The sequence below is a fragment of the Oncorhynchus mykiss genome, chromosome 5 (assembly GCF_013265735.2).
Source record: "Oncorhynchus mykiss isolate Arlee chromosome 5, USDA_OmykA_1.1, whole genome shotgun sequence".
NCBI classification, from domain to species: Eukaryota; Metazoa; Chordata; class Actinopteri; order Salmoniformes; family Salmonidae; genus Oncorhynchus; species Oncorhynchus mykiss.
In genome coordinates, this window is record NC_048569.1 from 10,931,177 (window position 1) to 11,075,355 (window position 144,179).

The 144,179-nt window shown below is 42.0% G+C and overlaps 6 protein-coding genes across 12 annotated transcripts in view; 5 read left to right on the forward strand and 1 right to left on the reverse strand.

The window, feature by feature from the left end:
• Positions 1-359: 359 nt before the first annotated feature.
• LOC110523183 (protein TASOR) lies at positions 360-20,025 on the forward strand. Of its 4 annotated transcripts, none has more exons than XM_021601657.2 (9): positions 1,091-1,782; positions 4,099-4,477; positions 4,740-4,905; positions 6,772-7,009; positions 7,100-7,243; positions 12,674-12,824; positions 12,973-18,821; positions 18,988-19,034; positions 19,244-20,025. In XM_021601657.2, the coding sequence occupies exons 2-9, from the start codon at positions 4,126-4,128 to the stop codon at positions 19,932-19,934; spliced, it is 7,638 nt and encodes a 2,545-aa protein (XP_021457332.2). In that variant the 5' UTR covers positions 1,091-1,782; positions 4,099-4,125; the 3' UTR covers positions 19,935-20,025. The 4 variants fall into 4 exon arrangements, with proteins under 4 accessions (XP_036832664.1, XP_021457332.2, XP_036832662.1 ...); XM_036976767.1 differs by having other exon boundaries at positions 1,231-1,782; positions 18,985-19,034; XM_036976768.1 differs by lacking the exon at positions 1,091-1,782 and adding an exon at positions 3,456-3,833 and having other exon boundaries at positions 18,985-19,034.
• Positions 20,026-21,839: 1,814 nt separating this feature from the next.
• ppp2cb (protein phosphatase 2, catalytic subunit, beta isozyme) lies at positions 21,840-32,546 on the forward strand. Its single transcript, XM_021601659.2, has 7 exons — positions 21,840-22,287; positions 24,954-25,163; positions 25,945-26,118; positions 28,128-28,217; positions 28,840-29,001; positions 31,767-31,885; positions 32,168-32,546. The coding sequence occupies exons 1-7, from the start codon at positions 22,186-22,188 to the stop codon at positions 32,238-32,240; spliced, it is 930 nt and encodes a 309-aa protein (XP_021457334.1). The 5' UTR covers positions 21,840-22,185; the 3' UTR covers positions 32,241-32,546.
• Positions 32,547-33,172: 626 nt separating this feature from the next.
• On the reverse strand, positions 33,173-37,068 carry ubxn8 (UBX domain protein 8). Of its 2 annotated transcripts, NM_001160704.1 has the most exon segments (8): positions 33,178-33,565; positions 33,707-33,781; positions 33,921-33,962; positions 34,622-34,756; positions 35,275-35,397; positions 35,488-35,561; positions 36,253-36,381; positions 36,678-36,849. In NM_001160704.1, coding segments are annotated over 8 exon segments (834 nt in total). In that variant the 5' UTR covers positions 36,763-36,849; the 3' UTR covers positions 33,178-33,394.
• Positions 37,069-42,921: 5,853 nt separating this feature from the next.
• On the forward strand, positions 42,922-53,337 carry LOC110523186 (elongation of very long chain fatty acids protein 7). 2 transcript variants are annotated; one of them, XM_021601661.2, is made up of 8 exons: positions 42,922-43,072; positions 48,010-48,093; positions 48,446-48,636; positions 50,379-50,459; positions 50,828-50,884; positions 51,001-51,106; positions 51,229-51,365; positions 52,024-53,337. In XM_021601661.2, the coding sequence occupies exons 1-8, from the start codon at positions 42,943-42,945 to the stop codon at positions 52,348-52,350; spliced, it is 1,113 nt and encodes a 370-aa protein (XP_021457336.2). In that variant the 5' UTR covers positions 42,922-42,942; the 3' UTR covers positions 52,351-53,337. The 2 variants fall into 2 exon arrangements, with proteins under 2 accessions (XP_021457336.2, XP_036832665.1); XM_036976770.1 differs by having other exon boundaries at positions 43,001-43,023.
• Positions 53,338-53,543: 206 nt separating this feature from the next.
• Positions 53,544-73,465, forward strand: depdc1b (DEP domain containing 1B). Its single transcript, XM_021601662.2, has 11 exons — positions 53,544-53,759; positions 67,935-68,200; positions 69,113-69,254; positions 69,589-69,716; positions 69,839-69,969; positions 70,104-70,151; positions 70,349-70,489; positions 70,845-71,011; positions 71,174-71,350; positions 71,851-72,036; positions 72,144-73,465. The coding sequence occupies exons 1-11, from the start codon at positions 53,712-53,714 to the stop codon at positions 72,306-72,308; spliced, it is 1,599 nt and encodes a 532-aa protein (XP_021457337.1). The 5' UTR covers positions 53,544-53,711; the 3' UTR covers positions 72,309-73,465.
• A 21,459-nt stretch (positions 73,466-94,924) lies between these two features.
• LOC110523188 (cAMP-specific 3',5'-cyclic phosphodiesterase 4D) overlaps positions 94,925-144,179 on the forward strand; it is a 392,833-nt gene continuing 343,578 nt past the window's right edge. Inside the window, exons 1-2 of one of the 2 annotated variants that reach the window (XM_036976772.1) lie at positions 94,925-95,214; positions 137,161-137,246. In XM_036976772.1, the coding sequence (XP_036832667.1) occupies positions 95,115-95,214; positions 137,161-137,246 (186 nt within the window). In that variant the 5' untranslated portion in view covers positions 94,925-95,114. The remainder of the gene's footprint in view (positions 95,215-137,160; positions 137,247-144,179) is intronic. The other variant, XM_036976773.1, reaches the window with a different exon arrangement.

Consider the following 144,179-nt stretch of genomic DNA (forward strand, 5'->3'; position numbering starts at 1 on the left):
CCTTCCTCTCCGGCAACTGAGTTAGAAAGGACACCTGTATCTTTGTAGTGACTGGGTGTATTGATACACTATCATAAGTGTAATTAATAACTTCACCATGCTCAAAGGGATATTCAATATCTGCTTAAAAAATACATATTTATAACAATAGGTGCCCTTCAACGCGAGGCATTTGAAAACCTCCAAGCTCTTTGTTGTTGAATCTGTGTTTGAAATGTACTGCTCGACTGAGGGACCTTACAGATAAAGTGTAGGGTGCAAAGGGGTAGAGAGATGAGGTAGCCATTAAAAAATCATGTTAAACACTATTAATGCACACAGAGTGAGTCCATGAAACTTATTATGTGACTTGTAAAGCACATTTTTACACTTATTTATTTAGGATTTCCGTAACAAAGGGGTTGAATACTTATTGACTCAAGACATTTCAGCTTGACATTTTTTTACCAATTTCTAAAAATATTATTCCAATTTGACATTATGGGGATATTGTGTGTAGGCCAGTGACACAAAATCTCAATTGAATCCATTTTAAAATTCAGTCTGTAACACAACAAAATGTGGACAAAGTCAAGCGGTGTGAATCCTTTCTGTAGGCCCTGTAACCACCATGTAAATACACAAAAGGTCACACTATAAAGAGAGGCCTCAGTTTTGGTGCTTTTTATCACTGTGCGCCCATAATTATATCACATACGCCCATCTCTAGTCAGTGTTGAGGAAGCTACTCTGAAAAAAGAGTTAACCAAGCAACCGATTACTTCACACTGGAAGACTTTAAGCTACACTAAAGCTAGAGTTTATTTAACTAAACTTACTTTGCAAAGGTAGTTCACTACCTCCAAACTACTTTGTGAAAAAATTATCATATCTAAACCTGATATGTTATCGACTACAAATTTCAAGAACAGATCACTCTGGAATCAGATGTTAGCAGAATGTGCAATTTAGCTTAAACGCATAACCTATTTTTCAAGGGAGAATTAGGCCTGATGCCGAAAAATAAAGACAATTCTTGCCTATTTCATCCATTATTTTATTTTAGCTATAAAAGTAGAGTGTAGTTCCTGTAGTTAGCTACACCGCTACATGGTAAAACAGTCGTGTGTAGTTCCAGTAGTCAGCTACACCGCTACATGGCTACAAAATAATGAACTACTGAAAAAACTACCAACATTTGAATTGAGTTCAACTAACACCAAGCTACTGTAAAATGTAGTTAAATTACTAGCTGAATTACATGCAGTTTGCCAACACTGTCTGTAGTTGACTATTATAGCTGTTGTAATTAGCATACCACCCATGATGTTAGTGTATGTGTGTAGGTCAGTGTGCTGCAGTGCTTATCCTTCAGATCAGTACATTTTCCACGATTCAACATGTTGTTCAATATAGGGGAACTATTATAAAACGATGAACAGCTATTTAACAACAATTAAAGGGCAATTGATTGTGTATTCAGTCAAAACCAAATCTGTCAGCTGTATATGAACAGGATTGGAAAATGATGTCTTCATTTTGGTGTCTTTCAGTAGAATATATTAGTCTTTGTGGTAAGAACCTATATATGCAGCTATAGGAGGTGTGAGCTGTAGCAGTGGCGGGGACTTCCTGAGCCTTTGCAACTGAGCATGTGACTTTGAGGTCAAGCCATTTCCTCCTGCAGTAACCCTTTGCAGAGTGTCCCCTTAAATTGCAAGTACAAATTGTATGACACTCACATTTGAGTGACAAATGCATCTGAGACAAGCTTGAAGATTTTTATCCACAATTCTGAGTATGGTAAGAGAACAGCATGTATTCACTGCTTCAGTCATTTCCTGCTTATTTTGTTTAGCTTTTTTTCATCTTTAGTGTATCTTCATTAAAAGATTAAACATGATGTATGATGGTCTAACAAAAACACCAAGGTTTTACTGATGCACACTCTGCAGTCAGTATAAGTACAGGTTTACAGTTTGTCTTGAGATGGGGTGATTTATGATTTATGGAGAGGTGCTTAACCAACATGTGACAAGGTGCAACCAAAAATTACAGCATTTGGAAGGAAAAGGCACAACGCTCACTCAAAACGTGATGTTTTATTTTCTAACTCAAGTTTAAAACATTAAACAAATGTTTAAAACACAAATTAGAAAATAAAACATCAGGTTTTTAATTGTGAAGCGAGAGTCGTGCCTTTTCCTTCCAAGTAATTTCAAATCAAGTTGTTTACGTAGCATGTTACAAGTACAATCGATGTCGACTAACAGTGAAATGCTAACGGCCCTTCCCAAAAATGAAGAGAAAAATTATAGAAAAATTATAATAAATACACAATGAGTAACGATAACTTGGCTATATACACGGGGTACCAGTACCGAGTTGATGTGCAGGTGTATGAGGTAATTGAGGTAGATATAAACATAATAGGTGACTAGGCAACGGCAGAGATAATAGTAGCAGCAGTAGATGATAGTAACAGCAGATAAACAGTAACAGCAGATAAACAGTAACAGCAGTGTATGTGATGAATCAGTGCAAAAAGGACTCGATAAAGATAGTGCAGGTAGTCTGGGTGAAACATGCCTGTTTCAACCAGCCTCATAGATGAAGCTGTTGGAATGCATGCCTCAAAGTTCATGGTCGAAAAGTATTCAGGAGGAACAAGTGTAATAAATAAATAAATAAATAAACCTGCTAAACTTGTTTGCCATCAAACTTGTTTGCCGTCTGATTGTCAAAGAACAGTCTGTGCAGTACTTGTTTCATACACATGGAACCAGTCCTGTGAGGCTGAGCTCACTTTCGACATTTCCAGTTAAAAAAAAAGACTGCTTACTTCTTCATTTTAGCATTGGCTGTTTTGACTGGATTACCTACTTCTTCATATTTTTTGAAGAATTGTTTACTTTGTTTATAATATCTAATTAAAAGGTAACACACTTTTTTTTGTGATTTCTGTTTTTGAGTGGTTCCTTGCATCAGAGGCTCACACGCAGGTCGATATCACTGTTCCATTTCCAGAGATATTTTGGTTTTGGAGCAGATTTTGGTGATTTGTTGCTCAATACATAGAAGCAAACCTTTGATTTGACTTTACGGAAAAACCACATGAATTTCACATGTGAACACGTAAAGTGTTCCAAAAACATGTTTTCGTGGGATCTTATGTGAAGGTAATGTGATAACATGTAAAGCAACATGTGAAATCATATGAAGTTTTTCAAAAACACATGTTTTCACATGACTTCAAGTGTGAAATTTCATGTGAAAGCATGTGATTTTCCACTTGTGAAGTCATGTGGTTTTTCTGTAAGTGTAGTTTACGATCTGTCTGCATTAACCAATTTGGCTTATTTCCACAGTTATAGACAGTGTTGTACAACCTTTGGCCTCAAGTTGAATCTGTCAAGTTGAATCTGTTTTGCTCCAAATACTTGTCTGTATATGGTCACGTGGGTCACATGATGTTAAAACAAGCAAATGGGGGCTGAGAGACTTATCAGAAGGGAAGGTTAAAGGTCAACTGAGACAACACAGTGACTTTGGATACACCATACATGTTCCAGGAATGGGTAGACATTATTGAGACCGGGTGAGAACTACACATATTTACATTCAGATTCTGATCCGCTCAAGCATGTGCCAGTAACTTTGCCCTCGACAAGGAAGAAAAACGAATGATTTCCGTGAGCTAAGCTAGATCATCGAACAATCTGAGAGATAAGGTTGCCGTTTTGGGCACCTTGTTATTCTGCTGTGAATCCAGTACTTTGTAAATCAATACAGTATACTATATCTCGATGAATGAGGGTAAATACCACCACTGAACACGATTGGATATGCAAACCGTAAGTATACTTGAGCATTGGCACCAATTTTTGTTTGGAAATGGGGAAGAAGGTTGACTTAACAACATACTAATTGGCAGTTTTTTGAATGCTTGCACAATCAAGTTATCATGTTACTCAGAAATGGGGAAGTGTGCCTCATACAAAAACATGCCATGACAGCATTCCAGATTGAGAAAATACAAAATGGTGTTTAACAGTTTTTGTAGTAAGAAGAAGTTGTCCGGTCCTCTTGGCTGTGATCTGATGTGTGGACTTTTAACAGGGTGATGTTCTGGATTAGGCCAGCACCATGGAGACACTCGGTAGCAAGAGAGAGATGGCACTTCCATCCCGAAGCTCTTCCCAGGCAATAGGAGCTCTTACCCTGAGCTCTTCCCAGGCAATAGGAGCGCCGACCGTGAGCTCTTCCCAGGCAATAGGAGCTCCGACCGTGAGCTCTTCCCAGGCAATAGGAGCTCCGACCGTGAGCTCTTCCCAGGTAATAGGAGCTCCGACCGTGAGCTCTTCCCAGGTAATAGGAGCGCCGACCGTGAGCTCTTCCCAGGCAATAGGAGCTCCGACCCTGACGTCTTCCCAGGTAATAGGAGCTCTGACCCTGAGGAATTTCACCATTCCCAGGAGGAAGAGGGGAGATGGAAAAGGTATGAGAAACATATAATCACATTCAGAACCAATGTCAATATAATCTGAATAATATAATCTGATAGCTCATAAAGTCAGTGCCACGCTCTACAATGCTTTTAGCACTTGAAAAAGTGTGATATAAATTCAATTTATTATCAACAATAACAATAATGCTAAAACTATTGATTTGTGAATTAAAGTTCAGAGTGTTTTGCCATGTATTTATGTTGATGGTTGAATTACATTGTATCCTGTCCGTGTGCATCTCTTTTTGACTAGCTCTTTTGGATGTCTGCCTCAAAGAGAGCAGGGACTATAGTCTGATACAGACAACTCTGAATGAGTCCCGATTGGACATGGGCAAGGAGATATCCTTCAGCTGGCAGTGGGATGATGTCACGCTAATACACAACGAGGAGCTACTGCGAGAGTTCTTTGAAAAAAGGTGACAATCAACATGTTGTTCAATGGCGTTAGTGCATATCTTCACAAGAACTGCATGCATGTGCTATATGCATATACAACTCTGTACTGAAACATGATATGAATATGCACATCAGTGGAAGCTGCTGAGGCGAGGAAGGCTCATAATAATGGCTGGAATGGAATCAATGGAATGGTATCAAACATATGGTTTCCAGCAACATCTGACTATCTAATATCCTGTTATATTGCTTTGTTATCATCCTCTAAAGAGGGTGTTGTTATCACGTAAAGAGGGTGTTGTTATCCCCTATCAAGTAGAGGGTGTTGTTATCCCCTATCAAGTAGAGGGTGTTGTTATCCCCTATCATGTAAAGAGGGTGTTGTTATCCCCTATCAAGTGGAGGGTGTTGTTATCCCCTATCAAGTAAAGGGTGTTGCTATCCCCTATTAAGTAAAGAGGGTGTTGTTATCCCCTATTAAGTAAAGAGGGTCTTGTTATCCCCTATCAAGTAAAGATGGTGTTGTTATCCCCTATCAAGTAGAGGGTGTTGTTATCCCCTATCAAGTAGAGGGTGTTGTTATCCCCTATCAAGTAGAGGGTGTTGTTATCCCTTATCAGGTAAAGATGGTGTTGTTATCCCCTATCAAGTAGAGGGTGTTGTTATCCCTTATCAGGTAAAGAGGGTGTTGTTATCCCTTATCAGGTAAAGAGGGTGTTGTTATCCCCTATCAAGTAAAGATGGTGTTGTTATCCCCTATCAAGTAGAGGGTGTTGTTATCCCCTATCAAGTAAATAGGGTGTTGTTATCCCTTATCAGGTAAAGAGGGTGTTGTTATCCCCTATCAGGTAAAGAGGGTGTTGTTATCCCCTATCAAGTAAATAGGGTGTTGTTATCCCCTATCAAGTAAATAGGGTGTTGTTATCCCCTATCAGGTAAAGAGGGTGTTGTTATCCCCCTATCAGGTAAATAGGGTGTTGTTATCCCCTATCAGGTAAAGAGGGTGTTGTTATCCCCTATCAGGTAAAGAGGGTGTTGTTATCCCCTATCGAGTAAATAGGGTGTTGTTATCCCTTATCAGGTAAAGAGGGTGTTGTTATCCCCTATCGAGTAAATAGGGTGTTGTTATCCCCTATCGGGTAAAGAGGGTGTTGTTATCCCCTATCGAGTAAATAGGGTGTTGTTATCCCCTATCAGGTAAAGAGGGTGTTGTTATCCCCTATCAAGTAAATAGGGTGTTGTTATCCCCTATCAAGTAAAGATGGTGTTGTTATCCCCTATCAGGTAAAGAGGGTGTTGTTATCCCCTATCAGGTAAAGAGGGTGTTGTTATCCCCTATCAGGTAAATAGGGTGTTGTTATCCCCTATCGAGTAAATAGGGTGTTGTTATCCCCTATCAGGTAAAGAGGGTGTTGTTATCCCCTATCAGGTAAATAGGGTGTTGTTATCCCCTATCAGGTAAAGAGGGTGTTGTTATCCCCTATCAGGTAAAGAGGGTGTTGTTATCCCCTATCAGGTAAAGAGGGTGTTGTTATCCCCTATCAGGTAAATAGGGTGTTGTTATCCCCTATCAGGTAAAGAGGGTGTTGTTATCCCCTATCAGGTAAAGAGGGTGTTGTTATCCCCTATCAGGTAAATAGGGTGTTGTTATCCCCTATCGAGTGTTCTCTTTGAAGTTGAAGTATGCCTGTGTGTGGAAATTGCACATTCATAATTTCCTAGTTTTACCAATGATCTTTTTATGCCTACTTTGCGGGATCTCTAAATTGCCTAATGAGGGAATCACTAATATATGTAGAGTTGGTGTTATATTTAATTTCAGAACAGTGTGTGATACATCTAACCCTGTTGACCAGTCATTTGCTTTCATGTTCCTATTATCTCAGATCTGAAATGCGTTTAAAGGATAGACACGTCAGAGAAATGGAGGAGAGGTTCTGTTTTTTAGTCACCTCTGACCAAAAAGCTAAGCAAATGTATCAACACGGACTGAAGGTTGAGAACACAGATCAACACTCTCTGGGAAACCCGTCATATGGAGTCTATTTGCACAGGCACGCTGATGTGGCCCTGAAAAATATCAGCGGCAACACCCCTGCTGGAAAAATCCTCATCATTTTCAAGGTTAGATGGTAATAGTCGTCAATATGATAATTTAAATTATTTCTATTCATTAAGCAAGTAAAACATATGTTTTTGCTTTTCTTCCCATAGGTTCTCTTTGGCAAGGTGAAAAAAGTACCTCCATGTTATGGAAGGAACAGCACACATGATCCAACGGTGAATTACGATTGTCACGTGTCCAAAGACCCCGCTGTCCCGAGGGACAGCTTGTCTCAGCAAGTTTTGAGCTCGTCAGTAAGTTTAGTGGCCTGGCTGGTCTAGTGGTAATGCCGCAGCCTCCAGCATACATATCTACGGTGTCTGCATTAGTTCAAATCCCACTTGCTGCTCTTTGATACAACCTCTGTCTATCTTTCCCCACTGTCATTCTCTATCTTTTATATAATATACACTATACATTCAGAAGTATGTGGACACACCTTCAAATTAGTGGATTTGGCTATTTCAGCGACACCCGTTGCTGACAGTTGTATAAAATCACATACACAGCCAAGTAATCTCCATAGACAAACATTGGCAGTAGAACAGCCTCAGCCGCGAAGTGGTAGACCACACAAGACCGCTAAGTGCTGATGTGTGAAGCGCATAAAAATAGTCTGTTCTCGATTGCAACCCTGAATACCGAGTTCCAAACTGCCTCTGGAAGCAACGTCAGCACAAGAACTGTTCGTCAGGCGCTTCCTGAAATGGGTTTCCATGGCCGAGCAGCCGCACATAAGCCTAAGATCACCATGCGCAATGCCAAGCATCGGCCAGAGTGGGGTAAAGCTTCCTGCCATTGGACTCTGGAGCAGTGGAAACACATTCTTTGGAGTGATGAATCACGCTTCACCATCTGGCAGTCCGACGGATGAATATGGGTTTGGCGGATGCCAGGAGAACGCTACCTACCCGAATACATAGTGCCAACTGTAAAGTTTGGTGGAGGAGGAATAATGGTCTGGGGCTGTTTTTCATGGTTCAGGCTCGGCCCCTTAGTTCCAGTGAAAGGAAATGTTAATGCTACAGCATACAATGACATTCTAGATGATTATGTGCTTTTGGAGAAGGCCCTTTCCTGTTCCAGCATGACAATGACCCGTGCAGAAAGCGAGGTCCATACAGAAATGGTTTGTCGAGATGGATGTGGAAGAACTTGACTGGCCTGCACAGAGCCCTGACCTCAACCCCATCGAACACCTTTGGGAGGAATTGGAACGCTGACTGTGAGCCAGGCCTAATCAACCAACACCAGTGCCTGACCTCACTAATGCTCTTGTGGCTGAATGGAAGCAAGTCCCTGCAGCAATGTTCCAACATCTAGTAGAAAGCCTTCCCAGAAGAGTGGAGGCTGTTATAGAGCAAAGGGAGGACCAACTCCATATTAATGCCCATGATTTTGGAATGAGATGTTCGATGGAGCAGGTGTCCACATACTTTTGGTCATATAGTGTAAAAATACACATACAGTGGGGCAAAAAAGTATTTAGTCAGCCACCAATTGTGCAAGTTCTCCCACTTAAAAAGATGAGAGAGGCCTGTAATTTTCATCATAGGTACACTTCAACTATGACAGACAAAAAATCCAGAAAGTCACATTGTAGGATTTTTAATTAATTTATTTGCAAATTATGGTGGAAAATAAGTATTTGATCAATAACAAAAGTTTATCTCAATACTTTGTTATATACCCTTTGTTGGCAATGACAGAGGTCAAATGTTTTCTCTAAGTCTTCACAAGGTTTTCACACACTTGCTGGTATTTTGGCCCATTCCTCCATGCAGATCTCCTGTAGAGCAGTGATGTTTTGGGGCTGTTGCTGGGCAACACAGACTTTCAACTCCCTCCAAAGATTTTCTATGGGGTTGAGATCTGGAGACTGGCTAGGCCACTCCAGGACCTTGAAATGCTTCTTACGAAGCCACTCCTTCGTTGCCCGGGCGGTGTGTTTGGGATCATTGTCATGCTGAAAGACCCAGCCACGTTTCATCTTCAATGCCCTTGCTTTGTTACTTTGGTCCCAGCTCTCTGCAGGTCATTCACTAGGTCCCCCTGTGTGGTTCTGGGATTTTTGCTCACCGTTCTTGTGATCATTTTGACCCCACGAGGTGAGATCTTGCGTGGAGCCCCAGATCGAGGGAGATTATCAGTGGTCTTGTACAGTGCCTTGCGAAAGTATTCGGCCCCCTTGAACTTTGCGAACTTTTGCCACATTCCAGGCTTCAAACATAAAGATATAAAACTGTATTTTTTTGTGAAGAATCAACAACAAGTGGGACACAATCATGAAGCGGAACGACATTTATTGGATATTTCAAACTTTTTTAACAAATCAAAAACTGAAAAATTGGGCGTGCAAAATTATTCAGCCCCTTTACTTTCAGTGCAGCAAACTCTCTCCAGAAGTTCAGTGAGGATCTCTGGTCAGAGTCTTCAGGTGGGAGACTCTGTCCATAGGACAACAATCAGTCATATATTGCACAAATCTGGCCTTTATGGAAGAGTGGCAAGAAGAAAGCCATTTCTTAAAGATATCCATAAAAAGTGTCGTTTAAAGTTTGCCACAAGCCACCTGGGAGACACACCAAACATGTGGAAGAAGGTGCTCTGGTCAGATGTTGCCAAAAAGTTCAATTTTGGTTTCAATGCAAAACGTTATGTTTGGCGTAAAAGCAACACAGCTGAACACACCATCCCCACTGTCAAACATGGTGGTGGCAGCATCATGGTTTGGGCCTGCTTTTCTTCAGCAGGGACAGGGAAGATGGTTAAAATTGATGGGAAGATGGATGGAGCCAAATACAGGACCATTCTGGAAGAAAACCTGATGGAGTCTGCAAAAGACCTGAGACTGGGACGGAGATTTGTCTTCCAACAAGACAATGATCCAAAACATAAAGCAAAATCTACAATGGAATGGTTCAAAAATAAACATATCCAGGTGTTAGAATGGCCAAGTCAAAGTCCAGACCTGAATCCAATCGAGAATCTGTGGAAAGAACTGAAAACTGCTGTTCACAAATGCTCTCCATCCAACCTCACTGAGCTCGAGCTGTTTTGCAAGGAGGAATGGGAAAAAATGTCAGTCTCTCGATGTGCAAAACTGATAGAGACATACCCCAAGCGACTTACAGCTGTAATCGCAGCAAAGGGTGGCGCCACAAAGTATTAACTTAAGGGGGCTGAATAATTTTGCACGCCCAATTTTTCAGTTTTTGATTTGTTAAAAAAGTTTGAAATATCCAATAAATGTCATTCCACTTCATGATTGTGTCCCACTTGTTGTTGATTCTTCACAAAAAAATACAGTTTTATATCTTTATGTTTGAAGCCTGAAATGTGGCAAAAGGTCGCAAAGTTCAAGGGGGCCGAATACTTTCGCAAGGCACTGTATGTCTTTCATTTCCTAATAATTGCTCCCACAGTTGATTTCTTCAAACCAAGCTGCTTACCTATTGCAGATTCAGTCTTCCCAGCCTGGTGCAGGTCTACAATTTTGTTTCTGGTGTCCTTTGACAGCTCTTTGGTCTTGGCCATAGTGGAGTTTGGAGTGTGACTGTTTGAGGTTGTGGACAGGTGTCTTTTATACTGATAACAAGTTCAAACAGGTGTCATTAATACAGGTAATGAGTGGAGTACAGAGGAGCCTCTTAAAGAAGAAGTTACAGGTCTGTGAGAGCCAGAAATCTTGCTTGTTTGTAGGTGACCAAATACTTATTTTCCACCATAATTTGCAAATAAATTCATTAAAAATCCTACAATGTGATTTTCTGGATTTTTTTCCTTCTCATTTTGTCTGTCATAGTTGAAGTGTACCTATGATGGAAATTACAGGCCTCTCATCTTTTTAAGTGGGAGAACTTGCACAATTTGTGGCTGACTAAACTTTTTTGCCCCACTGTATATACAGTGCCAGTCAAAAGTTTGGAAAAGGTTTTTTTCTTTCTTCTTACTATTTTCTACATTGTAGAATCATAGTGAAGACATCAAAACTATGAAATAACACATATGGGATCATGTAGTAACCAAAAAAAGTGTTAAACAAATCTAAATATATTTTAGATTCTTCAAAGTAGCCACTTTGCCTTGATGACAGCTTTGCACACTCTTGGCATTCTCTCAACCAGCTTCACCTGGACTGCTTTTCAAACAGTCTTGAAGGAGTTCCTATATATGCTGAGCACTTGTTGGCTGCTTTTCCTTCAATCTGCGGTCCAACTCATCCCAAACCATCCCAAAACAGCTACACTAGCAATAACATCTGCTAAACACGTGTATTTGATTGATTGAAACCATCTCAATTGGGTTGAGGTCGGGTGATTGTGGAGGCCAGGTCATCTGATGCAGCACTCTCCTTCTTGGTCAAACAGCTCTTACACAGCCTGGAGGTGTGTTGGGTCATAGTCCTGTTGAAAAACAAATGATTGTCCCACTAGGTGCAAACCAGATGGGATGGCAATCACTGCAGAATGCTGTGCTAGCCATGCTGGTTAAGTGTGCCTTGAATTCTAAATAAATCACAGACAATGTCACCAGCAAAGCATTTATTTGGGCTGCAATTTCTGAGGCTGGTAACTTTAATGAACGTATCCTCTGCAGTAGAGGTAACTATGGGTTTTCCTTTCCTGTGGCGGTCCTCATGAGAGCCAGTTCCATCATAGCGCTTGATGGTTTTTGCGACAGCACTTGAAGAAACGTTCGAGTTTTTGAAATGTTCCGTATTGACTGACCTTCATGTCTTAAAGTAATGATGGACTGTTGTTTCTCTTTGCTTATTTGAGCTGTTCTTGAGATAATATGGAATTGGTATTTTGCCAAATAGGGCTATCTTCTGTATACCATCCGTACCTTGTCACAACACAACTGAATGGCTCAAACGCATTAAGTAGGAAAGAAATTCCACAAATTAACTTTTAACAAGGCACACCTGTTAATTGAAATACATTCCAGGTGACTACCTCATGAAGCTGGTTGAGAGAATGCCAAGAGTTTGCAAAACTGTCATCAAAGCAAAGGGTGGCTTCTTTGAAGAATCTCAAATATAAAATATATTTTGATTTGTTTAACACTTTTTTGGTTACTACATGATATGTGTTATTCCATAGTTCTGTTGTCTTCACTATTATTCTACAATGTAGATAATAGTAAAAATAAAGAAAAACCATTGAAGGAGTAGGAGTGGCCAATATGTATATATATGAGTTATGATGTATATATGATGTCCTTTGGGTGGTGGATCATTCTTGATACACAAGGAACTGTTGAGCATTAAAAACCCAGCAGCGTTGCAGTTCTTGACACACTCAAACCAGTGCGCATGGCACCTACTACCATACCCTGTTCAAAGGAACTTAAATCTTTTGTCTTGCCCATTCACCCTCTGAAAGGCACACAATACATAGTCTCAACTATCTCCTTCTTTAACCTGTCTCCTCCCCTTCATCTACACTAATTTAAGTGGATTTAACAGGTGAAATCAATAAGGGATCATAACTTTCACCTGGATTCACCTGGTTGGTCTATGTCATGGAAAGAGCAGGTGTTCCTAATGTTTTGTACACTCTGTATGTGTATAGACAATTTATAAATATATTTGAAAGTTCACTCCTTTAGAGAGAGCTGCTCTGAGGCATGACTTGATATGTGACCATATGACCATGACTTGACACATTCTCTGTTTACAGGTGTTCCTGTTTGACTACAACGAAAACCAGGAGCTAAAACAGAGACCAAGGCAATGTTTGCCATATGCTATGGTTTCATTGGTTCCTTCTGTAAATTCTTCTCCGACTAGCACTCTAGTTCCATCTGTAAAACTGGGGCCAAAAACAAAGGGTATGGAATTACAATAACCAGATTGTGTTTAAATGACTAGATTTATTCCAGCATATTCATCATCAGCTGATGATCCATGTTTTATATTTCATATACGCAAACTATAGCCTATGTAGTATTAATAATTGCTTTGTTTCATCTTTCCCAGATTCAGCGGCATGTTTGGAAACCTGCACCGTGGCTCAAAGAGTGGGTAGAGGTCAGAATGCGACCGTGACATTCAAACATTTTGGGACAACTGAAAGTCCATTGCCTGGATACAGATGTCAGGGATTTGGAACAAACCCCCCATTCCAAAGAGGTGATCAACAGAACTTCCAAAACATTACATCAATCGCAAACCAATTGTATCACAACGGAAGTGACCAACCCCCACCGCCTCCACTACACATTAGTCCCTGCGACCAGCCCCCACCACCTCCACCGCCCTTGAGTTCCTGCGACCAGCCCCCACCGCCCTTTAGTCCCTGCGACCAGTCCCCAGCGCCCATTAGTCCCTGCGACCAACCTCCAACTCCTTTTAGTTCCTGTGTCCTGCCCGCATCACCCTTTAGTTCCTGTGTCCAGCCCCCATCACCTTTTAGTTCCTGTGTCCAGCCCAAATCACCCTTTAGTTCCTGTGTCCAGCCCCCATCACCTTTTAGTTCCTGTGTCCAGCCCCCATCACCCTTTAGTTCCTGTGTCCAGACCCCATCACCCTTTAGTTCCTGTGCCCAACTTTTACCACCTTTTAGTTCCTGTGTCCAACCCACACCGTCTCCATCACCCTTTAGTCCCTGTGACCAGCCCCCACCACCCTTTAGTTCCTGGGCTCCTCCTTTACCACCACCATTCACTGGTTCAATTACCTTCTTGGAAGACAATGGACTGGTTACTGATCCTATACATTTACAGATCCCAAGCCATGCTGGAACAGCTCAATTTGACCACAATAAACCCCACTTAGGTAACCAAGTTCAGTCTTGTCAACAAGTTTCGAACACCCTGGCCACGAACCAGGATAACTTATGGCGACAGTCTACATCTGCAACAGGTGCATTGGAACCAGTCTCTACTATAGTTTATTCTTCACGTGTGATTAAGGATCCCAGATTGTCGGCACGAGAAACTAACAATATGCAGAGATCGATTTCAATGGAGTCAGAGAGCGGTCAACAAACAAGTACCTCTGTCTGCATATTGACCGTGAAGCCAGAGCATAAGAATCTCCAAAATGTACCAAAACAGGTGAAAAATCTCAGGGAAACTGGAAAAAAGAATGATCCAAAACCATGCCAGCCTGATACACCAATAGATTGTTCTACTGCTACTTTGGTGAATATTTCAGCTCCATCCTCTGTGATACCTACAACTGAGAATCAGCCATCGTCTAGAATGCTTAAAATGAAGTTCCAGAAGTATTCTCCATATTTTCATCTGACCAAAGAGGAGAGGAAGGCAAAAATTGGTTCTCTACAACATCTGTCATTTGATGAGAAAAATACATTATTAGAGAGAACCAATTTTTATGCAAACTATTTTCAGAAGTCCAGGTGTCTACTCAATCAAAATGACAAGGTCGCCACAGTCGACCCTGGGCGGCTATGTAAACCAGGAAGTATAAAAAGATGCTTGTCCAGCACAGACTCAGTGGAGATGTACAACAGTCCTCAAAAGACTCATGAGGACAGTGGTGCATACTTGCAGCAGCAGGTGAGACAACATCATCAGCCCCAGTACACCACAAATGGTGATCAGAGTTCAAAACCTATCCCAGAAATTTCAGCCCATAATCCATCAATTGTCTGTGGGGCTGTGGAGGAAATTGTGGCCCTTCAATTTGAGAGGAACACAGGCAATATGGAACCAGAAGACATGAACCTTTGCAGCCCAGAATCCACTACTACATGTCTCACAGAAACGGAAGAGGATGTGCACAAAGTTACTGTGGAACCACAAGATGAAATGGCAATGAAAAATGACTCACCGATTCCATTCCTTCCCCAGACTGTCAACCAAACTGCAACCTCTGAAAGCCGGCAGGAAACAGAGGTGAGGTCCAATCTTAACTCAGCAACAGAGGAAAAACCTCAGGATGCTCTAAATGAAAACTCTAATGCAAGCAAGCAGAACACAGAGGCAAGCTCCAAACCAAATTCCATAAGAGATGAAAAAAATCTAAACATTGTACCTGAAATCGCTGAGGGAAACAGACAGAGCAGAGATGTGAAGTGTGAACCAATCTTAGAAGAGAAAAACAAAACAAATGCTGTAAGTTCAGTGGATGACACAATGGTGAACGAAAATCCCTCAGAAACAAGGTGTCCAGTCATTTATGAGAGCCATACTGATATCATGGATGCTTGTGAAGAGGTTTGTGGTACGGAAACATCAGAGGAAGTTATGAGTGTCAAGGTCTTCTGTCCTGGAGTCATGTCTAGGCAAAATCATGAAAGGCTTTTGCAGAAAGACAGAGAATGTTATGAAATTGGCCAACATCAACAAAATGAATCCAATACATTTTCTACCTGTGGTGACTTAGCTGATAATACTGAAGAATGTCAGGCTGATGATTCAAAAGCCAAAGATACAGTCTACAGTTTCCTGTATAACAGGCTGCAACTCAGTGAGCTCTTTCTTTCACCTAATCAGCATGGATCATGCTCAATTTCTGGTAAACATTACCTTAAACCAAAATGCAAAGACAGTCCTATGGACACCAATAAATCACTCCTTCCGTCCTGCAACCCAAACCAAGTAGACATCGGAGAGGGATGTAACCTTCGCATCACAATAAATGCTGATAGAGAATTGTCCGCTGTCACGGAATCCCCCTCTCTGTCCAAGAGATTTTCAGTGTCAGAATGTCCTCAAGGAACTCAAGCCTCACCAACTGTACAGGAAAATGAAAAGTTTAGCAACAACAGCATTATCAGTGAAAACACACCCATTGACGGTGTTCTGAAAACATCCACCTACTACACCACCTTCAACAGAGCACATGCCCGCAATGCCAAATTAATCAAAATGATGGCAGAGAAATACAAAGGGAAGGAAAATGCTTCAGTGAGGATAATGAGAAATCATCAACATTCAAGAGTGAAGAAGAAATTGATTGTTGAAAAATCCACCACTGACATTCCATACTCAGAAATATCAAGATCATCCCATAAAGCCATTACAGGCCATATGCAGATGCCATTTATGCAGAGGGAAAAAGACTGTTTGAATGTTTCCCACAAAAACTTGAAACGCAAAACCTTTTTCCCCAATAAGGTCACAAGAAATGCCAGAGAGAACAAACACAAATCATGTTTTACATTTAAATCAAAGGTTGCAGCTCAGAAAATTTCTGTGTCAGATGACTTAAAGACCTCAACGCGAGTTCCCATAACATCAAAAAAAAGCACTATCCTGAAGATGTTAATAGATTTTAGGAGAAAAAAACGTTGGGGGACATTCAATCACAACAGAATGTACAGTCAAAGGAATGTGTGCAATGCTCCTGCAAAGTATATTACTTCCAGCCCAACGTCCGATGATAATAAACATCTGAGAGGTAATCGTTTCGAGAAGAAACATCTGAAGACACCAACGAGAGAGTTAGAAACAAATATGTCTATGAGAGATGGAAATGAAAAGATCAACGAGGAAAAGCAGATAGCTGATGCTGTTAACACAACCTTAACTTCGTCGACCATAGATATAGTCAATGAAGAGGCTGCAAAATCTACTTCTGGGAGCACTGCGAGCAACTTTGTGGAAGACATTCAACACATTGAGGAAGCAAAGGATCTATCTAAAAGCAGAACTTGCAACGACGGCAAGCCACATGACACAGAAACATCTCAGGAAACCCAGAGCAATTGCACTTCCCTTCAGAACAAATTACCTCCACCGAAATGCACCAATATCGTGGCTGTAAGTCAAGACAATGAGGGAATAACTGAGTTTAAAAAACATGAGGTGGATCTGCTGAAAGAAAAGGCATTACAAGCTCATACACACTCTAGAAAAGAGGTGGAAGAGGCCAACAGTGATATGGCGCCTGCTAAAGAGATCATTTCAGCTTCTGAGAACATGGAGTTTCCCTTAGATGCTGCCATCAAGATTCTTTGTGGCAGTGAGTTAAATTCAAACACACCCAAACCACAGGAAGAGATAGCTCGGGTGTTGCAGCACAAGTATGGTCAAATGGAGACAGAGAAAGCAGACACATCAGATAGAACACATTACTGCAACCCACTGGAACAAGAAGACACACCCTCCAAGGAAGTGAAACTCATCAATAGATTAAGAGATTACTTGACAAATTTTGAGTACATAGTTAGGAAACCCGAGCCAAAAACATCAGATACACTCTGTGAAAATGAGAAGAATTTGCCACAGATTTGTGAAACTATCCAGAATAATGTCAATGACCATAAGGAGAAACCAGTTCATCTGGTTGTCCTTGACAGGGTGGAGTTGCGCAATCTGAGACCTAATGCAATTCCTTTCCCAATAAAGATATGCACTCCAATTATCAACACAGACAATGACCTGATTCATAGTAAAGAACAGGAACACAAGGAGAAAACAAGAGGGAATAAAACGAATTGTTACAGAATTCCTTGCATTAGCCCTGATAGTACTTCCATGTTGGAAGTCCCTGAAAAGTCCACTCAAACTCCTATGGACAAGAAAACAACTGAAGCAGAAATCTCCACAAGTGTGCCTGACATTAACCATGGGATTACAATTGCAGAAAATTATGCCTCAAGAGAACAGCAAAGACAGCCAAATTGCACTATTGATGCAAACAACATGATCATGCTCAAAGCACTTGCAGAAATAGAACCAGAGAATTCCGAATTTTGTAAAACAAAAGAAAACACCAACCAGAAGCCAAAAAGCCACATTGTAAGGGTGAACACTAAGACTTTTCATAGAAACTTCAGTGTGGCTGATATCTCAAATGCACTAAAGCATGGAGACAAAGTAACTTCCTTGGCCGAACTTTGCCCGTTGCGAACTGAATGCAAAGTCATGATGCAGTACTTCATCTTAAACTTTGAGGAAAAACAGAATGTTGAGGTCAATAGAACTATCGTCTCAAGAGATCAGATTTTAGAGCGATATCTGGACCGTCCTCCTGTACCAATGGAACTGAAGTACGAAGCGTTGAATTCTTTCCTGGAACTGCAGATAATGATGGAGGCCTGGCAATTTGTAGATAACAAGATGCGATTTTTGAGTGGACAATCTACATTTAGGAGTCTGCTGTGGTACGATCCCACTCTGTATGGGGAACTCTTTAAAGGGAAGGTGGGATTACAGCAGCAGTCCTCTTTATATTCATCTTTCCAACAAAGCCTCATCAACGAAGGACCAATTGCATTGCAGAGGTACCATTTAGCTGTCTCTACATTGAATGAACAGCTGAAAAGGGCCCCAGAAATGTCTTATTACATGTATCTCAAAAGCAAAAGAGAGAGGCTGGAGATTGAGGCTGCATTACGAAATCCCTCAGACATAGAGAGTTTCTTCCTCTCTGTACCACTGTCTTGCATGGTCAATTTTGGCGACAGTGTGGAAAGTTTACAGAGGGTCCAGAGGCTTGTGACGACTTTCACAGAGACTCCTGCAGACAAATTAGAAGACGGATTCGATGTTGGAAAGGCTGAGCACCTTGCCATGGTGTTCCGATTTCTTCAGGAGAAAATCTACTATTTGAAAGCTTGCAGCAACACGATGGTCAGCAAGACGTCTTGGTTTGGCATGGAACACATCCTGTTTGACGCTTCGAAGATGCTGGTGTGGAGGGACACGAAACAGACTGGGTCAGATGAGCTGCAGGCGAAATACAAGAAAGCAAATCCACAAATTGTCTATGGGGTGACTGAATCTGGTGTCTCACTGTTGCATACAAGCGTGTCAAAGAGGACCCAGCTCATGGTTAAGACTGGGAACACAGCACAGAGATTCAGAGGTCGGAGTCGGGGGATGCCGCCTATGGAGAACACTCGCTGTGCTGAGGTTTGTTGATATATTCCCATTTTTGGGGGGTAGAAATTACACATGTATGATATCAAATAATTGAAATTGCCTTTAGTAACATGTTTCCCATGGTGAGATTTTTAAACCAGTAAAAATAGATCAATTAGACTGTGCTTTTATTGCTGTATGGTTTATTTTCCAGAAGAAATATCCTCAACATGGGTCTTTGCCGATAATAGACCTCACAAAATCGTAAGTAAATTACCATTTAGGTTTGTGTCAATAAGCCAAGGAAGGGGATCACTGTTATTTCCCTTGTGTATCAGAGGCAAAACATGAATTAACACAGTAGCAATTGATATGTAATTCCTACCATATTAAAGATAATAAATAAATAATGGTTTGGAGGAGGGAAAATATAAACATCTATCATCTAACTTGTTTTTCCTCTCCAACTCAAGCCCTAACAGGGATAACCCAGATGTATACCACTGGGCCACACCCCCAAGCAACCCTGCAGCCCATTTCCAGACTTGGACACACCAAGAAAACCTTGTCAAGAGCCAGGTAGTAAACTGGGGTGAAAGGTCACATGATACGCAAGCCATGGAGAGGAATATCCCTGCATCTTCCTTATCCCGACCTGTGCCAACATACCCTGAAATCAGGGCCTGTCTAAGGACTAGTAAAAGTGGGACAGTGCCAAACTCACAGATCCAGTTACCTGCCTCAATGGGAGGGCTGGGAAGTAAATCAGATGGGAGGCAGCAGTGGGCCGCGAGCTGGGTTCCACATAACCCCCAGAACATCACAGGAAGTGATCTGAGGCCAATGCATCCTCTGTGGATTGGTGTTGGGGACAATGGTCATCCCCCCATTGGGGAGCCTGTCCTCTTAGAGCAAACTAATCCGTCTTCCTGGTCTAGTCTGCCTTCTTCTCCTCCATCTGTACCAGCAGGAAATACAGCACAAAAATCTCTGCACTCCCTCCCAGCTCTCGCTACGACAAATAATTTCCCTCCCACATGTGAGCCCCTTCCTATAAATTACCCATTTTTCCTCCTGAATGGTCAGACCTATTCCACTGCTAATCCTGAATTGTCGACAGCAACTCTTGATAACAGAGGGAGATTTCCTCCCTATGTAGAGTAGTGCTGCTTCTTTATCAACTTTTATGGAACAGGTTTATAAAGCAAATAAGGACCTTTTGAATATAAGGAAGTGCTGGTGTTTCCGTGTTTAAATACTGAACTGGATCAGGAAACAAATATCAGTCAAAAAAGAAGGAACTCAAAGGGGAGTTGGAAAAAAAAGGACTTGAGTTAATTTATTTCATGTTGAATTCACTATTTTAAGTTAATTTAATTCGTTTCATGTTTGTTGTACTTTTTTGTTGTTGTTACTTTTTTTTGTATATAATCTCAAACACGTTGTCAATTGCTGATAAGCAATATCTGATTGAAAGTGTCCTATTTTCTGACCAAAATGAATTGTATAAAGTGTTGTTAACTTATTCCTGAAAGTGGATTATATTGCTATTTTGTAATATCGAATTGTAAATAATATTATTTAAGTGTTTTGTTGAATTTTAAAGACCGCTTTTGGTTATTAGCTTGTTTGCTTTACTCAGGATTTTTGTGCTTGTCATGTTTTGGCTACTTGCTTGAGGCTTTGTTTTGTAATTAAGTGTCACATTGGCAAACTTAACCCTTAATAACTATTTCCCCAGCAGATTTTTTTTGTGTGTAGGTTTACTGACAAATAAAATATATTTGTATAAATCCATTAAATGTGGCTGCTATTTGTGCATCACAGCAACACCAACCTCAAAATAAGTAATATTTTTTAAATATAATGTTGTTAAACAAAACCTTTTAATATACTTCATTTGAAAGGTGCAATTATCTGTAATCTGAACGAATTAGTAATTGTTTTAACCAACTTTCTATTTTGTCATTTTTTTCAGAGGGGGGGTTACAAAAACAATTAAAGAAATCCATACAAAGATAACCACAACCCATTCCCTCCCTCAGTCCCCATCATATTCTGTTCCAGTTAAAGGGTTGCTCAGATTCAATAGTTCTGTGGACCATACTTTTTAAATAATGGCTAACTCAGAATATATTATAGAGATCAGTCCTTTCGGGAGCCCAGATCATTTATTTTTTAAATCCTATCATTGGAAGGTTCGGTAGTTGTTTCCCAAGGGACTCCATAGGCCAGCGTAGCTGACCGAAGTTGTAAATATAGAAAAAAAGGACTTGCCTGGTAATGTGCATGTATCATTCTGAACTAAATGTTTTTTTAATCTAATGGTCTCTCTCTTGCCTTACAGAGGTGTGAAAACTGACGGAACCAGCAGCATCCCAAAAAGAAAAAACTATTCCTGTGTGGTTGACAGATGGGACTTTATGAAACACTGGTTAAAAAATGTAGAACCAAATACAGCCCACATCTAGCTCTGCTAACTACTTTACCTGCACCATTGACAGCGCCAAATGTTGAGTCACATCGGTGCCTTGACCTGGATCTCTGCAAGAAGGTCAAAGGGGGCGAAGTGTAACGGAGGTTGGGTAACCACGCTTGTGTAATAACCTTGCCTAAGACCTGAAAAGTTGCATTAATGCGGTGGCTCCCTGAGCCATTGGATATAGACTTCTGCTTGGCTAATGCACTCTTCTGCCACGCAAAAGAACCACTTGGCCCAGGACAGGTTTTAACCCTGGTAATAAGAATTTGGTGGGTGCTTGTATTTGTCCTGTTGTGTGTAATGGGAATGTGTTTTTGCATATCCCAACTCCCCTGAGACAACAATGGACCTTGTCAGCTCCGGGAGTTGAACCAGAGACTTTACAATTACTGGCCCAACGCTCAACGGTACAAGCTTAATATATTCTCCATACTCCATATCATGCATCTCTCTTCTATTTTCTGTTTCTCATATTATATTCTTCCTATTACAGTATTTTTGGCGGTATCTGTCTGGCGAATCCTCTTGTCCTCAAGGCGGCGCACACGCTTTAACCGCCTCCCATTTTTCTAGAAATACCAATGTGATGACGTTGATCCGAGCGGCCATTACACAGCGAGTTTCCTTTGGAAGGTCGGGGGCGACAGGGAACTAGCGACCGAAAGACACCGCTCGCAGTGCCGTCCCTGCCGCACCATATGGTTTATACGCCATAAAAATAACGGAAACATTGGCGTTTTATTGACGGTACCCATAATAATCACAGATTGGCTCGTTGATTATAGTTATATAGGTAACGTTAAGAGTGCTGCGCAGCGTCCTACAAACCCGTCTGTCGTCTTGAGTTGCGTCGAATTTGAGCGAAATAACGGTTGTTTCATTACTTCACCATAACCTGTTTTTTTGTTTTTAGCTATCTAAACCGTTTTCAAAATGGACGATAAAGTATTTACAAAGGAATTGGATCAGTGGGTCGAGCAACTGAATGAATGCAAGCAATTGTCGGAGAATCAAGTGCGAACGCTATGCGAAAAGGTAAGAACGAACACCCGACTGAAGACATGTCAGCTAGCGATGTTCTCTCTAAGTTACTTTTAGTTAACTTCTCACCGGTAACATGTTTACGTGAAGGCCGCTGAAATCTAGCCAGCAAGTTAGCGTCGACGACTAATCAATGTTTCCTCTACATTCCGTGGGGATTATTTAGTAACTAACTAGGCAAATACACTTTGATCCGAAGTCTTTAAATCCATTTCCACATCTCGTTAATCGCTAATGTGACTTAGGTAACTTATTTATATATATAAGTTACCTAACAACTGGTATCATAAAAAAGCTAACGTTATTTGGATGGCTGACTAACGTTACTAACTTTAACGACTTACACAACATAAGTAGTTAACCTGTTAACTAAACGTTACTGTTGACTTCAACTATCTAGGTTTATAATTTATTTGCCTATGTTATAGAAAACTTGTAACGTTAACTAGTTATTGTTGCCAATAATGTTGCCCGTTGTCACATGCTAACGTAGCTAGCTAACTAGCAGCGCGTTAGTGGTAATGTTAGCTACGTGCCACCATTAACGATAGCTAACGTGCCACCATTAACGATAGCTAACGTGCCACCATTAACGTTAGCTAACGTGCCACCATTAACGATAGCTAACGTGCCACCATTAACGATAGCTAACGTGCCACCATTAACGATAGCTAACGTGCCACCATTAACGTTAGCTAACGTGCCACCATTAACGTTAGCTAACGTGCCACCATTAACGTTAGCTAACGTGCCACCATTAACGATAGCTAACGTGCCACCATTAACGATAGCTAACGTGCCACCATTAACGTTAGCTAACGTGCCACCATTAACGTTAGCTAACGTGCCACCATTAACGTTAGCTAACGCGCCACCATTAACGTTAGCTAACGCGCCACCATTAACGTTAGCTAACGCGCCACCATTAACGTTAGCTAACGCGCCACCATTAACGTTAGCTAACGCGCCACCATTAACGTTAGCTAACGTGCCACCATTAACGTTAGCTAACGTGCCACCATTAACGTTAGCTAACGTGCCACCATTAACGTTAGCTAACGTGCCACCATTAACGTTAGCTAACGTGCCACCATTAACGTTAGCTAACGTGCCACCATTAACGTTAGCTAACGTGCCACCATTAACGTTAGCTAACGCGCCACCATTAACGTTAGCTAACCAGTGTGTAACTCCGCTTATTGACGTTACTGCTAACTAGTTAGTTGGTTAGCTAAAACATTTTCTGCAAATAGTGTCTGGAAATGCATAGCTATTTAATTCGTTCTAATTGAAGCAAATATTACTGCCTTGTACTTAAGTTAGGACTAAAAACAGTACGTTAGCTACAAACTTTAGCCATAGTATAGTAGTTAAGTTAAGGCGACCACCGAGTAGCTAACCGAACCCAAATGCTTCAACTATTTAACTCCGGGATGAAGGCCCTTGGCTCAATGATCCTCCCCGCACTTATGGTTGCAAGTTAGTGCAGATTTTTGTATTATGCCAGTCACTCAATTAGCTCATGCCAGCTAACATTTTTTAGTTTGGTAAATTAGTCTAGCGGCCAGCTATCAACATTTTAGTGGTCATGGTCAAATTACCAACATGATTTCGTAAGTCAGTCTCACTCGGATACCACCCTATGGAAAAAAATGTGTAGAATTGCAGGTGGATATGTAGACCCCCAACTGTGGCCCCTCACGAGTTCAGATGTTTTTGTTTCCCATCCCTTATCGAACTGGCTTGCAATCTGACTATCCCCACATGATGTCGTTGATGTTGCTAGATATGCAGGCCCTGGGGAAATAGAAGATTCCATTTAGGATGGAACCATTTGAGATCACAATCGCAACAATTATATTTTTCCTCACACAGTGCAGAACATGAGTCTGGCGGATTTTCAAATGCAACAAACATCTCACTGTTTCGTTGGAGAACCCTTTGCACCAAACAAATGTGAATTGCAGACTGTAAAATAATTTCCGTGCTTGACGATCCATACTTTGCATTGTATAGTTGAAATACAGTATGTGCAACAAGCTTAATTTAATGCACCACCTACCCAGGCCATTTTCATTGATCATTCATATTCTTGTTGAGATGATGTTATGACACAATTGCATGTGGATGTTTTCTTTAGCCAGAGGGAAAGTTTTGCTGATGATTTTACATTGTCATCTTCATATTAAAGAGGGATAGTGCTGCAGAGAAGAGGGATAGGGCTGCAGAGAAGTCTCCATGGAGACACACTCGTATTGTTTCCATGGTGACAATGGGGTGGCTTTCACAGCAAATTTGGGCAGGGGAAGCTACGACACCCTTGAAGTTAAAGAAATGAGGCAGCTTTCCTATCTAGTGTTTTGATGTATCGTACATTATTTAAAGAACACATACAATACTTGTCTTTCACTCACCCTCATGAATAATTGTTAACATTTTTATTTAACCTTTATTTAACCAGGCCAGTTGAGAACAAGTTCTCATTTACAACTGCGACCTGGCCAAGACAAAGCAAAGCAGTGCGACAAAAATGACAGTTACACATGGGATAAACAAACGTACAGTCAATAACACAATAGAAAAATCTGTATACAGTGTAAATGTGGATACACCAGTCACTGATGTTTTTTGTAATGCACTTGTTTTGTTCCCCTCTCCAGGCTAAAGAGATCCTTACCAAGGAGTCCAATGTGCAGGAGGTGCGCTGTCCCGTCACGGTGTGCGGAGATGTTCATGGCCAGTTCCACGACCTCATGGAGCTATTCAGAATCGGGGGCAAGTCACCCGACACCAACTACCTGTTCATGGGGGATTATGTAGACAGAGGCTACTACTCGGTGGAAACAGTCTCACTGCTGGTCGCACTTAAGGCAAGTGAATTCTGAACTTGATGAGTGGGCAGAAACCACAGTATTTCAGTTGCTGGTATAAGGTTTGCCTTGCCATAATAAATGACTGAAAAAGAGATGGGACCCAGATAAATACATCTACAGTATATTTTACCTTCAGTATATATTTTTGCCCCGCACCAGTTTTTCTTAACCAGGGACATGTCATTCTCGTATGCTCAATATACTTTGAACTCTCAGCTGTGTCCTGAAGAAAGTCAAGGACCAATCAAGTTTTACTACCTCTGAGGATGTAGGCTAGCTCTTGAAGTGTGTGGGAGCTGGTGGTATTCAGGAGTCAATGTATGCAAGCCGAAGATAATATGCAAACTGAAGTAGGTTGCCGAAGTGTTTTTATTTTTTTGTAGACTCAAGGTATTCCAGGGCTCAGCTGGTAATGCTTACAAGCTAGAAGTGGGACAGTTTACAGTCATAACCAATGTGTCACTCCCCTCATGGCTGTTAACATAGTGGGTCGAATTGGATTCATTGAGCTCATCGTCTGCTGTGACTTTCGAGGTCTCTGTGGGACATATTGGAATAACTTATTTATAAATTATAGGCTATAACAGGATCACTTAGTCAAGTGTGGGGTAAAATGCATGATTTTTAAATGACGTTAATACAATGCAGTTTAGTTTTCAAATGGTGGCACTGTGCCGCTGTCATGTACTTTACAAAGGAACTCGGGCATTTTTTCATCAAGTTATTTAGGCCTGGCGCTTTTGGAGCCAAACTCAATTACGACTGTCTCGCTCCCCAGGTCCGTTACCCAAAACGCATCACGATACTGCGAGGGAACCACGAGAGCAGACAGATCACACAGGTGTACGGCTTCTACGACGAATGCTTGAGGAAGTACGGCAACGCCAACGTGTGGAAATACTTCACAGACCTGTTCGATTATCTTCCCCTGACGGCCCTGGTCGACGAACAGGTAACACAAGTGCTTTAAAAGTGCATGACGTGGCGGGCCAGGCGCAGTGCGTGCTAACCAAGGTTGCCAGGTGCACCCTCCGACACATTGGTGCGGCTGGCTTCCGGGTTGGATGGCGCTGTGATAAGAAGCAGTGCGGCTTGGTTGGGTTGTGTATCGGAGGACGCATGACTTTCAACCTTCGTCTCTCCCGAGCCCGTACGGGAGTTGTAGCGATGAGACAAGATAGTAGCTACTAAACAATTGGATACCATGAAATTGGGGAGAAAACGGGGTAAAATGTAAAGAAAAGTAATAATAAAAAAATATTTAAAGTGCATGACGTGGCCTTACTTTATGTAATGGGGTGCACTCTATTCCCTTAACGTGAACTACTTTTGACCAAGCCTCTGACATTTGGGGGACACAGATTGAAGGTTGTGAATAAGTTCAAAGGAAGCCTAGCTACCGAATTACACTACAGTTCAAAAGTTTGGGCTCACTTAGAAATGTCCTTGATTTTTAAAAGAAAAGCACTTTTTTTTTTTTTTTTTTGTCCATTTAAAATAACATCAAATTGATCAGAAATAGTGTAGACTGTTAATATTGTAAATGACTATTGTAGCTGGAAACGGCAGATTTTTTTTTGTGTGTTCCCCCCCCCCCCCCCCCCCCCCATCTTAATCTTTTATTTTTATTGGCCAGTCTGAGATGTGGCTTTTTCTTTGCAACTCTGCCAACCAAAAGACAACGACTTAAGTAAGAATACTTTCAAGTGCTACTTAAGCACTTTACACCACTGCTCAGTAGAGAGAATTTCCACACTGCCACGTAGGGCTCCACAATATGGGCAAATAATCTAGGACTTATTTTTAACTAAATGTTGCAATTGCGATTTGACTTGCGAATTAGAGCGAAACTGTTGGAATCATGGAAATGGAATGACTATTCTAATTCTATAGTTAGAATTTATAGTGGAAACTTTGAATACAGTGTTTTGAGAAGACAATTAATTAAAATGTCAAGGTGGAGTTATTGTGACAGGGTAGGAACTGAAGTGTTAAGTGTTTCCTAGGGGACCCTATAAGATTTGGCTACATTGCATGTTTTCTCTTGGCTACTTCATGCAGCTAAAATATTCTTGCTTTGCATATTCCTCTTTGATTTAGAAGATACTGGTGCACAAACAACATGCTGATTTAAGTCTACACCATCACTGGTATTATCAGTACATTTATTAGCTTGCTAGCTATTAGCATTAGCGGCTAACAATGAGCATCGCAGCTGATTTTTAAAGCAACTTGCTAAGAAAAGACAAACTAGCTGTTTGCTGATGTAAGAAACACAAACTAATGGTGTAATTATAGACCGCTTGTGGATTTATATTAAGAAGCAAAGTGAAATCAGCATTGTTGTCATCAACATTGTTGTCATCAACATTGTTGCATGTGCTGCATTGACCATGCAGACTGAACGCAAGTGTCTCGTGGTTGAGGAACATCAAATGCTCTCCTCGAATGGCAGGGTGCGTGGCTAGGTCTGTGTGGAAAGTGACATTACACATGGCTTATCACATTTAACAAACCAAATATTCAAATACTGGTATAGAAGGTAAAAACCTAAACTGGGCCCTGCAGCAATACTGGTATATCATAAAATACGGTATACCGCCCAGCCCTAAGCCTATGTAGATATTCCATTAAAGAAGCCGTTTCCAGCTACAATAGTAATTTACACGTCTACACTGTTTCTGATCAATTTGATATGTTAATAGAGAAAATGTTTTTCTTTCAAAAACATAGACATTTGTAAGTGACTCAACTTTTGAACGGTAGTGTAATTCGGTAGCTAGGCTTCCTTTTGAACTTATTCACAACCTTCAATCTGTGTGTTCCAAATGTGTATTTGTAACTCTTGTCATTTATATTCAGGCTACATTAACATTTTAGTAATTTAGCAAACTCTTATCCGGAGCAACTTGTCACAAGGGTAAATCAACATCTATACTCTTGTTTCCTCCTCTGCCTCAGATCTTCTGTCTGCACGGTGGCCTCTCCCCCTCCATAGACACACTGGATCACATCCGGGCCCTGGATCGCCTGCAGGAGGTTCCACACGAGGTCAGTGCTGCCTGCCAGAGGACGTTAGTAGTCAGCCCTGTCAACGACACATACAGTAGGGGCTGGATACTAGCTATCGGATGGTATGAGGTAGTGGTATTGTCATGAGTTTGTGTTTACCTGCCAGTGTAGTGCTAAGCCCTGGGTTGTGTTGTCATGAGGTTGTGTTGACCCAGAGCCAAGCCCTGGGTCATGAGGTTGTGTTGAGCCAAGCCGGGTCATGTTCAGTAGGCACCAAACTGAGTAAAACGGGGAAGATGTAACTGGACTTGTCCAATTTAGAAATGCTTTTCGTTTTCTCATCTGTTTTGCTACGGTGGGCCCTAATGAACATAGCCCTGGTCTCTCCTCAAGAGGTAGGCTATTCAGGTTGTCACCTTTTCCAATGCGTCATTGTCATTGAGGGCTGTGGTCTTATGATGAATATTCCCCTCCTTTGCAATCCTACTGCCCATAGAATTACATCATGTATTAGGCTCTCGGGTGTTCAAGCCATGCTACATGAGGTCATAATCCCTTTGTGTCATTGAGGGCTGCTTTTGTTAATGTGTGTTTCAGGAACGAGGTCATAATTCCCATGTGTCATTGTCGGCTGCTTTTGTTAATTATGTGTTTGTTTCAGGGGCCCATGTGTGACCTGCTGTGGTCAGACCCAGATGACCGTGGGGGCTGGGGCATCTCCCCCCGGGGTGCCGGCTACACCTTTGGGCAGGACATCTCGGAAACCTTCAATCATGCCAACGGTCTTACCCTTGTGTCCCGTGCCCACCAACTTGTCATGGAGGTAACCACACTTTTAGTTTAGGCTAAGTGTGTTTATATACTTGGTTGGTGTAGTTAGAATTAAAGCATGTGGCACAACTACAGTGATTCTGGTAGTAACATGCTTTACCTGTTAGATATTTACATGAATTAATGGACTTTCATGTAAATGGAAAATAAAGTTATAGTATATTTTTGGTGGGGAGCATAGAATTTCAATTCTACCATGGAAAAGGCCAATTTCTGAATATTTAAAATGTTGCCGTACTTCCATTTTGTTCATGGAACCTAAAGGTCTGTTAGGATAGAGCTGAGGTAGTCTCCATGTTTTTAAAGGTCTGTTAGGATAGAGCTGAGGTAGTCTCCATGTTTTTAAAGGTCTGTTAGGATAGAGCTGAGGTAGTCTCCATGTTTTTAAAGGTCTGTTAGGATAGAGCTGAGGTAGTCTCCATGTTTTTAAAGGTCTGTTAGGATAGAGCTGAGGTAGTCTCCATGTTTTTAAAGGTCTGTTAGGATAGAGCTGAGGTAGTCTCCATGTTTTTAAAGGTCTGTTAGGATAGAGCTGAGGTAGTCTCCATGTTTTTAAAGGTCTGTTAGGATAGAGCTGAGGTAGTCTCCATGTTTTTAAAGGTCTGTTATGATAGAGCTGAGGTAGTCTCCATGTTTTTAAAGGTCTGTTAGGATAGAGCTGAGGTAGTCTCCATGTTTTTAAAGGTCTGTTAGGATAGAGCTGAGGTAGTCTCCATGTTTTTAAAGGTCTGTTAGGATAGAGCTGAGGTAGTCCATGTTTTTAAAGGTCTGTTAGGATAGAGCTGAGGTAGTCCATGTTTTTAAAGGTCTGTTAGGATAGAGCTGAGGTAGTCCATGTTTTTAAAGGTCTGTTAGGATAGAGCTGAGGTAGTCCATGTTTTTAAAGGTCTGTTAGGATAGAGCTGAGGTAGTCCATGTTTTTAAAGGTCTGTTAGGATAGAGCTGAGGTAGTCCATGTTTTTAAAGGTCTGTTAGGATAGAGCTGAGGTAGTCCATGTTTTTAAAGGTCTGTTAGGATAGAGCTGAGGTAGTCCATGTTTTTAAAGGTCTGTTAGGATAGAGCTGAGGTAGTCCATGTTTTTAAAGGTCTGTTAGGATAGAGCTGAGGTAGTCCATGTTTTTAAAGGTCTGTTAGGATAGAGCTGAGGTAGTCCATGTTTTTAAAGGTCTGTTAGGATAGAGCTGAGGTAGTCCATGTTTTTAAAGGTCTGTTAGGATAGAGCTGAGGTAGTCCATGTTTTTAAAGGTCTGTTAGGATAGAGCTGAGGTAGTCCATGTTTTTAAAGGTCTGTTAGGATAGAGCTGAGGTAGTCCATGTTTTTAAAGGTCTGTTAGGATAGAGCTGAGGTAGTCTCCGTTTTTAAAGGTCTGTTAGGATAGAGCTGAGGTAGTCTCCATGTTTTTAAAGGTCTGTTAGGATAGAGCTGAGGTAGTCTCCATGTTTTTAAAGGTCTGTTAGGATAGAGCTGAGGTAGTCTCCATGTTTTTAAAGGTCTGTTAGGATAGAGCTGAGGTAGTCTCCATGTTTTTAAAGGTCTGTTAGGATAGAGCTGAGGTAGTCTCCATGTTTTTAAAGGTCTGTTAGGATAGAGCTGAGGTAGTCTCCATGTTTCTGTAGATGATTCAGCTGGAAGCTGCTGTGCTAGAGTTGAAACGGAATCAATAATTCAAGATCCTTGTGTACAGTGTTTTATATTTATAGTTTTACCCACTTCCAGCTTAAAATAAGTTCTTTTTTGATAACCAAACCTCTATTTTTGATGTGAATTGCATGTTATAAAAGGGTTCAGGCACATTTTTGTGATTACTTATTTTTTTAAATTAAACTTACCCCAAACAGCAAATCAATTCCTCATCCTTGTGTTGTAGTATGGGGGCCCTGAAAAAACATGAACAAAGGTGCCAAAAACACCTAAATATGTCCTTTTAGAAACGGCAAAGCTCTCAGTATAGTGATGAAGGGGACGTTGTACACATGAAATTGTCATTCTTAACTTTAGCCCAACCCTGTATTCCCTTTTGTGCGACCTAAGCCGTTTCCCCTATCCAGCTGTTCCATTCTCCATGTAGCCAGCTGCTACAGGTAACTGGCAACGTCCTAATGGGGCGTTGGGCCACCACGAACCACCAGCGCCGTGGCATGGATTCTACAAATGTCTAGAACTTCCTGTGTGGAAGCATCCTGTTTTCTATATACTTATCCCTCATTTACTCAAGTGTTTCCTTTATTTGGGCAATTACCTATAGAATGGACGGATAGCTATCGCTCGAGTCGCAACAAAATGGAATATAACGTTGCGGCAAGTTCAGAATGACAATTTCCTGTAAAATATTTAAAGAGCTGCATCACTATACTGAGAGCTTCCAAACTGACCTACACTATTCACAAAAGTGAATTCACAAACTAGGTGCCTGAACCCTTCTATAACATTCCATTAACATCAAAAATAGAGATTTGGTAGTGTAAGAAAAAAAAAATGTTGGGGGGGGGGGGGGGGGGCAGTGCTTCGAGACAAAATGACGCCCTCTTCCCCATAAAGTGCACTAGTAAAATGTTCTTGGACTATGTAGGCAATTTGGCTCAGTCACTCTGCATAAGAATATAGAGTTGGAAATTAACCTTTAACTGTCTGAATTTAACTTTTTATAAGAGTTTTGTCTAACGATTTAGAATAAGTGACTTGAGGTTGTTTACTTTTAAATTGATCATTTCAACTAAATGGTTAATGTACTAATGTACGGGTTGCCATTTTCCAGGGCTACAACTGGTGTCATGACCGAAACGTTGTCACCATCTTCAGTGCGCCAAACTACTGCTATCGCTGTGGCAACCAAGCTGCCATCATGGAACTGGACGATACTCTTAAATACTCTTTGTAAGTGACATTTTGAGGTTCTGGAGTAGATGTTTTAACTTTGAGTCTTACTGAGAAGAAATAGAATGCAGTAGCTGCATGTGCTTTTTCAGTTCTTCAAAGTAACACTCATTGTCCCTAATTGGAACTTCTATATTCAGCACCAAAAACAGATCTTCACAATTGGCATAAATTGAGTTATAGTTTCCATTGACCACATGAGGTTTTTAGTCTAAAAATGACAGTTCTGTAAATGGTCCCAATTGGAGTCATCCTAATGTTGTATTTCCTGTCCACCTCCAGCCTTCAGTTCGACCCTGCACCTCGACGCGGAGAGCCCCACGTCACCCGCCGTACCCCTGACTACTTCTTATAAACTCCTCTACAGCAAACGACAAACCCTCCCAAAACCTGTGTGCATATGACCTGTTACCAACATTAAAGCACTAACATGGACCAAAATGTGCCATATAAGCATTTAGTACACATTACAATAATACACATTGCCCTGTGTCTCAGTACTGCAACACAGTGTCCTGTTTTAGCCTTTAGTGCAATTGCCTGCTCTATACTATTGATCGTAATGTTCCTTTGTTTTTCTTCCTTGGACTGTACATTACGCAAACAAATGTGACAACTCTTCCTATCACTGGACAAATATACAATTTCTGTTGGCAATGCCGGGCATGTGAATTATTTACAATATTTTATACAAATGCACACTTACATCCCTAGCCTTCACCACACTATTTGGGAATGGATGCTTAAAATTGAGGGAGATGCCTCTTCCTCCTTGGGATTGTATGCTTTCATGTCAATAGATCTACCTGCTTTCTCCTACTCGTTTGCGTTTACTGCCCTCTTTACTGTATATTTGTCAGTGATTGCCTCTGTATTTGAACTAAAGTACTTTTAATCCTAAACAATTACTCTGATATTTTCAATCAAGTCCAATCATGGTTTAAGTTTATTCACCCAATGGCTGAAAAAAAATGCATGTTAACACCAAGTATTTATATCCCCCTTTAAGCGGAGTCGCCTTTCCTCAAAACATCTTTGTTGCTAGGCAGAAAGTTGATGTGGGTAATGTTACTTCGTGTGACCTGACCTCATTCTACAGCTATCCACAACCATGTGATTGCCTTTTCCCTTAGTAACATTCCAAGCCCCTGGCTCTTAAACAACCGCCATTGACCCCACCATATACATTCCTCCTACATAACCATTAACTTCTGGTGTAGCAAGTGTTTCAAATTACAACCCAACAGTGTATAACGTCACCAGAACTCGACATTGTCCACTCATGCGTGTTTGTGTAGCAATATGTTTTAATGAAACAGTAATTCATTCAACTGAGCATGAAAGGAGTACACTGTATACTTGGTTCTGACATTAAGAATCCATGCAATATGGACTTAGTTTATAGCTTTGTTCCCTTGTCAAGGATTTGCTGTTCTGACGCCTTCCATGATCCAACAACCAGTTGCCCGTATTTTTATTTTCAAATGGCATGGAACTGATGCTTTTTCCTCAGGTCGTGGAGGGATCTTTCCCTTCCACATTTAATACTGTGTGTGTTAAAATGCCTGCATCCCCCATGCTTATGTCTTTCCCAATGACCAAGGGTTGTCTAGGGTAGGTGGTGCATAATGTATAGACTGCAGGGTGATATCCTGTTTTCAGCAACCAGTCCAAAAGAACCTACAGAACAGAGGTTTTCAAATCAAAATGGTACAATCTTTGTAAGCTTAACTATTTTAAAACAATATCTTATTGAATAAGATGAGGCCATGTTCAAAGTTTGAGTATGAGATGAATACAAAGGGGGAAACTCATTCTCACCGAGGAGCTGTCGGATTTCAGGAATCTTCTGTGAATTGTTCTTCCACTTGGGCATCTCAAAGCCACCCGTACAACCTGTCAAGAGAAACCTTTACCGTACTCACACTGACCACCTTTCGCCAATCATTAATTGTTTAGAGTAATTGTGTCTTCAAATTTCATAGTGTAACAGATGCAAGAGCAAACACTCCATGGGACAAAAGTGTATACATACCCCTTCAGCATCCTCTGCTGGCTCCTCTGGTAAAACAACCACCTTTTCAATCCAGAAGAGCACAAACCATTGAGGGTTTAGGCCTGGATTCAATTCCAGTGTGCTTTGTCAACTATGCGCCATTTCAAAGGTATTTCCTGATTGAGCCGACATATGCAGCGTTACTGGAAGGTGGCTGGATCGAATCCCCAAGCTGAGTGTACAATTCTGCCCCTGAGCAAGGCAGTTAACACACTGTTCCCCGGGCACCAAAGACGTGGATATCAATTAAGGCAGCCCCCCCGCACCTCTCAGTTGAAGGCATTCAGTTGTACAGCTGACTAGGTATCCCCATTTCCCTACTGTGCTGTCTTTAAAAGAGGTGCATAGCCGACAAAGCATGATCAGATTGAATCCTAGCCTAAACAAAACAATGACCCCCTCTGCTTTAGTGAAATAATAAACTATAGAGGGACCCGCAAGCGGGACTAACCTGACTTGGAATAAAGGTTGGTGTTATCTGGAATCCTTGGGACCTCAACTCTGATTTTACCTAATTGAAGTTGACATTTAAAATGATTTAGGGTAGGGACGTCCCAATTCTAAATAGTACTAACCATGGAATAAAACCATTTTCAGGTCCTCGGATTTAAATTGGTAATGATATCCTGCCATTAGCATTTTAACATCCTTTCCTGAATAGAGTCATTCAGCATACGCACCCTTTTTTGGGGAGGGACCTCAGGTTTGGGGTGGAGTCTGGTGGCACTCTCTGGCAGTTTCCTCCTTCTTACTGCCTCCTGATTGGGTGTCCCATCAACAGCCTCCTGGGCACTCTGCCCTAACGATTCTCCTTCCTGTAGCCACATAAATAACACATTCACAGTTGGCACACCTCACTGAGGATCTTGTCCATAGAAGTCTATCAAAAGGCCTAAAAATGTAAGCGGTGTGTACAATTGTTCTCCCCAATGGAAGAAAGCAAGTACTGCATTCCATTGGCTAAGAACACTGTTCATTTGTTCATAGCAAATTTGAACCAGTGTACAATATGAATTATGTTTTATTACATTTTTAGATTTACCTGGCCCATTGAAATAATTAAATTATAATTGTGGTGTGAAACCAAATGCATTTAGCCTACATGACAACATGTAACATGTAGCCTAGTCTACATATTGCACTGGGGCAAAACTATCTACGTTTTAATCGTAAATAACCTACAATTTATTTCGTAACAAAGTAGCACATGCGCAAAAGGTACGGTTGTTTAGCTATCGGGACGAAGTGCTCAGAGAATCCAGTCACCCAGCAACTATTGTGTGGTTTTTATACAATTCCATGGGTGGTATCTGGTAGTTGAAGTTATTCTCACCCCAAGTTGTTCTCCGTCAGTCAGCTTCCAGGTCTCTCCCGTCATTCGGTAGAATCGCTCTTCTTTCTTCCTCATAGAAGACTCCTGACGAGGCCTCAGCACTGACTCCTGGTAAGAGAAGGCCTGAAAGGGAAACACACACAGGAAAGTATTAGCCTACTCTGTTAAAAAAAGAGCAGTGCTGTTTAGTTTTTTGCTGAAAGTCCATATTACCTTCTCACTGTGTTTCTCCTGCAGCTCCTCCCTTGCCTGCTTTTGTCTTTGTTTTGCCTCCTCATCTTCAGAATCTGGAAGAAGTGTAGTTTCATGCAATCAACTGGTTCACAATTTTCAGAAGAAATCGTTGGCCTGGTATCAGAAGTTGAAAAACAGTGGCCAGGACTGAAACACCCAATTAGGCTAATCAACTAAAGACCTAGATGAATTAAATCAGGTGTGTTTGGTGACCTTCTCCTGGCGCTGCTGTAACCCATTCATAGACGCTATAAAGGTTCAAATAAAATATTACTACACCTTTATAGGGTTCCCATACGACCATGTCTCATCGCTTGTTTGTGGAAGACAGCCAATTAGTTCAGGTGGCTTTCTGTCTATCTAGCGTGCTCTAAACACATGTATGTAACTTGGGAAGGAGTGTAGTTCGTCAACTGGCGCAGTCAGTCTGTGGCTCTGTGCAAAACAGCTACAGTAAGTATATTTTTTGGAAAATGATTTATTGTTGAAATGGAAGGGGCATATCAGCATGTTTCGAAAAACTGGTCTGACGTTTCGAAACGTTAACACAGCGTCGGAATTGTAGTTCACATGCAGGCAACTGGGGTGAACCTAATCGCTAAAAACTCAATGGATACGAATGGTTTTGGAATGCTAGCTCTGCTGTAACAAAGGCCTAGGGTTGGCGACTACTGTTATACAAAATGGAATGCATGATTTGAATGAGTAATATTGGGATTGCCTGTTTGATACACAGTCACCTACATTCAGATGTTGATCGGGTGTTGGAAGAGAACAAAGACCTCAGGCGTGGATAAAAATATGACACCATCAAGGTAGACAGGCCCAACAGCAACAGACCTCGCCCCACCAATAGAAAGGCACCTCTCACATCTAAAACGGAGATTCATAGACATGAGCAATTAATTAATAACTTGAATAGATAATGCACACTCACACGTCACCTTCTCAAGTGGATACTAGTAATCAACTTATGACAGTTCAGTATTTTGTGTGTACAAACAAACGTTAGGATAGTAATGTCACAAAAGGACAACACCATGACAAATCAACTAGCTACTTATCCCCAAACAAAAATTGGAATCCCTCTCCCCTTGTTGCAAAACTAGCCAATGGGCTCCTTGCACATAGCTTAACCAACACTTGCAAGAGTAAAACAATAAACTTACCGATTATTGAATGTTTCCAAGAAACAAAACAAAGTATTGATATTAACAAGGTCCCCAAAAGCCAAGATGTCTTTGACGAAGACATTTTATAATATCGTTCTCCAAGCTATCCCGTTTTTACTGCGTGTCTTTTTTTAATACATTTTTTTTTCTTAAAATATTCTTCCGCGGTAAATATCTCAACCACAGCTAGAACCATGAGCCAGATATTTCACTGGATGTATAAATGTGAAGCATCCGGTTGGCGTTTCCACTCACTGCCAAATATGGTGATGAGAGGAAGCACATTTAGCCGGCAGTGGGAGAAGATGGAGCGAGATGGATTTTGGCCGACGTTCGCGTCGATTAAATATTTGATCTCCATAGAGTTTTCTGTTTCCAAAACTAGTATCTAACAGTGGACTGCGTTTTGTAGCCTTTACCCTTTGCAAAGTGTTTTTGCTTGCTATGGCTTTGTTTAGGAGTGCATGGACGAATATAGTTTTTGCACACGCGCACTACAGAGTAGGCGTTCCCTAACGGAAATATGCAAAAACATAATAGATCGCGCCAATAGGATGTCACTAGCTCGTGCTTGGCTCTGCCCACCTCCTTGCTTGTTCTGCCCATTCTGTTCGTTTGTTCCCATTGGAAACGACAGGCTCTGGTCTGTCTTGGGTTAGTTATAAAGAATCGTTGTCAATTTCGCAAACGTGTGATTGGGGACCCCTGCTGGTCAATACAAGTACATAATATAAGTACAGGTTATATAGGGTCAGGATAAAACGTCTTAATAAACTGATCATAAAGAGATGGTCTTAACTGTATTTTTAAACCATATTTAGTTGATTGATGGAAGCATATAAGGAACAGTCCACTTTCCTGAATGTTATACATTGGTCTCTTTTGTCATCTGATTATTACCCCTATATATTTCATGCCATTTTCTTTCTCAGAAAATGACAAACATGATGTGCCACCTGTGTCATTCAAGACACCACATACAGACAACAGGACAAAGGAAATAAGACAGAGAAAGTGAAGGGAATGGGAAATTGTCAATCCCATTACATGCATCAAAGCTAAAATGTAAAGTTATAGTTATCATATGCTGTTAACAGCAGAGGGGGGAATTATTTAGGTTAATTAGTGTTCATATTGAGACCAATTCTCTTTTTCAAATGAGCCCAGCACAATAAAAATATCAATATAATACTAAACTACAAAACATGATCCTAAAAAAATCAACCCAATCTTTACATGGAGCATCCCCCACTAATGCTGTAAATTCCCTAAAGGGAGCCAGGCATTCAAGCCTGAGCCTTCTTTGCAACATATTCCACATCTGTGGAGCATTAAAAACTAAAAGGAGTCTCCCTAAATCAGATACCGCCCTCGGAACCTCTAGCACTATCCAATCTTGTGCTCTTGTACTGTATTCTTTGTGACCTTGACCAGTGTTGTCAGATACATGGGAAGTTTCTGCAGGAGCTCTTTGTAAATAAACAGAAGGGAATGCTGCTCTACAGACAGAGGACCAACCCACCTTTTCCTATAATAGATAAGGGTGGCTTCTAAAATAATCACCAGTAATGAATCTAAGGGCACAATGTAAAACAGCATCTAGTGGTCAAAGTGTGGAAGCTGCTGCGTGCATGGAGATTATATCCCTATAATCTAAAACAGACATAAAAGTGGCCTGGACACCTTCCTTTCTATTATCAAAAGACAGACATGCTCTATTTCTGTAAAATAATAAAAAAATTGATATTCAACTTCTTTACGAGCTCAGTAACATGTGTTTTTAAAATGCCAACTTATTATCTAGCCAGATACCAAGATATTCATAAGAGGGAACTCGTTCAATGTGTGTTCTGTTCAGGCTAGTAATGTCAATCAAATGTATTTATGAAGACCTTTTTACACCAGCAGATGTCAAAGTGCTATACAGAAACCCAGCCTAAACCCCAAACAGTAAGTCATTTATGGGACCTAGATAATAGCATGGATTTTTTTGTTGTTGCATTAAGTACAAACTAAAGGTCCAAGAGTGACTTCTGTAGCGCTTGGAAATCAGACGTCAAATGTGAAAAGGCTTGGTTTACAGAGTATAATACTGTATCATCAGCATAAACATTCATAAACATTTTTTCACAGTATTTCAAATTGTGTGTATATACAGTGTAAACAATAGTGGCTCCAGAATCAAACCCTGGGGTACCCCTTTATTCGAGTTCTCATTGCAGGTGAGTAGGAATAATGTGATAACTGCAAAGAGAAACCCGCACACTGCTCTTGCTCGTATCACTTATTTTCTTGAAGCTCATGTGTCAGCCTCTTGGTTTTCGTCAGATGTTCTTTCCTCTGACGAAGGCAAAGAGGCCAACACAAGCTTTAATGAAATAACTGATATGAGCAAGAACAGTTTGTTTGACACAATTTATATCTGTAAAAAAGAACAGCCAATGTTTGTTTTAGAAAAGAGATGATAGGAATGGTACTGGATCTTCAGTGACATGTTATGTTTGTCCCTGTGTTTTGAAAGAAACCTGGAGTAACAGCCTTGCTACAACTTCCCGAGCAAGCTAATACAGCAGAACTGGAGTTGTTAGTCATCGTACTTAGTCTAATCTGTGAATGAATCACTGAAAGTGTAATGGTGAACAAGAACAATATAACAAAATGTGTCCAGGGAGAGTGTGTGTGAGTGAGAATATCTCCAAGTGCCTCTATCTTAGACACATCTTAGACATGAGCAGTGACCAGACCACAGCGCTGAAAGGCCTTTGTCTCCCTGGAGACTGACTTCCTAGCAACAATGAGCTAGAGGTCACCTGACCGACCAAACCTCAGAATAGAGAGCATGCTGACTGCAGAGCTTTATCTGAATTCATGACATACTTTCCCACCCAAAATGTATGGAAGTTAAACACGTTTTTGTGTAAACATTGTGTATATGAGATACTAAGTATTCATGTCAAACTACAATATTGTGGTGTCTATTGAGAATTGTTCAGCATATTGTTCTTTAGATAAGTTTCGCGTTTTATATTTTGATTTAGCGTCTTTAGTGAGAACATTCCATTTCACATTGTCCGTTTTTTTTATTTGTTACCAATAATAAACGTCATTCAACACAAGCAGAGATGACTTCCTACAAATTAGATTATTGCTGACTTTCCAGGAAGTGGGCATGGTGTTGTTTAGGACATGATAGATGTCATAGGTATGTTATGAATTTACATACAGTTAGTCGGTAGACTAGTAGCTCCCCATCACACTGCCTGGTTGTCAGTGTAACCCAGAAGAGCTTGTTAGGTGAGAGTTGAGTTATAGGGTGTGGCACTGCCATTTACCCTAGTTGCCACTGAGCCAAATATGCCATTGAAACTGTTCCATGCATTTTGCTACACCTGCAATAACATCTGTTAAACACGTGTATGTGACCAATACAATCTGATTTGATGCCCATATTATTTTTCAGATACTTTTGACTAAACATAATTCCCTTTAAAGACACATTCCAGTCTCCTTTTCATCTCACTTATCACCTGATTTACTTAACAAAAAGGCACATCTCAATAGGTGGTCCAGGTATGACATGGAACAAGAAGGGGGGTGGGCCTTGCCTCTTTTGGCCTCTATTGTTCCTGAAGCAAGGGGGACAGTGGAGGCCTATGACAACATTACTGCATTTCTACTTGGGATATTGTTTTTCCAACAGGAAAAGTAAAACATAATAGCCAGAGTGGGTGTTTCAGTGTGTCTTTAAAATATGATTATAGCTTAGGACACTTTGTGGTACTTTTTAAGTCTAGCAATTAAGATCGAACAGTAAGAAAACATTTTGACAATGATTGATAGTTGCTGGTTACTTGGCTCATTCCTTATGCAATTCTTTGTTGTAATGTTGACACTCCCGGATGTGAACGGAGGAATGATGAAGTCAGAGGTGAAGAATGAAGATGGAAGTGGAACACCATATTAGTGAGATAAGAAACCTGTCAGGCTACCTGTTACTATTCCTCTGCCTGACACACTGAACATGCATCACTTTGCCATGAGGATACTGTTGTTTATTTCCATTGTGAATGGTTCTGATTCAAGGTATATTGAAACATAAATGATAAATTCGTTTTAGTATAATTATAGTTAAAAAATATAATAATAATCCCTTTCAGTGTATGTATATTTGCTCTACATTTTCTTAACATTCCCTTAATTTCTCATGAGGTTGACTGTACAGTAGGCTTTACCCCAGTCGTCTGTGTTAGGACTTGATACTTTGGAAGTAAATTACACGTGATTGAATGTCTTCTCTCTATATGCCGTGTCTTATTTTACATTTGACTGTATGTGTACTACCATGAAAACATCTGACAAATGTTGGTTTTGGAGTGAAATGTCCTACAGCATTGAGGGCATTGTGCTGCATAATATACATGTATCCCTTCTCAGTTTTGCTCTAAGTACGTCTTCAAGTACTAGTTTAGACTACTATGAGATCTTTGTTTGACATTCCTGCAACAACTTTACAGCTCAAGTTTGACAACATTCCCCCAAACATGTACTTGTTATTTTAGTATTTGTGCAAAGCATGGTATTGAACCTGAACGTTTAGCCTACTTAATGTGAGGAACTGGATTCCCTTACTACAGAGAATATAAACTATGACTTGATAACTACAGATTCACAGAATAGTATTTTTGTCTTTATTTACTTTTATTTTGAAGTAGTTATGCATAGAGCTATTGTGTTTATTGGGGTGGCAGGTAGCCTAGTGGTTAGAGCGTTGGGCCAGTAACTGAAAACTTTCTGGATTGAATCACCGAGCTGACAAGGTCAAAATACAAGGCACTGTTCCCCGGTAGGTCGTCATTGTAAATAAGAATTTGTTCTTAACTGACTTGCCTAGGCTACCTGGCTAAATATATTTATTGTTTATATTGCTATTTGGTGATTATGTTTATTGATATCTATGATGCTGAAACACTAACTTTCTGTATAATTTTCTAAATCAATTGAGGATGATGGTAATAAATCATTTTCTAAGTCAATTGACAGGCTATTGATGATGCATTGATATTGTTGATCCTTATATATCTTCCTAATAATTTTGTTGTCCCTAAAGACATTCTGTTACAACTCTACCCCCCCACACAGTGTTTATGCGTTCTGATTGTTACCCATACCTAGATCTACATAATATCTCAACTACCTCGTAACCTACTCCATAGATTGTAGAGGAATACAAATATCTGGGTGTCGTCTTGGACAATAAGCTTCAGTGGAGTTAATGTACAGCCCTGATCTACAAAAAGTGTCAACAGAGACTGTACTTTCTCAAAAATATTAGATATTTTAATGTTACCTGTTTTACAAATCTTTCATTGAGAATATTTGAACTTTTTGTGTTTGTTGGTTTGGCAATGCCACTGTCAGCCAGATAAATATACTGAGAAGGATTATCACCACAGCAAGCAAGGTACTTGGAGTCAAACAGACAGGCCTGGATGAGATCTTTAAGGTCAGGTCCCTCTGCAAGGCTCACAAAATCATTTTAGACCAAGCCACCCCCTGTACCCAGACCATTTTAGATCAAGCCACCCCCTGTACCCGGACTTTGAACTACTCCCCTCTGGGCACAGGTATAGGGTACCCCTCAGGTAGGAAAAACAGAATTAGACAATTTGATCCTATTGACTCAGTAAGGCCAGCAGGCAAGTCTTATTTTTAGCAGGGTAGCCTAGTGGTTAGAGCGTTGGACTAGTAACTGGAAGGTTGCAAGTTCAAACCCCCGAGCTGACAAGGTACAAATCTGTCGTTCTGCCCCTGAACAGGCAGTTAACCCACTGTTCCTAGGCCATCATTGAAAATAAGAATTTGTTCTTAACTGACTTGCCTGGTTAAATAAAGGTTACATTTTTATTTATCTTATATTTAAACGCCACTTTAAACGTGTACATGACACTGCAACAACATTTCCCCACGAGGACAATAAAGTCAGTGAAGTAGTCCGCTACGTAGGTTTGTGTTACTATGTACGATTGTTGGGAAATGGCTCGTAAGTAAGCATTTCACTGTAAAGTCTACACCTGTTTGTATTTTTTGCATGTGACAAATAAAATGTGATGTATTTACACACTGCATATAATGTTTAATTAATTCTCAATTGCTCACTGTGGGATTGTCTTGGAACTTCGTCAAACAGAAAGCACCAATCAGCGAAGTGGCATAGTTTCGGGCATTGTTGGAGAAGTTTCGTCCGGAGCACGGCTCTGCCAAAATGTGGGAGGAGACATCTGCAGTGGATAAGTACTGTGCATCACCGACAGGCGAGTCATTCGAGCCAGGCCGGCAGCGACAGGTGTGTACCAGATACAAGAGGAAAGGGAAACGCCATCGTCGTCAAACAGGTTATTGGGTCTCACTCATTTCTCTTCATCGTTGAGTTTTACCTCATTTTAGGCGATTCACTTTTCAGTTAATTTTTTAAAGTTCCAGTACAATGAGGTCGGCCTAAATATTTATGTTAACTTGGCAAGTCAGTTAACAACATTATTTAAAATGACGGCCTAGGAACAGTGGGTTAAGGGGCAGAACGACAGATTTTTACCTTGTCAACTCGGGGATTCGACCTTTCAATTACTGTCCCAAAACTCTAACCACTAGGCTACTTGCGCGTTAAAGTTTAGGTTAGTGAAATATTAGACTAATTTAACCTTAATTCTTCCACTTCTCCAGAAAAACTTTGTGGTTTAGTCTTAACTTTTTGACATTTGAAGTAATTAACCCAAACGTACATATTTTGATTAGCCTAATAATGGAGAGCCGGTGTGGTTCTGAGATCTTCCCCCGACGGCGTGGTATTTCGTGTTCAAAGTAAACAACCTGCTTGTAATGGAGAACCCTCTTTTAAACAAATAGACACATTCCCAGACTAGATTCTTGCGTTGTGGTGGTTACGCAACCTGGTCTCAGAGCATTTCGTATTATTCTGTACTTAAATCTGAGCAACCTCATTTAGTAAGATATGTTAAGATTCGTATGGTATATAATTTGTGGATGTCCATCCATTTTGTATGATCTGTTACTAATTATAAATTGGGTGGTCTGAGTGCTGATAGGCTAAAAGCCATGGTATATCAGACCATATACCACATGTATGACAAATTATTTTTAGTTTTAATTACGTTAACCAAGATATAAAAGCAATACGGCACCTTGGGATTTGTAGTGTTTGGCTAATATACCACGGCTGATGTCTGTATCCAGGCACTTCACATTGCATTGTGCTTAAGAACAGCCCTTAGCTGTTATATATTGCCCATATACCACACCCCCTCGTGCCTTCCTTCGTATTATGTTAAGTATTCTAGCTCTGTGGCCGGCGGGCGTGAGCAAAGCTTGGGGTTAAGGTGAGGTTACAAGGTTAGGGGAAGGGCTAGTTAACATAAGTAGTTAGAAAGTTGATAAAAGGCTGAAGTTGTTTGATGCAATTTGACCTCGCAATCTTTTGCTAGACGTTTGTGGTATATGCCCACCAGTGGAGGCTGCTAAGGGGAGGTTGGCTCATAATAATGTCTAGAGTGATATCAACTACATGGAAACCATGTATTTGACAACATTCCATTGACTCCCTTCCAGACATTATGAGCCGTCCTCCCTAAGCAGCCTCAACTGATGCCCAACCATCCATCCTCCTTTCTTTGTGCCTTAAGTAACATCTATGTAAGCATACCAAACATAACATATCATACTAAATGGAGCGTTATGGGTTTACGTACAGAGTAATACGAAATGCTCTGAGACCAGGCTGGATTATGATGGACCAACCTTGTGTAAACTTCACAGGCATTCTGAGTTTGGGCCCAGGCATAGATTGAATTCTTTGGTTGTCTGGGTAGATGTGTAGAGTAATTTTAAAGGTAAACTTCAATGTTATTTGGAGTCTGTAATGGCAATGCTGATTAACAGTATATACTTCACTGATAACTTTGTAGCTATTGCAATCTTTGTTATGATCACATGTTTCTATTGTTCCACTTGTAAAGCGCAATACAACTGATAGCCTAATTGGGTAAACCATAGGGCAGTGGTATTTAATGCTTACTCTACAAGGTCCGGATCCTGACAATTTTCTGTTCTACCTGATAATTAATTGCACCCACCTGGTGTCCCAGATCTAAATCTGTCACTGGTCAGAGGGGCAACAATGAGAACGCAGTGGCGCTACTGATGCTATTATGCACCCGAATTACCAGTCTACTCAGTTACTGCAGTCTTTTTTTCTGTTGCTAAGGGTAGTCTAACTTTTTACTGATTTTTAAACATTTATTTTTAAAGCTCGAATGTGAAGTTTTTTTTCCTCTCGGACGTCATTGGACGCGCGATAGAACAGCAATACGTACTGCCTTTTTTATTTATGTCGTTGAGCGACGCTCCAGACCTCGCTTCGTCAACAAAGCAATAACCGCTGTGGGGCGGACAGTGGCACAGTTTTCCCTACTGCAGATTCCAGCTTGCATTGTATTGTAGCTTGCATTGTATTTCAAAGCTTGCATTTATATTTTCAAAGCTTGCATTGTATTTCAATTGTGCATGTTACTTTGCTGTAAAAACCTATTATGTCACATATGTCAGAGTCAAGGCCCGCGGGCCACATCCGGCCCGCAAGAAGGTTTTTTACGGCCCCTGGGATGATCTTGATTTATTATTAGAACCGGCCCGCAGCAAGCCGGCAGCCCGCAGATCTTTTACACGCACCAATACTACATTTCCCACAATGCAAAGGTGACGCACCGAGCAGTAGGCTGCTTCATTTCAATATTTATTGGCACAGCAGTCGTCAGCATCACAGTAAAATTAACTTTCAGATACCCATCAAAAATGGCAAAACGGAAGGTGGATACTGAGAACCGGGGGTTTCAAACAAGGTGGGAGTCGGAGTATATGTTCACGAAGGTAGCTGGAAAACCTGTGTGTCTTCTGTGTGGAGAAAGTGTGGCGGTACTGAAAAAGTATAATCTGAGACGACATTATGAAACGAAACACGCGGACAAAAACAAGAATATGGACATGGAACAAAGGCTACAAAAGGCAGAGGAATTAAAACGAGGCCTCAAATCTCGACAGGCTCTGTTCAAAAAAGCCAAATCACAAGGCCAGGCTGCTGTCAAGGCCAGTTTTATTTTGGCAGAAGAGATCGCTAAATCAGCCCGGCCATTTACGGAGGGGGATTTCATCAAAAACTGCATGATTAAAGTTTGTGACGAAGTTTGCCCAGAAAAAAGGCAACTCTTTTTAAATGTGAGTCTGAGCAGAAACACCATTGCCGAGAGAGTAGACCAGTTGTCCATCAATCTAAAAGAGCAGCTTGTGAAAAAGGGAAAAGATTTTATTGCATATTCCTTGGCTGTGGATGAGAGCACCGACATTTCTGACATTGCCCAGTTGTCAATTTTCATCCGCGGAGTGGACTCCAACCTAAGCGTGACAGAGGAGTTTTTGGCTTTACGTCCTATGCATGGCACAACTACGGGGCATGATTTGTATGAAGAGGTGTCAAGATGTGTAAATGAGATGGAGCTGCCTTGGGAAAAACTCGTGGGTTTGACAACCGACGGAGCACCTGCGATGTGTGGACACAGGAGCGGACTGGTGGCGAAGATACGGGAAAAGATGCAAGAGGAAAACGCGACAGGTGAGCTGACAGCTTATCATTGTATCATACACCAGGAAGCGTTGTGCGGTAAAGCCTTGAAAATGGAGCATGTAATGAGCATCATCACGCGCACAGTTAACTTTATCAGAGCCAAAGGTTTGAATCACCGCCAGTTCAAGGCATTTCTGACGGAGTTAGAAACGGAGCATGGTGATTTGCCTTATCACACAGAGGTGCGATGGCTAAGCCAGGGAAAGGTGCTTCAAAGATGTTTCGAGCTTCGTGAGGAGATTTGTCTGTTCTTGGACAGCAAAGGGAAAGACACAACACAACTCCGAGACGAAATGTTTCTGTGTGAAATGGCTTTTCTGTGTGACATTACGAGTCATCTGAATGCAATAAACTTGCAGCTGCAGGGTCGGGATCGTGTCATCTCTGATATGTACAGTACAGTGAAGGCATTTAAAACCAAACTGACTCTGTGGGAGACGCAGATGCGGAAAGAAAATTTGAGCCACTTTCCCAGCTGCCAGACCATGAAAGAGAAGCTCTCTACCAGTGCGTTCCCGAGCACACAGTTGGCTGATAAAATAGGTATGCTTGCCGCTGACTTTCGACGCCGATTTGCTGACTTTGAAGCACAAAAAAGCAGGTTGGAACTGCTCGGTAACCCATTTGCTGTTGACGTGGAAAGCTCACCACCAAACCTCCAAATGGAGTTGATTGACCTCCAATGCAATGATGCACTGAGGGCAAAATATGCGGCAGTGGGTGCTGCGGAGTTCGCCCGTTTCCTCCCCGGCACAATGCCCCAGCTGCGCATCCAGGCTGCTCAAACGTTGTCTATGTTTGGCAGCACATACCTGTGTGAACAACTGTTTTCTTTGATGAACCTGAACAAAACATCACACAGAAGTCGACTTACTGCTGAACACCTCCACTCAATTCTGAGGATTTCTTCAGCTCAGAGCCTTACCCCGAACATTGATGAACTTGTGGAAAAGATGGGACACCACCAAGTATCACCCTCAACCTCAAACAAGTGAACATTACTGTGCAATCACATATTTAGAGTTTTTACTCAGTTCAAGTTTAAAAGTTAAAATTTAATATTTGTTTTCACTGCATGTTACTTCTCCTTAAACAAAGTGTTGTTTTTGATTAATAGATTTTTGCACTTTATTTTTTTGTATTTCAATCCAATTATATTTTAAAAATATTTCAGTTGAGTGGATGATAGAAAATTGCTATTATTGTTTTTTCTTTGAAGTAAATTTAGCCCACTTTTGCTAAAATAGAAAATATAGTCTACTGATGGTGCCTTGAATACCGGTTTCTTTCATTTAATGTTCATGTTATGGGGATATTTATATAAAGGAAATTTGTCTTTTGTGTCTGTTGAAAATTAAAGATTACTGACAGAGCCATAAGAAAATATTGCTTTATTTATCTGATCATATTGTAATATATTTGTTAGGTTTTCAGTAGGTTCAATTAGGTTCACTAGACTATATGCGTCATTTAAAAATTTTTCAATGAACATTCGAACAGTCCGGCCCTCGTCTTGTAGCTGATTTTTTTATTTGGCCCTCCGTCCATTTGACTTTGACACCCCTGTATTATGTGAACTGATATGGGGCTCTGAATTTTGAGATTGCACTTCTGAATAGTATCTGATTTCTTTTATAGGCGGTGCAACAAGAACAGTAATGGCTTTCGACTCGCTGCCCTCCAGAGTAGTCTTGCTCTATGATGAATGGCTTAAACTGGCTGGTAAGTCTACACAAGTTGTTGTAATTTCGAAACAAAGTTATTCAAATAATTTATTGATGTAGAAAGTTGACTCAATTATCAGTTAAAGTCTTAATTTCTGTATAGTGTTTATTAGGGATACTCAAGACTGTGGAAATTAAGTTGTTTAACAAAATAATCTCCATCCATTCTAACTATTTCCTGCCCTTGAGGCATTGACTGATCTAACACAATTGGATGGGTGTCCACAAGGGCTCATTACATTACACCTGTCCTGTTATGTCAGATTAGTGATTACTTGTAAGTAAGTATTTGAACAGGATGCCGGGCTTGTCAAGTTACTCAGGAATAATGTTTTATTTTGTCCACTCAGATCCCAGGACAGAGAACTGGCCCCTAATGGCATCGCCGATAGCCCAGACTCTCATCGTAATCGCCTACATCTACTTTGTCACGACGCTGGGCCCTCGGCTGATGGAGAACCGCAAACCCTTTGACCTCAAAAATGCCATGGTCGTCTACAATTTCAGTATAGTGGGCTTCTCCATCTACATGATCTATGAGGTGGGTGCACTTCAGAAATCGACTGGCCACCATAACTTTAAACTTTAAAGTCCAATGCAGATGTTTTTATCTCAAAATCAAATAATTTTCTGGGTAACAATTAAGTACTTTACTGTGATTTTATTTTTTTTATTTCTATTTAAAGCAAACAGCTTAGCAAAGAGCAATTTCTCTAGAATTCTGAGTAGAGGGCTTGAAACTAAAAACTGTTTTTGGCAGAGCGGTGTGGCACTCTTTCATAATGGTCTATTAACTATACTAAACATGGTCCCCTGAGCTTTATTTTAAATATGTTTATTTATTTAACCTTTTATTTACCTAGGCAAGTCAGTTTAAGAACAAATTCTTATTTACAATGACGGCCAAACCCGAACGATGCTGGGCCAAGTGTGCGCCACTCTATGGGACTCCCAATCACAGCCGGATACCGCCTGGATTCGAACCAGGGACTGTAGTGACACCTCTTACACTGAAATGCAGTGGCCTAAACCACTGCACAACCCGGGAGCCCTGAAAGATAAAATAATGTAATACGCATAAGAAGCTTATTTCTCTCAAATTTTGTTCACAAATTTGTTTACTTCCCTGTTAGTGAACATTTCACCTTTGCCAAGATAATCATCCACCTGACAGGTGTGACCCACCAAGAAGCTGATTAAATTGTATTATCATTACACAGGTGCACTTTGTGCAATAAACGGCTGCTCTAAAATGTGCAGTTTTGTCGCACAACACAATGCACAATGTCACAGCACAATGCCACAGCAATTGGCATGCTGACTAGGAATGTCTACCAAATAAAGGTGAAATAAAAAAAAATACCAGAGCTGTTGCCAGAGAATTTAATGTTAATTTCTCTACCATAAGCCGCCTCAAGTCGTTTTAGAGAATTTGTCAGTACTTCCAACCGGCCTTACAATCACGCCAGCCCAGGACCTCCACATCTGGCTTATTCACCTGTGGAATCATCTGAGACAGCCACCCGGACAGCTGATGAAAATGAGGAATATTTCTATCTGTAATAAAAAGCCCTTTGTGGGGAAAACCCCGTGACTATTGGCTGGGCCTGGCTCCCAAGTGGGTGGGTGACAATTGCCTGCTAGGGTGCATTTCCATTTTAAACATCTTGTCTTTCAAAAACTGCTGGACATAAAATAAAGTGTTGAATACAAATGTAGTGGTTGAAGCGTTTCCATGACGATTTAGGCACATTTTGTATTAATAAATTGTCGACAGCCTGTATGCCATCCCACCTATCTAATTCTTCGGGTAACCTGTGAAAGACTGCATGGATAGAATGCATCAATTGACTATTTGACTTTTCGATAATAATTCTCATGTCACAGATTTAGTGCCGCTGCGCTCGTCAGACAGAAGAAAAATCCACCCCTGTCGAATGGATAAGTGTTGTCGCCCTTAAGAAAATGTCTCCTATATCTGCCGTTTCCGTTAAAAGGTTACAATTATTTGTTTGCGAATAAACCTGGGTCAATGGAAACCTGCCTACTGTGTGGCGAGTTGCATAGACGCACATTTTTGACTGCACTGGGCCTTTAAGTTTTCACTCATGAGAAATGTAATGGGTTGAGTTTTACTACTATGCTGTCATCTGCTGGTGGTTACTTGCAATAACACAGGTGTGACTTTTACATGATGTATTTTGTAAAGTGGGATGTCTGGGTTTTTTTTTTTTCTCATGTTTTTTTTCCCAATTTTGACTAACATTAACTTGTTTGTGTTAGTATCTGATGTCTGGTTGGGCCAATGGTTACTCCTACGGTTGTGACCTTGTTGACTACTCCAGCAATCCTCTGGCTGTCCGGGTAAGCTACTTTCACATTGCACTGGTGAAATACTCTTTGAATATTAATACTCCTGTATCTCTGAATTCGATGGCAATGTCTGACTGTTGCCCCCGGAGGCTAATGTCTGACTGTTGCCCCCGGAGGCTAATGTCTGACTGTTGCCCCCGGAGGCTAATGTCTGACTGTTGCCCCCGGAGGCTAATGTCTGACTGTTGCCCCCGGAGGCTAATGTCTGACTGTTGCCCCCGGAGGCTAATGTCTGACTGTTGCCCCCGGAGGCTAATGTCTGACTGTTGCCCCCGGAGGCTAATGTCTGACTGTTGCCCCCGGAGGCTAATGTCTGACTGTTGCCCCCGGAGGCTAATGTCTGACTGTTGCCCCCTCAGATGGCATGGACCTGCTGGCTCTACTACTTCTCAAAGTTTATTGAAATGTTGGACACAGTAAGTACTATTCTATCCTGTTTAGTTGTACAACTGTAGTCAAGTAGAACATTTTTATGAATTAAACTTGTTATTACTACACAACCAGATGAAAGAAATTGTTATTTTCTTCTCAGATCTTCTTCGTCCTCCGCAAAAAGACTAGCCAGGTGACATTCCTTCATGTCTTTCATCACTCTATCATGCCCTTCACTTGGTGGTTTGGAGTCAAGTTTTCAGCAGGTAGCGTAAGAAACTTGAAATGGAACTTGTGAATCTGAGTTGGTAATGACCTAACATTATGCAATGTCATCTGTTGCCATTTTTGAAATCATACAATGTATTATTATTTTTTTTTAAACCAGGTGGTATGGGAACCTTCCATGCCATGTTGAACTGCTGTGTCCACGTCCTCATGTACTCCTACTATGCTGTGTGTGCTATGGGGCCTGCCTATCAGAAGTACCTGTGGTGGAAGAAATACATGACCACCATCCAGTTGGTATGCTAATACTTGTATAGTGTGCCCCGTGTTCATTAATTGTATTGAGGAAAAGTGCATGACTTAGACTGAAGTAGAATGAGTGTCGGTATTGTTTTATATTAAAATGCAGGAGCTCCACAGTAGTACCGTTTGTCTGAGCTAATATTCTAGAGCAGGAACAGGAGCTCAAGAAGTAGAACATTTGAGGTGCTGGTACTCTGCTGTGGCGAGCTCAAGTAGTAGAACATTTGAGGTGCTGGTACTTTGCTGTGGTGAGCTCAAGCAGTAGAACATTTGAGGTGCTGGTACTCTGCTGTGGTGAGCTCAAGCAGTAGAACTTTTGAGGTGCTGGTACTCTACTGTGGTGAGCTCAAGCAGTAGAACATTTGAGGTGCTGGTACTCTGCTGTGGTGAGCTCAAGCAGTAGAACATTTGAGGTGCTGGTACTCTGCTGTGGCGAGCTCAAGCAGTAGAACATTTGAGGTGCTGGTACTTTGCTGTGGTGAGTTCAAGCACTGAGGATAAACAATTTAAGAAACAAAGCTGGATGAAGCATCCACATTTTTACTTTAAGTAAAATGGTTTCCTCAATGCTGCCCCTTTTAAGACCTGTACATCTACATTGTAGTGGTTTAGTCACCATATAATATCTTAATCATGTTTCCTATTTCTCTAGGTTCAGTTTGTGATGGTGACTGTCCACATTGGTCAGTTCGTCTTCATGAAGGACTGCCCCTACAAGTTCCCGGTTCTTCTCTACATTGTTGGTCTCTACGGACTGATCTTCCTGGTTCTCTTCCTCAACTTCTGGTACCACGCATACACAAAGGGAAAGAGGCTGCCCAAGGTTGCGCAGAAAAGCAAGGCTCTCCAGAATGGCAATGGGGTTCACCATTCCAATGGGGTCGCCAAGGAGGCAACCAACGGCATCTTCGATGGCACAACCAACAAGGTCGCAAACTGCTTTCACCATGGCAATGGCATTCACAAGAAGGAAAAGTAAATGTTGCAGCCTCAGGTTTTAGTTGACGAGCTCAATTACCAACTTCCAGGGCTGTATTTTATATCCAAGTCTCCTTTTTGTTACACTTCCACCATTTCAGAGCGTATTCCCTGTTTTAATTGGTTCCAACTTTCTTTGTTTGTGCTAACAACTTTGTTATCACTGTTATTGAATAGAATCATATGTTCTGTTTGGCTATAGGTGGGTGAGTTAGTGCATGACTTTTGTTCAGAAATGTGGTTATAGGGACCACTGCACATACCATTTTTCTCAGTTACAAATGTAAATGTTTTTGTGCTGTAATATAATGTGCCTGGTAACAGGCTTTTGAGTATCGGTTTAAACAAGGTGATGATGCTTAATGTCTGGTGCAAACGGAGCATATAAATGGTCTTAGAGCTGCTCTGGTAGAACCTGAAGCCCTGGAATCAGTGGCATACATTTCACTGATTTGAGCTTTAGTCTTTTCATATGACAATCAGTTTGTAGTAAGCGAAATGCACTTCCTGAAATGCTTTATTGCTTATAGTATGCCAAGGGATCATACTTGATGTATTTTGTGTTAATTTAATGTTCACAATGTATATACATGTGTCTTTTTTTATGTTGCTGTTTGAAGGTCAAATGTACAGCAGACTATGTGAAGGCTGTCTGGGCTTTTAGTGTTATTGAAGGAGCTGACCAAAAATGGGCATTTCCTTTGTTTGTGCCCATGGTGAACGAGAACAGAACAATATTGTCTGAATGAAAGCGATTATTTTACTACTGCAGTCAATAGCAAATACTGTGTATTTTTTAGCTATTTGCTCAATATTGTAACGAATTCGGGTGGGTGGCCCCGACCGGGACTAGAATCCGAGTCCCGCGACTGTCAAGCCAACACCTTAACCATCACGCCAGGAGGTCCAAACCGCTTGACGAGGTCGCTACAATATTGTTCAAAAAAACAATCTGCTTTTATGTTGAAATAAATTATTTTTACCTACATATATTGGCCAAGTCATTTATGAAAGTTCATTTAATCTTTATTTTATCTTTACTATACTAGACTACACAATGTTCTCTTATCTCGGGCAAGTTGACTCGTCTGTTAAATTGCTACTCTTTAAACAAATGCAATGCATTGCTACAGTATGTCCATATTTGGACGTCGTATCATGTGACCAGGTTCGCTTGTCTCTGCTCCAATCGCATTGCTCAGATGTGACGCTCGAGATTCAAAGTTGGTCAGCGAGGCGTAGCTAGGCTAGCTTCTCAATGGCATGTTATGTTTTCAGCAGTAACGATAGTCTGCATTAATATTTGGTAGAATCTCTCGTTTATGAAAGTTGTGTAACTTTTGTGTGTGTTATTGGACCAGAATGGAAGGTAAAATGATCGGACCGGGTCCATACAGGGCAACGAAGTTGGTGAGTTGATTATGTCCAACGCTAGTAATGTTTGCTAGCCAGTTTTGTGGTAATTTGCATAGGCAATGTTAATTTGTCAAAAGGCTTGTTGGTTATGTTGTAAGACTTATTGTCGTTTAATCGGATAAAACACAGTTTTTTTGGGCTAACGCTAACTATTTATTGATATTGCTCTTGGCTGGCTAGCGTTGAAGAAGGAACGTTCCGAGGCTGTCCAGTGCTCTCTGGCAAGGTTTCTCACCGTGGTAAAGTTGGTATCTTTGCCAGTCAGAACTTCAAGTTTGGCTCTTTGTGAAAGAAACAATGTGTACAACTTTGCACAGGTCTTACTTTCCCAATTCCCCGACCGGAGTCTCATAATCACACAGCAAAAGTGTAGGCAGTCTGTGGCACCGTCAAGGCAACTAGTTAGGGACCATCAACGAAGTGCATGATCACAACATTCACATTTCAATAGCTTTAACCACATGATTTTAGCAACCTCATTTCAATTTTGGGTGCGTTAGTAAATTCACTCTGGAGTGCCAGAGTGCGCTCTAGGCATTCATAAATTCAGAGCGTTGTCAGATTGTCCGTTCTTAAATTGAGAGCGTTTAGCTCTCGGGATTTTAGAGCGCAATGTACGATCTTGCTGAGGAGTAAGGTTGATCTGCGCGTTCTGACCTCAACAGCAGTCAACCACCTAAGCGAACTGGCTAAAGTTAGCGAGCTTGATAGCTACTTCCAGACACACTTCCAGACACTCTGACCATTTTACTTGGTGACTAACTGTGCTGCTGGCAACAATTTCATATTTTTTTGCCGAAGTTTACAGACACCGGCCATATTCAACGGGTGTTCCGCGTTCGTAAATTCATCAGTAGTTCTGCGCTCTGGCACACTCAGATGAGTGCTCTGAAACTTGAGTACATAGCCAGAGTGAATTTATGAACGCACCCTTTGATTCATACCTTCTATAGAGGCATGTGCTTCTGCATTGCTTGCTGTTTGGGGTTTTAGGCTGGGTTTCTGTACAGCACTTTGTGACATCGGTTGATGTAAAAATGTCTTTATAAATACATTAATTGATTGATCCTTTAGTTCTCTCCAAAAATTCTCTATGTTTAAATGTATATTTATTAAAATTCAATAGCTCCTTGACTATGTGACCTAGACACCTCTACCCAACTTTGGAACTTTCACATGTAGGGAAATACATTGTTCACCCTTTGATTTTCCGCAAAAAAAAAAAAAGCTCTTTCATGATTTTATATAAATATTTGAAACTTTAAAATGACTCTTTCAATTTGACTTAGCAACCTCATTTCAACTTTGTAGTATTCTTTAGGCATGTTGCACAACCTTTAGTTCTCAAACGATTCCTATATTTAAAAAAAAAAATATATATATATATATATATATATATATATATATATATATATATATATATATATATATATATATATACAGTGCATTTAGAAAGTATTTATACCTCTTGACTTATTCCACATTTTGTGACATCTGGAATTAAAAATGGATTAAATAGATTTTTTTCTCTCTCACCCTAAACCCCATAATGACAATGAAAACATGTTTTTAGCCATTTTTGAAAATATATTAAATGAAATACAGAAGGAGTATGATAAATGTTATAATCACCTTTTGGTATCGACTACAGCTGTGAATCTCTCTGGGTAGCTTTCTAAGAGCTTTACACACCTGGATTGTACAATATTTGCACATTATTCTTTATTATTAAAGTTGGTTGATCATTGTTAGACAGCCATTTTCAAGTCTTGCCATAGATGTTCAAGTTGATTTAAGTAAAAAATGTAACTAGGTCATACAGGAACATTCAATGTCGCCTTGGTAACCAACTCCACTGTATATTTGGCCTTGTGTTTTAGGTTATTGTCCTGCTGAAAGGTACATTTGTCTCAGTTTCTGGTGGAAAGCAGACTGAACCAGGTTTTCCTCTAGGATTTTTCCTGTGTTTAGCTCTATTCCATTTATTTAAAAAAAAAGAAAATAATTAAAAATAGTTATTGCCGATGACACGCATACCCATAACGTGATGCAGCCACCACCATGTTTGAAACTATGAAGAGTGGTACTTTGTTGAATTTGCCCCGAACACAACGCTTTGTGTTCAGGACATAAAGTTAATTTCTTTGCCACAATTTTTTTAACTTTAGTGCCTTATTGCAATCAGAATGCACATTGTGGAATATTTTTATTTTTTTCCCCTCTGTCATTTAGGTTAGTATTGTGGAGTAACTACAATGTTGTTGATCCATCCTCAGTTTTCTCCTATCACAACCATTAAACTCTGTAACTGTTTTAAAGTCACAATTGGCCTCATGGTGAAATTCCTGAGTAGTTTCCTTCCTCTCCGGCAACTGAGTTAGGAAGGACACATGTATCTTTGTAGTGACTGGGTGTATTGATACACCATCCAAAGTGTGATTAATAACTTCACTATGCTCAAAGAGATGTTCAATGTTAGCTTTTTTTTGTTGATGCCCTTTGCGATGCATTGGAAAACCTCCCTGGTCTTTGTGGTTGAATCTGTTTGAAATTCACTGCTCGACTGAGGGACCTTACAGGTAATTAATTGTATGTGTGGGGTACAGACATGAGGTAGTCATTAAAATGTTTAACCATTGCACACAGTGAGTCTATGCAAGTTATGTGACTTAAGCCATTTTTTAAAAACTTATTTAGGCTTGCAATAACAAAGGGGTTGAATACTTTAGCTTTTCATTTTTAACTAATTTGTAAAAATAAATAAAATCCCACAACATAATCCCACTGATATTATGGGCTATTGTGGGTAGACCAGTGACACACAATCTCAATTTAAACAATTTTGAATTCAGGATCTGAATACTTTCTGGAAGCACTGTATATTGTAAATAAATGTAAAAAAAAAAAAAAAATCAAATCCATAGCGCTTCGATCACACAGGCACCTCAAACCAACTTTGTATTGTTCAAATGGGTGGGATTTTGGTTTCCCCAAAATGCACTGTTTCCCAAACTTGGTCCTCGGGACCCCAAGGGGTGCATGTTTTGGTTTTTGCCACACAGCTGATTCAAATAATAAACAAATCATCAAGCTTTAATTATTTGAATGACCTGTGTAGTGCTAGGGCAAAAAAAAAAACTGTCCATGCATCCTTTGGAGTCCTGAGGACTGAGTTTGGGGAACACTGACTTAGACAATTTTTATATAAATATTTGTATCCATGTGATTTAGCAACATCACTGTCCATTATTCCTTACATAGAGGCACGTTGCACACCCTTTGGTTTTCTGAAAAATTTATTATTTTTCACCATATTTTCTTAGGTCCTTGGTCTAAAGTAAAAAATGTAACTATCGAAAATTATAATTGAGAAGTGGGAATGAAGCTGCCCCTGCCTCAGTCATGAATGTTGGTGTACTTAGCGTATCTTAGACTAAGGGGCAGGCTCTGGAAGAAGCCACACTGATTGTGATTTGAGTCCGCTGCTATTTGTGTTTTTTTTCCTTGCCTGTGTGTCACACAGCCTCTTAAGGCCTGAGCACTGTTGCCCTCAGACAGCAAACCCCAGACCGACTTCCTCAGCTTGATGTAACAGGTTGCCTCAGACAGCAGACCCCAGACTGACTTCCTCAGCTTGATGTAACAGGTGGCCTCAGACAGCAGACCCAAGACTGACTTTCTCAGCTTGATGTAACAGGTTGCCTCAGACAGCAAACCCCAGACCGACTTCCTCAGCTTGATGTAACAGGTGGCCTCAGACAGCAGACCCCAGACTGACTTCCTCAGCTTGATGTGGCAGGTGTAATAGCTCTGCGGGATTGTGGGAACTACATGGGATAGTGTCAAATGTACTTTGTTTTCAGTGAAGTTGAGGCTTTTGTCTGTAATAGCCCCTAAGTAATTGAAAATGCTGAACCTCTCTACCTGTTCTCAATTGAGGGTCAGCTGAGGTAATGAAATCAGCCTTCACACAGTACACCAGATAGGATAGGAGAATTTGAGAGCCCATGCCTATCTTGTGTACGGTATGGCCTTAGGTATGCTTCCTCAAATTATCCTATCCTAAGATCACACAGTACACCAGATTGGACAGACTGACCCTAGACCCCCGGCACATAGGCTATTGTAGGATATATACTTGAGACTGAAACGGGTGGGGGTTGGGCGACACTGGCCCCATCCAAAATGACTCCCAGACAGGGCCAATCAAGCAGGATAAACATCAAAGCACAGCTCCCACACCACTCAGGGGAAATCAACAGACCACTAACTTACTACCCTGAGACAAGGCCAAGTATAGCCCGGGAAGATCTCCCCTACCGCACTAACCCTAGGGTAAGCAAAACCGGACAGGAAGATCACGTCTGTGACTCAACCCACCCAAGGGAGTCGAGTGTAGCGAGCAAAGCCTGGCATGATGTGATACGTCCTTATAGGGAAAACATAGGACAGCATGAACAAACCAGTGACACAGACTCCGTAATAGGTGCAGAGGCAGAGAATCCCAAGAGAGAGTGGGGAGCCGGCCAGGCAGAGACGGCAAGGGTGGTTCCTCTCGCCAGTGACTTCCCGTTCACTTTCGCTCCCCTGAGCCAGACTACGCTCAATCATAGGACCTCCTGAACAGACGAGTCTTCAGTAAAGACTTAAAGGTTGAGACAGAGTCTGCGTCTCTCACATGGATCGACAGAGCATCCCATAAAAGAGGAGCTCAATAGGAGAAAGCCTTGCCTCCGGCTGTTTCCTTACAAATTCTAGGGACAATAAGGAGGCCTTCGTCTTATGACTGTAGAACATATGTACTGTAGATATGTACGGTGGGACCAAATCAGAGATAAGTAAAAGCAAGTCCATGCAATGCTTTGTATGTTAACAGTAAAACATTGAGCCTTAACAGGAAGCCAGCAGACCAGCACTGGAGTAAAATGATCACGTTTTGGTTGTAGTCAAAACATCTAACAAGGGACTGGGTTATTATTGGAGTGTAACATAGGTGTTGTCTGAAGAGATGGTTTGTCAGTCTGGTTTTAAATATGCAAATGGATGATGGATGTTCCAGGAGTTTCAGAGGACTGCAGCTGAGCTGAAGTCACTGAAGACAAGGTCTCCTTGGGGGTCTGGTGTTGGGGGTGAAAAGGAAGGTATTTAGGTGTGCAGCATGTCAGAGAGGTAAGAAAGAGCCAGGACATGGAGAGGTTTGTAGGTGAGTTGGTGGAGAGTGGATGTTTTCCCAGGTTTTGGTGTGGATTAGGGAATTTTTGGGTCCCAGTGGTTTGAAATTAAGGATCCAAGGATAGAGTGAACAAATGTCTTGTAAGCATTCAGATAATATGCACAAGGGTAAGAAGTTGCATACAGCCTGCCTGCAAACTTATCCAACGCTTCAGTCTGCAGCCTTACTTTATACCATAACGTCAGGTAAGGACCCAGAGGAGGGAGAATTTTCCCTCCCCATGCCAGCCCATCAGAATGCCTGCAAACGGATTGAGACATAATGGTGACGCCAAAATGGTGTACCCTTCTGGGTGAGCACTGAAGCAACAGAATTGTGAACATATTGAAGAGGGTTGACAGAGAGGCTATAGAGATGAGCATTGCATTAGTCTAAATAAGAGGTGACAATCTGATAAACTGTTCAACACAATACTATTCAGAATGCCCAAAACCTGGCGGTCCAACTTTGCAGAGTAGAAAGTCTTACTTTTGTGAGAAACTCATGGCAGCCATGCAATGTGTGTCCCTACCCTGTGAATAATACAAACATTCCTAAGTTGATTTGAAGTGCCTAGGTCATGTGATCACGGAGCTATTGAAATTCAAAGGACAAAATGTAACTAATAAATTAAGGTAAAAGAAATTCAACAATTGTCCCTTTGAACATTCCAAAGTTGGTTTGAGGTGTCTCCATCACATATGAAAGGAACTGATGAGTTGTAAGGGATTAAAAAATAAATAAATACATATGTTTAATCTAGGAATCGTTTTATGAGAACTAAAGGGTGCGCAACATGCCCCTCTCTATATAAGGAATAATACAAAGTGGAAATAAGATTGGTAAATCACGTGGTTGAAGAGCTATTGAAATTGTAATATTGTGATCATGCACTTTGTTGACGGTCCCCAACCAGTTGCATTGTCCTTTGCCATGTGATTATGAAACTGGTCAAAATCGAAAAAATAAGACCTGTGCAATGTTGTATACCTTTTTAATATTTTTTTATAAAGAGCCTAACCTGAGCTATGCAGCTCAAAACGTTTGTGAGCTATTGAAGTTTAAAGGTCCGAATGTCTGGCGAATCTCCAACCAACGTTACCACGGTTAGATACCCCCTGGCCAACAGCCATTGACTCAGACTGTCATATTTGTATTGACATGTCTAACCACAGAATTAAATGGAACAACAAAATTGTCTCTAACCCTAATTTACAGAAGGTCAATGAACCGTTTTGTGGAGATTACTTTAATTGCTGCCAGTCTAATTGCTGCCAGTCTAATAACCCAGGGGACAGGAAATAAACACTATAAACAATGGTTTTGCTTCTAACTAGTAGTGGGAATGAACATGGTCACGGATTGATTTAAATTGTAGCCTAATGCCCATATTATAAAAGCCTGATAGATTAAGTACCTAAAATATGCATTTCCTTGACTTGTTTGTCTAATTTAATCTACCATTTGTATAGTTTTTACACATGGTCTTGAAGATGTGCCAACATGAGTCTAAATCCTTGTACATTATCAGCCATTTTCCCGGACAATGATTAAACCTAGTCCTAGTGCTCAATGGAGAATCTCATTGAAATGGCTTTTTAGTCCAGAACTAGGCTTAATCTGTGTCCGGGAAACTAGCCATAGACGTGAGAGTCCTCCATCTAGGCATAGTTACTATGCAGCTTTCTTTTGATGTCGCGACATCTAGCTAGCTACAGTGTATATTACCGTGATCTAGCGATGGGCAACGTTGATGGAATGGGGCCCACAATTTTTTTTTTACTCATCATGAGGGGCTGTAGGGGGTCTGATTACCCACATTCCCCAAACTTTAAAATGTAATTTTATTTTCTTGCGGTTCTACACATTTTGCAATGGGGCGTAGAGAAAAGGTTGCAATTTTATAACTAATTTCCTGAAATTTTGCCATTGGGTGGAACCAAATGTTTGCAGTTTTTTGATATGATAACTGGTGATCAATGAGCCAAACCCCGGTCCTTAATTCTACCATTTTCTTCTACAAGTTTAGATAGCTGGCCGCTACACTAACTTACGAATCTACTTTTTTTTTAGCAGACATGGGGGTAATTGAGTGACTGCTGATGCACAACTAAATTTTGAAAATGAACCTTGTGTATTCTATTACTCTAACTGTCAACAGTAAGTTGAGACCCCGACTGAGTTCCTAAAAATGTATTTATTTATTTATTATTATATATGTTTTTATAGGTCCGCGGGCCTACAAAAGGGGGCTGCTCCGCCAGTTGCTCATCCCTGATCTAGCTACAGTACCAGTCAAAAGTTTGGACACACCAACTCATTTAAGGATTTTTCTTTATTTTTACTATTTTCTACATTGTAGAATAATAGTGAAGACAAAAACTATGAAATAACACATATGGAATCCTGTAGTAACCCAAAAAAGTGTTAAACAAATTCTTCAAAATAGCTACCCTTTACCTCATGAAACTGGTTGAGAGAATGCCAAGTGTGCAAGGCAGTCACCTGGAAAGCATTTCAGTTAACCTCCACAGGATCGCTGTATCCCCCGCGGGACAGTTAAGCTCATGTAGGCTAATGCGATTAGCATGAGGTTGTAAGTAACAAGAACATTTCCCAGGACATAGACATATCTGATATTGGCAGAAAGCTTAAATTCTTGTTAATTTAACTGCACTGTCCAATTTCCAGTAGCTATTACAGTGAAAGAATACCATGCTGTTGTTTGAGGAGAGTGCACAGTTATGAACTTGAAAATGTATCAATAAACCAATTAGGCACATTTGGGCAGTCTTGATACAACATTTTGAGCAGAAATGCAATGGTTCATTGGATCAGTCTAAAACTTTGCACATACACTGCTGTCATCTAGTGGCCAGAATCTAAATTGCGCCTGGACTGTAATAATACTTTATGGCCTTTCTCTTGCATTTCAAAGATAATGGTACAAAAAAACGCATGTTTTTTCTTTGTATTATCTTTACCAGATATGTGTTATATTCTCCTACATTCATTTCACATTTCCACAAACTTGTTTCCTTTCAAATGGTATATCCTTGCTTCAGGTCCTGACCAAGTCCATATTATGGCAAGAACAGCTCAAATAACCAAGAAAAACGACAGTCCATCATTACTTTAAGACATGGTCAGTCAATCCGGAAAATTTCAAGAACTTCTAAAGTTTCTTCAAGTGCAGTCGCAAAAACCATCAAGCACTATGATGAAACTGGCCCTCATGAGGACCGCCACAGGAAAGGAAGACCCAGAGTTACCTCTGCTGCAGAGGATACATTTATTAGAGTTACCAGCCTCAGAAATTGCAGCCCAAATAAATGCTTCAGAGTTCAGGTAACAGATACATCTCAACATCAACTGTTCAGAGGAGACTGATTGAATCAGGTCTTCATGGTCGAATTGCTGCAAAGAAACTCCTACTAAAGGACAACAATAAGAAGAGACTTGCTTGGGCCAAGAAACACGAGCAATGGACATTAGCCCGGTGGAAATCTGTCCTTTGGTCTGATCAGTCCAAATTTGAGATTTTTGGTTCCAAACGCATGTCTTTGTGAGACGCAGAGTAGGTGAACGGATGATCTCCGCATGTGTGGTTCCCACCGTGAAGCATGGAGGAGGAGGTGTGGGGGTGCTTTGCTGGTGACACTGTAATTGATTTATTTAGAATTCAAGGCACACTTAACCAGCATGGCTACCACAGCATTCTGCAGCGATACGCCATCCCATCTGGTTTGCGCTTAGTCCCACTATCATTTGTTTTTCAACAGGACAATGACCCAATACACTGCCAGGCTGTGTAAAGGGTATTTGGCCAAGAAGGAGAGTGATGGAATGCAGCATCAGATGACCTGGCCTCCACAATCACCCGACTTCAATCCAATTTGAGATGGTTTGGGATGAGTTGGACGGCTACTTTGGGTGGCTACTTTGAAGAATCTCAAATATAAAATATGTTTTGATTTGTATAACACTTTTTTTTGGTTACTACATTGATTCCATATTTACACCTGGATCTCGCAGCTAGCTAGCTGCTATCCGTGTGACTATTGGCTTACGTCGATCCCGGAGCAAACATCAATTATTTCGGAGCTAGCCAGCTGAAGAGTTCCATCAGCCACTCCTGGGCTACAATCACCTATCCGGACCCGTTTTACTGCCGATGCGGAGCCACACCTGGCCTTCGACTGGGCTACCGACGTTATCTGCCCGAGGGAGTTATCCAACTGGCCCCTCCATCACGACGTTACCTGAATGCCCATCTGCGGTCCGCTAATCGTTAGCTGTCTTATCGGCTGCTATCTGCTACCGATGGCCCTGCTAGCTGTCTGAATCGCCGTGACCCCAACCAACCTCACTACTCACTTGACCCTCATGATCACTCGGCTAAGCATGCCTCTCCTTAATGTCAATATGCCTTGTCAATTGCTGTTCTGATTAGTGTTTATTGGCTTATTTCACTGTAGAGCCTCTAGCCCTGCTCATTATACCTTATTCAACCTTTCAGTTCCACCACCCACACATGCGATGAAATCACCTGGTTTCAATGATGTTTCTAGAGACTATCTCTCACATCATCACTCAATACCTAGGTTTACCTCCACTGTATTCACATCCTACCATACCTTTGTCTGTACATTATACCTTGAAGCTATTTTATCGCCCCCAGAAACCTCCTTTTACGCTCTGTTCCGGACGTTCTAGACGACCAATTCTCATAGCTTTTAGCCGTACCCTTATCCTACTCCTCAATCTCCCTCAATCTCTCACAAATTATCAATGAACCTATCAGGTACCACCCCAAATCCGTAAACACGGGCACTCTCATAGATATCATCCTAACCAACTTGCCCTCTAAATACACCTCTGCTCTTTTCAACCAAGATCTCAGCGATTTTATTTATTTATTTTTTTAAATATTTTTTTTATTATTATTTTTTATTTATTTTACCTTTATTTAACTAGGCAAGAACAAATTCTTATTTTCAAGGACGGCCTAGGAACAGTGGGTTGACTGCCTGTTCAGGGGCAGAACGACAGATGTGTACCTTGTCAGCTCGGGGATTTGAACAGGCAACCTTTCGGTTACTAGTCCAACACTAGGCTACCCTGCCGCGATCACTGCCTCATTGCCTGCATCTGTAATGGGTCAGCGGTCAAACGACCTCCACTCATCACTGTCAAACGCTCCCTGAAACACTTTAGCAAGCAGACCTTTCTAATCGACCTGGCTGGGGTATCCTGGAAGGATATTGATCTCACCCCGTCAGTAGGGGATGTCTGGTTATTTTTTTTAAATGCCTTCCTCACCATCTTAAATAAGCATGCCCCATTCAAGAAATTTAGAACCAGGAACAGATATAGCCCTTGGTTCTCTCCAGACCGGACTGCCCTTAACCAACACAAAAAAAACATCCTATGGCGTTCTGCATTAGCATCGAACAGCCCCTGTGATATGCAACTTTTCAGGGAAGCTAGAAACCATACACAGGCAGTTTGAAAAGCCAAGGCTAGCTTTTTCAAGCAGAAATTTGCTTCCTGCAACGCAAACTCAAAAAAGTTCTGGGACACTGTAGAATGGAGAATAAGAACACCTCTTCCCAGCTGCCGACTGCACAGAAGATAGGAAACACTGTCACCACCGATAAATCCATGTTAATTGAGAATTTCAATAAGCATTTTTCTACGGCTGGCCATGCTTTCCACCTGGCTACCCCTACCCCGGTCAACAGCACTGCACCCCCCACAGCAACTCGCCCAAGCCTTTCTCCTTATCTCAAATCCAGTCAGCTGATGTTCTGAAAGAGCTGCAAAATCTGGACCCCTACAAATCAGCCGGGCTAGACAATCTGGACCCTTTCTTTAAAAAATTATCTGCCAAAATTGTTGCAACCCCTATTACTAGCCTGTTCAACCTCTCTTTCGTGTCGTCTGAGATTCCCAAAGATTGGAAAGCAGCTGCGGTCATCCCCCTCTTCAAAGGGAGGGACACTCTTGACCCAAACTGCTACAGACCTATATCTATCCTGCCTTTTCTAAGGTCTTCGAAAGCCAAGTCAACAAACAGATTACCGACCATTTCGAAACCCACCATACCTTCTCCGCTACGCTGGTCATGGGTGCACCTCAGCCACGCTCAAGGTCCTGAACGATATCTTAACCGCCATCGATAAGAAACAATACTGTGCAGCCGTATTCATTGACCTGGCCAAGGCTTTCGACTCTGTCAATCACCACATCCTCATCAACAGACTCTATAGCCTTGGTTTCTCAAATGATTGCCTCGCCTAGTTCACCAACTACTTCTCTGATAGAGTTCAGTGTGTCAAATCGGAGGGCCTGTTGTCCGGGCCTCTGGTAGTCTCTATGGGGGTGCCACAGGGTTCAATTCTTGGACCGACTCTCTTCTCTGTATACATCAATGATGTCGCTCTCGCTGCTGGTGAGTCTCTGATCCATCTCTACGCAGACGACACCATTCTGTATACTTCTGGCACTTCTTTCTTAAACCTCCAGACGAGCTTCAATGCCATACAACTCTCCTTCCGTGTCCTCCAATTGCTCTTAAATACAAGTAAAACTAAATGCATGCTCTTTAACCGATCGCTACCTGCCCGCCCGTCCAACATCACTACTCTGGACGGTTCTGACTTAGAATATGTGGACAACTACAAATACCTAGGTGTCTGGTTAGACTATAAACTCTCCTTCCAGACCCATATCAAACATCTCCAATCCAAAGTTAAATCTACAATTGGCTTCTTATTTCGCAACAAAGCATCCTTCACTCACGCTGCCAAACATACCCTTGTAAAACTGACCATCCTACCGATCCTCGACTTCGGGGACCATCCAATACCCTACTCAATAAATTGGATGCAGTCTTCCACAGTGCCATCCGTTTGTCACCAAAGCCCCATATACTACCCACCACTGCGACCTGTACGCTCTCGTTGGCTGGCCCTCGCTTCATACTCGTCGCCAAACCCACTGGCTCCAGGTCATCTACAAGACCCTGCTAGGTAAAGTCCCCCCTTCTCTCAGCTCACTGGTCACCATAGCAGCACCCACCTGTAGCACCAGCAGGTATACAGTGCCTTGCGAAAGTATTCGGCCCCCTTGAACTTTGCAACCTTTTGCCACATTTCAGGCTTCAAACATAAAGATGATATAAAACTGTATTTTTTTGTGAAGAATCAACAACAAGTGGGACACAATCATGAAGTGGAACGACATTTATTGGATATTTTAAACTTTTTTAACAAATCAAAAACTGAAAAATTGGGCATGCAAAATTATTCAGCCCCTTTACTTTCAGTGCAGCAAACTCTCTCCAGAAGTTCAGTGAGGATCTCTGAATGATCCAATGTTGACCTAAATGACTAATGATGATAAATACAATCCACCTGTGTGTAATCAAGTCTCCGTATAAATGCACCTGCACTGTTAGAATGGCCAAGTCAAAGTCCAGACCTGAATCCAATCGAGAATCTGTGGAAAGAACTGAAAACTGCTGTTCACAAATGCTCTCCATCCAACCTCACTGAGCTCGAGCTGTTTTGCAAGGAGGAATGGGAAAAAATTTCAGTCTCTCGATGTGCAAAACTGATAGAGACATACCCCAAGCGACTTACAGCTGTAATCGCAGCAAAAGGTGGCGCTACAAAGTATTAACTTAAGGGGGCTGAATAATTTTGCACGCCCAATTTTTCAGTTTTTGATTTGTTAAAAAAGTTTGAAATATCCAATAAATGTCGTTCCACTTCATGATTGTGTCCCACTTGTTGTTGATTCTTCACAAAAAAATGAAGTTTTATATCTTTGTTTGAAGCCTGAAATGTGGCAAAAGGTCGCAAAGTTCAAGGGGGCCGAATACTTTCGCAAGGCACTGTATCTCTCTTGTCACCCCCAAAACCAATTCTTCCTTTGGCCGCCTCTCCTTCCAGTTCTCTGCTGCCAATGACTGGAATGAACTACAAAAATCTCTGAAATTGAAAACACTTATCTCCCTCACTAGCTTTAAGCACCAGCTGTTAGAGCAGCTCACAGATTACTGCACCTATACATAGCCCATCTATAATTTAGCCCAAACAACTACCTCTCCCCCTACTGTTCTTTATTTATTTTGCACCCCATCTCTACCTTGCACATTTTCCCCTGAAATCTACCATTCCAGTGTTTTACTTGCTATATTGTATTTACTTCGCCACCATGGCCTTTTTTTTGTTGCCTTTACCTCCCTTTTCTCACGTCATTTGCTCACATTGTATATAGACTTATTTTTCTACTGTATTATTGACTGCATGTTTGTTTTACTCCATGTGTAACTCTGTGTTGTTGTATGTGTCAACTGCTTTGCTTTATCTTGGCCAGGTAGCGATTGTAAATGAGAACTTGTTCTCAACTTGCCTATCTGGTTAAATAAAGGTGACATGTAAAAATTAAAGTGTTATTTCATAGTTTTGATGTCTTCACTATTCTACAATGTATAAAATAGTTCAAATAAAGAAAAATCCTTGAATGAGTAGGTGTGTCCAAACTTTTGACTGGTACTGTTTGTGTATATAGAGAGATCTAGCACTCTAGCTGTTGCTTCATGTATTAAACTGAGGAGTATGTGCTCCCTAAGCTTTCTATTTTACCGTTATTTTACCAGGTAAGTTGACTGAGAACACATTCTCATTTACAGCAACGACCTGGGGAATAGTTACAAGGGAGGGGAATGGATGAGCCAATTGTAAGCCACTGATATCCCTGCATGTATTTACATATGAATGTAGTTTGCTATTTAGGCCTATATTTGACATGCCCCATGTGAAAGTAGAGATTGTGGTGTTACTGGCTAGGCTATTTGTTAAAAAACAGGATGTAAATCATCATCATAGCACATTACTAACACTAAATATGTGTTAAATAAAACTCTTGAATGGATCTCTGTCCTGCAGTGGAATGAAACTATCAAGCTCTTCCGTGGAGGCATGCCTCTGAAAAGACACTGGGCATACTTCCGTAGCTATGACAACAGCTTCACTGGATCTGAGGCCGTTGATTGGCTACATGAGCTGCTAAAGCGAAATCATAACTTTGGGCCAGAGGTGACCCGGTACCAGACCCTGCAACTGCTCAGGAAATTCATGAAGAACCACGTCGTTGAGGATGTCAAGGGCCGCTATGGTAAAGAAGACTTTGAGGACAGTGGTCAAGTCTACAGGTAATGATGTCCTGTTATTGGGTTGTGTGTGTTTTCAATGTCATTGCTTTTCATGGTACTAAGGTGTCATGGCTGACTACTTTGCTGCATATTTACATTTTGGTAATATACCAGACGCTCTTATCAAAAGTGATTTTTACAGGAGCAATTAGGTGCTATGCTCAAGCCCACATCGACAGATACAATTTGTTTTTCACCCAGTCTGCTTACTGGCCCAACGCTCTATGAGAGAAGTAGGCAGGCAAAATAATGTGTCAAAAAAGGCCAATGCGGCCTCCCGGGTGACGGCGCAGTGGTTAAGGGCGCTATACTGCAGCGCCAGCTGTGCCACCAGAGACTCTGGGTTCGCGCCCAAGCTCTGTCGTAACCGGCCGCGACCGGGAGGTCCGTGGGGCGACGCACAATTGGCATAGCGTCGTCCGGGTTAGGGAGGGGTTGGCCGGTAGGGATATCCTTGTCTCATTGTGCACCAGCGACTCCTGTGGCGGGCCGGGCGCAGTGCGCGCTAACCAAGGTGGCCAGGTGCACGGTGTTTCCTCCGACACATTGGTGCAGCACATTGGTGCGGCTTGGTTGGGTTGTGTATCGGAGGACGCATGACTTCCAACCTTCGTCTCTCCCGAGCCCGTATGGGAGTTGTAGCGATGAGACAAGATAGTAGCTACTAAAAACAATTGGATACCACGAAATTGGGGAGAAAACGGGGTAAAAATTTATTTAAAAAAGGGCCAATGCGCACATGACATGAAATGACCCTGTCTGCTTTTATGTGGTCTAAGGAGATATTGAGCAGATAAAGACATCTGAACGCCTGTGGTCCTTAAATGTGCATGAATGTGTGGAAGGGCTGCCGGTCAGAGTTGTCTGTCCTCATTTGTTCATACCCCTGACTTCCCTCCTCTGTGACCCTAGGTTCCCTCCTACGTCCCCCCTGAAGCCCCTGCCCCAGCGGACCCCAGTGTCAGAGAACTGCGACCTGCCCCGCCTCATCCGCTGGGACGACTACGAGGAACTGCCGCAGCCAGAGAAGATCCCCATGAAGTCTCTGATCCTGGTGAGAGATACTGAGAGAGGCCAAGGGCTAGTACAGCTGTTTAACTTTACAGTTAGCTGTTGCTGTTTTCACTGACCCTTTTTAAATTATTTTATTTTAGAGATGGCACAACAATATGTAGTAATTATTATTATACTCACGCCCTTAGAAACTGTGAAACATGTTAAAATGTACTAGTAATAACATAATGAATGCCATTTAGCAGACACTTTTATCCAACGTGACTTAAGTTATGTGTGCATATATCTTTTATATTGGTGGTCCCAGCGGGACAAAAATACCGTATTTTAGGTTTCCATTGGTGTCAGTTTTCTATGTTTTGCATTTTCCTCAGAACTCAGAGACGTGGAACAAGAGACACAGCATAGCCATTGGAGAGGTGCACGAGTGCAAAATCATACGTAGGAGTGACATCACCCCCAAGCAAGTCGACCAAATCTGGAAGAAAATGACAATCGCACAGTATGTAGCTAGCTATCCAACCACACACCACCACACACCATGGACTTGCGCTTGTTGGTCACTGTGTGTGTGTGTGTGTGTGTGTGTGTGTGTCGTTGCTTTTCCTTTTACAACCGTTTTAGTTTGCAGAGAGTGCTGGGTCTGAAGACAATGGATGGAGTGTTGGATCCCAAACACGTGAATGCAAAGCATATAATTCACAACGTATTCAGTGTCAATAAAACAGGAATAGTTATTGTGAAGAACAAAGCGGGTATGTAACTTTTGCAGTCATTCTGTAACATTGCTCATGACTATTACTGTATAAGATGAACATTAACAACTAAAACTATATTTTAGAATTTAGTCTAACTTTATTTGATATTTTCTCATGTTTTGCATTACTAGAGGACATGCCCTATTGGGTTCTATCAGCAATGAAGTGCCTAGCCAACTGTGAGTAAAGTTATACTGATAATAAACCTCTCCTCTTATCATTTAGACATCTGCTTTGGGTTCACCTTTGTTACTAATTAGCTGCAGTATGTAAGGTTTTGTGCTCTTACCAATACAGCAAGACACATCTGCTCATGTTTGCTTTGGGTCTTCTTGTTTTGTATATACAGTTAGGCTTAAATCTCTCTCTTCTTTAGGGCCCAACGGTAGGGAGACCAAGCAGCCCATGTACCCAGGCTTTGAGCGTGATGTGCTCCGTACGGTGGCTGAGTACTTCCAGAGACTCAAAGAGCCCCTATTGACCTTCCAGCTCTATGAAGTCTTTGTCAACATTCTCAGTGAGTAATGTGTCAACTTACAACAATGATAGTGGAAAACACCACTACTCCTGAAGAGGAAGCATTGCATTATTTCTGTTATCAGTTAAATATATAAAATCTGATCTATAGCCACTTTGTGAGGTAGAAGAGGAAGCGCTGTGGCTGTTATGTGGCTAAATGTAAACGGAACACTTCAGGGCCACATAGAACTCTTACTGTAGCCTTGCCTTACCATATTTAAGTTGGGCAAACAATCGTGGACCATTTGGTTTGTAATAAACAGTCCAACAAAATTGTATCTCAACCACATGAGAGACGGATAGATGCAATGCCAGGGAAGGTCCTGTGTACCTCAAGCCATCTCTTCCCCCAGGTCTGCTGCAGCAGAAAGAGGTGGCAGCAGAGGCCCTCCAGGTGTGCAGCCTCCTCCTGCCACCGGCCAACCGCCGCAGACTCCAGCTGCTCCTCCGCCTCATGGCCAGGGTCTGCCAGAACCCCGCCCTTCCACCGCTTAACGATGCCATAGCAACACGCACCCTGGTACAAACTACTTTCCATCGTAACTTATGGAGTCTGCGGTGGAGTCCATCGTTGTTATGGAGGGCTTGCAGTTATATGGATTTTCCCACTATGTTTCAAAGCTCTTCATAGTAAGTGACTGTATTTTTCTGTATTCACTCCCCACTTGTTGTTCGTGGTCAGATGGTGCAGACATTCTCGCGCTGCATCCTGGGCTCTGCAGAGGAGGTGGACCTGGACGAGCTTCTGGCCACCAAGCTGGTCACCTTCATGATGGAGCACCACGACAGTGTCCTCAGGGTGCCCTCTAACCTGCACAGACATGTGGATGATCACCTCTCCCACCTCAGGAGGGTACAGGTCAGCCTGACTCGGTCATAGCGTAGTTTTTACAAACCCAGAGAAAGTACACTGACAGCCTGTCTTGGGTCGTGTTCATTAGGGCACGCAATGGAAAAAGAACATTTGCATTTCTCATGGGACAAATCCAGATAATTCCTCTCCATTTTAGGCCCGTTTTCTTCAATTTGGTGCCTAATGAACACGACCCTGGTCAACTGGTGTATGTTGATATGTGAAAGGGTGTGCTTTCGTTTCACCCTTGGTGTGGTGGTGATTGTTTGATTTCTCAAGCTTTGTCACTATACTGGGTTCAAGTGCGACTGATAATTTAATAACAGCTATCTAATGTCACGACTTACTATACTATGATCACTTTTATATATTTACGTTTACCTACCAGTTACATCAACTCAATCTCTATGGATTTTCATTGAACATGCAGGATTCTTAACAGCCTCTCCCTCTTATCAACCCCAGACCAATAAGTATTTTTCATCTCTCACTTTCTCTACCCCCAGATAAAGTATGCCGGTGCCGATACAGACGCCTCCCTGGTGTCTCCGTCGTACTGCAGGAAGATTAGCAGGGCAGAGTTTGAGGAGCAGAGAGTCTCCAGCTCCCAGGGGCCCATGCAGGAGCTGCTGGAGGGCCTCATCGCCGACACTGAGCTCTCAGCCAAGGACAAGAGGAAGAGACTCAAGCAGGTACACTCGAAGAAGAACTCTTTCCCTATATTAACTTTGCTAGGGCAGGATTGATCAAACTCCAGCCTACTGGCGCTCTGTAAACTAATCGTCTTACCATTCTTCAGTTCCAGAAGTCCTATCCGGAGATCTACCGCAGGCGGTTCCCCACAGCGGAGAGCAAGGCTGCCGTCTTACCAGAGAAAGCACCACGGCTCAAACCCCAGCTCATGCTCCTAACCCTAAAGAAACCATTCCAGCCTTTCCAAAGGAGTTGGAGCTTTAGGACCTAACTCTCACCTCTGACTCTGCACGTCTGACCTCTACAGTGTGGCCAGGAGACAGGGAGGATTATGTGTGTTGGAGTGTTTGGAGCTTATTCCACAGCATGTCAATGAGAATAGAATTCACAGGGGTAAAGTGGCAATAGATGGAATAGTGTTGCCAATTTGACTTACTATACTAGAAACTACTGTTAAACTAAAAAGAGAAGTATAGTAGAAACTACTGTTAAACTAAGAAGAGGATGCTAGGAATCCATAAAGGGCAGCTTGTGTTAGCCAATTAAACAGTGACTGGAAATTATCATGCATAACAGGTCCATAGAATTGGTCACTACAGGTAGAATTAGAAATGTGTGTGCCATGTTTAAACTGGTTTTTAAAAATGAAACAAAAATTACCCCCTTTTTCTCCCCAATTTCGATCTTGTCTCATCGCTGCAACTCCCCAATGGGCTCGGGAGGTGAAAGTCGAGTCATGCGTCCTCCGAAACATGGTTCTTAGCACCCGTCCGCTTAACCCGGAAGCCACCCGCACCAATGTGTTGTAGGAAACATCGTTCAACTGACGACCAGGTCAGCCTGCAGGCGCGTGACAAGGAGTCGCTAGAGCGTGATGTGCCAAACCCTCCCCTAACCCTGGCGACGCTGGGCCAATTGTGCGCCGCTTTATGGGACTTCCGATCACAGCTGATTGTGATACAGCCCCGGATTAAACCTGGGTCTGTAGTGACGCCTCTAGCACTGTGATGCAGTGTCTTAGACCGCTGCACCACTCGGGAGGCCCATGTTTTTTTTCCCCACCAAGTGAACACAATTTTTTTTTTTGGCGTCATGCATTTCAATTGGCCATTTACAGTGAGCTCCAAACCAATTGGGACAGTGACCATTTGTTGTTGTTTTGGCTCTTTACTGCGGCACTTTGGATTTTAAATGATACAATGACTGAGGTTAAAGTGCAGACTGTCGGCTAAAAATGTGAGTGTATTTTCATGCCATTTTAGGGAACCAAGAGTATTGGAACAAATTCACGTGTATTAAAGTAGTCACGTTTAGTATTTGGTCCCATATTCAAAGCACGCAATGATTACGTCAAGCTTGTGACTACACATTTGTTGAATGCATTTGCTGTTCGTTTTGGTTGTTTCAGATTATTCTGTGCCCAATAGAAATGAATGGTAAATAATGTATTGTCATTTTGGAGTCACTTTTATTGTAAATATGAAGAATAGAATGTTTCTAAACACTTCTACATTAATGTGGATGCTACCATGATTATTGATAGTGAATAATGATGAAAGTTACAGATGCACAAATATCACACCCCCAGAAATGCTAACCTCTCCTATTATTGTAATGTTTTTTTTTTCTTCATCTTTATTTAACCAGGTAGGCTAGTTGAGAACAAGTTTTCATTTGCAACTGCGACCTGGCCAAGATAAAGCATAGCAGTGTGAACAGACAACAGAGTTACACATGGAGTAAACAATTAACAAGTCGATAACACAGTAGAGAAAAAAAAGTCTATATACATTGTGTGCAAAAGGCATGAGGAGGTAGGCGAATAATTAAAATTTTGCAGATTAACACTGGAGTGATAAATGATCAGATGGTCATGTACAGGTAGAGATATTGGTGTGCAAAAGAGCAGAAAAGTAAATAAATATAAACCGTATGGGGATGAGGTAGGAAAATTGTGTGGGCTATTTACCGATAGACTATATACAGCTGCTGTGATCGGTTAGCTGCTCAGATAGCAGATGTTTGAAGTTGGTGATGGAGATAAAAGTCTCCAACTTCAGCGATTTTTGCAATTTGTTCCAGTCACAGGCAGCAGAGAACTGGAACGAAAGGCGGCCAAATGAGGTGTTGGCTTTAGGGATGATCAGTGAGATACACCTGCTGGAGCGCGTGCTACGGGTGGGTGTTGCCATCGTGACCAGTGAACTGAGATAAATAAGAGGTTAACATGTCTTTGGGGAATGATATTTGTGTTTTTAAGTTTCTAACTCCTCATTATTCATGATTCATTCAGGATTATCCGTAATCATGGGGAGATCCACATTTAATGTAGAAGTGTTTAGAAACATTGTATTCTTATTTACAATAACAGGGACTCAAATAACACAATACATTATTAACCAATCATTTCAATATGGCACAAAATCATCTGAAACACAACCAAAACAAACAGCAAATTGCATACAACAAGATTGTAGAGTCACAAGCGTGATGCAATCATTGCATGGTATGAATATGGGACCAAATAATAAACTTTAAACCCACTTTAATACACAAGTGAATTTATCCCAATACTTTTGTTCCACTAAAATGGGGGGGTTTATGTACAAAAAGTGCTGTTATTTCTAAACGGTTCACCCGATATGGATAAATTCCCTCAAATCAAATGGAAGATCGACGGTCGTCTGCACTTGAACCCCATAGTCATCGTATCATTTCAAAGCCAAAGTTCTGGAGTAAAGAGCCAAAACAACACGTGTCACTGTCCCAATACTTCTGGAGCTCACTATGTCCCTGTTAATATTATTTGGTGAGTGTGGTCTTTCTCAGAGCACAGGTACTGAAGGGCTGGTCTATGGAATTGTCAGTCATCTCTGATTCTTCACTTAATTTCATTATAGAATTTCATAATCATCTTGTTTACTACTAGGTCTTCTGGAGACACCCCATTAGGCTTAGGGTGGATCGAGTCATTTCATGAGACGTGTTGTTTTTAAATTTAATTGTCATGGTACTGTATTTTAGTAATGGAAAATGTTATTTCATGTTGAATATATTTTTGATAACTCTAAACTACTTTCATCGGCTTTAGCTGTACATCTGTTTTTCTGATCACACTGGAGAACTAGAAACCGTCGTTAGGAATGTTGCTGAAGAACTCACTGAAGTGCCAGTTGATAATATTGTATATTTGTTGGAATGTTGTTAGTCATTTTGTATATAGTCATAAGAAGTTATTTTTCACACGGTCACACAGTATGTCCTTTACTATAACAAGCATGTTTGTTTTTCCATTTTTGTTTAATTTCCTGTCACTTTGTCTTACTACTGTACCTACTTTCTCTAATGACATCTTTAGCTTTTCATCACTTTGTCTTACTACTGTACCTACTTTCTCTAATGACGTCTTTAGCTTTTCATCACTTTGTCTTACTACTGTACCTACTTTCTCTAATGACATCTTTAGCTTTTCATCACTTTGTCTTACTACTGTACCTACTTTCTCTAATGACATCTTTAGCTTTTCATCACTTTGTCTTACTACTGTACCTACTTTCTCTAATGACATCTTTAGCTTTTCATCACTTTGTCTTACTACTGTACCTACTTTCTCTAATGACATCTTTAGCTTTTCATCACTTTGTCTTACTACTGTACCTACTTTCTCTAATGACATCTTTAGCTTTTCATCACTTTGTCTTACTACTGTACCTACTTTCTCTAATGACATCTTTAGCTTTTCATCACTTTGTCTTACTACTGTACCTACTTTCTCTAATGACATCTTTAGCTTTTCATCACTTTGTCTTACTACTGTACCTACTTTCTCTAATGACATCTTTAGCTTTTCATCACTTTTTTTATTTTATTTTTTTCTTTGAGCAAAGTTTTTTTTATGATTAAACAAACTTTTAGCACTGGATAATTTTTATACAGATATCACTACAAGTATTTTTGGCTGATAATGTTAGTGGATAGATGGAAGAATGTTGGAATCTTGACTGTTACGACCTTACTGCAGGTAGTAAGTGGCTGCTCTTGCATTTTTGCTGGAATAAGGAAACCTGGTGAATACAAGAAATGTAAAAGAAGGTGTCTTGTCGACTCTTTCTTGTGTGTATGAAATCCACTCAGGACAGGACACATTTTCAGATGGAATCAAAGCACATTTTTATTGGACTGTGGCTAAAAGGCTCTCCAACCCTGGTTTTCAATGAATCAGGTAGGATTCATGAGTACCGTCCTGTACCATAAACAGTCAGCACTTTAACCTCACATTTACCATTTCAAAATCAAAAGTGCTGGAGTACAGAACCAAAACAACAAGAAATGTGTCACTGTCCCAAAACCTTTGGAGCTCACTGTACTTTCTTCATAGAATTAAGCATACATTTTATGGCTCTAGCAGGCAGGCAAAAGCCATCCTCACCTGCTTTGTGCTCCCTTGGATTTTTGGGGTGCATGATGCCCATGCTTGTAGCCATCATTAATGATATTGCTGCACTTTTCTCCTGGCAATTTGGCCCACCCTTCAGTGGGTGCCTTCCATCAACTGTGAGTTTCAGATCTGGCCATAGGTTTTTGATAGTATTCAGATTTGGTCTCATCATTCGCCACTCCAGAACAATCCAGGGTCATTCTTGAATTGTGGTGGTAAGTGCTTTCCCTTGATTTTAGCACATTGTAAAAGTCAATTTAAATGAAGGGAAATAACATTGCTAGCAAAATTATTAATCATCACTTTTGTAAATAATTTTTAAAAGGTTTGATGACCTTTGAGTGTTTGTGCCCTCCATTGTCTCATTGGTCTTACTACTTCTACTGGTGGCACAATGTTATCATAATGGTACAAATTATTTAAAGTCATTAAGCTAAAGTATTTGATTTAGAATGGAAAGATTTACCCAAAAACATTTTAATACATACAAATGTAGAAAAATGCAGTTCAGTTTTTACAAAATGCCCAAATGCCCAAATACCATGCCCAAATGCCACCGTAATTCGAGAAAAAACCCTATAGCGTTTCTTCCTGAACCATTCCTGGGTGCTGTTGTTCTGTTTGAAGACCCACAATTTTCAATGGAGACCCAGTTTTTGGACACTGGGTTGAACATTGCACTCCAAAACACCTTGCACACGTTCAAGGCCCCCAGTACCAAACACAGCAAAGCAACCCCACATCATTATCGAACTTCCCCCATGTTTAGTCGCCCTAATTGTATATTGGTGTGTTTTGTTAGTGCCATGTGTTCTCCTTTCCACAAGAGGGTAGTGTTGATCTATGAGGATAACGATTTTAATGACAATGCGTCCTGGAAATAATAATTTAATGATGAACAACATTTCTATACCTTCAAATAGCTTGAAAATCCTACATTTCTTATCAAATACCAACCTTCTTGCCGGTTATATAGAGCCTTTGTTGAAAATAAGTTTGGCGTTTAGATATAGGCATGAAATATGTCATATTTCTGTTAAATAATTTTAATATGTTCTAATACCCTACACTCATTGTACAAATCCTGTTTTAAAATGGATTGAAGCTTTAGTGTACCCTGCAAACACAAAACCTACCACACAAGCCTTTTAAATTACAATGATTCTAGTAGTATATTCTCATGGAGTAATACCTGAAAGGAAGGCAGATAAGTGCTGCATTATCCAAAGAGAAAAGAGAGGTCTAATTTGAACTGTACTGTGACTCAATTCGAGTGGCGGCTAATGCACATGAATGACCAATCAAAGTTCTAGTTTTCCTCTGGCATGAGCTTCTGTTCATTTTGAGGTGTAGTGTTTTGTCAAACACAACACATCTGATCAGCTGCCTCTTATACTACCACTAACAGGTTCAGTATTTCTACGAGATCTAATCATAATTTATTTCCTTACAGGGTGCTCTGCATTCACTTTGGGGATGTTTTTGGACTTGGCTGTCCTACAGAACCTGCTGGTTTATTTAGCCATTCACTTTGGCTGTAGACCAGGCAACGATTCATCATCCCATGTTTATAGGGTCTGGCTGACACTCCAAACAAAAGCTGGTGAACCGTCCTCCCAGCCCACTCCAAATCAATGGTAGCTTACCAGAGGCACAATGTCTGTACACCACTATCCCACTCCACTTTCCACAGCCAAACAGTATGTGAAACTATTACAAACCTATAACAACAGCTTGAATCTGCTCTAAGTTTAATGCTCAGTATAATGTACATGTTTAATCTTCAACGTCAAGTGATCAATGGTCAGTCTTTCCATAGCTATGTGGTAAACAGTTTTATGTGCCTCCAGCAGGAATGTGTGAGTGATGACATGCTGTTCCAAGCATATAATAACTATCTGCTCCTAGTAGGACAGGCCGCTCGCTAAACTCCCAAACAATGAGGTCAAGGTCACCAAAGTAGTTTTTTCCTTTCAAAGAGAGACGTTGTTTAATGTAATGATAAGGGCAGAATGTTCATATGCCAGATTATATTTGATACATTTATAGATGCACCATGCTGAATATGCCTGTGGAAAAGACGTGCCCAATATCAATTTGTTCTCGTCCATACATGGACATTTCTTGATGCCCCAAATAGCTTTGTATGACTTCAGTTAAAACAAAAATAAAACCAAATAGCTTCGGTTGTCAAACCAAAAAATGCAACTATGTATGGGATGAAAGTGTATTTTTAACTAAGGTTTTTCGTAGAAACACTTGCATCATTGGAAATAGCACTTTTAAAAGGAACTCAACTTTGTGTTGAGAGACACATATTTGAATCTACTTTGAATCCAAGGGTTAATTTATTCATTATGCATTCCAAAGCAGGTTCCAGTGAAAGGCAAATGCTTTTTCACGGCCTAAATTGGAAAAGCGGCCTTTCAACCACATTGGGAAAATCACATTTCCATGCGGCCTCCAGAGGTAGCGCAGAATAGACATGCCAGCATTTCATACACAGGAGGTTGGTGGCAACTTAATTGGGGAGCACGGGCAGTTGGTAATGGCTGAAGTGGAATGAGTGGAATGGTATCAAATACATGGTTTCTATGTGTTTGATGCCATTCCATTCGCTCCTTTCCAGCCATTATTATGAGTCGTCCTAACCTCAGCAGCCTCCACTAATTTCACATCTGTGAGCGAATGTTGGAATGGGAACAAAATCTACCCTTTTGAAACCTTTGCATCACGTGGACATACTTCACTAGCCCTTCACTAATATTTCCTATACAAACACACCCCATGTGAATGGCTGAGAGATAACAGGTAAGTGAATGGATGAATGATAACAGGTAACTGAATACTCAAACAGCAGAGCTATTGAGATTTGGAAGATGAAACTTGATCAATGTTATATCATGCACTGTGTACATCACATTACTTATTTCTCCAGATGTTGACATTGCCCAGTCACTGACAGTCTGCTGTGGAGGTGCTTAGAGATGGACAATGCTTCCTCTGGCAGGCAGGTGGGTACACAATCACCTTGGTGAAAAGACATCAGTGACAGTGAGTTAGAAGGGTTAAGTGGGGCTAACTATTGTTGACAAAAGAGTGATTCTGCTTCCACGCCCTCGTATAAGACGTAAATGGCTGTCTCCACTGTCAACACCTGATGTTATTATGTCATGCCTGCACAGGACTCAGTGTGTGTGTCCCAAATGGGACCCTATTCCCTATATAGTACACTGCTTTTGACCATAGCCCTGAAGGCCCTGGTCAACAGTAGTGCACTATAAAGGGTATAGTGTGCTATTTGGAAAGCACACTCTGTCTGTACTTTTCAGTGGCAAGCTGATATGCTAAATATCATAAGGCGCCGGATATGTTGACACATTGTATGCGCAAATAAAACAAATTACTTAGACTTGGATTGTGGTCAAAAAAGTCAATAGAATGAATGCAGCTCCACCCAAGTCATGACGTGCATCTAGTAACTGACAAATGGTCTGCCATTACTCTCCTTTTAATACGCAAGTAAAGGCTGTCCGTCTCTATTTGTTATGGTTGGATTGTTCCAAGTCTACAGAATCACAAGACACACCTGTTATTTTCTTTGAGCGCACCAGACTTTGAACAGTCATTACTCTCCAAGCAACATTTCCACACTTTCCTACGTGTTCAGAAGTAAAATGATTGAATTTGGAAACCATGTAATGTAGGCTACTCTATCGGGCAATTACAACAAGTTGTGTTGGCTGCCGACACCATATTTGCTCGTTGGCTGTAAGTAAACTGGCTCAGGCCAAAATGATTGTGCAGCTGAGATCTTGTGACCTACCCATTCCAGGAGCGGACATTGGCAGACGTGTCAATGTCACAAAGAAAGTCTGCGGTAGGTTAACACCATGGTTGTGTGGTCTTTGGAATCAAAGAAAGTCTGCGGTAGGTTAACACCATGGTTGTGTGGTCTTTGGAATCAAAGAAAGTCTGCGGTAGGTTAACACCATGGTTGTGTGGTCTTTGGAATCAAAGAAAGTCTGCGGTAGGTTAACACCATGGTTGTGTGGTCTTTGGAATCAAAGAAAGTCTGCGGTAGGTTAACACCATGGTTGTGTGGTCTTTGGAATCAAAGAAAGTCTGCGGTAGGTTAACACCATGGTTGTGTGGTCTTTGGAATCAAAACAATTGTTATTCGTCACATGCTTCGTAAACAACCGGTGTGGACTAACAGTGGAATGCTTACTTATGGGTCCTTCCCAACAATGCAGAGAGAAAGAAAATAGAGAAATAATAGAAAAGTAAAACACGTAATAATAAAAGTAATGATAGATACACAATGAGTAAACATACAGTATATTCAGAAAGTATTCAGACCCCTTGACTTTTCCCACATTTTGTTATGTTACGGCCTTATTCTAAATTGGATTAAATAAATGTTTTTCCTCATCAATCTACACACAATACCCCATAATGGCAAATCGAAAACAGGTTTTTAAACATTTTTGCTAATGTATAAAAAATGTAAAACAGAAATACCTTATTTACATAGGTATTCAGACCCTTTGCTATGAGACTCAAAACTGAGCTCAGGTGCATCCTGTTTCCATTGATCATCCTTGAGATGTTTCTACAACTTGGAGTCCAGATTGATTGGAGTCTACCTGTGGTAAATTCAATTGATTGGACATGATTTGGAAAGGCACACACCTGTCTATATAAGGTCCCACAGTTGACAGTGCATGTCAGAGAAAAAACCAAGCCATGAGGTCGAAGGAATTGTCCATAGAGTTAAGAGACAATATTGTGTCAAGGCCCAGATCTGTGGAAGGGTACACAGTGCCCTCCAACATCCATAAATGTAAGAAGTTTGGAACCAACAAGACTCTTCCTAGAGCTGGCCTCCCGGCCAAACTGAGCAATCGGGGGAGAAGGACCTTGGTCAGGGTGGTGACCAAGAACCCAATGGTCACTCGGACAGAGCTCCAGAGTTCCTCTGTGGAGATGGGAGAACCTTCCAGAAGGACAACCATCTCAACAGCACTCCACCAATCACGCCTTTATGTTAGAGTGGCCAGAGTGGCTTTCTCCTCACTAAAATGCACATGACAGCCTGCTTGGAGTTTGCCAAAAGGCACCTAAAGGACTCTTAGACCATGAGAAACAAGATTCTCTGGTCTGATGAAACCAAGATTGTACTCTTTGGCCTGAATACCAAGCGTCACATCTGGAGGAAACCTGGCACCAGCATTGTGGTGGCAGAATCATGCTGTGGGGATGTTTTTCAGCGGCAGGAACTGGGAGACTAGTCAGGATTGAGGGAAAGATGAACGGAGAAAAGTACAGAGAGATCCTTGATGAAAACCTGCTCCACAGCGCTCAAGAACTCAGACTGGGGCAAAGGTTCACCTTCCAACAGGACAACTACCCTAAGCACACAGCCAAGACAACGCAGGAGTTGCTTCGGGACAAGTCTCTGAATGTCCTTTTTGTTTTTACTTGTTAAATTGAACCTTTATTAACTAGGCAAGTCAGTTAAGAACAAATTCTTATTTACAATGAGGGCCTACCCCGGCCAAACCCACCCGTAACCCGGACAACGCTGGGCCAATTGTGCACCACCCTATGGGGAGTGTTTGGTCCCAGGAGATTTAGCTTAGTGATGAGCTTGGAGGGCACTATGGTGTTGAACGCTGTGCTGTAGCCAATGAACAGCATTCTCATGTAGGTGTTCCTTTTGTCCAAGTGGGAACGGGCAGTGTGGCCAGCCTTTCAAAGCATTTCATGGCTACAGATGTGAGTGCTACGGGGCGATAGTCATTTAGACAGGTTACCTTGGAGTTCTTGGGCACAGGGACTATGGTGGTCTGCCTGAAACATATAGGGATTACAGACCTGGTCAGGGAGAGGTTGAAAATGTCAGTGAAGACACTTGCCAGCTGGTCAGCACATGTTCTGAGTATGCATCCTGGTAATCCGTCTGGCCCTGCGGCCTTGTGAATGTTAAGCTCTTACTCACATTGGCTATGGAAAGCGTGATCACACAGTCGTCCGGAAGAGCTGGGGCTCTCACTCATGGTTCAGTGTTGCTTGCCTCAAAGCGAGCATTGAAGGCATTTAGCATAGAAGGCAGGTAGGCTCTGGGCAGCTCGTGCCTGGTTTTCTCTTTGTAATCAGTGATAGTTTACGAGCCCTGCCACATCCGATGAGCGTCAGAGCCGGTGTAGTAGGATTTGATCTTAGTCCTGTAATGATGCTTTGCCTGTTTTATGGTTCGTCGGAGGGCATAGCGGGATTTCTTACAAGCGTCCGGGTTAGTGTCCTACTCTTTGAAATCGGCAGCTCAAGCCTTTAACTCAATGCGGATGTTGCCTGTAATTCATGGCTTCTGGTTTGTATTATTGCCTAATGTGAGTAAAAATGTATTTTAGTCTAATGTGAGGTGAAAGGTACTGTGTTACACGACTGGCCTGTTATCTATTATACATAGTGAATTGTTGGAGCCATTTCGCTTCCTAACTGTCTGTAACTCACTATCAATTGTGCTAATATTGTAGTCTGCCATATCCTGAATTACTGACACTTCCCCGGAACGTTTTCTACTCAGAGGAGGCTGATGGAAGTAGCTATGGGAGGACGGGCTCATTGTAATGGCTGGAATGAAATCAATGGAATGGTACCAAACACATCAAACATATGGAAACAACGTGTTTGACTGTTCCATTAATTCCATTCCAGCTATTATAATGAGCCAGTCCTCCTATAGCTCCTCCCACCAGCCTCCACTCTTCCTACTTATTTTTGAGATGTAATATTACTGCCATATCCTAAATAATTTTTGCAATATTCTTTCAAATCGCCACAAACTGTGCTCCATCAGATCAGCTGGCACCCTTGCTGAGAAGTAAAACGATAGCTTTAAGACCCTGGGTCTTGTTTGAAGTCAATTCCAAACAGCAGGGCAAACAGCACTAATCTTGAGAGGTCCAGAAATTAGAACAGGATTAAAGGGTTTTGAGAGTTTATCAAACAGACGATTTCATATAATCTCTACACCCACTTATGCCAACCTTGTGGTTTTTCCTGATGCAAGAAACTCCAGGACTCACAGAGAGAGTGCAGAGTGGAAATATGCAGTGGTGGTGCACGGCATGTATTTGCTTTGGCTCCTCCACGGTTCTTTGTGAGCCATACAAAGGCATAGAACAGCAGCCGTAGGAGGCAGAAAGGACAGCCAGTCACCGTGTTGTCTTTGGACTGGGGCCTGTGAAAAGACATTCAGAGACTGTGGGTCCGTTCATTCATTGTGGTTGTTTTATGGTTGTTTTGTTTAATTAGTCAAATGCACAGGATATACACTCAGTGGCCAGTTTATTAGGTGCACCACCCTGTTCACGAAAGTGGTTGACTCCCACGGATAGTGAGTCATGTGGTAGTGGCTTGCTATATAAAGCAGGCAGACAGGCATCCAGTTACTGTTCATTTGAATGTTAGAATGGGTAAATCGGGGCCTCCCCGAAGGCACTTCTAGCTGTGCCACTAGAAATTCTGGGTTCAAGTCCAGGCTCTGTCGCAGCCGGCCGCGACCAGGAGACCCATGGTGCGGCGCACAATTGGCCCGGGTTAGGGGGGAGTTTGGCCGGCTGTGATGTCCTTGTCCCGTCGCGCACTAGCGACTCCTATGGCTGGCAGGGTGCAGTGCACGTCAGTCAGTCAGTCAGTCAGTCAGTCAGTCAGTCAGTGTGTGTGGGGTGTGTGTGGTCCTTGATGATGCTGCAGTATATGTCCTGGTAGGGTTGGAACATGGCCCTAGTGACATACTGGGCCGTCTTCACCAACCTGCTGGAGGGCCTTGCGGTCGTGGATGGAGCAATTCCCGTACCCGGCCATGATGCAACTGGTCAGGACTCTCTCGATGATGCACCGGCTGTATTTGGAGGGGACCTGGGGTGGCATGCCAAATTTCTTCAGCCACCTTAGGAAGTAGAGGAACTGTTGCACCCTCTTGACAAGACTGCTGACTCTCTCCTGCAGTCCTGTTGATGTGGATTGCCAGTTCACTTACATCCCCCCTATAGTCTGACTCGTCATTGTTGATTATTAGGCTTACAACCATGGTGTCGTCAGCAAACTTGACGATGGAGTTGGTGTCACGCAATGCCACGCATTCATGCGTGAACAGGGAGTACAGCAGAGGGCTGAGGACACACCTCTGGGGTGCCCATGTATTAATAATCAGTGTGGAGGAGGTGTTGTTGCCAATCCTCACGGCCTGTGGTATGCCCGTCAGGAAGTCTAAGATTCAGTTGCAGAGGGTAGTGTCCAGACCCAGGGCTCTGAGCTTGGTGATGAGCTTGAATGGAACAATAGTGTTGAATGCTGAACTGTAGTCAATGAACAGCATTCTCACTAAGGTTTTCCTCTTAGTGATGTGATGTGTTAGTGTAACCAGTGTGAAATGGCTAGCTAGTTAGTGGTACACAGTAGTAGCATTTCAATTGGAGATGTCACTCGCTCTGAGACCTTGAAGTAGTTGTTTCCCTTGCTCTGCAAGGGCCGTTGCTTTTGTAGAGCGATAGGTAACGATACTTTGTTGGAGGCAATTGTTGATGTGTTCAGAAGGTCCCTGGTTCAAGCCTAGGTTGGGGCGAGGAGAGGGACGGAAGCAATACTGTGTGAATAGCGATGGAAATTACATTTTTTTTAGAGTGGTAGGCAAATTGAAGTGAGTCCAGTGTGCATGGCATGCTGGCATTAATGTGGGCCATGACCAGCCTCTCGAAACCCTTCATGATGACAGGTTCGTTCTGCTGACATTGAACGCTGCAGTATGAGCTCTCAGCATGGTACGGATTTCTCCGTTCATCCAGGGTTTTTGCTTGGGGTATGTCCAGATTGTTATTGTGGGTACAACATCATCAACACATTTCCTAATGAAGCCTGTGACTGACGATGTACATTGAGTGTACAAAACATAAAACTTACCTGCTCTTTCCATGACATAAATTGACCAGGTGAATTCAGGTGAAAGTTATGATTCCTTATCGATGTCACTTGTTAAATCCACTTCAATCAGTGTAGATGAAAGATTAAAGAAACATTTTTAAACCTTGAGACAATTGAGACATGGATTGTGTATGTGTGCCATTCAGAGGGTGAATGGGCAAGACAAAATATTTAAGTGCCTTTGAACAGGGTATGGTAGTAGGTGCCAGGCACACTGGTTTGAGTAAAGATCTGCAACCATGCTGGGTTTTTCACGCTCAACAGTTTCCCGTGTCTATCAAGATTGGTCCACAACCCAAAGGACACCCAACCAACTTGACACAACTGTGGGAAGCATTGGAGTCAACATGGGCCAACTTGCCCGTGGAAATCTTTTGATACCTTGTGTAGTGCATGTCCCGATGAATTGAGACAGTTCTGAGGGCAAAAGTGTGTGTGTGTGTGGGGGTAGGGTGGTGCTACTCAATATTAGGAAGGTTTTATACACTCAGTGTATATTCTTCAATGTTGATGGACGAGTCTTGGGCAGTATTCACAAAACAGTCCTGAATCATTGAGTCTCCTCCTCTGTCCAGCTCCTCACTATTCTCTGTGTTGGTGGCTCTCTCTTGAGTTGCTCCTTGTAGGCAGGGAGTAGGAACAGAGGAACAGATGGCTTTGTTCGCATCACTGATGTTTGTGTACACAGGGTCCAGCACGTTGTTTCCTCTCGTGGGGCAGGATACATGTTGGTGATACTTTGGAATAATAAAAACATAATTTGCTTGGTTAAAATATCCCACGTCAATAAAGACTGCTTCTGGGTGAGAGGATTCTTGCTGGCTAATGTTCTTGTACAGTTCGCTGAGGAATGCCTTGATGTTTGCTTGTGGTGGTATGTACACAGCTGTGATAATAAACAAAAATGATTTCCCTCAGCATATAGTGGGGTGGGCATTTTAGCATCAGAAACTCCAGGTCGGGTGAACAGGAGCTCTAGATGTTTTCATCTTCAGTACACCAGGAATTGTTGATGAGGAAGCATACACCTTCCCCTACTGTTACCAGAAGCCGTGGTACGATCAGGTCCATTCGGAAAATGGAAAAGCCATCTGGTTGAATAGCAGAATCGGGTGAACTGTCCGTAAGCCAGGTCTCTGTAAAAACAAAGACACAGCATTCCCTGATGTCCGTCTGCGATTAAAACCTTACTCTGAGTTTAAAGACTTTGCATTGATCTTAATTTAGGTGCAATAACTATACCATTAAAGTGACAGTTCAAACTACAAACCCCTCCCCTCCTCCAACATTCCGACACGCCCCCGCCCTACTAGCCTACATTCACTCATGATGTGACTGCTTGCAGGAAATGATACAGTTTGTCGTTACGGCACAGTTCCTCCCAGCAGAACAAAGACACTGAAGTCAGAGGCTGCCTGAGACTGCCCCTTTAATACATTTGAGACTGCCCCTTTAATACATTTGAGACTGCCCCTTTAATACATTTGAGACTGCCCCTTTAATACATTTGAGACTGCCCCTTTAATACATTTGAGACTTCCCCTTTAATACATTTGAGACTGCACCCTTTAGTACATTTGAGACTGCCCCTTTAGGACATTTGAGACTGCCCCTACAATTTTGTCATTATTAGCACACACTTTATTCTAAGCCGGTTTACAGAATTGCCAACTTAACAGTGACACCTAATACTGATATTGAGTATGTGCAGCCCATGCAATCAAACTCATAACTGTTACTATTATCATGCTTTAAAGGGGCCAATCAGCAGTTAAAACAATAACAAATTGTATTCTCTCCCACTGTTTTGGTAAAAAGCTAAAGGATGGGCCTGGAGAAATGTAACCACTGTCAAATTCATAGACAGAGCAATGATGCAAAATTATAGTTTTAATCATGTTTTCAGGCTATAAAGTGTTTGTTTACATGGACAACAGTGATGAGGTTGTTTCTATATTTCATGGAAATATCTCATTCATTACTTCCTTTACAGTATTTCCAATATGCTCTCTGTCACAAAGGATGTGTATAGAGAGCATGTGTTTCTGATGACCTGTAACCTTGTATTTTGCCTCCAGGAAATGCTCATGGTTTTGAATGTGCAGAGATAGATACTCAAACTACTCAGACCATAAACATTTGACGTCAACTGGTCAAAAGTCAATAATACCCATGTGAAGAGATATGATGTTGTCCTACATGTCTGCTGTCAGCTCAACGAGCTAAGACGTGACTGTAGTGTATAAAGACACACATCTAAACAAAGACTTACTAAGATGTCTGAAAACAAATGCTGAATGCATGATGATGCTACATTAGCTGCACTCATATAACACAAGGCATGATTGTGCAACAATGCCTTTGGAACTCACAGACAAGGCTCACAGGTGAAATGTATCTCATTTAGCAGGCATAATGTTCTTCAGTATAGTATTTTAAACACAAGCACACACACACACACACACACACACACACACACACACACACACACACACACACACACACATACACAAAGTATGCTAGAAAACATTCATTGTTATAAATAAAAGGTGAAACAATTATTGTAAATGTAATATATATATATATATATATATATATATATATATATATATATATATATATATATATATATATATATATATATATATACACACACACAGAAGGTATTCAGACCCCTTTACTTTTCCACTTTTTGTTACGTTACAGCGTTATTCTAAAATTAATATAAAAACAAATGTTTCTCTCATCAATCTACACACAATACCCCATAATGACATCACAATACCGCATAATTACATCACAATTCCCCATAATGACATCACAATACCCCATAATGACAAAGCAAAAACAAGTTTTTAGACTTTTTGGCAAATTTATCACATTTACATTTAATATCACATTTACATAAGTATTCAGACCCTTGCCTCAGTACCTTTGGCAGCGATTACAGCCTCGAGACTTCTTGGGTATGACGCTACAAGCTTTGCACACCAGTATTTGGGGAGTTTCTCCCATTCTTCTCTGCTGATCCACTCAAGCTCTGTCAGGTTGGATGCGGAGCGTCGCTGCACAGCTATTTTTATGTCTCTCCAGAGATGATCGATCGGGTTCACATCCACAGCTGCAGAATGCTGTGGTAGCCATGCTGGTTAAGTGTGCCTTGAATTCTAAATAAATCATTGGCAGTGTCACCAGCAAAGCACCCCCACACCACGCCTCCTCCTCCATGCTTCATGGTGGGAATCACACATGCGGAGATCATCCGTTCACCTACTCTGCGTCTCACAAAGATATGGTGGTTGGAACCAAAAATCTAATATTTGGACTCATCAGACCAAAGGACAGATTTCCACCGGTCTAATGTCTATTGCTCGTGTTTCTTGTCCCAAGTAAGGCTCTTCTTCTTATCTGTGTCCTTTAGTAGTGGTTTCTTTGCAGCAATTTGACCACGAACGCCTGGTTCATGCAGTCTCCTCTGAACAGTTGATAAATAAACAGACTCACCCCATCGCGACGTCCCCCAAAGGCTAACTCTCTAGCCCTCGCTATCTCCCTGCTTGCTAACTCAGCCTGCTAACTGCTAGCTTGTCTAGCTCCGGTCCGCTAACTGCTACCTTGTCTAGCCCGGGCCTACGAACTGTTAGCTTGTTAGCACAGGCCTGCTAACCGTCTGAATCGCCGCGTCCCAAACACTCTCTGGACCCATATTTACTTTCTATCTCTTTTTGATTTTTAATTTGTTTATACCTTCCGGAAACCTGCCTCACCCAATGTGATACGGAATCGCTATTATTTTTTTATTTTTTAGAACACACTCAAGAACCTCCAGACGCTAACCAGCTAACTAGCTACAAGCTATTTAGTCATTGTTAGTTTTTTTACCTGGATAACACTCGCCAGTCCTGCTTCCCTGCCCATCCACCGCTGCCCCCTGGACACTGATCTCTTGGCTACATAGCTGATGCACGCTGGACTGTCCATTAATCACGGTACTCCATTCTGCTTGTTTGTTTTATCTGTCGGCCCCGTTGCCTAGTCAACACCATTTTACCTGCTGTTTGTTGTGCTAGCTGATTAGCTGTTGTTGTCTCGCCTACTGTTTTAGCCAGCTTTCCCAATTCAACACCTGTGATTACTGTATGCCTCGCTGTATGTCTCTCTCAAATGTCAATATGCCTTGTATACTGTTGTTCAGGTTAGTTATCATTGTTTTAGTTCACAATGGAGCCCCTAGTTCCACTCTTCATACCCCTGTTACCTCCTTTGTCCCACCTCCCACACATGCGGTGACCTTATCCATTACAACCAGCATGTCCAGAGATACAACCTCTATCATCATCACCCAGTGCCTGGGCTTACCTCCGCTGTACCCGCACCTCACCATACCCCTGTCAGCGCATTATGCCCTGAATATATTCTACCATGCCCAGAAACCTGCTCCTCTTATTCTCTGTCCCCAACGCTCTAGGCGACCAGTTTTGATAGCCTTTAGCCGCACCCTTATACTACTACTCCTCTGTTCCGCGGGTGATGTGGAGGTAAACCCAGGCCCTGCATGTCCCCAGGCACCCTCATTTGTTGACTTCTGTGATCGAAAAAGCCTTGGTTTCATGCATGTCAACATCAGAAGCCTACTCCCTAAGTTTGTTTTACTCACTGCTTTAGCACACTCTGCCAACCCTGATGTCCTTGCCGTGTCTGAATCCTGGCTCAGGAAGGCCACCAAAAATTCAGAGATTTCCATACCCAACTATAACATCTTCTGTCAAGATAGAACTGCCAAAGGGGGAGGAGTTGCAGTTTACTGCAGAGATAGCCTGCAAAGTATTGTCATACTTTCCAGGTCCATACCCAAACAGTTCGAACTACTAATTTTGAAAATTACTCTCTCCAGAAATAAGTCTCTCACTGTTGCCGCCTGCTACCGACCCCCCTCAGCTCCCAGCTGTGCCCTGGACACCATTTGTGAATTGATCGCCCCCCATCTAGCTTCAGAGTTTGTTCTGTTAGGTGACCTAAACTGGGATATGCTTAACACCCCGGCAGTCCTACAATCTAAGCTAGATGCCCTCAATCTCACACAAATCATCAAGGAACCCACCAGGTACAACCCTAACTCTGTAAACAAGGGCACCCTCATAGACGTCATCCTGACCAACTGGCCCTCCAAATACACCTCCGCTGTCTTCAACCAGGATCTCAGCGATCACTGCCTCATTGCCTGTATCCGCCACGGAGCTGCAGTCAAACGACCACCCCTCATCACTGTCAAACGCTCCCTAAAACACTTCTGTGAGCAGGCCTTTCTAATCGACCTGGCCCGGGTATCCTGGAAGGACATTGACCTCATCCCGTCAGTTGAGGATGCCTGGTCATTCTTTAAAAGTAACTTCCTCACCATTTTAGATAAGCATGCTCCGTTCAAAAAATGCAGAACTAAGAACAGATACAGCCCTTGGTTCACTCCAGACCTGACTGCCCTTGACCAGCACAAAAACATCCTGTGGCGGACTGCAATAGCATCGAATAGTCCCCGTGATATGCAACTGTTCAGGGAAGTCAGGAACCAATACACGCAGTCAGTCAGGAAAGCTAAGGCCAGCTTCTTCAGGCAGAAGTTTGCATCCTGTAGCTCCAACTCCAAAAAGTTCTGGGACACTGTGAAGTCCATGAAGAACAAGAGCGCCTCCTCCCGGCTGCCCACTGCACTGAGGCTAGGTAACACGGTCACCACCGATAAATCCATGATTATCGAAAACTTCAATAAGCATTTCTCAACGGCTGGACATGCCTTCCGCCTGGCTACTCCAACCTCGGCCAACAGCTCCGCCCCCCCCGCAGCTCCTCGCCCAAGCCTCTCCAGGTTCTCCTTTACCCAAATCCAGATAGCAGATGTTCTGAAAGAGCTGCAAAACCTGGACCCGTACAAATCAGCTGGGCTTGACAATCTGGACCCTCTATTTCTGAAACTATCCGCCGCCATTGTCGCAACCCCTATTACCAGCCTGTTCAACCTCTCTTTCATATCGTCTGAGATCCCCAAGGATTGGAAAGCTGCCGCAGTCATCCCCCTCTTCAAAGGGGGAGACACCCTGGACCCAAACTGTTACAGACCTATATCCATCCTGCCCTGCCTATCTAAGGTCTTCGAAAGCCAAGTCAACAAACAGATCACTGACCATCTCGAATCCCACCGTACCTTCTCCGCTGTGCAATCTGGTTTCCGAGCCGGTCACGGGTGCACCTCAGCCACACTCAAGGTACTAAACGATATCATAACCGCCATCGATAAAAGACAGTACTGTGCAGCCGTCTTCATCGACCTTGCCAAGGCTTTCGACTCTGTCAATCACCATATTCTTATCGGCAGACTCAATAGCCTCGGTTTTTCGGATGACTGCCTTGCCTGGTTCACCAATTACTTTGCAGACAGAGTTCAGTGTGTCAAATCGGAGGGCATGCTGTCCGGTCCTCTGGCAGTCTCTATGGGGGTGCCACAGGGTTCAATTCTCGGGCTGACTCTTTTCTCTGTATATATCAATGACGTTGCTCTTGCTGCGGGCGATTCCCTGATCCACCTCTACGCAGACGACACCATTCTATATACCTTCGGCCCGTCATTGGACACTGTGCTATCTAACCTCCAAACGAGCTTCAATGCCATACAACACTCCTTCCGCGGCCTCCAACTGCTCTTAAACGCTAGTAAAACCAAATGCATGCTTTTCAACCGATCGCTGCCTGCACCCGCATGCCCAACTAGCATCACCACCCTGGATGGTTCCGACCTTGAATATGTGGACATCTATAAGTACCTAGGTGTCTGGCTAGACTGCAAACTCTCCTTCCAGACTCATATCAAACATCTCCAATCGAAAATCAAAACAAGTCGGCTTTCTATTCCGCAACAAAGCCTCCTTCACTCACGCCGCCAAGCTTACCCTAGTAAAACTGACTATCCTACCGATCCTCGACTTCGGTGATGTCATCTACAAAATGGCTTCCAACACTCTACTCAGCAAACTGGATGCAGTCTATCACAGTGCCATCCGTTTTGTCACTAAAGCACCTTATACCACCCACCACTGCGACTTGTATGCTCTAGTCGGCTGGCCCTCGCTACATATTCGTCGCCAGACCCACTGGCTCCAGGTCATCTACAAGTCCTTGCTAGGTAAAGCTCCGCCTTATCTCAGTTCACTGGTCACGATGGCAACACCCATCCGTAGCACTCGCTCCAGCAGGTGTATCTCACTGATCATCCCTAAAGCCAACACCTCATTTGGCCGCCTTTCGTTTCAGTACTCTGCTGCCTGTGACTGGAACGAACTGCAAAAATCGCTGAAGTTGGAGACTTTTATCTCCCTCACCAACTTCAAACACCAGCTATCTGAGCAGCGAACCGATCGCTGCAGCTGTACATAGTCTATTGGTAAATAGCCCACCCATTTTCACCTACCTCATTCCCATACTGGTTTTATTTATTTACTTTTCTGCTCTTTTGCACACCAATATCTCTACCTGTACATGACCATCTGATCATTTATCACTCCAGTGTTAATCTGCAAAATTGTAATTATTCGCCTACCTCCTCATGCCTTTTGCACACATTGTATATAGACTCCCCCTTTTTTTTCTATTGTGTTATTGACTTGTTAATTGTTTACTCCATGTGTAACTCTGTGTTGTCTGTTCACACTGCTATGCTTTATCTTGGCCAGGTCGCAGTTGCAAATGAGAACTTGTTCTCAACTAGCCTACCTGGTTAAATAAAGGTGAAATAAAAAAAATTGAGATGTCTGTTACTTGAACTCTGTAGCATTTATTTGGGCTGCAAGTTTTGAAGCTGGTAACTCTAATGAACTTATCATCTGCAGCAGAGGTAACTCTGGGTCTTTCCTGTGGCAGTCCTCATGAGAGTCAGTTTCATCATAGCGCTTGATGGTTATTGCGACTGCACTTGAAGAAACTTTCAAAGTTCTTTAAATGTTCCGCATTGACTGGCCTTCATGTCTTAATAAAGTAATGATGGACTGTCAGTTCTCTTTGCTTATTTGAGCTGTTCTTGCCATAATACGGACTTGGTCTTTTACCAAATAGTGCTATCTTCTATATACAACCCCTACCTTGTCAAAACACAACTGATTGACTCAAAACGCATTATGGAAAGAAATTCCACAAATGAACTTTTAAAAAGGCACACCTGTTAATTGAAATGCATTCCAGGTGACTACCTCATGAAGCTGGTTGAGAGAATGCCAAGAGTGTGCTAAACTGTCATCATGGCAAACCGTGGTTACTTTGAAGTATCTCACATATAAAATATATTTAGATTTGTTTAACACTTTTTTTGGTTACTACATGATTCCATATGTGTTTTTTCATAGATTTGAAGTCTTCACTAATATTCTACAATGTAGAAAATAGTAAAAATAAAGAAAAACCCTTGAATGAGTTAGTGTGTCCAAACTTTTGACTGGTACTGTATATATAAATATATATAATTGGCCAATAATCAACATACAAAATAAAAACTAAATAACAGATTTTTTGTTGTCAAAGTACTATTCCCTTTTAAATGAAATTATTAGAAACAATTACTGACCATACTGCCAGATCTCACCCTTCATGGTGTGGCGCCAGATCTCACCCTTCAGGGTGTGGTGCCAGATCTCACTCTTCAAGGTTTGGTGCCAGATCTCACTCCTTCAAGGTGTGGTGCCAGACCTCACCCTTCATGGTGTGGCGCCAGATCTCACTCCTGCAAGGTGTGGTGCTAGATATCACCCTTCATGATGTGGTGCCAGATCTCACCCTTCATGATGTGGTGCCAGATATCACCCCTTCAAGGTGTGGTGCCAGATATCACCCCTTCAAGGTGTGGTGCCAGATGTCACCCTTCAAGGTGTGGTGCCAAATCTCACCCTTCAAGGTGTGGTGCCAAATCTCACCCTTCAGGGTTTGGTGCCAGATCTCACCCTTCAAGGTATGGTGCCAGATCTCACCCTTCAAGGTGTGGTGCCAGATCTTAACCTTCAAGGTATGGTGCCAGATTTCACCCTTCAAGGTGTGGTGCCAGATCTCACCCTTCAAGGTATGGTGCCAGATCTTGCCCTTCAAGGTGTGTGGGATAAAGAATAAGCAGTGAGGGGCTTAGAATTATTATAGGGAGAGTAAGCCCTGCCAATGTGTGTATTAGTGTGTGTGTGTGTGTGTGCATTAGTGTGTGTGTGTGTTTCTGTGTATGAGAGCGTCGGCCTCGCCTCTGCCACAGCTAGTCAGAGCCAGCTTGGCTTATTTCAGGGGGAGTGGAGTGTATGTGTGTGGGGTGGGGGAAATCTTGTGTGAGTGGAGTCAAACCATTGGCTGAGCCCTTCGGAAGCACAGCCTCATAATTTCTAAGCCAGCGTGCGTGAGCATGAGCACCATCCAGAATGTGTTACTGTATTGGTATTCCCTTTCGGAGTGTTAGTCTGTTTTGGTATTCCCTTTCGGAGTGTTAGTCTGTTTTGGTATTCCCTTTCGGAGTGTTAGTCTGTTTTGGTATTCCCTTTCGGAGTGTTAGTCTGTTTTGGTATTCCCTTTCGGAGTGTTAGTCTGTTTTGGTATTCCCTTTTGGACTATTAGGCTAAATTGTGCAGAGAGTGGATGTTTGTATTTATAAAAATACTTAGTTATTTGTTGATTTATGTCATTTGGGGGATTCGTGGCTGCGTTACAGCTGAGGGTCATCTTTGGGAGACGGAAGGTAAGTTTCTCTACTAATTTCTCTGCCTCAACTTGTTAATCTTCAGCTTATTTACAACAACATGTGTAGATACTTTTGGAAAAGTTGATTTATTGAGGTATGTTTGTCTACTAATTTCCCTCTGCCTCAGCATGGTTATCATCAGCTTATGGACAACAACATGTGTAGATACTTTTGGAAAAGTTGATTTATTGAGTTTTCACATGTGCATTCATTAACAGTGTCATAGGGCAAGTTATTCATGTGTAGATACTTCTGGAAGCACCAGTGCTGCTGTCTGAATGAGATGGTGTGATGTCTGAAACTGTATCGCGGCAACACCTGCCATGCACTCCAGTTGTTTTGAGATCAGGTGTATTTGTGCTGAAGGTATTGAGGGTGATGTTAAGCTTCATGAACCTATATGTTCTGAAACAACATCCTCAAAGGCTGTCTAAAAGAATGCTGCATTCAGAAATTAGCTTAGAAACTAAACAGACTCGTAATCATCTTATTTGCAAGAAAGGCATTTTTTGTATTTGTGCATGTGAAACTCGAAACATTTTCTTTGAACAAGGTACAGTTGTCTTGAATGTAAAACAAATCATAAATGTACTTTAATATTATAACAGATCAGAAAATGTAATTACAATCTTTTTGTTTATGCAACACAGAAAATATAAACTTAAACCGGTATCCAATTGAACCCGTCAGAGAACTGTTTACGCAGTTTATAAACTACTGCTAAGAACTACTAATTCTTATTCTGAAAACCATCTACCTGTTTAAGGAGTCTATTTGGCCGGTAGTGAAATGCTTTTAGTGAAAAGTCCCAGGAAAGTGAAACTGTGAAACTTCTAAGAAATGATTAATGTTTGCACAGAAGCTTTGAGAGCTCTCAACCTTGAATACATGGCAAGGTATAACCATATATCTCTGCTGTCTCTTTCCAGATGTAGGATCTTAATTTGATTACTCTTTTGTTGATGAGTATGTTCTTGCACAGCAGGAAATGCATACTTGTAGTGTATTCAAGGTTTAAAAAGGCTTCTAAAGTTTGTCATTTCCAAGTCTTCGAATGTCAGACAAGGTTACTCGTCAGTCAAGTGTGGTTATTCCAAACCTTCTTTCTTAAAGAGGCATAGTGGGGAAGTCTGCTGGGAGACTGACCTGTCTGACCATGTGGTGTCTGTCGAGTGGTGCCGCACTTTTCCTGGCTGTTGCTTTCTCTAAATGGGCTTGAGGAGAGCAAACCATTCATGAATGGTTGTTTTTCTCTTTATTCATTTTTAAAAATGCAGGTAGTCTGTCTAGAAAGAAACCTTTCATATACTAAGAAGTATAGGGCAGTATGAATACTTTGTGAACGGACTTGTGGATAGCAAAGTATATGAATGGCGTCATGTCATTATTAAAATGCCGAACAGTTATCCCATACTTCTGTGCATGTGTGATGTCTTGAAAGCACCCTCCACCGTCAAAGCTTATTGGTGCTTTTGGAAGTCCTGAGTGCCTTTCCAAGTCATTTAATAGTTGATTTACTGTATGGAGCCTGCTTACTTTTCTAGTTGCAGCTTATAACTACAGAATGCCATTGTGACTTAATAGAGAATCATTGGCAAGCATGATATTGATATTTCCGCTGCCTTCCCATTCCGAAACACAAGTGAAGCCTCATCTCTTAAATGCAAATGACCCTCAACATTATCCGATCACATTCAAATGACTTTTCAGGGGAGAGACAATGACAGCAGGCTAAGTAGAAGCAAAGTGCCCCGGGCTAAAGTACACCAGCCTTAGTGTAAATGGGTTTGGCATACTGTAGAACCAGACCATGTATTCAATATATGACATTTATTGCATTGGATACATGTCATGTATTTATTCAATATTTGACATTTGTTGCTCTATTCAATACTGTACGGTGCCTTCAGAAAGTATTCTCACCCCTTGACTTTTTACATTGTATTACAGCCTGAATTTAAAATGGATCACGTTGGCATTTTTTATCACTGTCTCACACACAATACCCCATAATGTCAAAGTGGAATTATGTTTTTAGACGTTTTTACAAATTAATTAAAAATGAAAATCTGAAATGTCTTGAGTCATTAAGTATTCAACCCCTTTGTCATGGCAAGCCTAAACAAGCTCAGGAGTAAAAATGTGCTTAACAAGTCACATAATAAGTTGCATGGACTCTCACTCATGATTTTTTAATGACTACCTCATCTCTGTACCCCACACATACATATATCTGTAATTGTATGTGTGTATGTGTTTAATTGTATAATTGCAATACCCTAGATCCACTCCAATTTGCTTACCGACCCAATAGGTCACCATCACACTGCACACTGCCCTACCCCATCTAGACAAGAGGAATAGCTATGTAAGAATGCTGTTCATTGACTACAGCTCAGCATTTAACACCATAGTACCCTCCCAACTTGTCATTAAGCTCAAGACCCTGGTTCTCGACCCCACCCTGTGCAACTGGGTCCTGGACTTTCTGACGGTCCGCCCCCAGGTGGTGAAGGTGGGAAACAACATGTCCACCCGGCTGATCCTTAACACTGGGGCCACACAAGGGTGCGTTCTCAGCCCTCTCCTGTACTCCCTGTTCACCCATGACTGCGTGGCCATGCACGCTTCCAACTCAATCATCAAGTTTGCAGACGACACTACAGTGGTAGGCTTGATTACCAACAATGACGAGGCGGCCTACAGGGAGGAGGTGAGGGCCCTCGGAGTGTGGTGTCAGGAAAATAACCTCTCACTCAACGTCAACAAAACAAGATTGTCATGGACTACAGGAAACAGCAGAGGGAGAAGGTGGAAGGTGGAGAAGGTGGAAAGTTTTAAGTTCCTCGGCGTAAACATCACTGACAAACTGAAATGGTCCACCCACACTGACAGCGTGGTGAAGAAGGCGCAGCCCTCAGGAGGCTGAAGAAATTTGGCTTGTCACCGAAAACACACCCAAACTTTTACAGATGCACAATCGAGAGTATCCTGTCGGGCTGTATCACTGCCTGGTACGGCAATTGCACCGCCCTCAACCTCAAGGCTCTCCAGAGGGTAGTGCGGTCTGCACAACTACCTGCCCTCCAGGACACCTACAGCACCCGATGTCACAGGAAGACCAAAAAGATCATCAAGGACAACAACCACCTGAGCCACTTCCTGTTCACCCCGCTATCACCCAGAAGGCGCGGTCAGTACAGGTGCATCAAAGCTGGGACCGAGAGACTGAAAAACAGCTTCTATCTCAAGGCCATCAGACTCAAATCTCTTCCCTCATAAATAAATGGACTTAATAAATGTATCACTAGTCACTTTAAATAACGCCTCTTTAGTAATGTTTACAGATCCTACATTACTCATCTTATATGTATATACTGTATTCTATACCATCTACTGCATCTTGTCTATGCCGTACGGCCATCGCTCATCCATATATTTATATGTACATATTCTATTCATCCCTTTACATTTGTGTGTATTTGTGTGTATAAGGTAGTTGTTGTGAATTTGTTAGAATACTTGTTAGATAATACTGAATAGTCGGAATTAGAAGCACAAGCATTTCGCTACACTCGCACAAACATCTGCTAACCATGTGTATGTGACCAATAAAATAAAATTTGATTTGATTTGTAAGGTCCCTTAGTCGAGCAGGGAACACAGATTCAACCACAAAGACCAGGGAGGTTTTCCAATGCTTTGCAAAGAAGGATACCTATTGGTAGATGGGTTGGTCGCAAACCGGCTCAATTCGGCCTTATGCATTAAAAGTTGTAATTGTTTTTTTTACATTGGATTAAAGCAGAGACTCAGAGCTATAAAATGGTATATCATACATTACAGTTGAGGGACAATGGGAAAGTATTTCAGCTTTGAAAGTGTATAACCTTGTAACTCCACTTTTGAGAAAATGGCCCTTGAATGTTTTGGTACACTTACTTGAGAGCTCCTCTTTGTCTATGTCACGTTCCGACCTTTATTTCCTTTGTTTTGTCTTTATTTAGTATGGTCAGGGCGTGAGTTGGGGTGGGCAGTCTATGTGTGTTTTTCTATGTTGGGGTTTTGAGTTCAGCCTAGTATGGTTCTCAATCAGAGGCAGATGTCGTTAGTTGTCTCTGATTGAGAATCATACTTAGGTAGCCAGGGTTTCACTTTTGAGTTGTCGGTGTTTGTTTTGTTTACTTTCTAGCGTGTTAGCTAGCTAGCTAACGTTAAGTTAGCTGGCTAGCCTGTTCAAATAATGACCATATTATAACGTCTTAACTAGCTAATTTGTATTCATTATTACAGGAACATAAACTCAATAAACAACAATATCATTATTTACAAGTTAATGGCGAGCTAATTACATAAAATAGTTTACGACTGTGAGTGTGACGACATAAAAGCAGGGTATTCTACCAGAGAACTTTAGAACTTAGACACTGTCTCGTTAGCCTAACATTCTATCCTAATTTGACTTCGGTGCAGGTCATGTTGTTCTTCACATTACCGTCTCTGGTAAATGCACAGGATACAGAAGGTTTAAAAGGTACAGTGAAATGGTTACTTGCATAGTGGAGTCTTTTGTTTTGATAAGTAGCTAGCTAGCTAAACAATGAACAATAATCCCAACTCCTAATGTTAGTACCCTACATGAATCTACAGGCAGCTAAAGCTAACCAACTAGGTTCAATGTGAGCTAGCTAGTTACATTAGGCTGTAACTAGCAATGCAAATTGATCTAAAATGTAAATACTATTACTACACAGATCATGCACGTGTCTAGCAATGATCAACAACCAACTTGACAGAGTTTTTTATGTTGTTAATCCATCCTCAGTTTTCTCCTATCACAACCATTAAACTCAAACTGTTTTAAAGTCACAATTGGCCTCAGGGTGAGATCCCTGTGCGGTTTCCTTCCTCTCCATTAACTGAGTTTTGAAGGACACCCGTATCTTTGTAGTGACTGGGTGTACTGATACACCATCCAAAGTGTAAATAATAACTTCACCGTGCTCAAAGGGATATTCAATGTTTTTTTGTTTTTTTATCCATCTACCAATCGGTGCCCTTCTTTGCGAGGCATTGGAAAACCTCCCTGGTCTTTGTGGTTGAATCTTTGTTTGAAATTCACTGCTCAACTGAGGGAAGGGGGGGGGGGGGGGGGGGGGGGGTGAATATAACACAGGCTGTGTTTTTGGGCCAAAAGGCACACCCGTTAATTGGAATGCATTCCAGGTGACTACCTCATGAAGCTGGTTGAGAGAATGCCAAGAGTCTGCAAAGCTGTCATCAAGGCAAAGAGTGGCTATTTTGAAGAATCTCAAATATATTATATTTTTTGATTTGTTTAACACTTTTTTGGTTACTACATGATTCCAAATACAGTATGTTATTTCATAGTTTCGATGTCTTCACTTTTATTCCACAATGTAGAAAATAGTAAAAAATAAATTAGTAGATATGTCCAAACTTTTGACTGGTACTGTATATTATTAATAATAGTGCTCTATTTGCTTCATGCAGAGGTGCTTTTATGAACAGACTTGCTGAGATGGGACACAAACAAGGACACATTTGTCTTTAACAGTCGTTGCAATGATGTTCATACAAGTAAATAGGATTCAACTGAATACAGTATGGTTTGAATATGAGGTCCTATAGGGTGGATATTGAGATGAGGTTAGGTACAGTGGTCGGGGAGAATGACTACACTAAAGCTTATAAACAATGGAGGTACCAGTTACAGATGTAGGATCTTTAATTGAGACAACTTTCTACAGCAGGAAAATAATCCTGCAGCAACTGGAAATGTGAATTACTATGTGGATTTTTTTTGTAGGGGATAACCTGTATTCTCCCCTTTATCTACACTGATTGAAATCAATAAGGGATCATAGCATTCCCCAGGATTCATCTGGTCAGTCTATGTCATGGAAAGAGCAGGTGTTCCTAATGTTTTGTCCACTCGGTGTGTTTACACTGTGTTGTGTGTGATGTGCCTCTACAAGGCAACAGTGGTTGAATTATGAAGTGATATTTCTCGCTTGCCCAGCGTGTGATGTGTGTGACAATTATGCTGAAATCAATGATTCACGATTGTCCACACTGACCTCATGGAAAACGTTACCAATGTGAAATCATCACGTTCAATCGCTTGCTGCGCTGACGTTACATTGATTTAATTGATTCAAACATTGTTGATTACACGCAAGCTCTTACCCAATTAGCATCAAAAGAGGATAAAAGCCATGGCCAAGAGAGTGTGATAAGGTAAGCTTGGCCATATTCTGATGAGACAGGGATTCAGCAGGATTTGGCTTCGATTTGCTTACCATTTTTTACGGGTGGACTCACATGCCGAAAGGCCAGTTCAGAATGTATGTATGCATATGGTGCAGTTTGAACAGACCCCCCCAAAAAAAATTGTACTAGAATGAGCAGAACAGGTGTACCCATTCAGGTCAATTACGCCATAATGGGGGGACTGGTGGCCATTTTGAGTGTCCCCATAGCAGTAAAGCAGAAAGTAAGTGATTCTATTTTAATGGCATTTTGTAAGATGTCTTCTGATCAACCAGATATTGCTACAGATATTCTAGTTGGAGTAAGGAAATTGCATCAGACTGTTAACCAAGCAGTGAAAAATACAGGAATGGATGAAAAACAGTATGGTTAACGTACATGTCACATGTTCTGGGTCTGTGTCCCAAATGGCACAATATTGCCTATAGTGCACTACTTTTGTGAAGTGAATTAAAGTAGTGCACTATGTAGTGTATACAGTGCCTTCAGAAAGAATCATGACCCCTTAACTTTTTCCATATTTTGTTGTCACAGCCTTATTTAAAAAAAAAAATTAAACATTTTCCTTAGAAATCTACACACAATACCCCATAATAACAAAGCAAAAAACGTTTTTTTGAATTTTTTTGCAAAATTATAAAAAATATAAAACATAAATATTTTATTTACATAAGTAATCAGACCCTTTGCTCTGAGACTGAGCTCACGTGTATCCTGTTTCCATTGATCATCCTTGAGATGTATCTACAATTTGATTGGAGTGTACCTGTGTTAAATTCAATTGATTGGACATGATTCGGAAAGGCACACATCTGTCTATGTAAGGTCCCACAGTTGACAGTGCATGTCAGAGCAAGAACCAAGCCATTGAAGGAATTGTCCGTAGAGCTCTGAGACATCATTGTGTCGAGGCACAGATCTGCCAAGGCAGCAGCTCCTCTTCCTGGGGTCCAGCAACATTAAGACAATTTATACAATATTAAAAACATTACAATACATTCATAGATTTCACAATACACTGTGTGCCCTCAGGCCCCTACTCCACCACTACCACATATCTACAGTACTAAATCCATGTGTATGTATAGTGCGTATGTTATCGTGTGTGTGTGTGTGTGTGTGTGTGTGTGTGTGTGTGTGTGTGTATGCATGTGTCTGTGCCTATGTTTGTGTTTCTTCACAGTCCCCGCTGTTCCATAAGGTGCTTTTTATCTGTTTTTTAATCAAATTTTACTGCTTGCGTCAGTTACTTGATGTGGAATAGAGTTCCATGTAGTCATGGCTCTATATAGTCCTGTGTGCCTCCCATAGTTTGTTCTGGACTTGGGGACTGTGAAGAGACCTATTGTGGCATGTCTTGTGAGGTATACATGGGTGTCCGAGCTGTGTGCCAGTAGTTTAGACAGACAGCTCAGTGCATTCAACATGTCAATACCTCTCATGATCAATACCTCTCGTGATGAAGTCAAATTCTCCTCCACTTTGAGCCAGGAGAGACTGACATGTATATTATTCATATTAGCTCTCTGTGTACATCCAAGGGCCTGCCGTGCTGCCCTGTTCTGAGGGCCTGCCGTGCTGCCCTGTTCTGAGGGCCTGCCGTGCTGCCCTGTTCTGAGCCATTTGTAATTTCCCTAAGTCCTTTTTTGTGGCACCTGACCACACGACTGAACAGTAGTCAAGGTGCGACAAAACTTGGGCCTGTAGGACCTGCCTTGTTGATAGTGTTGTTAAGAAAGCAGAGCATCGCTTTATTATAGACAGACTTCTCCCCATCTTAGCTACTACTGCATCAATATGTTTTGACCGTGACAGTTTACAATCTAGGGTTTCTCCAAGCAGTTTATTTATCTCAACTTGCTCAATTTCCACATAATTTATTACAAGATTTTGTTGAGGTTTAGGGTTTAGTGAGTGTTTTGTTCCAAATACAATGCTTTTAGTTTTGGAAATATTTAAGTTATTCCTTGCCACCCACTCTGAAACTTTGTTGAGTGTTGCAGTCATTTCAGTCGCTGTAGTAGCTGATGTGTATAGTGTTGAGTCATCCGCATACATAGACACTCTGGCTTTACTCAAAGTCAGTTGCATGTCGTTAGTACAAATTGAAAAAAGCAAGGGCCTAAACAGCTACCCTGGGGAATTCCTGATTCTAACTGGATTATATTTTAGAGACTTCCATTAAAGGACACCCTCTGTGTTCTGTTAGACAAGTAACTCTTTATCCATATCATAGCAGGGGGTGTAAAGCCATAACACATACATTTTTCCACCAGCAGCCTATGATCCATAATGTCAAAAGCTGCACTGAAGTCTAACAAGACAGGCCCCACAATCATTTTATCATCAGTTTCTCTCAGCCAATCATCAGTCATTTGTGTAAGTGCTGTGCTGGTTGAGTGTCCTTCCCTATAAGCATGCTGAAATTCTGTTGTCAATTTGTTTACTGTAAAATAGCATTGTATCTGGTCAAACACTTTTTTTCCAGAAGTTTACTAAGGGTTGGTAACAGGCTGATTGGTTGGCTATTTGAGCCAGTAAAGGGGGCTTTACTATTCTTGGGTAGCGGAATGACTTTAGCTTCCCTCCAGGCCTGAGGGCACACACTCTTTAGTAGGCATAAATTGAATTAAAAAATATATATATATTTCACCTTTATTTAACCAGGTAGGCAAGTTGAGAATAAATTCTCACTTACAATTGCGACCTGGCCAAGATAAAGCAAAGTAGTTCGACACATACAACAACACAGAGTTACACATGGAGTAAAACAAACATACAGCCAATAATACAGTAGAAAAATAAGTCTATATACAATGTGATCAAATTAGGTGAGAAAAGGTAGGTAAAGGCAAAAAAAAAGGTCATGGTGGTGAAGTAAATACAATATAGCAAGTAAAACACTGGAATGGTCGATTTGCAGTGGAAGAATGTGCAAGGTAGAGATAGAAATAATGGGGTGCAAAGGAGCAAAATAAATAAATACAGTACGGGGAGAGGTAGTTGTTTGGGATAAATTATAGATGGCCTATGTACAGGTGCATCTGTGAGCTGCTCTGACAGCTGGTGTTTAAAGCTAGTGAGGGAGATGAGTGTTTCCAGTTTCAGAGATTTTTGTAGTTCGTTCCACTAATTGGCAGCAGAGAACTGGAAGGAGAGACGGTCAAAGGAAGAATTGGTTTTGGGGGTGACCAGAGAGATATACCTGCTGGAGCGCGTGCTACAGGTGGGTGCTGCTATGGTGACCAGCGAGCTGAGATAAGGGGGGACTTTACCTATCAGGGTCTTGTAGATGACCTGGAGCCAGTGGGTGGCAAATAGGAGTGGCAATATTGTCTGCTATTATCCTCAGTAATTTTCCATCCAGATTGTCAGACCCCGGTGGATTGTCATTGTTGACAGACAATTGAAGGATTAGAGGTCCCAAAGAACACAGTTGCCTCCATAATTTTGAAATGGAAAAAGTTTGGAACCACCAAAACTCTTCCTAGAGCTGGCCAAACCGAGCAATCAGGGGAGAAGGACCTTGGTCAGGGAGGTGACCAAGAACCCGATTGGTCGCTCTGACAGAGCTCTAAAGTTCCTCTGTGGAGATGGGAGAATCTTCCAGAAGGACAACCATCTCTCCAGCACCCCACCAATCAGGCCTTCATGGAAGAGTGGCCAGATGGAAGTCACTCCTCAGTAAAAGGCACATGACAGCCTGCTAGGAGTTTGTCAAAAGGCACGTAAAGACTCTCAGACTGAGAAACATGATTCTCTGGTCTGATGAAACAAAGATTGTACTCTTTGGCCTGAATGCCAAGCATCACTTCTGGAGGAAACCTTGCACCATCCCTACGATGAAGCATGGTGGCAGCATCATGCTGTGGGGATGTTTTTCAGCGGCAGGGACAGTGAGACTAGTCAGGATCGAGGCACACCTGTATTTGGGGAGTTTCTCCCATTCTTCTCTGCAGATCCTCTCAAGCTCTATCAGGTTGGATGGGGAGCGTTGTTTTGCACAGCTATTTTCAGGTCTCTCCAAAGATGTTCGATCGGGTTCAAGTCTGGGCTCTGGCTGGGCCACTCAAGGACATTCAGCGACTTGGCCTAAGCCAGATATTTCACCGGATGAATAAATGTGAAGCATCGGTTGGTTATAAAAATATGTTACACTAGTAACAGCATATCTAGCAGTACATTTTTAAAAACCTGTTTTTGCTTTGTCATTATGGGGTATTGTGTGTAGATTGATGAGGGGTCAAAACGATTTAATACATTTTGAATAAGGCTGTAACGTAACAAAATTTGGAAAAAGTCAAGTCGTCTGAATACAAGGCACTGTAGGTTGTCATTTGGGCCGTGACCTGGATGATGTGGGAAACGTACTGACACATAGAGCTGCTCTTTCCCAGGGTGCAGTGGGCTCTTTCCCAGGCTGCTGTGGTCTCTAACATCAAGGTTGATGGACACTTTCCATGGTTCCTCTCCCTCCCACTGGGCACACCACATTATTTCAACATGGAGAATTGGGTAATATTTGGTAGCTACATTGATCAAAGAGATTACAACCTATTTTCACCCACTCAAAAACACAGACAAAAGTTTGTTCAATTCCCATGGTGTTATCACTATCCTTTCAACCATCTAAAAGCAAAACCAAATTCCAATAGAAAATCAATGTCTGATTTTTTGTTTAGTTGTCACCTATATGCATTATCACTGCGCTTTCAACCATTTAAAAGCACACAAGTTCAAATGGGAATATAATGTCAGATGTTTAGTTCATTTACATGACAGTTTAGTGTGTTATCGCTGTGCTTGATCTAATAGCATAACTAGATGACCTGGACTGTAGATAGTTGAGATTACATTAAAGTACATGGTGCAAGTGATTAATGCCGTTAGAGATTCTGTGCAGATTACTTTAGCAATTGTGAAGATTTCCACAGACCTGCGACCCTGAACATGAGTGCTTTCTATGATTACATAAGACATGTATTGTTACAGTAACCTCAAAATGTGGCCATGGTTGTGTTACTCATTTTAAGGTTGAATAAATACTGTTACATTAGTTTGTAAGATAGCCTTAATATTAGGCTATTTCCTGTCTTACAAAAGTAATATTGAATTCTGTTTGGTTGACAACTTAACCAAATATCAACATTTAAAGGAGATGTGTCTACTGCTTGGATAGTTCCATCTGAGGCACTGGCTTAATCCTATTCTTGAACTTACATTTTTGGTTTAGTTGGAGACGTGAATTCAACATATAATTTGTTAAAGACCCAGTGCAGTCAAAAATATGATTTTCCTGTTACGTTGGTTGATGGAAGGATCGGACCAACGTGCAGCGGGGTAAGCGTACATTTTAATTTAACAAAAAGAACACTAAAAAAACAACAAATACAAAAATAAAGAGTAACAAAACAAAATGTCCAGCTTTGTAGGGCTCAAAAGCAACAACACAAAATAAAGATCCCACAAACAACAGGTGGGAAAAGGCTGCCTAAATATGATCCCCAATCATAGACAACGAAAGACAGAGCTGCCTCTGATTGGGAACAATACCAGGCCAACATAGAAATATACAAACTAGAGTACCTACCCTAGTCACACCCTGACCTAACCAAAATAGAGAATAAAATGGCTCTCTAAGGTCAGGGCGTGACAGTACCCCAAAGGTGCGGACTCCGGCCGCAAAACCTGACTCAATGGGGGAGGGTCCTGGTGGGCATCTAGCCTCGGTGGCGGCTCCGGTTCGGGACGTAGACCCGCTCCGCTCGCGGATCCCTCCGCTTCCGTGGAATCAGACCGTGGATCGTCACCGGAGGCTCCGGACCGTAGATCGTTGCCGGGGACTCTGGACCGTAGATTGTCGCAGAAGGCTCTGGACTGGGAACCCCCACTGGAGGCTCTGGACTGGGAATCACCGCTGGAGGCTCCGGACCGGGAACCGTCGCTGGAGGCTCCGGGCCATGGATCGTCACTGGAGGCTCCGGGCCATGGATCATCACTGGAGGCTCCGGGCCATGGGTCATCACTGGAGGCTCTGGGCCATGGATCATCACTGGAGGCTCCGGGCCATGGATCATCACTGGAGGCTTCGGGCCATGGATCATCACTGGAGGCTTCGTGCGTGGAACATCACAGGAGGCTCCGGGCCATGGATCAACACTGGAGGCTCCGGGCCATAGATCATCACTGGAGGCTCCGGGCCATGGATCATCACTGGAGGCTCCGGCCATGGATCATCACTGGAGGCTCTGAGCCTCATCACTGGAGGCTCCGGGCCATGGATCATCACTGGAGGCTTTGTGCGTGGAGCAGGCACAGGATGTACCAGGCTGGAGACACGCACTGGAGGCCGGGTGCATGGAGCTGGCACAGGATATACTGGACCGTGAAGGCGCACTGGAGGTCTGGAGCATAGAGCTGGCACAACGTGTCCTGGACAAAGGACCACCTTCGCGTGGTAAGTGCGGGGAGCTGGCACAGGACGCACTGGGCTGTGAAGGTGCACCAGAGATACAGCGAGTAGAGCCGGTGCAGGATATCCTGGACCGAGGAGGCGCACTGGAGGCAGGCGCGCTGAGCCGGCACCACCCGTCCTGGACAGATGCCCAGATGCCCGCATGGAGCTGGCACAGGATATACTGGACCGTGAAGGCGCACTGGAGGTCTGGAGCATAGAGCTGGCACAACGTGTCCTGGACAAAGGACCACCTTCGCGTGGTAAGTGCGGGGAGCTGGCACAGCACGCACCGGGCTGTGGATGCATACTGGAGACACAGTGCACATGGATAGCGCAGTCTGTGCCACTGAGTCTGGCTTTAATTCTAGTTTGTTTATAATCTTGCGTTCACATCACCATTTTAAGAAGAAATATAAGTTAAAGATTAGGACTAAATCAAATCAAAATTTAAATGCACTTTAAACACAGTTTGATTTGATTTAATCCTATTCTTGAACTTTTATTTTTGGTTGAGATGGTGACGTGAATCCAACATATTTATTATTAACTTGTAGATTCCATTTGAAATCAACCAAAGATTAAAACTCTAGGTTTATATGTGTATTGTTAGTTGTTTCCTGGGCTGAATTTAAACAATAGCTGTTGATGACTTCCCAAATGTTGTTTTCATTGACGATATACACTGAGTATTCAAAACATTAAGAACACCTGCCTTTTTTTATTATTATTATTTTTTATACGTGGATTTCTCAACGATCACTCTCACGATCGCACATATAACGTTGAAGATCTGACATTGTTTCAAAGGTACAACTTCAGCCTATTTTACACAAGGTTTGCGTATGTTAAAAATTGGTTACCATGATGCAATGACGATTGTAGGATGTAAATCTTGGTGGGGCAAACAAACAATTTTTTTTTTGTTGACGCATGCCAGTAAAGCCGCTACACAACAGAACACAACACTAAACAATACATTAATTGGACTATAACGGTGACAAACAGGGCCCACAAACGGTTAGGGCCAACATAAAGCTGTCCCAACAGCAGAGTCCCAACAGCAGTGCCAACCAACAGTCCCTACACCTTATCACTGTTACACCTGGCTATCAGCAGAGCCTTGTCTGGCAGCGAAACAGTTCACTCAGCTTAATTTACTGCCTTTTAAAAAACATAGCTGATATGGCTGACTTGCTTAAACAAATGTGGTTTCTACTGACAATTGAGATGTACAAACTATGGCATAAGGGGACGATGAGCTGATAAGAGGAAATCTGTCATTTCGATTAAGACATTAATGAGCGAGCAAGGAAGGACGTAGTCAATATAACTATTTATTCAGCACTTTTGAAATGTACAGCGACAGAATTCAGAGCATGGGCCATTCTTACAGTACTCTCTCTGTACACCAAGTCAGAACTGTAGGATAAATAAAGTGGGCATATAAGCAGACAATGAATGCTCTTACAAATTTTCGATGATGTCATTTCTCTAAAACAGGCTATAGGCTACATGTGCACCACCAAGTCAGAACAGTAGGCTAAATTATGAGAGGAAAAGGGATCAAATTACTTGGCTAAAGCACATGGGCTACTGACAGCTTACAACACAACATACACTTAGTATTACTTTATTAGCTACAGTATACATATCTCCCTAGCATACTACATCATTTATGCAGCAGCATACAGGACATTTTTGGACACACCTTGTTGTGCTGTGCTCACTTGAACAGGAAGGATGCGTGGGAAAAATGTTTCATCAAACTTTCTCATCAAAGTCTGGCATTCTTTGGATTTATGATGCTTTCAAGACAACTGGGAACTCTGAAAAAACAAGGCTGAATCATGACAGAAGTGATCTTCAGGTCGGAGCTCTAGAAAAAGGTCAGAGTTCCCGACTTAGAATTCCAAGTTGGATGACCGTTTTCCCAGTCGGAGCTTGTCGTTTTTTCAGAGTTCCCAGTTGTCTCGATTTCACAGAAGTCTGAGTTTTCCCAGTACCCAGTTTCCAGTTGTTTTGATAGTGGCAGAAGTCATGCTGGATTGACAGTGTGGCGGATGTTGAATGTTTATCCTTTTAAGCTTGGAAAAGAGACCCCTAAACCCAGACTTGGACCACACATCCACTCCACTGAATGGCAGTCTAGAAATGGCTTTGCAATGTTAGCCACTCATTCCGTTCAAACCACTCATTGTTGAATTTGTGATTTCCAACTTGTTGTGTAATGCTTATGTACAATGGCCAATGAGCACCGATACGTTTTATCTATAATATCTCTTCATAATTTCTATTCATATGGATTGAAAAGGATTTGCCAGTAGATTGTCAACTTGATTCATGATGATGACTGCTAGCTAAGATTTTGAAAGTATGATGTTGATATGATCAGTCCAATCAAAGCTACTGTACATACAGTATAATGTGATTTGACGTAATTTTACCTGTGACCTTGAGCCTTCTTGGATGGGCACTTCTAATGTAACTCAAGCCAAGGGGCTTGACGTAGTGTCCCCATGAGGGACAGAACACTGAGCCAATCACAGTGCAACTACTGAACTTTACCAACCCCTACGCTCCGTATTTTCTGCTGGGTGCCCCACCTCCTCAGAAAGCACTGAGCACATCTGCATTTTGGAGCTCAAGAAAGCAAAAAATAGACCATGTTTCTGTGCTGCTTTATTAACTAAATCATTTATTTATTTTGACATTGTTTGCAAACTGATATGAGACACGTATTAATACCAAAATGAATGCCAAAATAACAGGCACACACAACAAAAATGTGAGAGGTGTCGCCACTACCATGGTGAAATAATATTGTGGGTGAAATTTTACCCACAATGCAATAGTTGATCATGTTTTTCAAATCCAATGTATTTTCCAAATAGATTATAAGTCACACAACTTGGACAGTTTACATTGAAATGTTGATTTATGTTGATTTATGTTGATCTATGTTGATTTAACCATTTTGTGCCCTGGGGCTGTGTCTCAACAGGATCAAGGGCCTCAATGTTATTTTTGTATCCTTTATTTAACTAGGCAAGTCAGTTAAGAACAAATTCTTATTTATAATGACAGCCTACCCCAGCCAATTGTGTGCTGTCCTACAGAACTCCCAATCACAGCCAGAAGTGATACAGCCTGGATTTGAACCAGGGATGCAGTGCCTTAGACCGCTGCGCCACTCTGGAGCCCTATGGATGTTCCTGGAAATGTGTTTCTGCTTATGAGACAAGTACACCTAGTTTAGGTTGTTCTACACTGCCATTTAGTGCACAACCTGTGGCCAGGGCTCTGGTCAAAAGTAGTGCACTATAAATGGAATAGGGTGCCATTTCGGATGTAGTCAAAAAGTAGAAGTGATTCAACCATGGTTCTTCAGAAGGCAGGACAGGACAACCAATGACCGGTAAAATACAAGTTTTGCATTCAGATATTTACTTTGCCTGCCATACCTAGCTTTTTTGTGGTTGCCAATTCATTCCTAATTGCCAGTCATGTTTTGTGCCTGCAACTGCCATGTTCATCGCTATAAATCGTAATGAGTCAGTTTACAGGGCAATGTTGGCATTTGCCATTCCTGTCAGTGCCTGTCATGTGCTATAGTGCCTAAAGCCTCACTCTGTCTCCTGATGTCAAATGCTCCACACCCCCATCTCTCTCTCTCTCTCTCTCTCTCTCTCTCTCTCTCTCTCTCTCTCTCTCTCTCTCTCTCTCTCTCTCTCTCTCTCTCTCTCTCTCTCTCTCTCTCTCTCTCTCTCTCTCTCTCTCTCTCTCTCTCTCTCTCAAACACGTACACACCTTGTAGCTCTACAATTTCACTGGAAATCTAACAGGGTGTCTGAAGGAATGCCAAGGCAGATCTGTCAAAGCTTTCCAAGACTCTGTCACTGTTTGATGGTTGACGGAGCTGTTGTGTACCAGAGGGGGAGGAGGGAGGCAGAGAGGGAAAGATAAGGAAAGTGACAAGAGGGAAGCTTAGAGGTCCTTTCTGTAGGCTACCTACAGCTCTGACGGGATATGTTGATTATGTTGTCACAAAGGGGTGAGAGGTCAATCCAAATGGAGAGAATATCTGCTCCAGGGACAAACACTAGGCATGTAACACAGGGAGGACAACATTCACTGCTCTCTTTCAGGAAAACATGAGCAGTTCAACTAGAGATATTGGTGATACACAGTGCCTTCAGAAAGTATTCAGACCCCTTGACTTTTTCCAATTTTTGTTACATTGCAGCATTATTGAAAAATTAATATAAATTGTTTTTTTTCCATTCATCAATCTAGACACAATACCCCATAATGACAAACCAAAAACAGGTTTTTAAACATTTTTGCTAATTTATAAAAAATAAAAAAACGGAAATATTACATTTACATAAGTATTCAGACACTTTACTCAGTACTTTGTTGAAGCACGTTTGGCAGCGATTACAGCCTCAAGTCTTATTGGGTATGACGCTACAAGCTTGGCACATCTGTATTTAGGGAGATTCTCCGATTCTTCTCTGCAGATCCTCTCAAGCTCTGTCAGGGTGGATGGGGAGAGTTGCTACAAGGTCTCTCCAGAGCTGTTCGATCGGGTTCAAGTCCGGGCTCTGGCTGGGCCACTTAAGGACATTCAGAGACTTGTCCCGAAGCCACTTCTGCGTTGTCTTGGCTGTGTGCTTGTCCTGTTGTCCTGTTGTAAGGTGAACCTTTGCCCCAGTCTGAGGTCCTAAGAGCTCTGGAGCAGGTTTTCACCTAGGATCTCTCTGTACTTTGCTGAGTTAATCTTTGCCTCGATCAAATCAAATCAAATCAAATTTTATTTGTCACATACACATGGTTAGCAGATGTTAATGCGAGTGTAGCGAAATGCTTGTGCTTCTAGTTCCGACAATGCAGTAATAACAAGTAATCTAACTAACAATTCCAAAACTACTGTCTTGTACACAGTGTAAGGGGATAAAGAATATGTACATAAGGATATATGAATGAGTGATGGTACAGAGCAGCATAGGCAAGATACAGTAGATGGTATCGAGTACAGTATGTACAAATGAGATGAGTATGTAAACAAAGTGGCATAGTTTAAAGTGGCTAGTGATACATGTATTACATAAGGATACAGTCGATGATATAGAGTACAGTATATACGTATGCATATGAGATGAATAATGTAGGGTAAGTAACATTATATAAGGTAGCATTGTTCAAAGTGGCTAGTGATATATTTACATTCATTTCCCATCAATTCCCATTATTAAAGTGGCTGGAGTTGAGTCAGTGTCAGTGTGTTGGCAGCAGCCACTCAGTGTTAGTGGTGGCTGTTTAACAGTCTGATGGCCTTGAGATAGAAGCTGTTTTTCAGTCTCTCGGTCCCAGCTTTGATGCACCTGTACTGATCTCGCCTTCTGGATGATAGCGGGGTGAACAGGCAGTGGCTCGGGTGGTTGATGTCCTTGATGATCTTTATGGCCTTCCTGTGACATCGGGTGGTGTAGGTGTCCTGGAGGGCAGGTAGTTTGCCCCCGGTGATGCGTTGTGCAGACCTCACTACCCTCTGGAGAGCCTTACGGTTGAGGGCGGTGCAGTTGCCATACCAGGCGGTGATACAGCCCGCCAGGATGCTCTCGATTGTGCATCTGTAGAAGTTTGTGAGTGCTTTTGGTGACAAGCCGAATTTCTTCAGCCTCCTGAGGTTGAAGAGGCGCTGCTGCGCCTTCTTCACGATGCTGTCTGTGTGAGTGGACCAATTCAGTTTGTCTGTGATGTGTATGCCGAGGAACTTAAAACTTGCTACCCTCTCCACTACTGTTCCATCGATGTGGATAGGGGGGTGTTCCCTCTGCTGTTTCCTGAAGTCCACAATCATCTCCTTAGTTTTGTTGACGTTGAGTGTGAGGTTATTTTCCTGACACCACACTCCGAGGGCCCTCACCTCCTCCCTGTAGGCCGTCTCGTCGTTGTTGGTAATCAAGCCTACCACTGTTGTGTCGTCCACAAACTTGATGATTGAGTTGGAGGCGTGCGTGGCCACGCAGTCGTGGGTGAACAGGGAGTACAGGAGAGGGCTCAGAACGCACCCTTGTGGGGCCCCAGTGTTGAGGATCAGCGGGGAGGAGATGTTGTTGCCTACCCTCACCACCTGGGGGCGGCCCGTCAGGAAGTCCAGTACCCAGTTGCACAGGGCAGGGTCGAGACCCAGGGTCTCGAGCTTGATGACGAGCTTGGAGGGTACTATGGTGTTGAATGCCGAGCTGTAGTCGATGAACAGCATTCTCACATAGGTATTCCTCTTGTCCAGATGGGTTAGGGCAGTGTGCAGTGTGGTTGAGATTGCATCGTCTGTGGACCTATTTGGGCGGTAAGCAAATTGGAGTGGGTCTAGGGTGTCAGGTAGGGTGGAGGTGATATGGTCCTTGACTAGTCTCTCAAAGCACTTCATGATGACGGATGTGAGTGCTACGGGGCGGTAGTCGTTTAGCTCAGTTACCTTAGCTTTCTTGGGAACAGGAACAATGGTGGCCCTCTTGAAGCATGTGGGAACAGCAGACCTGTATAGGGATTGATTGAATATGTCCGTAAACACACCGGCCAGCTGGTCTGCGCATGCTCTGAGGGCGCGGCTGGGGATGCCGTCTGGGCCTGCAGCCTTGCGAGGGTTAACACGTTTATATGTCTTACTCCCCTCGGCTGCAGTGAAGGAGAGACCGCATGTTTTCGTTGCAGGCCGTGTCAGTGGCACTGTATTGTCCTCAAAGCGGGCAAAAAAGTTATTTAGTCTGCCTGGGAGCAAGACATCCTGGTCCGTGACTGGGCTGGATTTCTTCCTGTAGTCCGTGATTGACTGTAGACCCTGCCACATGCCTCTTGTGTCTGAGCCGTTGAATTGAGATTCTACTTTGTCTCTGTACTGGCGCTTAGCTTGTTTGATAGCCTTGCGGAGGGAATAGCTGCACTGTTTGTATTCGGTCATGTTACCAGACACCTTGCCCTGATTAAAAGCAGTGGTTCGCGCTTTCAGTTTCACATGCTGCCATCAATCCACGGTTTCTGGTTAGGGAATGTTTTAATCATTGCTATGGGAATGACATCTTCAACGCACGTTCTAATGAACTCGCACACCGAATCAGCGTATTCGTCAATGTTGTTATCTGACGCAATACGAAACATCTCCCAGTCCACGTGATGGAAGCAGTCTTGGAGTGTGGAGTCAGCTTGGTCGGACCAGCGTTGGACAGACCTCAGCGTGGGAGCCTCTTGTTTTAGTTTCTGTCTGTAGGCAGGGATCAACAAAATGGAGTCGTGATCAGCTTTTCCGAAAGGGGGGCGGGGCAGGGCCTTATATGCGTCGCGGAAGTTAGAGTAACAATGATCCAAGGTCTTTCCACCCCTGGTTGCGCAATCGATATGCTGATAAAATTTAGGGAGTCTTGTTTTCAGATTAGCCTTGTTAAAATCCCCAGCTACAATGAATGCAGCCTCCGGATAAATCGTTTCCAGTTTGCAGAGAGTTAAATAAAGTTCGTTCAGAGCCATCGATGTGTCTGCTTGGGGGGAGATATATACGGCTGTGGTTATAATCGAAGAGAATTCTCTTGGTAGATAATGCGGTCTACATTTGATTGTGAGGAATTCTAAATCAGGTGAACAGAAGGATTTGAGTTCCTGTATGTTTCTTTCATCACACCATGTCACGTTGGCCATGAGGCATACGCCCCCGCCCCTCTTCTTACCAGAAAGATGTTTGTTTCTGTCAGCGCGATGCGTGGAGAAACATGTTGGCTGCACCGCTTCGGATAGAGTCTCTCCAGTGAGCCATGTTTCAGTGAAGCAAAGGAAGTTACAGTCTCTGATGTCCCTCTGGAATGCTACCCTTGCTCGGATTTCATCAACCTTGTTGTCAAGAGACTGGACATTGGCAAGAAGAATGCTAGGGAGTGGTGCACGGTGTGCCCGTCTCCGGAGTCTGACCAGAAGACCGCCTCGTTTCCCTCTCTTTCGGAGTCGTTTTTTTGGGTCGCTGCATAGGGTCCACTCCGTTGTCCTGTTTGTAAGGCAGAACACAGGATCCGCGTCGCGAAAAACATATTCTTGGTCGTACTGATGGTGAGTTGACGCTGATCTTATATTCAGTAGTTCTTCTCGACTGTATGTAATGAAACCTAAGATGACCTGGGGTACTAATGTAAGAAATAACACGTAAAAAAACAAAAAACTGCATAGTTTCCTAGGAGCGCGAAGCGAGGCGGCCATCTCTGTTGGCGCCGGAAGTGAGATCATGACTAGTCTCCCAGTCCCTGCCGCTGAAAAACCTGGTGCCAGGTTTCCTTCAGACGTGATGCTTGGCATTCAGGCCAAATAGTTAAATCTTGGTTTCATCAGACCAGAGAATCTTGTTTCTCATGGTCTGAGAGTTTTCAGGTGCTTTTTGGCAAACTCCAAGCGGGCTGTCATGTGCCTTTTACTGAGGAGTGCCTTCCGTCTGGCCACTCTACCATAAAAGCCTGATTGGTGGAATGCTGCAAAAATGGTTGTCCTTCTGGAAGGTTCTCCCATCTCGGGTTCTTGGTCACCTCCCTGACGAAGGTCCTTCTCCCCCAATTGCTTAGTTTGGCTGGGCGGCCAGCTCTAGGAAGGGTCTTAGTGGTTCCAAACTTCTTCCATTTAAGAATGATGGAGTCCACTGTGTTCTTGGGGACCTTCAATGCTGCAGACATTTTTTGGTACTCTTCCCCAGATCTGTTCATCTACACAATCCTGTCTCTGCGCTCTACAGACAATTGACATGCACTGTCAACTGTGGGACCTTATATATACAGGTGTGTGCCTTTCCAAATCATGTCCAATCAATTTGAATTTACTACAGGTATTCAAGTTGTAGAAACATCTCAAGGATAATTTCGACTCTCATAGTAAAGGGTCTGAATACTTATGTAAATAAGGTATTTCTGTTTTTAATATTTAATGCATTTGCAAAAGATTAAAAAAATCAGTTTTTTCTTTGTCATTATGGGATATTGTGATGTCATTATGGGATATTGTGATGTCATTATAGGTTATTGTCTGCAAATTGCTGACAATTAAAAAAAATGTAATTAATCAATTTTAAAGTAAGGCTGTAATGTAACAAAATTTGGAAAAAGTCAAGGGGTCTCAATACTTTCATAAGGCACTGTAAGATGGAGAAAACCTGGAAATGGTAGTAACATCTAACATCTTCTAACCTTAGAATACAGTGCGTTCAGGCTTAAGTCAATCAACACTAAACCACAATTCTCGAGTTGCTCCTAGTCATTTCCACATGTTACAAGTTATCCTGCCAAAGACATGGGCTAAGCTATTTGTACACGTGTTTGGGAAGCTGCAATTACGACCCAAAATAACCAACTAGCTTGAGAGTGTTTTTTTTCTGAACTGAAAGCAGAGGGGCCAGTGGTCCTCGGGGAACGTGTGTATTTCTGAATAACCAAAGTAGGTGGACACAAGCCATCTTTCCATTTCTTCACTCTCTGCAGACTATGGAAGCGATTTGTTTGCGGCCACAAAAACATCACTTGTTTCCCTTGGTGATTCCTGTGTGTAATGATACACTTGTGAGGGTGGTTGTTAAGCACTGTAATTAGCCTGTCTTCACCCGTATTTTCTGTATTTTCTTGTCCTGGAAAGACAAATGACTTCCTAACTATATTATCAGTTCCTAAATTAGTTCCAAAGTCCACTGTACTAGATGTAAACGCTTTTGTGCAGCTCGTTGCGGTTCGCGCAAGTGCACTCTCATTCATTACAACATAAACAGGGATTCCAACTAACAGAACCATGTGTCTTTGATACTGTAGGTTTGTAACACAGAGAAAGAATCCCAGGTCCTTGAATGAGACGTCGTAAGACGTATCGTGACACCCAACATTCGTCCATGTGACGCACACGTATGAGTTGGCCTTCCCATTCCAACCAAAGATCCATTCACAATTATGGGATTACTTTGTGAAGTGGACGAGTGGTAAGGACTACAACGTAAATATGAACAGAAATTGGCACAGAAGGTGCTGAGGGACCATAGAAAGCAGAAGTACTGGATAATACAAATCACTCACAGGTACGCTAAGCGTCGACAGGCCAGAGGGAACGAGAACACCAAAATGTTAGATAAACTGTGTATATCTATTCCACACAAACAAACAGTTAAGGATGTTTTTCAATCTACTGTCTAAATTGTCAAAATAAAATATTCTGCTACTTTTGCCAAACCCCTACAGAGCCAAATGCCATGACTGATGCATTTCTTTAGCCAATATTCTTAGAGAGAAATTAATAAAGTCTTCTTCCCCCTTACAGTAACAGAAGTCTTCTTCACCCCTTACAGTAACAGAAGTCTTCTTCCCCTACTACAGTAACAGAAGTCTTATTCCCCTATTACAGTAACAGAAGTCTTCTTCCCCTACTACAGTAACAGAAGTCTTATTCCCCCTTACAGTAACAGAAGTCTTCTTCCCCTACTACAGTAACAGAAGTCTTCTTCCCCTATTACAGTAACAGAAGTCTTCTTCACACCTTATAGCAACAGAGGCTCCTCCCACCCCATTACAGTAACGGAGGCCCTTCTTACCCCCATTACAGTACACAAGGCCCTTCATCCCCCACCACCCCCATTACACTGACGGGGGCCTTTCTCCCTCATATTACAGCAACGCCTTTCTTCCCCCCATTAACGTAACGGAGGCCCTTCTTCCCCCATTACAGTAACAGAGGCTCTTCTTCCCCCCATTACAGTAACAGAGGCTCTTCTTCCCCCCATTACAGTGACAGTGGCAGAGGCTCTTCTTCCCCCATTACAGTAACAGAGGCCATCCTTCCCCCCATTAACGTAACGGAGGCCCTTCTTCCCCCATTACCGTAACGGAGGCCTTTCTTCCCCCCATTAATGTAACAGAGGTCTTTCTTCTCCCCATTAACGTAACGCAGGCCCTTCTTCCCCCATTACAGTAACAGAGGCTCTTCTTCCCCCCATTACAGTGACAGTGGCAGAGGCCCTTCTTCCCCCATTACAGTAACAGAGGCTCTTCTTCCCCCATTACAGTAACAGAGGCCTTTCTTCCCCCCCATTAACGTAACGGAGGCCCTTCTTCCCCCATTACAGTGACAGAGGCTCTTCTTCCCCCCATTACAGTGACAGAGGCTCTTCTTCCCCCCATTACAGTAACAGAGGCTCTTCTTCCCCCCCATTACAGTGACAGAGGCTCTTCTTCCCCCCTTTACAGTGACAGAGGCCCTTCTCCCCCCCATTACAATAACGGAGCACCCATTGCAGTAACGGAGGCCCTTCCCCCCCTCCATTACAGTGCTGGAGCCCCCCCCCCCCCCCCCACCCCACCCCACCCAATTTACAGTAATGGATGCCCTTCTACCCCCATTACAGTAACAGAGGCTCTTCTTCCCCCATTACAGCAACGGAGGCTCTTCTTCCCCCATTACAGTGACAGAGGCTCTTCTTCCCCCATTACAGTAACGGAGGCTCTTCTTCCCCCCATTACAGTAACAGAGGATCTTCTTCCCCCATTACAGTAACGGAGGCTCTTCTTCCCCCCATTACAGTAACGGAGGCTCTTCTTCCCCCCATTACAGTAACAGAGGCTCTTCTTCCCCCCATTACAGTAACAGAGGCTCTTCTTCCCCCATTACAGTAACGGAGGCTCTTCTTACCCCCATTACAGTACCAGAGGCTCTTCTTCCCCCATTACAGTAACGGAGGCTCTTCTTACCCCCATTACAGTAACATAGGCTCTTCTTCCCCCATTACAGTAACAGAGGCTCTTCTTCCCCCATTACAGCAACGGAGGCTCTTCTTCCCCCATTACAGTGACAGAGGCTCTTCTTCCCCCATTACAGTAACGGAGGCTCTTCTTACCCCCATTACAGTAACAGAAGTCTTCTTCCCCTATTACAGTAACAGAAGTCTTCTTCACACCTTATAGCAACAGAGGCTCCTCCCACCCCATTACAGTAACGGAGGCCCTTCTTACCCCCATTACAGTACACAAGGCCCTTCATCCCCCACCACCCCCATTACACTGACGGGGGCCTTTCTCCCTCATATTACAGCAACGCCTTTCTTCCCCCCATTAACGTAACGGAGGCCCTTCTTCCCCCATTACAGTAACAGAGGCTCTTCTTCCCCCCATTACAGTAACAGAGGCTCTTCTTCCCCCCATTACAGTGACAGTGGCAGAGGCTCTTCTTCCCCCATTACAGTAACAGAGGCCATCCTTCCCCCCATTAACGTAACGGAGGCCCTTCTTCCCCCATTACCGTAACGGAGGCCTTTCTTCCCCCCATTAATGTAACAGAGGTCTTTCTTCTCCCCATTAACGTAACGCAGGCCCTTCTTCCCCCATTACAGTAACAGAGGCTCTTCTTCCCCCCATTACAGTGACAGTGGCAGAGGCCCTTCTTCCCCCATTACAGTAACAGAGGCTCTTCTTCCCCCATTACAGTAACAGAGGCCTTTCTTCCCCCCCATTAACGTAACGGAGGCCCTTCTTCCCCCATTACAGTGACAGAGGCTCTTCTTCCCCCCATTACAGTGACAGAGGCTCTTCTTCCCCCCATTACAGTAACAGAGGCTCTTCTTCCCCCCCATTACAGTGACAGAGGCTCTTCTTCCCCCCTTTACAGTGACAGAGGCCCTTCTCCCCCCCATTACAATAACGGAGCACCCATTGCAGTAACGGAGGCCCTTCCCCCCCTCCATTACAGTGCTGGAGCCCCCCCCCCCCCCCCACCCCACCCCACCCAATTTACAGTAATGGATGCCCTTCTACCCCCATTACAGTAACAGAGGCTCTTCTTCCCCCATTACAGCAACGGAGGCTCTTCTTCCCCCATTACAGTGACAGAGGCTCTTCTTCCCCCATTACAGTAACGGAGGCTCTTCTTCCCCCCATTACAGTAACAGAGGATCTTCTTCCCCCATTACAGTAACGGAGGCTCTTCTTCCCCCCATTACAGTAACGGAGGCTCTTCTTCCCCCCATTACAGTAACAGAGGCTCTTCTTCCCCCCATTACAGTAACAGAGGCTCTTCTTCCCCCATTACAGTAACGGAGGCTCTTCTTACCCCCATTACAGTACCAGAGGCTCTTCTTCCCCCATTACAGTAACGGAGGCTCTTCTTACCCCCATTACAGTAACATAGGCTCTTCTTCCCCCATTACAGTAACGGAGGCTCTTTTGATGTTGATCAGACATGACAAAAGGATAGCAGGCACGTTGCGAGCTCTCAGCTGTTCTGGCTCTGCCCATGCCTTGTGTAAACACACTACTGCAGTGTGTGTGTGTGTGTGTGTGTGTGTGTGTGCAAAAACTGTAGGAAACTGCCATTGCTTGCCTAGGTCACTCTCTCCACTCAGAGAAAGTACAAAGGCTGCATCACTATGTTCCAGGAGGACTTGTCACAGAGAAGCACATAGTGTTTCCAAACACAAACAGTTAAGAGAAAGAAACATGAGAAAGAATGAGATGGGAGGGAAGGACAAACTGAGAGGGAGAAAGAGAGAAGGGATAGATGGACAGTCTACAGTTTCATTAAAGACATAATACTATGATGATAATGCCCTTTTAGTGTATGAGCTGTTTGAAAAATGCAGCCTGTAATTTCAGCCTGTTTAGGTGAGATGGAGTTTTGTCCTGTCTGGTGACATTACCAGGCAGTAAATTAGATAATAGACCAATAATAAAGAGAGTTCCATGCCTCTCTGCCAATAGCAGCTAGTTCCCCCTCCCCACTAAGACCACTCTCAGACAGTCCTAGCAAAATTAATGCTTGAGAAATTGCTCTTGCTTAGAAGCATTTAAAAAAATATATATATATTTTTTACTTTAATTGAAAACAATCACAGTATGGTACTTAATTGTTACCCAGAAATGATTTGATATTGACATAAAAATGACTGCATTGTGCCCTTTAAAGAAAATACTGTGGCTACAAAAAATACTAATTTGTTACTCGTGCAACCTTCAGCGTATGCCACAACCCTACGACATAACATCACATTGAATTTGGATGTAGCACAATTTCCATCACGGGAAAAAGCATTCCCCGTATAATGTTCCGTGATCAATAGCCACAGATAGTGGAACCTATGAATGGACATTGTTGACTTAGGCAAATGACACGTTTCCCCTGGTACACTGGCACCAGTTTAGCCGTGACAACTGTGACACTGGCCAGTCCATGACACATGCATTTTAGTCATTTAGGAGAAGCTCTTATCCAGAGCGACTTACAGTAGAGAGTGCAGACATTTGTGTACTTTTTCATACTTTTTGGCATCATTCTACTGTAGCTTGTCACTTGAGTTCTGCTGTGACAGTGTCCAGTGTTCGTTCGACAATACACTGCAACAGCCTTCCCACTGATCACAGTCCTCTTTGGCATAGCTGTGTGGAACAGACATTATGCTTAATGCAGATGTAGGATCTTCATTTGATTACCTCATTTGCTGTGCAGGAAATGCAAACTTGTAATGTATTCAAGGATTAAAAAGGTTTCTACAGTTGATCGTTTCCACTTTAAAATGTCAAACTTGATTTGCCCCAACGTAAAATGTACTAACCTTTACTGCAGTAGGCTAAATCAGGGTCACACAGAGTGATTCTTGGTAGTCTTAAACAAATCCACTTTGAAACAAAAGTATAAACCTCACACTCATGGTTATGGGCTTAAAAAAGAAGAAGACACCTGTACCATGTCAGATATAGTTTAAATGTATTCAATTTTCAGTTTGCAATCCCAATATTACACTTTATATACATCACAGAAGACTGAAATATAACAAAACGGTTTGACATAGAAACACCGGAATTTCTGCAGTTAAAAAAAAATAAAGTGTATTCATTTCTAAATTATGAAAAATATTAACATTCCACCCATGATGCCACTAGATTTGGTCATTTGACTGCAGGAAAGGGGTAGCTACAGAAGGATTTTAAAGCCTTGAGACAATTGAGACATGGATTGTGTATGTGTGCCATTCAGAGGGTGAATGGGCAAGACAAAATATTTAAGTGCCTTTGAACGGGGTATGGTAGTAGGTGTCAGGTGCACTGGTTTGTGTCAAGAATTGCAACCCTACTGGGTTTTTCACTCTCAACAGTTTCCAGTGTCTATCAAGAAGGGTCCACAACCCAAAGGACATCTAGCCAACTTGTCCATGTTCCGACAAATTTAGGCTTTTCTGAGGGCAAGGTGGCGGGGAGATCAGTACTCAGTCTTAGGGCAAGGGGGCGGGGGCGGGGAGATCAGTACTCAGTCTTAGGGCAAGGGGGTGGGGAGATCAGTACTCAGTCTGAGGGCAAGGGGGCGGGGAGATCAGTACTCAGTCTGAGGGCAAGGGGGCGGGGAGATCAGTACTCAGTCTGAGAGCAAGGGGGCGGGGAGATCAGTACTCAGTCTGAGGGCAAGGGGGCGGGGAGATCAGTACTCAAGTCTTAACAAAATATAAGTACTTATCTGTACCCAAATAACTCCACTACGTAAACTATGGGTTGTTCACCTAGAAATCACATAGAGAGGGATGACTATTGGTGCCCTTCTGCTTCCTTTGTACCCCAGATCTTTATGGATACTGCATACAACAGTTCAGAGCAAGGCTAAGGTGGTTCTACAGAGGAAACTGTGTAAAAGAGCGCTGCAATGACACCTGCTGTATAGTTTCCTCTCTGCATCAAAAGCAGTGTGCACTCCCTCACAATTCTTTTTTTTGCCATAGATGTTTGCTTGTGGGCTTGTGTTGAATGATATTTGCCCGCTCGTTTTGCATTAAAGCTAGAATCCTTAGTTGCTTCAAACATTTTTTGACTTTTGAAAATGTATTTGTTTGTTTTACTCCAATGTTTGCAAATAATGTAAATGTAAATAAACACTGTATAGCCTCAAAACATGGATAAAACTATTTTGTTATGTCATGTATGGTCAGTCCTTGTATCCATAGAGTTGTCTATGAATTTGAAAATGGTTTCTTCGCAATTTTACAAAAACAGAGGCGGGTGTCCGATTTGTTATTGTTTCAATTATGGACTCTAGCTTTAACATAACTCTACTTTAATGTATATGTACAGTATTTTGGATCAGGAATTAACAGTATACACTTCTCTTTGAAATATTGCAAAAATTAGTAAAAATGATGATGCTAAAGCATATAAGCTTTGGAGAGAAATGCATTATAAAAAGGTTTCATATACTGTCAAGATCCTGACTAAATAACAGCTATCTATCTGTCTGTGAAAGAAGTGTTCGAAAAACAAAACATAGTATAGCGTTTATAATAAGATATTCTGAGAGCAATAACAAAAACGTTTAGCCTTGGACTTGGTGATGTTGATCCTAAAGCTGGCATCATATTTCTCCTCAGACGCGAAATGTGCCCATGGATAGTTCAATATTTATTTTTAAAGTGTTTTCCAAAAAAAGATATAGAGACGATGACAATGGGGAAAGATGGAAATAGGTTGAAGGGCAGTAGGCCCGTTTCGAAAGTATGTGTCAGAGGTTGCTACCACTAGACCAGCAAGGTCACTGGATAGTGCAATGTTAATGGCTGTCTGTTTAGTTGAGGACTGACCTACGATGGTGTTGTCAACAGTCAGCCTTGGACTGAACAACGTCTTAAACAACACACAGTAGAGACAGGTCTGTTTCCATGGAAACAATGTTACTTAACTTTATCACAACAAATCTATTTCTAACCATGTTTACCAACCTACTTATTGGACTCTTCCAGAAAGCAGCCGCTGTCCATTGCACAGACAGTTTGATACTAGAGAGAGAGAGAGACAAACAATGAAGTAGATACATTCTTGCCATTTCAAGTACAAGGACATTGCAAATTCTTAGAATTTCTCACTTCTTTACGTGCACTCAGTCTGGGTAGTCTGGGTAGCCATTTGATTAACTGTTCAGGAGTCTTATGGCTTGGGGGTAGAAGCTATTTCGAAGCCTCTTGGAACTAGACTTGGTGCTCCGGTACCGCTTGCCATGTGGTAGCAGAGAGAAAGTCTATGACTAGGGTGGCTGGAGTCTTTGATAATTTTTAGGGCCTTCCTCTGACACCGCCTGGTATAGAGGTCCTGGATGGCAGGAAGCTTGGCCCCAGTGATGTACTGGGCCGTTCGCACTACCCTCTGTAGTGGCTTGCAGTCGGAAGCAGAGCAGTTGCCATACCAGGCAGTGATGCTCTCGATGGTGCAGCTGTAGAACCTTTTGAGGATCTGAGGACACATGCCAAATCTTTTCAGTCTCCTGAGGGGAATGGGTTTTGTCGTGCCCGCTTCACGACTGTCATGGTGTGCTTGGACCATGCTAGTTTGTTGGTGATGTGGACACCAAGGAACTTGAAGCTCTCAACCTGCTCCACTGCAGCCCTGTCAATGAGAATGGGGACGTGCTCGGTCCTCTTTTTCCTGTAGTCCACAATCATCTCCTTTGTCTTGATCACGTTGAGGGAGAGGTTGTTGTCCTGGCACCACACGGCCAGGTCTCTGACCTCCTCCCTATAGGCTGTCTCGTTGTTGTCGGTGATCAGGCCTACCACTGTTGTGTCATCGTCAAATTTAATGATGGTGTTGGAGTTGTGCCTGGCCGTGCAGTCATGAGTGAACTGGGAGTACAGGAGGGAACTGAGCACGCACCAGTGAGGGGCCCCTGTGTTGAGGATTAGCGTGGCGGGTGTGTTGTTACCTATACTTACCACCTGGGGATGGCCCGTCAGGAAGTCCAGGATCCAGTTGCAGAGGGAGGTGTTTAGTCCCAGGGTCCTTAGCTTAGTGATAAGCTTTGAGGGCACTATGGTGTTGAACACTGAGCTGTAGTCAATGAACAACATTCTCACATAGGTGTTCCTTTTGTCCAGGTGGGACAGTGTGGAGTGCAACAGAGACTGCGTCATCTGTGGATCTGTTGGGGTGGTATGCAAATTGGAGTGGGTCTTGGGTTTCTGGGATGATGGTGTTGATGTGAGCCATGACCAGACTTTCAAATAACTTCATGGCTACAGACGTGAGTGCTACGGGTTGGTAGTCATTTAGGAAGGTTACCTTAGTGTTGTTGGGCACAGGAACTATGATGGTCTGCTTAAAACATGTTGGTATTACAGACTCGGACAGGGCGAGTTTGAAAATATCAGTGAAGACGCTTGCTAGTTGGTCAGCGCATACTCACAGTACACGTCATGGTAATCCATCTGGCCCTGCTGCCTTGTAAATGTTGACCTGTCTAATGGTCTTAGTTACATCGGCTGCGGAGAGCGTTCACACAGTCGTCACAGACAGAAAGCAGGTGCTCTCATGCATGTTTCAGTGTTATTTGCCTCGAAGTGAGAAGTAGTTTAGCTGGTCCAGTAGGCTCGTTTCAATGGGCTGCTTTCGGCTGTGTTTCCCTTTGTAATGGTTTGCAGGCCTTGCCACGTCCGACGAGCGTCGAGCCAATGTAGCACGATTCGATCTTAGTTCTGTATTGATGCTTTGCCTGTTTGATGGTTCGTCGAAGGGCTTAACGGGATTTCTTATAAGCTTCAAGCTTCCAGGCTTCCCGCTCCTTGAAAGTGGCAGCTCTAGCCTTTAGGTCAGTGCGGATGCTGCCTGTATTCCATGGCTTCTGGTTGGGGTATGCACATATGGTCACAGTGGGGACGGCGTCATCGATTAACTTATTGATGAAGCCAATGACAGATGTGGTGTACTCCTCAATGCAATTGGAGGAATCCCGGAACATATTCCAGTCTGTGCTAGCAAAACAGTCCTGTAGCATAGCATCTGCTTCATCTGACCACTTTTTTATCGATCTAGTCACGGGTGCTTCCTGCTTAATTTCTGCTTGCAAGCAGTAATCAGGTAGAAAGAATTATGGTCAGATTTGCCAAATGGAGGGTGAGGGAGAGCTTGGTATGCATGTCTGTGTGTGGAGTATAGGTGGTCCAGAGTTATTTTCCCTCTGGTTGCACATTTAACATGCTGATAGAAATGAGGTAAAACTGATTTAAATTTCCCTGCATTAAAGTCCCCGGCTACTAGGAGCGCCACCTCTGGATGAACATTTTCTTGTTTGCTTATGGCGGAATACAGCTCATTTGATGCTATCTTAGTGCCAGCCTCTGACTGTGGTGGTATGTAAACAGCTACAAAGAATATAGATTAAAACTCTCTCGGTAGGTAATGTGGTCTGCAGCTTATCATGCAATAGCTCGAGACTTCCTTAGACATTGTGCAACAGCTGTCTTACCAGACGCCGCTGTTCTATCCTGCCGGTACATCGTATAACCAACCATATTGCCGTCATTCAGCCACGACTCCGTGAAGCATAAGATGTTACAGTTTTTAATGTCCCGTTGGTAGTTTAATCTTCCCAATAACTCGTCCATTTTATTGTCGAAAGATTGCATTTTTGCGAGCAGAATTGAGGGGAGTGGGGGTTTATTCGATCTCCTCCGACTCCTCAGAAGGCAGCCCGACCTCCGGCCTCTCTTTCTCCACCTCCTCTTCACGCAGATCACTGGGGTCGGGGCCTGTTCCCGAGGGAGCCATATATCCTCCGCCTCGGGCTCGTCAGTCATTAAAGAAGAAAAAGGATTACGCTAGTCTGTGGTGAGTAATTGCAGTCCTGATGTCTAGAAGTTATTTTCGGTCATAAGAGACGGTAGTGGCAACATTATGTACAAAATAGTAAAAAAATAAGTTACAAACAACGCAGATAAACAAACTGAAAAACACAATTGGTTGGGGGCACGTAAAACGTCTGCCTTCTGCTCCGGCACCATTTAATACATGTGTCGGCTCAATTGGAAATCACCTTTAAAATGTCAAGCGCGCTCTAATGCGGATCTTCCACATAGGATCATCACACACTCACACTATTCAAATATCCTATTTCAACTTTCCTCTGCTTTGGAATACCACCCCCAGAATATAACGCGCACAGCATCCTAGACTCTTTATTGACCACCGAGGCAGGACTCCGTGCAAACTCTATTACTTTTAGGCAGAGCATCCATCAAAACAAACTAAAGAGGACAATCAATGTTCATACTGTATTCTTCCTCCCACAGAGTAAAAAAGTAGGACAAAGGTGCATCTGTTTCCATAGAAACCAGGACCAGATAGGCATTATTACCTAAAAATGTGACCATCCTATCTTGTAACTTTGTCTAGGTGAAATGCATTGGCAATAGAATTGCATTGTACAAAAAATATTTGAGTTGGATTTCCTCACCATTATACCATTATCTCATACCATTATCTCATACCATTATCACTGTGACACTTCCAATACATATCTTTTTTTGCTTTACTTGGGTTACTAGAACATATATTTTGCATTGTTTAGTTGGCATTCATGATGTTGCAAAATACAAAATAACATCAAGATTAATAAATAGTTCACAATGAACGTAAGTTTTTTATTCTGGCATTTTTTGGCTGGTATGTTTCTGAACTTCCATTAGCAGGTAGACACTCATTTAAACTAGATGATAATTGAAAGCGAACTCTTATACCTGAAGATGTGACCCAGTGATGGACCCTTTCTGATCCTAATCTTACCTGACAGCTTGGAATTGGATTGGGACTGCAGCCTCCGCTATCCTGTTGGTTCTCTCTCTGTGATACTGTGTATGGTCTGTATATTTCATTGTGATCCTGGTGTGAAATCCATTGTTTCAGTCCCAGATGTGCTACAGGATGTTTACAGAAACAGATTGGTGTTCAAAATAATTTATTGTGGGCCTCTTGAGTGGCACAGCGGTCTAAGGCACTGCATCACAGTGCTAGCTATGTCACTACAGAGCATGGTTTGATCCCAGGCTGTGTCGCAGCCAGCCGCGACAGGGAGACCCATGAGGAAGCGCACAATTGGCCCATCGCTGTCCGGGTTAGGGGAGGGTTTGGCCGGCCGGATGTCCTGGTCCCATTGCCCTCTAGTAACTCCTGTGGCGGGCCGGGCACATGCACTCTGACATGGTCGCTAGTTGTAAGGTGCTTCCTCCGACACACCGGTGCGGCTGGCTTCCGGGTTAAGCAAGCAATGTGTCAAGAAGGGTCGTGTTTTGGAGGATGTACAGCTCTCTACCTTGGCCTCTCCTGAGTCCGTACGGGAGTTGCAGCGATGGGACAAGACTGTAACTACCAATTGGATATCATGAAATTGGGGAGAAAAAGGGGTAAAAAAAAAAGAAAAATAAAAATATTTATTGTGAGCAATTCTGTGGTACTTTAGAAGGATCGTTCACCCAAATTACAAAATGACATACTGCATTAGTTTCCTTACCCTGTAAGCAGTCTATGGACACAAGGTATGACAGCAGCCCATGCTTTGGTTTTATTTCCCTGGCCACTGTTTCAAACGCTTACTTTTTAACATTTGTGGGACAAATGCAATGATTGTAAAAGCCCAATATGGATTTTTGGTATACTATATAGCCTTTTCACACTTCATGTCCAAAACATCTAGTTCCACAATAATGTTTTATATACTTTAGAACCTCTGTGTCACCAGCCCTATCAGCTAGTGACCAAGCCAGGCCCGTTTAGTAGTCATTTCCCGTAGTCAAATTACCTAGGGGCCTCATGGGTGGAATGTTATTCATGTTTTTCATAATTTCATAATGAATACTTTTTTTTTTAAACAGTCAAAAATCTAGTGTTTCCAACTCAAAATGTAACACATTTCAACTCTATATCTGACATGGTACAGGCGTCTTTTTTTACGCCTGTAATCATGTGTGTGAGGTGTATACTTTTCAGAGATGTGAATTACTTAAATAAAAATACTTTAAAGTACTACTTAAATCGTTTTTTTTAGGTATCTGTACTTTACTTTTACTTCACTACATTCTTAAAGAAAATAATGTACTTTTTTACTCCATACATTTTCCATGACACCCAAAAGTACTTGTTACACCTTGAACGCTCAGGCAGGACAGCAATATGGTCCAATTCACACACATATCAATATAATGTGTTGTCATCACTATTGCCTCTGATCTGGCGGACTCACTAAATATAATACTGCATTTGTAAATGATGTCTGAGTATTGGAGTATGCCTCTGATCTGGCGGACTCACTAAATATAATACTGCATTTGTAAATGATGTCTGAGTATTGGAGTATGCCTCTGATCTGGCAGACTCACTAAATATAATACTGCATTTGTAAATGATGTCTGAGTATTGGAGTATGCCTCTGATCTGGCGGACTCACTAAATATAATACTGCATTTGTAAATGATGTCTGAGTATTGGAGTATGCCTCTGATCTGGCGGACTCACTAAATATAATACTGCATTTGTAAATGATGTCTGAGTATTGGAGTATGCCTCTGATCTGGCGGACTCACTAAATATAATACTGCATTTGTAAATGATGTCTGAGTATTGGAGTATGCCTCTGATCTGGCGGACTCACTAAATATAATACTGCATTTGTAAATGATGTCTGAGTATTGGAGTATGCCTCTGATCTGGCGGACTCACTAAATATAATACTGCATTTGTAAATGATGTCTGAGTATTGGAGTATGCCTCTGATCTGGCGGACTCACTAAATATAATACTGCATTTGTAAATGATGTCTGAGTATTGGAGTATGCCTCTGATCTGGCGGACTCACTAAATATAATACTGCATTTGTAAATGACGTCTGAGTATTGAAGTATGCCTCTGATCTGGCGGACTCACTAAATATAATACTGCATTTGTAAATGATGTCTGAGTATGGGAGTATGCCTCTGATCTGGCGGACTCACTAAATATAATACTGCATTTGTAAATGATGTCTGAGTATTGGAGTATGCCTCTGATCTGGCGGACTCACTAAATATAATACTGCATTTGTAAATGATGTCTGAGTATTGGAGTATGCCTCTGATCTGGCGGACTCACTAAATATAATACTGCATTTGTAAATGACGTCTGAGTATTGAAGTATGCCTCTGATCTGGCGGACTCACTAAATATAATACTGCATTTGTAAATGATGTCTGAGTATGGGAGTATGCCTCTGATCTGGCGGACTCACTAAATATAATACTGCATTTGTAAATTATGTCTGAGTATTGGAGTATGCCTCTGATCTGGCGGACTCACTAAATATAATACTGCATTTGTAAATGATGTCTGAGTATTGGAGTATGCCTCTGATCTGGCGGACTCACTAAATATAATACTGCATTTGTAAATGATGTCTGAGTATTGGAGTATGCCTCTGATCTGGCGGACTCACTAAATATAATACTGCATTTGTAAATGATGTCTGAGTATTGGAGTATGCCTCTGATCTGGCGGACTCACTAAATATAATACTGCATTTGTAAATGACGTCTGAGTATTGAAGTATGCCTCTGATCTGGCGGACTCACTAAATATAATACTGCATTTGTAAATGATGTCTGAGTATGGGAGTATGCCTCTGATCTGGCGGACTCACTAAATATAATACTGCATTTGTAAATGATGTCTGAGTATTGGAGTATGCCTCTGATCTGGCGGACTCACTAAATATAATACTGCATTTGTAAATGATGTCTGAGTATTGGAGTATGCCTCTGATCTGGCGGACTCACTAAATATAATACTGCATTTGTAAATGACGTCTGAGTATTGAAGTATGCCTCTGATCTGGCGGACTCACTAAATATAATACTGCATTTGTAAATTATGTCTGAGTATGGGAGTATGCCTCTGATCTGGCGGACTCACTAAATATAATACTGCATTTGTAAATGATGTCTGAGTATGGGAGTATGCCTCTGATCTGGCGGACTCACTAAATATAATACTGCATTTGTAAATGATGTCTGAGTATTGAAGTATGCCATCTGTCTGTCCGTAAATGTAAAAGATTGTGCCGTCTGGTTTGCTTCATTTATAAGGAATTTGATGTATATCATTTACTTTTACTTTAGTATGACAATTGAGTACTTTTCCACCACTGATACTTAAGTACATTTAAAACAAGATACTTTAAAATTTTACTCAAGTACTATTTTACTTGGTGACTTTCACTTTTACTTGAATCATTTTCTATTAAGGCATCTTTAGTATGACAATTGAGTACTTTTTCCACCACTGATACTTTTGTTTCAAAGTAGATTTGTTTAAGACTACCAAGAAACACTGTGTGACCCTGATTCAACCCACTGCAGTTAAAGGTTGGAACTCTCAAGGGCATGGGACTGTGGCAGCAACAACAGCGTCAGCACAACTCCCCCTCGTATTGCCCTCTGAGAATACAAGTCAATCTGTTGCTGTAGCGGTACGACCTCTGTGTTTGCACACTGAACTGTAGTGGTACGACCTCTGTGTGTGCACACTGAACTGTAGTGGTACGACCTCTGTGTGTGCATACTGAACTGTAGTGGTACGACCTCTGTGTGTGCACACTGAACTGTAGTGGTACGACCTCTGTGTGCACACTGAACTGTAGTGGTACGACCTCTGTGTGTGCACACTGAACTGTAGTGGTACGACCTCTGTGTGTGCACACTGAACTGTAGTGGTACGACCTCTGTGTGCACACTGAACTGAAGTGTGCTGGAAACCCCATTAAGTGGCTTTGTCACTGTTGTTAAGTGGCTTTGTCACTGTCACTGGTGTTGAAATCACGTGGAAACAACATTGATTCAACCAGTTTTTGCCCAGTGAGCTCTCCCCCCCCCCCTCCTTCCCTCCGACCCTCGCTCCCTCCCTCCCTCCCTCTGTCACTCAGAGAAGTAGTAGCTTCTCCCTCCCTCAATCAGAGAAGTAGTAGCTTCTCCCCCCCCTCCCTCCCCTCCCTCCTTCCCTCCGAACCTCCCTCCCTCCCTCCCTCTGTCACTCAGAGAAGTAGTAGCTTCTCCCTCCCTCACTCAGAGAAGTAGTAGCTTCTCCCTCCCTCACTCAGAGAAGTAGTAGCTTCTCCCTCCCTCTGTCACTCAGAGAAGTAGTAGCTTCTCCCTCCCTCCCTCACTCAGAGAAGTAGTAGCTTCTCCCTCCCTCACTCAGAGAAGTAGTAGCTTCTCCCTCCCTCTGTCACTCAGAGAAGTCGTAGCTTCTCTCTCACTCAGCGTATGGACGTTTAGACAAGCCATATTCACCATGAGAAACAACGTGTCATGTTGCATATGATTCACCATGAGAAACAACGTCTCATCTTGCATATGATTCACCATGAGAAACAACATCTCATCTTGCATATGAGTCACCATAAGAAACGCGTCATGTTGCATATGATTCACCATGAGAAACGTGTCATGTTGCATATGATTCACCATAAGAAACGTGTCATGTTGCATATGATTCGCCATGAGAAACAACGTCTCATCTTGCATATGAGTCACCATGAGAAACGCGTCATGTTGCATATGATTCACCATAAGAAACGCGTCATGTTGCATATGATTCACCATGAGAAACAACGTGTCATGTTGCATATGATTCACCATGAGAAACGTGTCATGTTGCATATGATTCACCATGAGAAACGTGTCATGTTGCATATGATTCACCATAAGAAACGTGTCATGTTGCATATGATTCACCATAAGAAACAACGTGTCATGTTGCATATGATTCACCATGAGAAACAACGTCTCATGTTGCATATGATTCACCATGAGAAACGTGTCATGTTGCATATGATTCACCATGAGAAACAACGTGTCATGTTGCATATGATTCACCATGAGAAACAACGTGTCATCTTGCATATGATTCACCATGAGAAACAACATCTCATCTTGCATATGATTCACCATGAGAAACGCGTCATGTTGCATAGAATTCACCATAAGAAACGTATCATGTTGCATATGATTCACCATGAGAAACAACGTCTCATGTTGCATATGATTCACCATAAGAAACGTGTCATGTTGCATATGATTCACCATGAGAAACGTGTCATGTTGCATATGATTCACCATGAGAAACGCGTCATGTTGCATATAATTCACCATAAGAAACGTCTCATGTTGCATATGAGTCACCATAAGAAACGCGTCATGTTGCATATGATTCACCATGAGAAACGTGTCATGTTGCATATGATTCACCATGAGAAACGTGTCATGTTGCATATGATTCACCATAAGAAACATGTCATGTTGCATATGATTCACCATGAGAAACAACGTCTCATGTTGCATATGATTCACCATAGGAAACGTCTCATGTTGCATATGATTCACCATGAGAAGCGTGTCATGTTGCATATGATTCACCATGAGAAGCGTGTCATGTTGCATATGATTCACCATGAGAAACGTGTCATGTTGCATATGATTCACCATGAGAAACAACGTCTCATGTTGCATATGATTCACCATAGGAAACGTCTCATGTTGCATATGATTCACCATGAGAAACAACGTCTCATGTTGCATATGATTCACCATGAGAAGCGTGTCATGTTGCATATGATTCACCATGAGAAGCGTGTCATGTTGCATATGATTCACCATGAGAAACAACGTGTCATGTTGCATGACTGCTCTTCCTCATTTCTACTTCTGCTTGCTGACTTGTTTTAAAAAAAACAAAATGCACTCCATAGCTATATCTAAATATTTTACCATCTCCAATTAACCGTTGTCTATCTATCTATGCAAATGTTAATGACTATAATCCAATAAAATATGAATTACACTCGTAAATTATTGGACATTAATCTCCTTTATGGAAGTCGACAGCATCGGAATGAATAACGATCTGTATGTCCCATCAAATGAAATTGCCAGACCACAAAAACTCTTCCAACAATATTTGAGTTTGCAACACAAATTAAATCAATCTATTGTTCAATCAAATATAGCTCTATTTTAGCTAATCAGGAGGCTAGACTCAAACTAAATATGCTTTAGAAGCCAAAAAACAATATCCATTCAATGGCAATTATATCCTAGCCTTCTCTGCCTGGGAGTAAATAAGAACTAGAGAACTATAGGAAAGCACCAGAAGTAAATACGACCTAGAGAGCTGTAGGAAAGGACCAGAAGTAAATAAGACCTAGAGAGCTGTAGGAAAGGACCAGAAGTAAATTAGACCTAGAGAGCTGTAGGAAAGGACCAGAAGTAAATAAGACCTAGAGAGCTGTAGGAAAGGACCAGAAGTAAATTGGACCTAGAGAGCTGTAGGAAAGGACCAGAAGTAAATTAGACCTAGAGAGCTGTAGGAAAGGACCAGAAGTAAATAAGACCTAGAGAGCTGTAGGAAAGGACCAGAAGTAAATAAGACCTAGAGAGCTGTAGGAAAGGACCAGAAGTAAATTAGACCTAGAGAGCTGTAGGAAAGGACTAGAAGTAAATTAGACCTAGAGAGCTGTAGGAAAGCTCCAGAAGCTCATTCCAGGAGTTAATAGGTCTGTGTCTGCCCATGATGGGCATTTTTGTTTACTCTGGCAGGTACCGTCCTGGAGAGTGCCTGGGGGAAAGGCTTAGAGAGCTACCCAGCTGAGGACACACTAGTTTGGCAGGAGGAGCGGCAGGGACTCAGCTCTGGATGGAGGCGGTTATGTGGAGGTGGTGGTGGCATTGGCAATCAACGTCCGTCAGCACATTTAGCCATAAAACGCACCTGTGGAGTTTGTGAGAGAGTGGATGGTGTGAGAAAGGTTGCGGTATTCAGGGCAAGCTAAAATGAGTGTTTCATTTATAATGTAGCCTGCCAAAAATAGAGATGACTGGCAGGCAAAACTAACACTAAGCATACATCTATTGGTTCAAAGTATCAAATCTTATAGACAGATAAGACAAATAATGCCAAACCCTATTGTGTTTGTCATTCAGTTATAAACTCAAATGTAATGTTTAATGATGTGATGGTAATCTCCAGAAGGTGTTTTCGGAAAACGAGTAGAAAACGGGTTAAAATCCAAGTAGAAACGGGTTAAAATCCAAGTAGAAAACGGGTTAAAATCCAAGTAGAAACGGGTTAAAATCCAAGTAGAAACGGATTAAAATCCAAGTCTTGTTGAATAAGTATACAGCCAATACCAGTTTATGGTTCCTGAAAAAAGAGAGAAAGGTATTTCTGTTGATATTTTTTTTTTCTCCAAGAAAAACATACTTTTTAAAAATAAGAAATTCCAAAAGTGCCTGTAGTGGCAAAGCCACATGGCCATGGGCTATGAACTGAAGGAAAAGGCAGGCCAACATACACTGAGTGAACACAACATTAAGTACAACAGCCTCAATTCGTTTGAGTCATGGACTCTACAAGGTGTCTAAAACGTTCCACAGGGATGCTGGCCCATGTTGTCTCCAATGCTTCCCACGGTTGTGTCAAGTTGGCTGGATGTCCTTTGGATGGTGGAACATTCTTGATGCACACGGAAAACTGTTGAGCATGAAAAACCCAGCAGCGTTGCAGTTCTTGACATACTCAAACCGGTGCACCTGGCACCTACTACCATACCCCGTTCACTTAAATATTTTGTCTTGCCCATTCACTGAATGACACACATACACAATCCATGTCTCAATTGTTTCAAGGCTTATAAATCCTTCTTTAACCTGTATCCTCTCCTTCATCTACACTGACTGAAGTGGATTTAACAAGTGACATCAATAAGGGATCATAACTTTCACCTGGATTCACCTGGTCAGTCTGTGTCATGGAAAGAGCCTAATGTTTTGTGTAGTCAGTGTAAATCAAATAGAATATAAAATCAGGACAGGCCGGAATCCAAACGACTAGCCTGAAATGTTCTCTACTCAGTTCGTAGAAATTCAGCCCAACGTATGCGACAAGTTGAACTACCCTAGCCGACACATGACTTATAAAGCCCACGGAGTAGCCTAAACAGATGGCAAAGGAAAGGTTGACCAAGCCCTTTCAGGTATCCTTTTTGTTTGTCTTCATTTGAAGCATTATTGGCGATAATGACATAAAACATATCCTAGACCAGTGTAGGCTACTGCTCAGGGGCCAGGGGCAACTCAGAAATAAAAATAGAGCAAATAGACTGTTTTTTTCTGTTTGTCTCCTCTTGTCGTCGTGTTAATTGAATTCTTGGAATTATTATTTTGTAAGGTTGAGGAGAACCCCCTCCCTGTTGTTTTCCTTTTATGCTATGTACAAGTAAATGAATATAAACCTAATGAATACAATACAAAAATAAACACCAGGAAGAGATGCTGTTGTGTTCATCTGCCTCCACTCTCTCCTCTCGTTCTCCAGGGTTCTGGCAGCTTTGGACAGCGGGAGTGGGAGCAGTACCCAGGATGCTAAAGAATGAGAATTCCAGAGAGGACAGAAGAGAGAGTGTAAGTCCATTTTAGTATCTCTATACTGCTGTGTGTTTTCCCCTCAGTTCATCCATTTCAACTTACATCCTAAGGTTGTCCCCCAAACATTCTATGACAATAGCATTTGAATTTGAAGGTTTGCTAGAATCTAATTGTCTTAAACTTTTGGTGCCAATTCACATTGTAAAACTCAAACAAAGATGTCTGAACTCTATTTTATTTTATTTATTTTTATTTAACCTTTATTTAACCAGGAAGGGCTCATTGAGATTAAAATCTCTTTTTCAAGAGTGCCCTGGCCAAGATAGGCAGCACCAAGTCATTACAAAAAAATTACAGACAGACATCTTGAAAAACTACAAGTAATCTAGTAAAAACCATTGAATTCACAAGAGTGTAAAACAGCAAATTAAAAACATTGACAGGTCAGGGAATCAGCCTCAAAATCCTTCATCAGTGATTTAAAAACACCAATCGGGACAAGTTCTTCCAGTTTAAAAGTATTTTGTAAGGTGTTCCAAGACGATGGCGCAGAGTACATAAAAGACCTTTTACCAAATTCAGTTCTATTGCTTTATTGATCTAATTCCATCCTTATGACCAGATAGAGAAAAGCTCAGCCATCCAACCATAAAGGTTCTGGATCTATTCAGAGGTTGCAGACAGCACGGTTCTGTAAGAATACCTATTCATTAATCCATACAAAGCTATTTCACCCCCTCATCTATTGAGTGGAAGAGCTGTTTATTGCACTGAGAGAGAGAGAGAGAGAGAGAGAGAGAGAGAGAGAGAGAGAGAGAGAGAGAGAGAGAGAGAGAGAGAGAGAGAGAGAGAGAGAGAGAGAGAGAGAGAGAGAGAGAGAGAGAGAGAGAGAGAGAGAGAGAGAGAGAGAGAGAGAGAGAGAGAGAGAGAGAGAGAGAGAGAGAGAGAGAGAGAGAGAGAGAGAGAGAGAGAGAGAGAGAGAGAGAGAGAGAGAGAGAGAGAGAGAGAGAGAGAGAGAGAGAGAGAGAGAGAGAGAGAGTGTAAAAGTGTAAAATGGCTGAGGTATGACTCAGAGTCTTGAAGGTCAGAGGTAAACAGTCTGCTAAACATATCAGATATTTTCACATCAGATCTTTTTCAGAGCTAATCTGATTGGTCAAAAGAAATAAATATCAGAATCAGGCTTCCTGTGTTAACGTAGCCATAGTCCCCTCACTAGGTCTGTTCCCGTTCAATCCACCGTCAGCCCAGAACTGCATCACCCAGGACGTCTCCCGTCACTGTTTATTTTGAATGCCACACAAAATGAGGGCAAAAGGCACCCAGAACAAAGGCTATGCATACACTTCGAAATGCGACCGCATAAAGTGCTCAGCAATTAAGATATCTACAAATGTCTTTATGTCCCGGGGAAAGCAGGGATTGGTAGAGAATGGTATGTCATTCTACGTATCAAGTTCTGTGGCGAATCTCAAAGTCAAGCATTCTTAGGGAACCACAGGGTCAAGCTTGGTGACCCGTTTGCTGGTAATTACATTGGAAAATGGATTGCTTTGCAGTGCATTAATTGCTGGCTTTTAAAAAGGCTATATTCAATCAAAACCAGTATCAAGGATTAATATGGTGCTGTTAGACTGGTTGCATTGATAGTGTTCTGATTGTCTGATTTACACAATGTTAACGTATTCATTTCTAACCCAGACTCTAGTAACTGTGCATAGTGTTGGTTTAGCCAAGTTCTAGGAATGCCTGAATACCAGTTTTGATTGAATATTTTGAATACCGTTTCCTCACTAGTACTGTTCTCTAAGCCCATTACCTCTTTCCAGACATTGCTGCAGGCTCAAATGAAAAGGGCACTGAGTGTATTTGTTTTTATAAAGCCAAAGGGAAATGCTTCTGACAGTTTTTACACTGTGAGAGCATGTTGCTCAGAGTCCGCCTGTCAATATAATATCCATACCTCCTCTCCCACACCCACCTCACATTACCTGACCTCACAACAATATCACACTGCCTCCCAGTGTTCTGTGCCACTGATGGACGGCAAGTACACACTCACATGCACACATGCACCAGGTGCTCTGTGATGCTGGAATGTAGGATAGAGGGACGAGGCTACATTGTTTGATTAGATCAGATCAAGGAGATGGAGAATCTAATTAAATGAACTGCAGATTAGACATGAATATCCCCATTGGTTATGATGAAATAAGCAAGGAGAACAAGGTGATGAAAGGGCTTCATGAACATCGTTATGAAAGAAAGCATCTTAACTACCTTTCCATAATTCTAGTGGTGGGATTTATACTGTAAATGGCTGTGTCTCAATACTCACAAATGTTTGTTTTCTCTTTATACTGTAAATGGCTGTGTCTCAATACTCACAAATGTTTGTTTTCTCTTTATACTGTAAATGGCTGTGTCTCAATACTCACAAATGTTCGTTTTCTCTTTATACTGTAAATGGCTGTGTCTCAATACTCACAAATGTTCGTTTTCTCTTTATACTGTAAATGGCTGTGTCTCAATACTTACTGGTCACATACACATGGTTAGCAGATGTTATTGGTCACATACACATGGTTAGCAAATGTTATTGGTCACATACACATGGTTAGCAGACGTTATTGGTCACATACACATGGTTAGCAGATGTTATTGGTCACATACACATGGTTAGCAGATGTTATTGGTCACATACACATGGTTAGCAGATGTTATTGGTCACATACACATGGTTAGCAGATGTTATTGGTCACATACACATGGTTAGCAGATGTTATTGGTCGCATACACATGGTTAGCAGATGTTATTGGTCACATACACATGGTTAGCAGATGTTATTGGTCGCATACACATGGTTAGCAGATGTTATTGGTCACATACACATGGTTAGCAGATGTTAATGCGAGTGTAGCGAAATGCTTCTGCTTCTAGTTCCAACAGTGCAGTAATATCTAACAAGTAATCTAACAATTCCACAACAACTACCTAATACACACAAACCTAAAGGGATGGAATGGAATAAGAATATGGTGTGTGTGTGTGTGTGTGTGAAGGGGGGGAGGGGGGTGCATGTGTCACTGCTGGGTTGATTTGAAGTGTCGGTGTGACAGTCAGCTCAATGGGAAGTGTCTGGGAAGGCTGGCGGTACACACTGTGTAATTGGACGAGACCCAGCGAATCACAGCAGACATCTGCTGAAGTGCCACAAAGCAGGAAGTGTACTGTATACACATTTGCACACACACACCATCTTGGCTGTCCATTATCGTTGATAATGACGACACACACACACACACACACACAATTAGCAGTGCAACATATCTATTTGCAAAATATCCCCTCCAATATATATATCTATAACACTTTCTGACATTTTACCCCCAACTGTAAGAAACAACTTGTACATAGTGAAATACGACAAACAGGCTGTATTTACACAGGCAGCACAATTCTGTTTTTTTTACCCATTAATTGGTCTTTTTACCAATCAGATCAGCCCTGAAAAAGATCGAAGGTGAAAAGATCTGATGTGATTTGGTCGAAAGGCCAATTAGTTGAGAAAATATCAGAATTGGGCTGCCTGTGTAAATGCAGCCATATAAGTAAGCACCCACCAATGACCCACTTCCAAGCTCCAATAAATACCACCTAGCTGGAAGCAACAATTAGGGAGAGCTAGCTGGCTCTTACTGACGATAAACACACATAGTGGAGCAGGTGCATCGTTTGGTTATATGGGCTAGGGTGCATTTGACTGGTTATAAATGACATGATTATTCCCTCATCATCAAACAATTGCCAACACAATATTGTCATTTAAAATAAGTATTGTTATGAGAACAACAAGGATGCTTAGAACAGAGTGACATCATTGTATTTCTTACACAAGAGATGTTGTTTTTTCCTTCAGCCTGTAGATAATCTGTTGTTTAATATCTTTCAGTGTGTAACAGGCTAGTCGTAACGAATTCACTGGCTCCAGACTAATTGCTAAAATCAGTGCGGGCGACCCAAGGGACGTCAGTGTAAACACAATCTCAGAAGCTTGCCATGTGTAAACATTGCATCCTGATAAGGATGTTAATAACAAACCATTTAGTAAATATTTTCTTAACTCTATTTCTTGAACTGCATTGTTGGTTAAAATGGCTTGTAAGTAAGCATTTCACGGTAAACTCTATACCTGTTGTATTCGGCGCATGTGACAATTTTTTGGTTGATTTGATTTATATTCAAGCACAATCGCTCGTTCTGTAAAAGTGCGGAGGATGTTTCTATAGTCAATAATTGGTTGTTAAATCAATAGGAGTACACTGTACAATTACGTCAATAGATTACGTTTGGGAAACGTAGCGCAATTACGATCCAAGCAATAACACTGGGTCATTACAAAATGGACGCCCCAACAAGAACCACGTCCTCCTTTCTTAAAGTATCACCACCATTTGCCCTCAGGTGAAGCAGTGGAATCACACAAACCAGTTAGGCCAGCCCTTTTTCCTCCTCTTTCCAAAGTGACAAGTACAACTGTACAATCAGGGGAAGGCTGATTTAAAAGAATACATCTCTCGAAATGTTATTGTTATACGAGGTGTCACACATTTGGTATGGAGGGCGAGAGGAAGTTAATACTCTTTAGTTCGGAACCCTAGGGAGATGACTAAGCCTTTCACTATGTGTGGCAGTTACGTAGACTGATGATTTGAAGGGTTCTCATCCAGGGAATTGGTTGATGAATGAGCTGGAAATGACTTTGTTCCCCTCTTAGTCAACTTGACTTTTGATTAATAATTAATGATAGAGGGCATGCATACAGTATCTGGCTAAATACAACAACACCAAAAAATCTATTCTGACCTACAGGATACCAGTTTTGCAAGGAAATTAGTTATGTCAAAGATTAAATGACAGGGTGTATTTTTGGAGCCCAGTGATTGTATTTTAACTATTTTTCCCACAGTGCAGGTTTCCTGCTGTACATGTCTGATTGAATCTGTCCCTATGAGTCTCACAGACCTTGTATAGCAAGCAATGCTGCTTACATTAGGAGCTTCAAGTGAACGTACCTTGTGTGTTTCTCACGACCTCCATCCAGCGACTGTAATTGGGAAATGTGTTGCATTCCACACATGCACATGATCTCATTTGCAGCAGAGACACAAGGCCATTGTTTTTGTTCAGTTTCAATCTACTGAGGGTCAGGGTGAGTTGTGCATCATCACACACCCCTACATGGGGAAGGAGACTAACTCACATGAGTATGGCTTCTCGGAGGACATTTTCCTGCATCTTTCAAAATCTATCTGTGTCTCTCAGTCTCTTTCCCTTTCAGTAACAGGCTTGTTTTTGCGCAATTGTATTTATTTTCACTTGTTTCCATGATACTGTGCCTTGCATTGTAAATGACCATTTTGAAGAGCCCCCCCCCCCAAAGTTATGTACTATGTAATATTACTTATGGTTTGGAGTTTGAGGTTGAGTTGTGTTTTTAATTAGGGCGCTTTTTCAGTGGCCATGACTAATGTGTTCGCCCTGGCTCCATCACGATTCTATTTGACCCAGGGTTCATTACTATATTTATCCAGCAATGAAACCAGTGCAGCACTTTGCTGACAGAGAGACCCAACAATTCCCTACTTAAAACTGAAATGCCCCCAACCTCTCTCTGTTTATTAAATTAGAAGAGTGAACCTTATTCAGGAATTTAGCAATGCCATTGGGTCATTCTTCAACTACGGTGGCATTTGAGCATTGCATTTTGCTGAATTTTGTAAAAAATTAACTTACATTAAAAAATTTCAATTACATTTTTTCTATTTTTTTATTTAATTTAAATGTATTTGGGTACCTCTTTCCATTCTGAATCAACTAAAATGGTTGATTTACTATTATAATAACATTCATTATGGTACCATCAGTAGAAGCAATAATACCAAATGATGGTAGCACCAAATGATGGTAACACCAATAAGACATTTTAAATAGATCTTCTGAAATGGAATGCAGTAACGCTAAAATCTAAGGTCATCAATCAAGTGATATGCTTAATCATTTTGCTCACAATGGTATTTATCTTCATTTAAATTGACTAACACCAAGTGACACTTTGAATTTAGATTCCTCAAGTTATGAATGGAATCATCAAATGTATGAAATACTAAAAGGGTGTGATTATGCTAATTTGTGTCTTTAATATAGACCCCTCCCCATGAAGAGAGAATGCTCAAGGTCCTTGTACATCTTTGTAATCAGTCATTTTCAAGGTGGTAACACCAATGACACACAACCGAGGGATACATATTACACTATAAAAAGGTATTTTAATAGCCTTCTTTGTTTTCTATTGATCTACACAATATATGAAATACTTTTGTTCACTGTGTAGCCTACAAAATAATGGATAGATATCTCTAAATCCGCAAAACATGTCACTACCCGTCCACACATCAGAGAAGTCAAGGGACACCATTTACCACCTTAATTGAAGAATGACCCTGTTCCAATGAGATGTTACCTAGGAGCCCAAGCGAAGCTCCCAGCTTAGGAGAGCTAAATCTCCCAAATCATCTATGACAAGTGAATATCTTGAGGCAGAATTGGAAGCAGGCGCAGTAGGGTTTAAATGTCTGCCATGGAGGTCTAACTTCAGAGAGACATCAACATCATACAGGCGATAAAATAGACTCAAAAGAAGTAATGTGTGTTGTGTGCTGAAATACTTTTTATGAAACGCTTAGTTCTGGTCATGCATCTTTGATTGGCTGAGAGACATTCTAATTTAAGTCATGCTAAAATTAAAATAACATCACAACTACCTCATCACTTTCACACGCAAAATGTATCAAAACGACTCGGCTAGGACTCAGTTAGCGCTTCATACCTATGACCACAGCAAAGCTATGATAAAACTAACCAGGCTGCATTCAAAATGTTACCATATGCCTTTTGACGTAGGACAC

Excerpts from the sequence above, each read along its gene's own strand:
- LOC110523183 (XM_036976767.1), top strand. The coding sequence starts at position 4,126 with ATGGAGACACTCGGTAGCAAGAGAGAGATGGCACTTCCATCCCGAAGC. Across the intron at positions 7,010-7,099 it reads AAATCCTCATCATTTTCAAG|GTTCTCTTTGGCAAGGTGAA; the intron begins GTTAGATGGTAA and ends TTCTTCCCATAG. Across the intron at positions 18,822-18,984 it reads AGAACACTCGCTGTGCTGAG|AAGAAATATCCTCAACATGG; the intron begins GTTTGTTGATAT and ends TTTATTTTCCAG.
- ppp2cb (XM_021601659.2), top strand. The coding sequence starts at position 22,186 with ATGGACGATAAAGTATTTACAAAGGAATTGGATCAGTGGGTCGAGCAA. Across the intron at positions 26,119-28,127 it reads CGGCCCTGGTCGACGAACAG|ATCTTCTGTCTGCACGGTGG; the intron begins GTAACACAAGTG and ends CCTCTGCCTCAG. Across the intron at positions 28,218-28,839 it reads TGCAGGAGGTTCCACACGAG|GGGCCCATGTGTGACCTGCT; the intron begins GTCAGTGCTGCC and ends TGTTTGTTTCAG.
- ubxn8 (XM_021601260.2), bottom strand. The coding sequence starts at position 36,762 with ATGTCTTCGTCAAAGACATCTTGGCTTTTGGGGACCTTGTTAATATCA. Across the intron at positions 34,757-35,274 it reads CTGACGGAGAACAACTTGGG|GAAGGAGAATCGTTAGGGCA; the intron begins GTGAGAATAACT and ends ATGTGGCTACAG. Across the intron at positions 33,782-34,621 it reads AGGTCCCTCCCCAAAAAAGG|GTTGTACGGGTGGCTTTGAG; the intron begins GTGCGTATGCTG and ends TTCTCTTGACAG.
- LOC110523186 (XM_021601661.2), top strand. The coding sequence starts at position 42,943 with ATGTGGGAGGAGACATCTGCAGTGGATAAGTACTGTGCATCACCGACA. Across the intron at positions 43,073-48,009 it reads ACGCCATCGTCGTCAAACAG|GCGGTGCAACAAGAACAGTA; the intron begins GTTATTGGGTCT and ends TTTCTTTTATAG. Across the intron at positions 51,107-51,228 it reads TGGAGTCAAGTTTTCAGCAG|GTGGTATGGGAACCTTCCAT; the intron begins GTAGCGTAAGAA and ends TTTTTAAACCAG.
- depdc1b (XM_021601662.2), top strand. The coding sequence starts at position 53,712 with ATGGAAGGTAAAATGATCGGACCGGGTCCATACAGGGCAACGAAGTTG. Across the intron at positions 69,255-69,588 it reads CCATGAAGTCTCTGATCCTG|AACTCAGAGACGTGGAACAA; the intron begins GTGAGAGATACT and ends CATTTTCCTCAG. Across the intron at positions 71,351-71,850 it reads CCCACCTCAGGAGGGTACAG|ATAAAGTATGCCGGTGCCGA; the intron begins GTCAGCCTGACT and ends CTCTACCCCCAG.